This window comes from Dermacentor albipictus, chromosome 8 (genome assembly GCF_038994185.2).
Source record: "Dermacentor albipictus isolate Rhodes 1998 colony chromosome 8, USDA_Dalb.pri_finalv2, whole genome shotgun sequence".
Classification (NCBI taxonomy): Eukaryota; Metazoa; Arthropoda; class Arachnida; order Ixodida; family Ixodidae; genus Dermacentor; species Dermacentor albipictus.
The window spans coordinates 20072803-20204928 of NC_091828.1; the positions used below are offsets into that span (position 1 = coordinate 20072803).

The 132126-nt window shown below is 46.9% G+C and overlaps 2 protein-coding genes and 1 pseudogene across 6 annotated transcripts in view; 2 read left to right on the plus strand and 1 right to left on the minus strand.

Annotated features, from left to right (window-relative positions):
* The window catches only part of LOC135919583 (uncharacterized), a 173780-nt gene extending 147126 nt beyond the window's left edge, over positions 1 to 26654 (plus strand). For 2 of the 3 annotated variants that reach the window (XR_010570006.1, XM_065453503.1), the window contains one exon: positions 26542 to 26654. Coding sequence is in view for 1 of the 3 variants with exons in the window: in XM_065453503.1 (XP_065309575.1) it covers positions 26542 to 26565 (24 nt within the window). In the remaining 2 variants the exon portion in view is untranslated. Of the gene's footprint in view, positions 1 to 8561; positions 8604 to 26541 lie in introns of those variants that run through there. The other variant, XR_011507851.1, reaches the window with a different exon arrangement.
* Positions 26655 to 51825: 25171 nt separating this feature from the next.
* Positions 51826 to 110472, minus strand: LOC135919578 (uncharacterized). 3 transcript variants are annotated; one of them, XM_065453498.1, is made up of 5 exons: positions 110236 to 110472; positions 83021 to 83088; positions 79858 to 80070; positions 56950 to 57182; positions 51826 to 52265 (listed from the first exon to the last, which is right to left on the minus strand). In XM_065453498.1, exons 1-5 carry the CDS (start codon positions 110438 to 110440, stop codon positions 51875 to 51877), a joined length of 1110 nt encoding a protein of 369 aa, XP_065309570.1. In that variant the 5' UTR covers positions 110441 to 110472; the 3' UTR covers positions 51826 to 51874. The 3 variants fall into 3 exon arrangements, with proteins under 3 accessions (XP_065309570.1, XP_065309569.1, XP_065309568.1); XM_065453497.1 differs by having other exon boundaries at positions 51828 to 52265; positions 56950 to 57179; positions 82841 to 83088; XM_065453496.1 differs by having other exon boundaries at positions 51828 to 52265; positions 82841 to 83088.
* Positions 108389 to 108568, plus strand: LOC135919597 (U2 spliceosomal RNA; annotated as a pseudogene).
* Positions 110473 to 132126: the final 21654 nt, after the last annotated feature.

The following is a 132126-nucleotide window of genomic DNA, read 5'->3' on the forward strand; positions in this document are numbered from 1 at the left end:
GACTTGATCGAAGGGCCCTCGACGCGGCTCGATAGTATTCAGCAATCCCGCTGGTTTCACATTGGGTGACTTTCGGCGCTGGCATTCACGGCAGGCATGGGCGTATGTTTTAACACATTGGGCGAGTTTCGGTCAGTAGTACGATTGCCGTACCCTAGCAAGGGTTCGAGTGAAACCCAAGTGGCTGGACGAGGGCTCGTCGTGGCTTGCGAACAGGATGTCGTCATGAAGCTCTGCTGGCACGACCAAAAGATAGCTTTTGTTGCTGGCAGTGGAATTCTTCTTGTATAAGATTTGCTGTCGCAAACAAAATGACGACAATCCGCGAGCAATTTGTCAGGTAAGACATACGTTGCAGCATTCTAGGCGTTCAATGATAGGTCACAATTCACAATCTGCTCGTTGCTGTGTAGATACGTCTGCCTCGCTTATGACGCCAAGAAAAGCGCTGACATCTTCGGTATGTTGACCGGCACGTTCAACGGGCGCGCGCGACAATGTGTCGGCATTTCTGTGTGCGCGGCCTGACTTGTACACGGTGGTCATGTTGTATTACTGCAGGCGCAAGCTCTACCATGCCAATCGTCCAGATGGGTCTCTTAGGTATGCCAGCCAGCATAAGGAGTGATGATCCGTCACGACCCGGAATGGGCGGCCATAGAGATCAGGTCGGAACTTTGCAAGTGGCCATATGACGGCAAGACGCTCTTTCTCTGTGGTAGGTAGTGCTATTGGATACAGGTCGGGATAGGGTGCGACTGGCGTAAGCTGTGACCCTTTCGCCGTTTTCCTGGCGTTGTATGAGCACCGCACTCAGACTGACGTTACTGGCGTCTGTATGAATTTCCGTTTCGGCTTCCTCATCGAAATGTCCAAGACAGGGGGCGGTGCCAGGCGGTGTCGAAGCTCAGTGAAAGCCGCTTCCTGTTGGGAGCTCCAGATGAATGGCGTGTTGTCTCTAGTGAGAGGAGTAAACGGTTAGGCAATTTTAGAAAAATTGCGTATAAAGCGCTGGTAGTATGCACACATTCCCAGGAAACGTCGAACGCTTTTCTTCTCAGTAGGCGTCGGGAAAGCAGCTACAGCGGAAGTTTTCTCGGGATCAGGACAGACGCCTTCCGCGCTCACGACATGCCCAAGGAACTTCAGTTCTTCATAACCAAAGTGACATTTCTGAGGCATTAAGATGAGGTTAGCCGATCTGATTGCCTCGAGCACTCGCCGCAGTCGCTTAAGATGTCCGGAGAAGCTGTCTGAAAATACGACCACATCATCTAGGTAAACGAGACAGGTTTGCCACTTTAGGTCGGCTAGCAAAGTGTCCACCATCCATTGGAAAATTGCCGGAGCAAAGCGCAACCCGAACGGAAGTATTCGGAACTCGTAAAGTCCATCCGGGGTGAGAAAGGCTGTTTTCTCCTGGTCGCGCTCGTCTACCTCAATCTGCCAGTGCCCACTTTTCAAGTCAAGGGAGGAGAAATACTTGGCTCGCCATAGCCGGTCGAGAGAGTCATTTATGCGCGGCAATAGATAGACGTTTTTCCTTGTGACCTTGTTTAGTTTTCTGTAATCAACGCAGAAGCGGAAAGTGCCGTACTTTACCAGCACAACCGGTGACGATCACGGACTGTTCGAAGGTTAGATGACGCCATCGTTAATCATCTCGTTGACTTGTAGTTGAATGGCTTCGTATTCTTTCAGCGAAACGCGATATGGCTACTGATCATCGTAAGTAATTATCATGTGCTGCGTGATTGGCGTCTGACTGGTTTTAGACGATCGAGCGAAGCAGTCCTTGAATTAACACAACAGCCCTCGCAGGGCCTCCCTATTGCCCTCCAACAGCTCGTTGTTGATGTCGATATTTGCGACGCTTTCTTCATCGCTGCCGCTTTCCTCACAAGCGAAACACTCCATGACGTCTTCCAAGGCTTCAGCGTAAGCGACGGCAGTGCCACGGAAGAGGTGTCGCTGTTCGTTTGTGAAGTTGGTTATGAAGACGTCAGCTTGATTAAAACGTAAATAATTCGCTGAGCCACGCTAATTCCGAGGGTAAGTAGAAAGGAGACGTTGAACTCTTCGAGTACTTCGCCTTCGCATGTGCCCTCGGATGTTACCAGAATCATTACACTGGCACGACGTGGTATCGTGACGCTGTTGTCGGAAATTTGGAGTTGCTCTACGGCGGCAGGCGTCTCGTGCCGTCGCTTTCTTTGTAGAAAACGAAATGCAGCGTTGGCAAGGGTCGATAATGGCGCCATACTCTCGAAAAAGTCGATTCCAAGTATCAGTTAACGGGAGCATTCTTGCAGAACAAGGGAACTGATCGGAAACGTACAATTTTGAATTTGTACGTGAGAAGTGCACGCACCAAGTGGTTTGACAACATGTCCACCAGCTGTCCAGACGTACGCCTCTGTCCAAGGCGTAACAAGTTTCTTTATGCTGCTTGCCACTTTTCCGCTGATAATCGAGTAGTCAGCGCCAGTGTCTATTAAAGCAGTAACATTTAGACCGTCGATGAGCACAGGTACGTTCATTGAAAAGTTGTCTCCAGCCTGAGACACCAGTGTCGTCAAGTCCCCGTCGGTCTGAGCTAAGTCGCGTCGATTGGAGGTCTTGCGCACGTCGAGTGCCAGTGATCTCGCCTCGAAAGGTTGCTTACGTTAGTTTTCCAGGCGAGGGCTCGGAGATCGTCCTTGCGACATCCGACTCGTACCTCTCGGATAGGATGGTTGTGGTAACGGCGATCGCGACTGGCGCTTTGATGACCGTGGCGCGGGCTGTCGGCCGATAAAATCTTTAATCTGAGGTGGCCGTAGTCTGAAACGGGGTCGGGGTGAATTAACAGGAAGCCCCTGGAGTCCAAGGGGGCGGTGCTGGTGCACTCTCGGTAGACATGACCCGCCTCACCACAGTGGTAACCGAGCGGTCGTCGGTCCAGCATGCGCCAAATGTCCGATTTGCGAAAGGCCGATCGACCCTCTTCAAAATGAGGAACAGCCTCCGCTGACTGAAGTGACTGAAGCGGCAAGTAACGGCGCTGGTGGAGAGACAGGGTGCCCGAATGTGTCGGCATAAGTCGCACGCTGGTATTCGCTCACGGTTGGAGGTGTCGCCGGCGACGGGACGGTGCCTCTTGAAACGTCAGCGTATGTTGTGCGTCGTAGTTCAGTCGAAGTTGTGAACGCCTAAAGTGGTGGAGCGGTCTCAAGTGATGCTTCGTAACGTGGTACCCCGAGCGCATGCTGCACTTCGTCACGCACGACGCTAGCTATTAAGTTGGCTGAAGGCTGCCGCAGCTGACGCAGCTGTCGCAGTTCGTCGCAGACTATCCATCGAATTATCTGGCGAAGCGACTCGACGTCAGTTATGAAATCTCCTGGTCTACTGGTAGCAGAGGAGAGATTCACTTGCCGATGTTACTGGTGCGAGCGCTGGTGCAGGGACTTCACCATGGTGAAGGCTTCCGTGAGAAACTCGGCAACCGTTTTGGGCGGGCTACGAAAGAGTCCATCAAAAAGCTGCTCTTTCATGCCTTACATCAAGTGATGCAGCTTCTTGCCTTCAGACATGGTAGGGTCAGCTCGCCTGAAGAGACGCACCATGTCTTCCACGTACACAGCCACACTCTCATTGGGTTTCTCAATGCGAGATTGGAGGGCCCATTCTGCTCGTTCCCGGCGATCGGAGCTGGCGTAGGTGCCCAAGAGGCTGCGACAGAACTCAAGCCATGATGTCAGAGCACCTTCGCGGTTTTGGAACCACGTGCGAGCACCGTCCAAAAGGCTGAAGTAGACGTTTCGGAGTTCGATTCGCCGTCCCATCCAACTCCGCTACGAGCTCAAACTCTTGCCTCTTGGACACCTGGTGGGCATGGGAGCAGCGATACGATTTTGTTCACCAACGTCTTTCGTTTTTTCATCCTTCAGTGTCCGGTCTTCTTCACTGGCAGCGTCGCGTCAGATCCAGTTCTGTGCTACGACGGAATCCCACCGGCGCTTTTCGACGGGAGTGCGCCGGCGTGAAGTGACAAATGCTCCGGTGGCCCATCGAATGCTTTCATGATGCAGCTGGAGACCACTTCGCAAGTTTTCCACCCCGGATCGGCATCGACATCAACCATCGCATAAGATATAAATGGGATGCACCGTCGCCACCCCTTCAGTGGGCATAGGAGCAGCGACACGATGTTGTTCACCAACGTCTTTAGTTTTTTCATCCTTCAGGTTAGTCCAGTGTCATCCAAGCGTTCAAATGATATATTCCTCGTTATGCTCCCTTGCCCACAAGTGCTGCTACAAAATGTATGCCAGTGTTATTGTGTGCTCAAATTGCTTTTGTCCGGAGATGTTGAAATAAACCCTGGTCCTGGTCATAGCACTCGTACCGACCCTCAAAACCCGACGCCCGAATCTGACAGTGGCGCCATACGCGCCCTTCTAGAGGATCTAAGAACCCGCTCAACAAACATGGAACAAGGGCAGGTCGAAATATTGAACTCGGTTAAGTCTATTACATGCAGTCAAGAGGAACTAACGTGAAGGTTACTGATATTTCAAACCGGCTTACAAACGTTGAGGCCGAACTTGCGGGTTTTGAATCCGTCCGTCACGACCTTAATGCTCTCGAGTCAACTGCTGAACGACTAGCAAAAGAACACTATTCATTGAGGGCCCGAATGAACGACCTGGAAGATAGATTCCGTAGAGATATCCTCTTATTTTTCAGTATACCTGAAGGCACCGAAAGCACTGAAACATGGTTGCAGCCAGAGGAAAAAATTGTGAATATAATACAGCAAAATATGTCAATTACCCTTTCTAGTACCGATATCGCCCGGGCCCACCGAATCGGCATTGCAGAGTCTACGAAAACGCGGCCAATAATGGTGAAATTTTCCAACTACAAAACACAGAAAATGCTATTAAATGCTCAGTCTAAACTCAAAGATTCAGATGTTTCTATGTCTGAAGATTTTATTCCATCTACAAGACATGCTACAAAAAAACTGGTGGAATTTGCGAACGCAACGGCGCTTAACACGCGCTTCAAACTGAGGCACGTAAGGTTATTCTTAAACAAGAAATGCTATACCTATTGTGCTGAAAGTGATAGCGCTTGTGAACAAACTAGCATGTATGCTACTACTTCACGTGTTGATCGCAGTGCTGCAGGTAGTTCTGATGATTCGAGATAGCTGGCTGGGCGCCTCCGTCCGCGTGGGCAGTGGATCCCTGGAATTTCAGTGCTGTTCACAAGTATACGCTGTTGTTCGCAATCGCGATGACCTTTCTTGTGCCGCCGATACCACATCGGCCGACATTATTGTCCTAACGGAAACATGGCTGAATGATTCTGTTAGAAACACGGAAATCCTCGCTACCCAAAAGCGGTACTCCATATTTCGCTGTGATCGCGCAGTCGCACGTGGTGGCGGTGTTCTGGTCGCTGTTTCTGATCATCTCGATAGCCTTCACATTGATATTCCTACGACGCTAGAGTTTTTATGTGTGCAGATCGCAACTGAATATCAGAAGCTTCTATTATGTGCATGCTACCGTTCGCCCTCTACTGGGATTGGCTTTTACAGCGACCTTCATGACGCACTGAGCGCTGTGTGTGCCAAATTTCCGAATATTCCTGTTTTTTTTATTTGTGGATTTTAATTTCCCGAATATTAAATGGTCTAGCACTTCGTATTCCACTATTAGCTCTTCGACAGAATCGTCTAATTTTGTACATCTTTGTTCCGGCTTTTGTTTAATTCAAGTAATAACGCAGCCTACGAGGGTCACACCTTCAACATCCAATGTATTAGACTTGTTGCTAACAACGGCCCCGGATGCTGTTTCCAATATTACCTATTTATCAGGTATGAGCGGTCATTCTTTATTACATGTCATGTTGAACTTCCCTGCTCGAACGTCGCATAACAATATAAAAGTAATATATGATTATGCTAAAGGAAATTACACTGCACTCAATAAAACGCTTGAAAACTTCCTTGACAAATTTCTGGTTAACTTCAACGAAAGATCCGTAAATACCAATTGGCAACTTTTTAGAAACAAGCTTTGTGAATTGATCGACTTGTATATTCCTCGAAAAAAGCTTTTAAGTAACTGCCACTATCCGTGGTACAACCACTCATTAGAACGTCTTGCAAACAAAAAAGGAGGCTTTTCCGCAAAGCTAAGTCTTCTGGAATGCGCGAGCACTGGTCAGCACTAAAAGAAACTGTTACCAGCTACAAGAAGTCTTTGAAGGAATCGAAGCACTACTACTTCAATGTGACGTTGCCAACGTTTTTAACAAGCAATCCAAAAAAATTTTGGAGTAGTGTCAATAAACGAAAGCAGTCACTTATATCTCTCGTTGACCCTCAGTCAAACCCTATTTCAAGCACTGATGTCGCTGAGATCCTTAACGAGACCTTTAGTGCAGCTTTTTCAAGTACCGTAACTGACATTACTAATGTTAGAGACTCTACATGTAACACAAGCTTTCCAATGGACCCTGCAAGGTTTAGTTTTGACGGAATTATCAACGTAATTAACAATTTGAAAATCTCCTTTTCTTGCGGGTCTGTTAACATTAACACCAAAATCCTGAAAAATACTAAAGTGTACTCCGCAACTTTTTTACTTAAGATATGTGAGCAATCGCTTGAAACAGGAGATATACCGAACGAATAGAAAGTGGCTAAAGTGATTCCACTCCATAAATCTGGCAACAGGCATTCACCCTTCAATTATCGTCCCATATCATTAACTTCCATTTCATGTAAAATCATGGGGCATATAATCTTTTCTCATTTATCTGGTTTTCTTGAATCATTTTCGTTTTTCACGCCTACACAACATGGTTTCAGGAAGCAGTTTTCCTGTGAAACAGTTATTATCTTTCAGCAACGAGATTTATTTCATTCTTGACGAAGGTTCAGAGGTCGACGTCATCTTAGATTTTTGCAGGGCTTTCGACAAGGTATCCCATAGTCTGCTGTTGTATAGGCTTGCTCATCTTCATATCGACCTGAATGTTCTAGCATAGATTCGTTGTTTTTTATCTAATCACTCGTTAATCAACGTTAATGGTATTCAATCATCTTCAATGCCGGTTAGGTCTGGGGCAACACAAGGATCGGTGCTCGAACCCTTGTTATTCCTTGTGTACATTAATGATCTGCCTAACAATATCAAGTCTATCAAACTCTTTGCAGATGATTGCATACTATACCGTGAAATTAACAACAATAATGATGTCAACTTATTGCAAGCAGATCTTAACTGCGTTACTGACTGGTGTACTAAATGGAAAATGGTTTTAAACACATCAAAATGCAAATCCATGCGCTTTTCACGTCAAGGCGTCTCGTCACCAGCCTCTTACAGCATCAACAATGTTTCGTTAGCACCAGTTACCTCGTATAAATACCTCGGTGTACATCTGACATCAAATTTATCCTGGAATCAGCATATCACCTACATTACTGGAAACGCGAACCGCATGCTCGGTTACATAAAAAGAAACTTTTCTAATGCGCCCATTTCAGTCAAACTCCTTCTCTATAAAACCCTGGTTCGTTCAAAGCTTGAATACGCCGCGTCGATATGGGACCCTCAAGCTAAGTCACCAATATCTGTGATGGAAGCTGTTCAGAACCGTGCCGCTCGTTTTATCCTCCACAATTATGACCGCACATCAAGTGTCACACTAATGAAAAACACTTTGCCACTACCATTACTTTCATTGCGCAGGAAAATTTCACGACTCTGTCTTTTTTTTTAAGATCTACAATCTGAATCCTGTTTTGAAAAACGCTTTGCTCCTTTCCCCCGCCTATGTTTCATCGCGCATTGACCATACACGCAAAGTGGGCGTTCCACTTTGTCACACTACACCTCGCTTAACTTCTTTCATTCCAACTACGTCATCGGAGTGGAATCACTTACCAGCAGATGTGGCACTCGCCGACGATCTCGAGCATTTTAAGAATAAGTTAAGTGTCTGCATTTCTTCTTCATGACACGCGTGCCTTTGGTTTCGTGGTCTCTCACGAACTCTGTGTTGCTGATTTTTAGTTTGCGTTGTTAGTTCTTGTTTTCTTTTCTCGTTTTTTTTAGCTTTCCATGGATGTGCATACCCGCCGTGGTTGCTCAGTGGCTATGGTGTTGGGCTGCTGAGCACGAGGTCGCGGGATCGAATCCCAGCCACGGCGGCCGCATTTCGATAGGGGCGAAATGCGAAAACACCCGTGTGCTTAGATTTAGGTGCACGTTAAAGAACCCCAGGTGGTCAAAATTTCCGGAGTCCTCCACTACGGCGTGCCCCATAATCAGAAAGTGGTTTTGGCACGTAAAACCCCAAATATTATTATTATGGATGTGCATAATTGCTGAAATTTGTAAAACTCAGTGCAGTGAGCTATGTAATGCTATGTGTACAATGCTATGCTATAATGCAATGATATGTAATGCTGTGACCCATGAATGTATTTACATTTCTTGTTATCTGTGTTATTGTATGTCTTGTTCCACTCCCCTCAATAATGCCCGCAGGGCCATGACGGTATTTCAAATAAATAAATAAATAAACTCCGCCAGCCAGTCTTCCACGTCTTCAAGAAGGTCGCCATGGAAAGGACCTGGCAGGCGCCGTTTTTGCAGCGTGTAATGCGAAGGCACTGGAGCAGCCGTCGCAGGGTTGGTTGTGGTAGTATGGTATATAGCATCGGTACCTGCCGTCATTGTTAAAAAATTTAATTATGGGGTTTTGCGTGCTAAAACTACTTTCTGATTATGAGGCACGCCGTAGTGGAGGACTCCGGAAATTTCGACCACCTGGGGTTCTTTAAGGTGCACCTAAATCTAAGTACACGGGTGTTTTCGCATTTTGCCTCCATCGAAATGCGGCCACCATGGTCGGGATTCGGTCCCGTTACCTCTGGCTCAGCAGTCCAACACCATAGCCACTGAGCTACCACGCGGGTCCCGTCATTGTCGTTGTACTCGCAGGTAAAGGCTCAAACTCAGGGGCCAATCCCAGGATTCCCCGGCTGGCGCGGTGTACTGACGTGAGCTCCGGTATCGGTCTAGCATTCCAGCTGCTAGGAGGGGTATGTTGCATGAGTCTAGATTACCCCGCACATCTTCCAGAAAAGTGTCACGTTTAATTGATAGACGACTTCTAAAAGAGGTCATTAAAGTCCGTATCGTCGAAGGGGCAGCGGCGTTGTTGATGCAAAGGTCGCCCAGCCACTGTATCTTGGCAGCCTCTATGATTTCGCCTGTAAGCTGTTCTCGGTGTTTGGAAATTACGGCGCAGTTTTCAAATTCAAGGTCACAATGGCAGTCTCTGCACTGAATGCCAAGATGACCTTGCACGGCGGTATAAACATTGTAGCATGCCGTCTATTGCCCTCAGAAAAAACGAAATCAAGTATCTGGCTGTGATGCAATAGGAGTTCATGTGTGACATATTACAACAGTTGTTTTAAAGCGAAAGCTCTACTGGCCGTTCTCCGAAGAGGCACATGACGTCACACCGCGTTCCTTGGCGTTGCGTTCACCTCCGCTCGCTTCGCCAGCTGCGTCGCATGCTTCATAACATGTCGGAGGATGAAAAGGAGAGCTCGCGTGTGCCGCAACCACAGTTGAGGCGGCGCTATGGACGATGACGATTCTGATAAGCAGGAGGAGGCCTGGAATCGACACCGGAACGTGATGAAGAGGAAACGAATCGCCCAGGAAACAGACGAATAGCACGCCGAATGACTGGCTAAACATTGCAACATAGCTAGACAACCAGACTAACCTCGACTTGCAATGAAGATTAACCAAGGCTATCCATGATGTGCCTTAGCTTTCGCTATGTATATCCTGCCATAGCCGAGCTAAGCCACTGCCAATTTCTTTCATTACTTTTGCTCATGTGTATAGTTATGGGTATTTCGTAAATAAAGATCAGTTGAAGTCTGCGCCTATGATTTGTTCTTCTTTCTGTCCTCATCTTTTGCGCTGTGCAAACATGTCGATATTGAATCACCAACTCGCCTAAGCTTCCACCTAATTAATTCCACACAGCTGCCAGAGCACTCCACTGACCAGGCTTAAGCCGGGGAGAGGGGAAGTTTCAAGAAAAGAAAGTCGGGCCGAAAAAAAAATGCGTTTTGTAAACATAAGCAACTACGAGAGGGTGTTGGCACGGTCAAACGCAAACTTTCAACTAAACTTTCTTTTTGTCATAGGCGTTTATACAAGGAGCTTACTACAATGCGCCGTGGTCGCTCAGTAGCTATGGGGTTGGGCTGCTGAGCACGAGATCGCGGGATCGAATCCCGGCCGCGGCGGCAGCATTTCGATGGGGGCGAAATGCGAAAACACTGGTGTACTTAGATTTAGGTGCACGTTAAAAAACCCCCGGTGGTCGAAATTTCCGGAGTCCTCCACTACGGCGTGCCTCATTATCAGAAAGTGGTTTTGGCACGTTAAACCCCATAATTTAAGGAGCTTACTGCACATGCACAAACAAGGAAATCTATTGGAATAGGAGCATGATGATTACGTCGCCGAAACAGGCCATGCATGAACCCTTCTTTGCTGCTAAACAAACGAAAAATAGAAGTTTCACGTATACATATGTGCTCCATCTCGAGGCAATGAAAAACGGTTCCTCAGCTCTGTGGCACTGCAATTCTCCACTCTCCTCAGGATATTGATCCTCCAAAACCACACATGTATGTTGTATATACATGTGCATTGTATATTTTGCACATGCAAAATATACAATGTGAAGACAAGTGCGCAAAACCATTGTTTCTTATCGAAAGCTGAAGTTCCCTTGTACAATCAATAAAACAGCGGCTAGTTTGCCCGATATGTAACTGCCCCTGCTTGCTGCGTTGAACAGTGGCTTTTCTCTTTACGAGGGTGCATTTCGGTGAAGTCGAAGTGCAAGAACGCCCGTGTACGATGTCTGGGGATCGCGTGGAAAAACAGCTGTTTAGGATAAATCCTAAGCCTTCCTCCCTCTACAACTCGCCTAATAGCTACATTGTGGTTTAGGCACGTAAAGCCCCTGATTTTAAGTTTCTATTGATGTTTTTTAAATGTCAGTTAAGCTCAGCAAGTCGTAAAAATACATTAAAAAATCAGGACCAACAAATTGTTTTGTTCAAGCTCTGAGTTGTTCCAAGAAAGTCGGCTTAGTAACCCATGTTGGTAAATGTACAGGAATGTCCGTGCAACAATTCTCGCCTTTCTGAACGGCAGTGTAAATATTGTTTGTTGCATGTGCAGACAGGGCCAGCGTTGGATCTCTAACACAGTAATGCAGCCGATATTCGAATCACGCCCTTTATCTTAGGCCATCATTGGACAAGGAATCAGAATGACACAACCCATACTGGATCCACGCTGTTAGTCTTCGGCCATCATTGGGCCAGGAACTGCCAATGCGTATCGAACGTTGACCCGTGCTGACGTGCGGCTTAGGTGGATTGGCGCGGCGGCGGCAAGCCCTTTCACGGGCGACATCTCGCCACCACTCGTCGAAGGTTACCAGTCCTTCAGGGGAACGCACAACGCACGGCCGTCCCATCGTTTCCCGCGTATGACATGAACGGAAACGTAGACGCCAGGCACACGCGAAACCCTTTCTTGCCCTTTCTCTCGACGGCGGGAGCGAAACAGCTCTGATTGGTTGCACACGGGGCTTGAGCGCACCCCTATGAAGTTAGAATCCTTGCTAATGACTCGCGCTCTTTGTGCCGGTGTAGCTGTCAACTCATCAAACCACCCTTTCCCACAGCTGCTCTGCTCTGGGAGCCGCTGGGTTTTTTTGCAAGACCATATCGCCACCGAAACTTGTCAGCCAATACAAGTTTCGCTTGAAGAAGCTACACAAGTTCTGAGAATTCTCTACTAATGCGTAGCCATTTCAGGCTCGACTGGGATCGTGTTTTCACGCGATAGCATTAAGAACCTCGTGTGGCAGAAAATCTGGTGTTGGACGTCGCTTCGGCAAAAGAATTTCGAAACCATTTCTGAAACACGCATGCGCAACCAATATGCTACCATCAAAATTGCCCATACCTTGTCTTCCATTCGTTACAAAGTTATTCCCCGAATACTGAGAACGGCAGCGCACAAATGAATCTAATGAAAAAATTGGAGGACGCTTAAGCTTCGCCTTCAAGAGTGGAACGCGACAGCGTTCCCGTCGACCCGCCATGGGGTGTAAAACAATGGGCTACGGCACAGCGACTACGCGCCCCGCATCGGACGCGGTGAGCGTCGAGCAACGCAGCGTTCGGCGCGGCAACGAAAGATGTGCCTGAGCAAGCGACGCACGCCTGAGCCTGAGAAACAGCTCGTTTCTAAGGCAACACCGCATTCAGTAGAGGCGCTTTTGTACTGCTTTGAAGCATCGAACTCGTGGCTGAGTGGTGGTGTCTCCGTCTCACACTCCGGAGACCCTGGTTCGATTCCCACCCAGTCCATCCTGCAAGTTGTTTTTTATACATGAAATGCGTGCTGGGATTTATCGCTCACGGCCAACGCCGACGACACCGACGACACCGGCTTTTCTGCGACACGAGCTCCTTAACGCTATCGCGTTAAAAAGCACCGACAGCACATATCGTTTATGTTAGCTCTTTTTAGACTGAAATATGAAAAGTTCGAAACATTAGCAGGTGATCGACCCGCGCAACAGGCCGCGTTTTTACCGGAAAGCGTGCCTTCGTGCATAGTGTTCGCCGACAGCGTTTCCTGGTATACGTTACGGTTACATAAGCCGCAGTTAAGCATCAAAAGCAGTCAGAGGACTTTGAATGCTATCGTGTTCCACTCTTAAAGGCGAAGCTTGAGCGACAACCCGATTTTTTTCTTAGTTTTCCTCAGTAGATTTTCCTCGCTTAGACGCGAATACCCATGGCCTTTCTGGTGGCTTAGAAGGCGCAGGCTTTAGTATACAATTGTCAGATTTTCTCACCCCATCCGTCTCCTTCCACGCAATTATACCAATTCAGCCGCAACGCTGGGCACGAGCGCGCCTCGACGGAGCCGAGCGGTCGAAAGGGAACGCCAGTTGGCCGCAGTATCGTGTGAGGCGTTGCGTGAGGGGACAGTGCGTCGCTGCGAGCCATGTCACCAAGCCTGTCTTTAGCGTGCGTTCCTTGTCTACGCAAGCTCTCGCCTGCGTTCTCACTGCGCCACGGTAAGGCACAAGGAAAATGGGCCAAGCCTCTCAACGCCCTGGCTTGCCCACGAGGTGTTCATAACTCGAAGGATGCTCAGCAGCGTTTAATTGGACTCTGGGCCATTCCAATATCTCAAGTTGACCCACATCCAAGTTTCAAGTTCATCACCCGCCAAATTTAAGTGAATCCACCCACAAATTTAAATTTGTCCCAACCTCACACTGAAGTTGGCCCACCCCTAATTGTCAATTCGGCCCAGACCCAAATTTTGTTGTCCCACCCCAGACTTCAACTCGGCTCATCCCCAAATTTCAATTTCGCCCACACCGAACATTAAGTTAGCCCGTCCACAAATTTAACTTGGCCCACCCCAGATTTCGAGTTTCCCACCCCCATATTTAAATTTACCCACCCCAAAAATAACAAGTTAGACCACCCACAAACTTCAGTTGCCCCACGTCAAAATTAAAGTTGGCCGACCGCCTAAAAAGTTGGCCCACCCCGAAACTTGAGTTGACCTGCCCCAAAATTTCAGTTGGCCCACGTTCAAACTCCTCGTTAGCCTACCACCGAATTTAATTTGGCCCATCCGCAAATTTCAAGTTGGCCCACCCCAAATTTCAATATGGCCCGTCCACAAATTTAACTTCGCCCACCCCTGAATTCGAGTTGCCCACTCTCAAATTTAAACTTACACACCCCCAAATTTCAGTTGCCCCGCGTCCAAATTTCAAGTTGGCAGACCACCTAAATAAGTCGACCCACCCCCAAACTTCAGTTGGCCCACCCCAAAATTTTAGTTGACCCACGTTTAAACTTCAGGTTGGCCCTCCCGCAAATTTACTTTCGCCGATGTCTAAACTTCAAGTTAGTGCAGCGGTGGCGTAGAGGTAGAACACCCGCCTCGCGTGCAAGATGTCCGTGGTTCGAATCCCAGTGCCGGCAAACAGGATGGTAAGAACTCGAATTACCCTAGACCTGAAGAGGGAACGAAAGAAACTGGTAGATAAGAAGCCGATTAATGAGTTAGCGGTAAGAGGGAAAATAGAGGAATACCAGATCAAGCTAGAGAACAGGTATTCGGCTTTAACTCAGGAAGAGGACCTTACTGTTGAAGCAATGAACGACAATCTTGTGGGCATCATTAAGGAGTGCGCAATGGAAGTCGGTGGTAACTCCGTTAGACAGGATACCAGCAAACTATCGCAGGAGACGAAAGATCTGATCAAGAAACGCCAATGTATCACAGCATATAACCCTACAGCTAGAATAGAACTGGCAGAACTTTCGATGTTAATCAACAAGCGTAAGACAGCGGACATCAGGAACTATAATATGGATAGAATTGAACATGCTCTCAGAAACGGAGGCAGCCTAAAAACAGTGGAGAAGAAACTAGGAATTGGCAAGAATAAGATGTATGCGTTAAGAGACAAAGCCGGCAATATCATTACTAATATGGATGAGATAGTTCATGTGGCTGAGGAGTTCTATAGAGATTTATACAGTACCAGTGGCACCCACGACGATAATGGAAGAGAAAATAGTCTAGACGAATTCGAAATCCCGAAGGTAACGCCGGAAGAAGTAAAGAAAGCCTTGGGAGATATGCAAAGGGGGAAGGCAGCTGGGGAGGATCAGGTAACAGCAGATTTGCTGAAGGATGGTGGACAGATTGTTCTAGAGAAACTGGCCACCCTGTATACACAATGCCTTATGACCTCGAGCCTACCGGAATCTTGGAAAAACCCTAACATAATCCTAATCTATAAGAAAGGGGATGCCAAAGACTAGAAAAATCATAGACCGATCAGCTTACTGTCCGTTGCGTACAAAGTATTTACTAAGGTAATGGCAAATAGAATCAGGAGCACCTTAGACTTCTGTCATGCAAAGGACCAGGCAGAATTCCGTAAAGGCTACTCAACAATAGATCATATTCACACTATCCATCAGGTGATAGAGAAATGAGCGGAATATAACCAACCCTTATATATAGCTTTCATTGATTACGAGAAAGTGTTCGATGCTGTCGAAACCTCAGCAGTCATGGAGGCATTACGGAATCAGGGTGTAGTCGAGCCGTATGTAAAAATACTGAAATATATCTATAGCGGCTCCACAGCCACCGTAGTCCTCCATAAAGCAAGCAACAAAATCCCAATAAAGAAAGGCGTCAGGCAGGGAGATACGATATCTCCAATGCAATTTACAGCGTGTTTACAGGAGGTATTCAGAGACCTGGATTGGGAAGAATTGGGGCTAAAGGTTAACGGAGAATACCTTAGTAACTTGCGATTCGCTGATGATATTGCCTTGCTCAGTAACTCAGGGGACCAATTGCAATGCATGCTCACTGACCTGTAGAGGCAAAGCAGAAGAGTGGGTCTAAAAATTAATCTGCAGAAAACTAAAGTAATAGTTAACAGTCTCGGAAGAGAACAGCAATTTACAATAGGCAGCGAGGCACTGGAAGTCGTAAGGGAATACATCTACTTATGGCAGGTAGTGATGGCGGATCCGGATCATGAGACGGAAATAATCAGAAGAATAAGAATGGGCTGGGGTGCATTTGGCAGGCATTCTCAGATCATGAACAGCAGGTTGCGATTATCCCTCAAGAGAAAAGTATATAATAGCTGTGTCTTACCAGTACTCACCTACGGGGCAGAAACCTGGAGGCTTACGAAAAGCGTTCTACTAAAATTGAGGACGACGCAACGAGCTATTGAAAGAAGAATGATAGGTGTAACGTTAAGGGATAAGAAAAGAGCAGATTGGGTGAGGGAACAAACGCGAGTAAATGACATCTTAGTTGAAATCAAGAAAAAGAAATGGATATGGGCAGGACATGTAATGAGGAAGGAAGATAACCGATGGTCATTAAGGGTTACGGACTGGATCCCAAGGGAAGGGAAGCGTAGCAAGGGGCGGCAGAAAGTTAGGTGGGCGGATGAGATTAAGAAGTTTGCAGGCACGGCATGGTCACAATTAGTACATGACCGGGGTTGTTAGAGAGGTGTGGGAGAGGCCTTAATTTTGCCCTGCAGTGGGCGTAACCAGGCTGATGATGATGAAACTTCAAGTTCGCCCTCCCCCAAATTTTAGGTAGACCACTCCCTAATTTAAGTTGGCCCACTTGCAAATGTTAGATTGGCCCACACCCAAATTTCGATTGGCCCACCCCCAAATTTCAGTCGGCTCACCCCTGCTATAAGCGTCCCCGTGCATTTTCGGAGGAGCCCTGAGTATATCTATGGGTATTCTACTTTACAGCGAAGGTGTATATGGCTCAGATCCGGGGTTTCGTGGCGTCGGCCAGCACACATCATCATCAGCAATGGGTCGAGTGTCATCGTCTTCTTCGTTGGCGACCCTCAGTACAACCGCGCGAACGTGGTCGTGCCGCTGCTGGCGCATTCGTCTTCCACAGCTGGCTCCATTGCGCAAAAAACATCTTCACCAATGGCTCTTTCGAGTGCGGATGACGTCACAGCTGTATAGGTAAATGACGTAATTTATCGCAGTTTCGTTCCGCCGGTGCAATGGGTAGGTCCCGAGGCATCAGCACTGCAGAGCAGCAGTTATGAAGGGCGACAGAAGGGAGCGCCGACGCGAGTGGGACCGTCCACGGCGTGCGGCGACGAGCGGCAGCCGACGAAGCATACGTGAGTCAGAAACTGGCGCGGGGCACCTTCGGCGTCAAGGGGCCAACGTGGATCATTTCAAGGGTGCGAACTCGAGGTTCTTGAAAGAAAGCTTTAGCTCGGGCCCAACTCCGACGCGGCCTATTCAATCTAAAACGCAAAAACGTTTTTCTCAGATAACCCCTGGATTGATTTTAATGAAATTTGATGCATTTGAGAGAAAAAGGTATAAATTCTAGGGTCTGTTGGAAGAGATATATCTATTTTGGGCCTGAATTTTGTTTAAAATATTTTGAAAATTTCGAATTTCGGAAACATAAGCACGAGGTGTCCAAATTAATAACTCTCCATCCAGAACAGATATCGTGGTTCTGTAAACGGCATCCATTAGTATATTCAAAGCGGACAAATTCGATGTGTCTATTCATATCTTAGTGAATTTGTCGCGTTGTGTACAAGGTTTCTGCAAACGCTGTATTTCTATGTTACTGAATATTTTAGATCATTCGTAGCGTGTCAATTTTGTCCGCTTTAGATGTACTATCAGATGCATTTTACAGAATTTTGCTGTCATTTTTCCTTGCTGAGTGAGGGAGTTGTAAACTTGATAGTATCGTTTCCCGAATATTCTTGATTTTTGCCAGTTTATGGTAAAATAATGTCAATCAAAATAAAGAATTTGAAACAAACAGTGACTAGATTTTAAGTATTTTTTTTAAGTGCAACACACCTCCTCATATTTGGTGCAGTGGTTGCCGAGAAAAACGAATTCTCCTCTTACTTTTATTTAGATAGAAGTACCCGAGCTAACGGTACCTCGTAAGGATGCCTTGATTGTTTTTTCGGCTCTGCCTGCAACGTATGTGGCAGACTACGGTTCGGTAACGACCGTTGTATTCGAGAGGCCACCTTTATGGGGATATGAGCCGTTCTTTCTCTTACGTGATAGACACAACAACACAGGTTTGAGTTTTTGAGTTTGAGTTTGAGTTTATTCAACCACATGGCAGGTACATGAAAGTGCACATGAACTTGGTTAGGTGTGATGGGAAAAAAGCTGCATTTAACAGCTTGACTGGCCCCATCACCCGGAAAACAACATTTAATTACAAAATTACAGGCAGCGGAGAGCGACAATAAAAATGAAACACACATGTGGCCCGTCACAGCAAAAGCGAAATAAAACTCTGAAATATATAAAAGAACATTAAGCAACAACGCAAGAGATAATTGCATGCCATTAATTGAACATCACTAAAGTGACCTGATATTGCATGAATAGGATATTCAGGACATTCTATGTAGTATATCAGTGGACAAATTACGTACACTTTCAATTGTTAGTTTCCATTTGTTCAGTAAACTGGGAAGGCAGAAATGTAATGTTTGCAGTCCATAATTAGTACGAGGACATAGTACATACCAATTCTCTGTATGTCGGGTGAAGCGACTGGCCGGATTTGGTAGCAAATCGGCCAAAGTATGTAAGAGGGTACCTCCTCTTCGTATTTCTGATTTAAAAGTTGTCAAGAGCTTGTATTCGTAATAACTGTTCACTCTAAAAATTCTATACTTTATAAATAATGAAGTGGTGCGTGCGTTATACGATACACCTTCAATACACCTCAGGGCATTTTTTCGCAGCACGACCAGATTATTTATAGATGCTTTAGAGCCTGTGGACCAAACCAGATGACAATAGTGTAAATGCGAAGAAAAAGAGCGGTATATAATAATAGTTTTCGTTTTACAGGTAATATAGTGTGACACCGGCGCAACATGCCTAAAACTCTGCCAAGTTTATGGCTAATGTGTTCCGTATGGTGATTCCATGCCATATCTTCATGGAAGAGAACACCGAGAGTTTTAACAGTTTGGGAAAATTCAATTTCGTTATTATTAAGGGTTAGCTTAAGAGTCGTTTGGTATAATTTGGATTTCGCACGGAACAGTACAGCCTTGGTTTTAGAGCAGTTAATATGTAGTGAATTTGCTATTGTCCTACAGTGCAATGGTTATATGCGAATGTCTGCGCGTACCTATATTTTCACTATGTCGACAGATGAGGACAATAGATGTGTTCGTACCTTCCTTCAAAATCCGGTGTCACCTCTGTGTCATGTGGTGAACAGCTTCGCTGATCATCCACTTTAACACAGTGAAATGGCTCATGACTTTGTAGCCTTCTTTTAATTGTTCCTCATTGCTTGAACGCTACGAATGGTCTACATTCACACTATCATAACAATTATGTTGTCTGTCTTAACTTTGCAAAGTAGGCACTTTTGTGCAGATACAAGGCAATTTTCGCGTGAGAGGGCTGGGAAGCTCGTGAAGAATGCTTGTACGCATTAAGAAGGAAAAGGGGGAGAAAAAATCCCCCAACGATTACGATACTCGCTAATGTGACATTTTAGCGCGGCTCTTATTTCGGGATATATCGAGGCAAAGAATTGGAGAGAGACCTGTATCAGAGTCGGAAATGGCTGTAAATTTGATCTGCGGGTGAAGCACTTCGGCTTTTATACATAACTTGCGGCTGGCGCCGCATGGCTTCCAGCAAGTACTACACTTCGCGTCGCGTATACATTCAGATTACAAAAAATCGCAAACCATGACAATCAAAACAACCGCAAAGAAGACCAAACCAAACAAGCGAGAGCGAGAGACGAGCAAGCAGACGATAGTACGAAACTAGCTGTCCGGCTGAGACCAAAATTCGAGTACGTATTGAGCGGTTGGGCGGGTCCGCATGAAACCAATTTTCCGCGCGCACGTCACTGAAGGGACCGCTCTCATTGGTGCCCGCCGTTCGCAGCTCCAGCCTTTTTTTTTTTATCTGCCGCTCCGCGTTCGCTTCTTCATCCTTCGCTGTTGTGCTCTTTCGCTCGATTACACCGAGAGCGACGCCGACGCTCTATGTGCAGATCATAGACAGAGGGTGTCTGTAAGCACCTTCTCAGGTGTGCGGGTGCTGCTGAGAAATCGAGAGGGTGGGGGCAGTGTCACTGAACGCAGATGTTGCCCCATACCGCCGTGCCGCATACGCCCTTTATAGAAAGTGACATCACTTTCTTCTCTATGTTGCTTATGTAAACGCATTCATAAAGGATTGACAGCCCGCGGCGAAAAGGAAAATATGGACACCAGGGGAGACTTCAAAACGCCACGGCATGCCATTATGAACGTGACCTCCTAATGTAACCGCCTCACCATCCGTAAGCCTTGCGCGACAAATCTACGAAAGGAGCACGTAGACGTACGCATTGGGCGCGTTAAGTTAGCGCGCTCCGAACTCCAAAGGAGCACGCTCGAGTGCGCTCGAGTGCGACGCCTTCGGAGCTTAACTTAACGGCCATTTTCGCCGACCGTTTTCGACGATGAAGAGGTAGAAGAACTTGACGCGCGGCGACGGAGGCAGCAGCAGCGGCGATGCAAGCTCAAAGCGCGCCAACACGTTGCCGATCTCGCCTGCCAGCAGCTTCAGACGCCCGGCAGCGCGGCGGCGAGAGGAACGATTGGGCAAGGAGAACGGACTTGCATTGGTGGAAAGGGTAGGAAACACGTCATTTTTCCGGAAACCGTAGCAGGCGCGCGCTCTCGCGCACCGTTTCCAGGATGGTGCGCGTAGAGCGCGCTCCGCAATCACGCACCGGAAGTCGCTTTATAGCCGTTAAGCTTAAAAGAGCGCGCTCTGCTGTCTAGAGCGCGCTCGAGCGCCTTAACTTAACGCGCCCATTGTGTAAACGTTTAAGATGCACAAGAATAGAACAGAAGACAAAGGAATGACAGCACGAGACACTTGTCGGTCCGGATATTTATTTTCGTTGAGCTGTAAAGCTGACTAAGGTCAACACAGTCGGTCGCTGATCCATATTTCTAAACTAATGCGATTTTGCCTATGGCTGCGATGACTTCCAAGATTCGCTATTGTGACTTCAGCAGCTGAAATAAGCTATATCATGATAACTCTGCTAAGGCGCTAGGAATACGGCATTTTGAAGAACTAGAAGCGATAGCGCTCGCCAGGCACTCCGCCACCACAGGGCATGCGCACCAGGCCACAGTGTGAAGCAGTGTGATACAGTGTGAAGCAATACCGCGATGCTTGACACCTCCGTTTTCTTAACGTTTGCAAACATTGCGCTGCTCTTCCCAAATAACCATACCCCATACACATAAGCCAAGGAAGCCCAAAAGCTGTATGTATACTGAGAAAATAAATATGAATTTGAGGTCAGCAGCGGATTAAGTGGAAATAGAAAATTACCTATATTCTCAGAGTTTGAAGGGCACTGAAACAATTTTGTACAAATATACTCTCTATAGTTAGGGTTTGTCCTTCTTATAATTAAGTGACGCATTTAAACGCTTTCCGGTTCAAGCGTGTTATTATAAGATTTTAAAAGTGTACATCGCTACCGATCGCTCGCTGCACGTTACTCCCCTGAGTTTCGGCCACCCGTGACCCCAACGATTACGATACAAGGTAACGACGCAACGTGATCATATGGTGCCAGTAGGGCGGCTATAGGAATGGCTGCCCACGTGGCGTCAATTAAAATATTCCCAATTTTATGGTCAACAAATGTTGTTCGTAATAGTTGTAATGTTAGTTAATTTCTTTGGGAAAAGAAAGTTACAGAAAGAGAATGCACAAGAGCAATTTATCATTATACTCAAGCACTTTCGGCAAACAGCAAGTGTCGTCTGCTTGCGTTGGAACGTGTTCCGGGTTTACGCAAGCTGAGTGGTATGCGTCGGTGTTCATCTGTCTTTTCGCGAGCACCATGGTCAGCCCTTGTGTTGTGGGCTCGAATCATTGCGATTTGCGACATGTCAAGCTGCGACATCGTGTTGCTCTGCAAGGCAAACATGCGAGCGGAGTAGCTGCAGCGCTGATTGTCGATATCGGTTCGGCACCAGCATCTACGCGCCTGCGGCCGTCACTTCACGATGAAGGATTACACAATAGTGTTTCGCGTGTCCTGTATTGAGGCACTATGCTTGGGCGTTTTACGAGGTGAGCGGAAGTGCAGACGTGAAATGCTGGCATGATGCAGCCACCTGGTGGTAATAGCTTCACCAAACGCAGAACTAATAAAGCAGTGGCCAAGTGTATTCTACTTCCTGCTGGTGTAAATTTTTGGCAGGAGCGTAATCGCGAACACGTCGTTTTTCTAAATGTTTAAGGTGTTTTACACTTGGTTACAGCAATATTAGCTCTTTCGCTGGTTAAGCTCTGTGCCACCAGGTTGTTGGAGCATGCAGCATGATCAGGTCGCTAACGTAAACCTACGCTAAAGCTCCTTCATCACCGCATTAGTAGTATGGAGGGGCCGTAGTTTACGCATCCACCTATCCGTCAAAACGTCTAGCTCGCCTATGGTTACCGGAATACCAGACGCCCTCATTGCTGCTACAGAATGCTCGCAACGCAAGCTACCTCGGTAGTTCTCGCTTGGAGTCGACTGCGTGGTGACTGGCGGAGAGGTTCGAGAAGCAACCGAAAGTTGAAGACACGACGTCCCATCACGGCACAAAGCCCGCCAAGGCGGAGCTTAGCCCTGATCGTTCGACGAACGACTTGAGGAAAAGAATGGCTATAGAGTAGGGCAATTTATAACGGTCCGTAGCTCTCTTAATATGAGATGTTTCACACAAAACGTCCGAGTGAATGTCTTACTGTAGCAGTACCTTACGCGTCGACAGAATTTGCCCGAACCTTTCGATGCACCGTTGATGCCCAAAAGCACGATCGGATTATGAGGCACACTGTCGTGGGAGCCTGCAAAACAATTTAGATCAACCACCTGGGGCTCTCTAACGTGCACCTCATCTAGATACACGAGCTTTCTTTTTCATTTTTCCGCATCGAAATGCAACCGCCGGAACCATCATCGAACCCGCATCCTGCAGCTCAGCTCTCCAACACCATAGTCACTGGGCTCCCGTATTGAACTTGCACGGAGAAACTCCAGAAGCGTGTTTGAGTACCCCGCCTGCTCAGAAATTTACGACTCTTGCTACGTTAGCTCGGGAACTTCTTTACTGGGAATGGTGAAATGTTTTCTTTTTCGGCAATCGCTGCACCAATTTCGGTGACATTTGTGGCATTTAAAATAAAATGGTAAAATGGTAAATGCTTGAAGCAGATGTTCATTTTATGCCGTCACTGTGTTTAGAAAATGTCTCGAAAACTGCGAAGTATCAAGTTTGCAATTCCGCGACATAACACAATTTGTAAACTGCCTCGAATAACACATCTAATGTGGGCAAAATATATACAGTACACGCGGCTCTGAAAGCTACCGCTAATTAACGAAAGCGATTTTTGTAAAAGCCATGTAAACGTTGTGATACGCTCACATGAACTGCAAACTTACCTCTATAGTATATGTGTTATCATTAAGTGACCCAATCCAGGTGGACATTCGCAGAATGCCCCCTCGTACCCTCGCCAGGCATCGGCTGTATACGGCTGTACATAGCTGCTGACCAACCGAGGTCGGTCCTGGTAATTGCAATATCGGTTTTGATGCGCAGGGCGTCTATGAGCCGCTTTTCTTTTCTTTTCGTATTCTTTTCCTCTTCCTTATCACATCCCTTACCCCTCCCCCATTACAGGGTCGCCAACTCGAGATAATATCTGGCTAACCACCCTCTATTTCCTTTGCCTTTCTCTCTCTCCCTCTCTGTCTCCTTGGTGCAGAGTTAAGAATTTGCTAACTTCATGGTTCTATTTGGGGTGAAAAATGTTCGAAATAAACATACAAAGTTCGATGAAACCAAATTTCATGTACGTCGCAAATAAACTTTGGAGTACTAAATTTCTGGAAATGCTTACATGTGGTGCATTTCTAAAATTGCCCTGCTGTTTCTGCAAATAATTGGGCAAAACGAACGTGTCTAGACGAAATTTATGATACGCTTCTCTCCCACCAAAACGCACATGAGTATTTATAGCACCAATTTTAGCTGTACCTTTTCAACGTATATAAGCGCATTTAATTTTAAAGAGCGATAGAATGAACTATTCAGTCTCACAACTTTGAGCTACATGACGGTTAAAAGCGTAATAAATTAGAACTTAATCAGCCTGCGAGGCTACAGTTTGTAGTACTTGATTGAACACCTGACGGTGCAAATGTAATGCTGCTCAATGTTCAGGTTTAGGCAGAAGCGAAAAACTGGCAAATACCGCGCTCGCGTGGAGGTTGAACCAGCACCGTGGGAAAAACATCGATTGTGACAGCCTGCAAAAAAAGTGGCCAGGTAGAAACCCGGTTTACTGCAAGCGATCTTCTGCAACAAAAATATACCATTGGACTCGCCTATCCATATGTGTCTGAAACTAGCGCTCACACACTAAACTTGCGCTGTGGTTCAGCGTAGGCACACGTTTTCTCTTACTGGCCGCGGTAGCCTACTGGCTATGACACCGCGCTGCTGAGCTCGATGTCACGGGTACGATAAGAGCGAAATTCAACAACAGTCGTCCACTAAGATTAGAGAGCACGTTAACAATCCCAGGCAGTCGAAATAAATCCGGAGTCTGCACCTGCTGTCTGCTTCAAAATCAGATCGTAGTTTTGGCACGTAAAACCCTTGGCTTAATTTTAACGTTTTTTGTTTTCCTAGTTATCCTAGTTAAGGTCCTTAGGCATTGTATGTATGCTCACTTCAGTCTAGCACTATTTCTTATGTTTGCTTGATATTTTAGCACTTGAAATACGTATAGACGCTACGATTGGAAATACAGCGCAACGACGCATTTGTGGCTATCGGTAATGTAAACCTTTCAGGATGGTAAAATGACAAACCGAAGTAAGACAGTGTATGTAGGTGTTATTTAAGCGTGGTCTATGGGGCCATTTCGGGCGCTATATATGAACAATCGCAGGAAGCAGAGGAAAGCGCCGGAATGTATATTTTATACTTATATATAGATAAATATCAGCACAGATATCATCTACACGTTTTTACAAAATGTTTTCTAGCTGTCTCAGCTAGATGTAAACTGAAAACAGCTTAACAAGACGTCTTCTAGGCGTCTTCCGCAGGACACCCTCTACACGTACATAAGAAGACCTTTTGCAGCCGTCTTGAATAGTTGCAAACGTTTCAGTTCACTTTGGCTGGTCCAAGATGGTCACAAAACGTCTTGTACTCAGTGGAGCGTCTTCTACCACGAAAATCTGCAAACCACTCGGCACATCCTTGTGGAATGCGAAGGGATTCACCTTGTGAAACCTGTAGGTAATGTACGCCTTCTATAAGCACTTCGATTTAGAGTGGACGGACGCATCAATCGGTCAGATGTCAAAATAAGCAAGTGATATATAGAATGCTGGTGGAAACAAAGAAGGAAAGGAATTGATACGACCAGATTTGTTACAGGCATATGTAGCGGTTCAAAGCAGACAGATAAGATTTGAGGAAGAGAACAACGATTAAGGAGGTGTATATCAAATTACAGGACTAAAAGGCATCTATAGTGCCTGAATGACTCAAGCAAGCTAGGGACTCTTTGTCACCGTCCCGTTTGAAAAGGGATCAAACAAACTTATGAGGACCACCGCGCGCTCGTGTGTTTCTCTTAAGAATGGAAGGCCCTTTAGAAATTTGGAATGATTGGCCAAATGTGCACTTCCAAATAGCATATTAGTTAACACCCTGTAATCTCCAGTTGAAATGTCAAGCACATCTTTCACGTCACAAAACAAAAATAACCGGCGGCTCCCGGCGTTAAGCTCGAAAGATCTGTATGTGCTAGCTTGTGGGACTTCGGCCCATTGCTTACCTTCATGGCAATATCTTTAAGCCCCCCGCTGCTCCCGATATTGTCGCTTGAAATCCACCCGCATTCCGCAATCACACAAGCACCTGCTGACGTTGATCCACTCTTTGTCAACGTGGAGTCGGGCTCTAAAAAGAAACGCCGCGAGCTGGACATTCCAGATCTCGGCGTTGGCAGGCGATTCCGGCAGCCGTGCGGCGACCTGGTATGTCAAGATTTGGGAATTAAGTTTCATCGCTCCACTCGGCGATGATGGCATGACAAGAAAGACTCTCTCAATGGTGCGAGGACAGGCATAACCAAAACGGCTTAACTAGGACCACTTGATGAGAACAGGGGGGGGGGGGGGGGGGGGTCTGTTTGACAACGGCACGCCAACAAATCTTGATGCTCCTTATGCTCCTTTACTGCTAGCGTGTTTTCACTGCATCTGAGCTTTCGTTCTCTTGCGCTGCCGGATGAAGCGTTCAACATGCTCATAAATCTCAAGCCCGCTAACGTCTCTTAAATGCTAATGCAAAACATGTTAACGCGACGTCAGCTTTCGGAAGCACGTGTTTGGAACTGGGAAATGTCAATTCAGATTTCACGATGAAATGATACCACCATTCTTTACATGTGCATGCAGTTAAGCGCTGTGATGATAACGAAGTGTTATAGGACATGCAGTCGACAACTGAGATTTCTAGTCGGTAGAGGTTGTACCTTTAGTTAGAGTATAATCAAAGATATCAGATACAAGTGGTGCTAACTAAAAAAAACACTTTCTACGATGTCTTAATGCTTAATCTTCAATTCTCCTTTATTCTTAGGAAACTGTTTATGTTTATGTATCTAAAACTGGCGCTTAGAGTGTGCACTAATATCCATTGCATCGCTTTTCCTTCCAGGTATTGGGAGAATTCATCGCGTAACATGCTTTCTTCAGCCTGACCAAAGTGCATTACGTGGCGCATGGTTACTTTGGTTTATATTCTGCAGTTGAATAAATTATTGCGATAGACACGGCGTCCAACATCTGAGAACAAGAACGTATACATATTTTCTTGCTCAATAAAGCCTGTTTATTTCGCAAACAGCCAGGTCTGCAGACGGCTGCCTTGTGACGGCCTGTCTACAAAAGAAATCTTACTTCAAGAGGAGGGTTGGCGGCTGTGAAACCCTGCTGGCTCCTACGTGCTTTTCAGTCATTTGACAGGTTTGCACATTGCTCAAATCGCACTCAATATACACATCAGACAAGTGAAGACGTAAGCCATCATAGGCGGCGTCACTTACGGAATCAGAGTTTCATACTCGATTACAGATTGACCTAAACAAGGGATCATTGGGATGCAAGGGTGCTCTGCACGAGTGTGCGCACATTGCAGCCCATCACTCCTTTTGGACTCGTTTTATTTGCCATCAACCACGCGATAAATGATGGATAGAAAGACACAGAGGCTAACAAGCGGTAGCTCTGGGGTAAGGGCGGTAATTTCGGCCACAGAGGCAGCGGGAGGAACCAACGTCTTTCTCTTTCTTGTTTGATTTCCGGGATTTGGAGATTTGCTGGAACCATGCAATTGACTGCCTACTGCCACTTCTGCCAAACCACATTTGCCTTTCGCCCGTATCGGGTGTGTTTCAAGTGTCTCGTGGGCTGATACCGAAGGTAGTGCATAGCTGCACCAATGAAAGTACATTTGAAGGTTGCAGCTCAGTTATTGTTTTGGACTTTTAATATATAAATCTGAGAAGATTTCAGATGAAAGGTATGCGCTAGTCAGTGATTTGTTTGGTGTCATTTGTTCGTGGGTGACTGTTCTCGAAATTCTGAGGAATAATTTTGTCAAGAATGTATGACCTGGTATGAGGAACTTTAGTGATAGGATGGTGTGGCGATGTAACCCGGAGATACAGCATGCAATATAGCAGGGCGGAGCATATATCACACATATACTTGAATATATGTGGTACATCACAGCGACCGCGACGCCGAAGGCGAAAGCGGCATAAGTTCGCTTGGAGTGTCCATATAATTGCTATCGCAATAATAATTTTGTCCACTCGGGGTTCCTTAACGTGCACCTCAATCTATGTACACGGGCGATTGCGGCAGCTGTCTGTGGCCGGGTCATGCTATGTGTTGCTTCACGTTATATTACGACGGCGAAATGCACACGCGAACTGAAGCGCCGGTACCAGCTGCCCAAACTGCTTCGAAACTGGCTAATTTGGCGAGGCAGCTTTGAAACTGGCTCACAAAATAATAACCATATATAAATCGCCCGAAAATTTCGCAGTATAGTGCATTTCCAGCACATGACAATCTTTTGCACAGACATCCCATTTCTGCGCGTACTCACTTGAATGTAGCAGGTGTGTGTCTGCAGAAAAAGTTAAACGCATATGGGTTTTCTACTTTAAGTTGACGCGTGCCTAGGCTGTGGAACGTTGTGGTTGCATAAAGCATCGGCTCCGTCTTTTTTCGTGTGCTGTGTACAAATTTTTGCCTCGACTCTTGTGATTTTTGAATCACTGGTGCTGTAACTGACCCGCTGTCGAACGACACCTCTTCAGCGGAAATTGGACCTGTCATCCTCAGTTCATCGCCGATTATTCGCAACATCCGAACCCCCGCGCGCCCTGCCGCGCAACGCCGGCAGCGTGCGTCGGCGGTAGCAGCTGCAGCAGCCATGAGTCAGTACGGCGTCGTCGACAGCGTCGACATGACTCCGGAAGAGATCCTCGATTGGTGCGAGAAATTTATTTACTCCGACACCAAGAAGCCTACGCCAATCCAGCACCCTCAAAACTCCACCGCAAGTAAGCCACATTCTGCCTCGTCCTCCTCCACTTCCAGCCGCACAATACAAAATAATTCTTCGTGTACACGGTGGCGTCAACTGCGCCAACATACATCCAGTCTCTCTCCGCGACATCGTCATCAAGTCCACTGGTCTCTCCACGGCTGCAGCATCGCTAGATCGACTCCGGGCCAACGATATTAACAACACAATCATCATAAGCACTCCCTGCATGGAGAGGGCTGATCGCTATTTGAAGATTACCACCCTCACCATCATGGGCAAGAACTACGAAGTCTCCACGCACGTGGCAGACCCTAAAAATTCGTGTAGGGGTATCATCAAGCTGCCGGCCTCCCTGGTAGAAGGGAACATGTTGGCTAACCTTCGAGAGTCCAATCCAGCAATCCACATCCTAGCTGCTCGAAGAATGGGCTCCACAGACTCCATCCTGGTCACTTTCGAAGGCACAAAGGTCCCCTTCTACATTGACTACTTGCGCACAGACCTCCGCTGCCGACCATATCGACAAAAAGTGGAGGCGTGTACTACGTGCCGGCCGCTTGGCCATCGCCAAAACGTTTGCCGCAATGTGACCATATGTCTCTGTCCAAAATGCGGCACGCCAGATCTACCTCAGGACCGTAGCTGTACTCCCACTTGCATCATCTGCACCGGAACACACGAGACAGGTTCCTCAGAGTGCAAACTTCGTTACAAACCCCGGACACCACCCCCGGCACCTCCAGAGTCTAAATTGACACTTCCGGCCAGGAACACTGCACAAGCCCCCAATCAAAGCACTGGACAAGAGAAGCCGCAGAGCAGCTCTGGCCGCAAGAACACTGCAACAGCGGCGCAGCTCCCATCATCGAAGCAAGCTTGGCCTCCGCTCACTCCACGCAACGCGGAGAGACCGCCCATCAACCATACAAAGGTGAGCGGGGCAGGAGTAGTCTCCCACAACAGCAGCTCCTCACAAGATGCTGATAGCTCTCTCATCAAATACTTGCTAAATCAGAACGCAATGCTTAAAAACGAAATCAAGCAGCTCAAAGCAATGCTCCACCCCCCATCGATATCACTGACACTCCTGCTGCTACTTCCAAACCACTGCCACAAACGCCTGCGCCCACACTCACACGTCCTCCGACAGAACAAATGGACACTCTTGCATCCACTGCTACGACGGAAGCCGCAACTCCAATGCCGCCTTCATCACACACGCAGCCCCCATCCGCAAAAAGGAAGAATGCCGAAATAACAGAAACCGAGAACACCGTTGAAAACGCCATATTTGTCCTCACTGACCGCATGGACATCCTGGAAAACAAACTTGTTGCCCTTGAAAATCGGCTACAGAGCAAGCTTGATGCATTTATTTGTGAGGCATCTGCACAGTTTTGCCGGTTCCAAGAGCTAATCGACCGCTGGGGAAGATGCTCCGCGACGTCAAAAGTTCCCGTCCTTTAAAACGAGAATAATGATGAAGCCAGCCCCTAGTCTAGTCATCTGGCAGTGGAACTGCGGGGGGTACCGCAACAAGCGCGCATGTCTAACACTATTTCTACAGAGTCTTAATCAGCTCCCTGACATTATAGCCTTGCAGGAAACACACGGTAAAGTCACGCTACCTGGATACAACACGTTTCAAGACACTCACATAGACAAGCCCAACACTGCAATACTTGCAAGGCGACATCTTTCTGTTAAACGGGACACATTCAGCAGTATTGAAATCCCCCACGATTTCATCAAAATTCTGCCTCAAACCCACACACAACCCACCCTATGCGTGTTGCATCCAACTACTCCCTGATAAGTTTGACGACTTTCAAACACGTCTTCTTGCCCAAGAAAAGTTAACCAAGGAAGTTACGAAGCGAGTTGAACAGCTCGAGAAGGGGGAAGGGGCCAGCGAAATTGCCCAGCTCAATCTGGATATACATAATCTAGAGTGGCGCAGTCGTCGTCTGAACATTGAATTTCACGGCATCGCGGAGTCTGATGACGAAGATTTGATGAAGAAGGTTAACGACATAGGTACGACACTGGAGCTTAAGCCACTGTGCTCGGGCGACATAACAGCCATTCACAGGCTTCCTGCTAAGCCGGGTAAAACACGGGGCGTAATTGTTAGCTTCGCAAAATCAGAAATTCGCGACGCTTAGCTCGAAAAAAGGAAGGCGTTACGAGATGCCAATACCAACATGTTTATCTGTGAAAATCTGACTCGTTTCTCTCGTACTCTTATGGCAAGTGCAAAATGCTGGGCGAAGGAATCTGGCTACGCGTTCGTTTGGCACGCGAATGGAAAAGTACTTGTAAGAAAAAAGACCGGCGCACGTGCAGTTGTCCGTGATAAGGACGATCTTGCAAACCTGAAATGATAGCATAGTCCTCTGCTATACTTGCATGAAAGCGCCACTCAATTCATGTCAAATATACCTTATCATACTGTGCAGCTGAAGGATGAGCAAAATCTTTCATTATTTCATTTGAACTGCCAAAGCTTGCGAAATAAATTTGATGAGGTTACCTTATTTTTATCGAGCCTAAACCATGAATTCGATTTCATTTGCTTTAGTGAGACATGGTTCACACCGGATGACTGTTTTTTACTACCTGGATATGACTGTGTGTCAGCCTGTCGTTCATTGAAGCGTGGAGGTGGCGTTGCCCTGTATGTCCGTTCGGATCTGCCGTACAAAATTCCACCAAATTATAATATTGTGAACGAAAATTTAGAGTGTGTTTTTATTCACTGCTATAACATAATTCTTGCTGTCGTGTACCTCCCGCCATCTGGGTGTATAAGTCAATTTATGCAGTTTGCAGAAGAAGTATTTGTGCGCAGTATTGAAATCAACCGTGAATGTATTTTTGTCGGGGACTTTAATATAGATGCTTCTGAAAATAATGCTACCTTCTTGCATTTCAGAGAACTTTTCGAATCATATGGCTCTACAAATGTAATTAACGAGCCTACCCGTGTCACCTCAAGTACTGAAACAATATTAGACCTGTGCATTACAAGCTTTTCCCCTGATGTAGTGAAGTCAGGTGTAATCACTTGTGACCTTACCGATCATTTTGGTGATCACAGACCCACAGACCAATATCAGTGCTTCCTATCTTTGCAAAGATAGCGGAGCGCATAATACATAAAAGACTTTCTGGCTTTCTGACGGCAAACAATATAATAGTAAGCGAACAATTCGGGTTTAGAAAAAACAAGTCGTCTTAAAGTGCCCTTCTTGAAATAAAGGAGCACATACTAGACAACATCGAAAGGAAAATAGTTACCCTGGGAATATTTCTGGATTTTAGAAAAGCTTTTGACTGTGTCCAACACGATGTGCTCTTAAAGAAATTGCCATCGTATGGAATACGGGGCAAAGCTTGGTCTTTGATAAAAAGCTACTTAACTTCGAGAGCTCAATTCACATGCATAAATGGCGTAAATTCGGACTAAAAATTTGCAAAATTTGGCGTACCACAGGGATCATTACTAGGACCAACGTTATTTTTATTATACATTAACGATATTGTCAACATTAACAAAAATACAGTTAATTTTATACGCAGATGATACGAATGGATTCTTCAAAGGTGCTCATGAAAGAGAGGTATTTCATCGAGCTAACGAATGGCTAACAGGTCTGGATTTGTGGCTTCAATCTAACAGACTTCAATTAAACATCAGCAAAACGAAATACTTACTCTTCCGGCCGCGAGGACACCACCCGACTATAAACTTGGATTTAGAATTTCAAGACGTTACCATCGAACAATCTGTATCAGTTAGATTTTTGGGGGTGACATTTCAAGAAAACCTCTCATGGACGCCTCACGTTGACAAGCTCCGAAGTGAGCTAGGGCGAGCTGTTGGAATCCTAAATAAAGTGAGATATTATATCCCGTCTGCGGTGAAAGGCAGATATACTACGCGCTGTTTCATTCCCGGTTATGTTACTGTTTCTTAGTATGGTCAACAACGACTAAGACCAACCTAGACAGTCTTTTTTGTTTGCAAAAGCGAGCGGTGCGTGCAATCGGAAATTTAGAACTTTCTGAAGACACTACACCCTTTTTTAAATCTAATAAAATACTGCCTATTCATAAATTGTATAAATACAAATTGGCCCTGGAAATTTTGCATCAGCACCAAACAACACCTATCCAAACCAAATATCAAGTGAAACCTGGTCCGTACTGCCTACGAAAGAATTTAATACCCAGGCCACGTTCTCGTACAAAATATGGCGATCAAAAACTAAGCTTTATGATACCAGACCTTCTCAACGAATATCCGGAAATTGCTGAAGCGCTCGTTACAGCTACCTCAGTGCACATTTTCAGAAAAACGCTCAAAAATTTTTTCCTTAACACAGACTAAAAATCGTGCTGGACTGATCCCAGTTGGTTTCCGCTTACTCTGTGTCTTGGCTTTTCATTGTGAAAGTCCGATATATTTTCTGTACTCGGACGATAGTTTCGACATACCTGTACAATGTATCTGATTGTATGTGTATTTATGTTATTGATGTAAAAAAAGAACACTCATTGATGTTTAAGTTCTACCGTGTTCCAAATTGAGCCTATTGTAGTGAATACTTTTGTTATTATTGTTCTTGTGTGACTGCTGCTGCAAGGGTGGCGAGGCCCAGTCAGGCACGTTCAGTGCCTTTTGTCGCGTCCCCCAAGGCATTTCTGTAAGGAATGTCTTGAATAAATGAATAAAGAAAGAAAGAAAGAAAGAAAGAAAGAAGAATGTTTATAGCCCTCCTAATGCTCGACAACACCGCTTTGAGAACATGCTTGCTGAAGCCAAAGCGAACGCCAATAAACAGCCGCTAGTCGTAACGGGCAACTTCAATGCTCCCCATCAAATGTGGGGCCACTCCGCATCCACTCCTAAGGGAAGAGCTCTATGGCAGCACATACAGAATCAAGGTTTCACCATCTACAATGACTTCACTCTTCCTACCCGGCTAGGAAATAGCGTCAGTAGGGATACATCCCCCGACCTCACCCTAACTCACCGCATCACTCAGACGACGTGGCAAAACCTCCAAAACAACTTAGGAAGCGACCATTACATCCTCGAACTCCGTGTAGATTTTAAGCACAGACCTCTGGCCACGAAACCACTAAGGCTTACCTATTGGACGGAATTCAGAAACTCTCGCTGCAACACTAACGAAGAAACCATTACCGACATTGAGGAATGGGCGAACGCCTTGCAGGCAGACGTAGATGCCCATACCACCACTCTCTCGCTAGACACACCCTTGGCCACAATTGATCCCAAGCTACTACACATGTGGGAAGCGAAGCAAGCTTTACATAGGAAACGGCTAACAGCACCTTACAATCACAAACTCTGAATCCGAATCGCCAAATTGGACTCTCAGGCCCAACAACATGCTATCAAATTGGTGGCACAGCAATGGACTCAGGTTTGCGAAGGAGCGCATGGTTATCTCAGCACTAAAAAGACCTGGCAATTGCTCCGGCACCTGCTCGACCCCACCACGTCTAGGACACACAATAACCACCAGATGAATAAACTGCTGCATTAACATGCAGCCGACCTGCCGACCATGTTCAGCAACCTAGCCTCCAAACATATGCCCCCTCATACGCAAATACCCATGCTCGACTATGCTGGTGAACCCAATGAGGAGCTTTGCAGTCTCATCACAGAAGCGGAGGTTCGACTTGCCCTCAACCAAGTGCGAACCACAACGGCACCAGGCCCAAACTCTGTGACTAATAAAACGCTTCGCAACCTCGATGAGTAATCCATAAGCAAACTCACCGAGTATTACAACCACTGTCTCGAAGAGGGGGAGATACCCCAACAATGGAAAGCAGCCAAAGTAATCTTCATTCCGAAGCCGAATAAGCCAATTCACATTGACAACTTCCGTCCAATTTCTCTCACTTCATGCATAGGGAAGATCTTGGAGCATGTAATCCACCTACGCCTCTACAAATACATCGAACATAATCACTTGTTCCCTTCGGAAATGACTGGCTTTCGCAAATCTCTTTCTTGTCAGGATGTCATGCTAAGGCTCAAAGAAGACATTATCGAACCGATCGATGGACGTGAGACACAAGCGTTGCTCGGCCTCGACCTCAAGGGCGCCTTCAACAACGTGTCCTACTTGGCCATACTACGTGAACTTAGCAGTATAAACTGCGGGAAGTGGATCTACCGCTATATACGCAGCTTGCTCACGAAGCGCACTGCGACGCTACAATTAAGCAGCGAACAATCTGGCCAAATAAGTTTAGGAAGCACTGGCACGCCCCAAGGGGCAGTACTTTCCCCTCTCCTCTTCAATTTTCCTATGTGACCTTTAGCTTTCACTCTCAAGAAGATTCCCGACCTCTGATTCACACTGTACGCGGACGATATTACGCTGTGGATGACCGGAGGTTCTGACGGACACATCCAAGACACCCTCCAAGCCGCAATTGATCAGGTCGAACAAGTAGGTCACGAGTCACCCACCCCACCCCACCCCACTGTGATTTGGTGGTCACCCCACCAAATCACAGCTTCTCCTTCTGCGCCCAACAAGACGCTTCAGGACTTCACCACCGAATATCCAACTCATGATTGAAGGGCAATCTATACTCCAAGTGGACAGGATAAGGGTCCTAGGATTACACCTCCAATGCAACCGAGCAAATCAGCATACCTTGCAAGCACTACAAACAACGGTAGATAGGGAGGATCTCCAACAAACACGGAGGGCTTCGAGAGAAGGAGCTAATTCAGCTAATCAAGGCTTTTGTCTTAAGCAAAATCACCTTCGCACTACCATATTTCTCTCTCTAGGCAGGAAGAGGATACTGTGAATTGCTTGATCAGCAAAATACACAAAGTTGCTCTTGGTGTTCCAATTAGAGCATCCACACAAAGGGTGATGGCCACGGTCACACTAAATACCCTTGAAGAATCAACCGAAGCCCATCTATCATCGCAATACCACAGACTCATCACCACTGAAGCTGGGCGTGAGATGCTGAGACAACTTCGTCACGCTCCACCATTCAACGAGAGCAAGCAACATCAACTTCCTCCTAACATACACAGCCAATACCACATCCAGCCCCTACCCAGAAACATGCACCCCGAATTTCACGTCAAACACCGCGAACTTCGAGCCAAGGCGCTACAACGAAGCTATGGACAGGCTGAAGGAGTGTACTATGCGGACGCTGCAGCCTACACCCCTATACGTCGTTATGCTATAGTGGTCTTAGACAACCAGGGCAACACTGTTTGTTCAGCATCAGTCAAGACCACCTCGGCGGGCGATGCGGAAGAGGCCGCCATTGCACTTGCATCGGGGCTACCCGATTGCGACGTCATCATAAGTGACTCTAAGACTGCTATCCGGAACTTCAGTAACGGCTACATTAACAACATCGCGCACTCTCTACTTGTAGCTCACCCACCAGAAAAAGACATTTAAGCTAGCCCCACTGTTCATAATTACCCTCAATTAATTGCCGTTAGGTTAAGTTTATTGTAATTAATCTTATTTGTTTTTAGTAGTCTTAATCGCTCTTATACCTCATCAGCACTCATCAAATATGGGCATAATCATAAATCCCAGTAGCCATTTATGTAATCACGACATTCTCATATATACAGCCATATAGGTCCTCGTGTATAAATATCCCGGCAGTGCATCGTGTCACGCTTTGCAGAGAGACAGCCGGACGGGCGCATGGACAGAGTTGCGTGACAAGTAGCCCTAGAATGCTTACACAATAATATGCGCCGGGAGCACCCAATAACTACCGGGCCTATGTTGGCACTTCCACGTTTCCGGCACGCTTGCCTACCCAGCGCGGTTTACTATACTCGCGGACAACTTTTAGAGGCGAAGATGGGAAACTTACGGGAGCGTGGCTGCTGCAGATATGTTACCGCGCCAAGTAGCCCGACGGCGTTTGACAGTGCTTTTGGTTGCTCGGAACAGCCGCTGAATCGACGCCGCTTCCACGTGCGACGGTTTCGCGTTTCCCCAGACGCGGAAGGGGAAGACCGCAAAAGCAGTAAACGTTTACATTCAGTGGTGCGTTCTGCGTTACTTTCATGTTGTTAATAGGTTGTCACCGGAACTCTGTGTAGTGCGGCTAGCTTAACAGGACTCTTCGAGGAACTATCAGGCACTGTGTGGAATGTCACTGGCCTAAGTGAGATTAGAAGAACTGGTCAGGCTTACTCAGTGTTGACTAACTGCCACGTCCTGTCTTATAAAAGGTATCCTAGATAAGAAGTAATAAGGGGTACGGTGCCTAATTCATAACGTCATAACGGGTAACATTGACGAATTATACAGCATGAGTGATAGGGTAGCAGTAGCCGTAATCCAACTTAATAATAGGTATATATTAAAGGTAGTACAAGCTTCCTGCTCTCCAACATCCATTCATGATGATCATGCAGTAGATCGGTTTTATGAAGATGACGAATTAGCGATGAGAAAATTGCAAAGTCGGTATGCTGTAGTAATGGGCGACTTCAACGCAAAAGTGGATAAAAAGCACGCTGGTGAACAAGTAATTGGCAACTACGGCAAGAATTCTAGACACACTTGAGTACTGATGTTGGTAGAATTCGCGGAAAGGAATAAGCTCCGAATAATGAATACCTTCTTCAGGAAGCGTAGCAACAGAAAGTGGACATGGAAAAACCCTAATGTTGAAACAAGAAATAGATACTATTCTTTGCGTCAATCTCAGCAGATTGAAGGAGCAGATTGAAGGATGTTGTGTTAGGTAGAGTGCAGTGATCATAGGTTAGCGAGGTGTGGAGTACTCCTCCATTGGAAGAGAGGAAGAGTAGAATTTGTCAGCAAGAAACAGGTCAGCCTAGACGCAGTAAGGGTGAAAGCAGATCAAATGAGGCTGCTACTTGAGCAAAAATATGCAGCCTTAGAACGAAGAGCTGAAGATGACATAGAGTTAACGAAATCGTAAATAGGCTGATTTCAGAGCAGCAGTTGAAGTAGGAGGCATTGCACCAGCACAGCCAGTAGGCAAGCTCTCCTGAGTAATAAAGTACCTAATATACGTGAAGGACACGGCCAAGGGACGGGACTTATTACAGGATACCCTGCGCCACAACTGTGTCCTAATCATGGACCCCGCGCATCCTACCCGCATCGGCAACTCCGTAGCACGAGACACCACACCAGACCACACATTCATCAAAAATGACCACACGGGCAAAGTAACATGGCACAACACGGGCGTCGACCTGGGCAGTGATCACTACATCCTCGAAATTACGATACCTAACCAATTACGGAGGAATATCATTATACACAAGTGGACGGACTGGGACGAATTCCGTAAGGGGCGCCTCACCACAGCACAAGACATCACAGAGATCGAAACCGGAACGGCGGAGCTCCGCGATGCCGTGCGCTCAGCCACAAAGACCATAGAGACAGACGAGGACGTCATCATCATGGACAGCCGCCTGGCCCATCTGATCGAGGCCAAACGTTCTATACAGGCGCGTTGGAAGCAGCACCGGTTGAATCGCAAATCATCAACCGTGGAACGAAATCTGCAAGCGAGCTGACACGGAACTGCATCGCAGTTGTACATGGAATTTATTTCGGCACCTCCTAGAGGAAACAAAGGCCAAGTCATACCAGCGCGACCGCCTGGCCCACCTCATGCACACCATCACACAACAACAAGGAAAAGACGCTGTTATCAGGAGCCTGGAAGCCAAGTATCTGCCAGACACGCCAACGGAAACCCACCCGCCGTACGGGGGACTGCCCAACGCGTGGCTCGACCGAGACATTACCATATCAGAGGTACGGGTAGCGCTGCACAAGCTCAACACCCGCTCAGCAGCCGGCCCCGATCTCGTTACCAACAAGATGCTACGCAACCTGGACGATGGTTCGATAGAGGCCCTAACCCATTACTTCAATGAATGCTGGCATTCAGGCAAGCTCCCCTGACAGTGGAAAACGGTAAGAACGATCCTGATTCCGAAACCAGGCAAACCACTGGACATCGGCAACCTGCGTCCCATCTCGCTGACGTCCTGCGTGGGCAAGGTGCTGGAGCACGGGGTCGCCGACCGGTTGCAGGAATACCTAGAGAAGGAAGGTCTCTATCCTGACACGATGATCGGCTTCCGGCGCAGAGTCAGAACACAAGATGCTATGTTACAACTCAAACAAGAAATCATCGACAACAATACACAAGACAGCAAAATAATTCTGGGTCTCGATTTACAAAGTGCATTCGACAAAGTCAAACACTCAGCCATATTAGCACAAGTGTCCAGACTCAACATGGGGGTAACGAGCTACAGTTATATTCAAGACTTCTTCACCAACCACACGGTGGAACTGCACGCCGGAAACCTCAAGCTCCCCGAACACAGGCTCGGTAGTACGGATACTCCACAGGGTTCGGTCATCTCGCCGTTGGTCTTTAACCTCGTCATGATAGGGGTAGCGAGGGCAGTAGCGGGCACCAGCGTCCGGCATACGATCTACGCCGACGACATTACCCTGTGGGCAGCCGGCGGCACCGACGCCAGCATAGAGCAACAGCTGCAAGCGGCGGTTACCGCCATCGAGCAGCACCTTGGCGGCACAGGCCTAATGTGCTCGCCCACCAAATCCGAGCTGTTCGTCCTCACACCACTTTGACCGGGACGGAAGCGCGGCCCCCTTCGGGAGTGTCACCACATCAAAATTGTGACTGCATCGGGGCAACGCATTCCCGAAGTTCCCAAGATCAGGGTCCTGGGCCAGCTGCTCAACAAGAGCAGCCGCAACGACGAGACCATCAACAAGCTTACCACCAAGGCAATGGACGCCATCCGGCTCATACACCGAGTCTCTACACGACGGGCGGGCATGCATGAAGATAGTCTCGTGCACCTTGTCCAGCCATTCGTGGTCAGTCACATCACCTACGTTGCGGCCTACCTCAACTAGCACGTCACTGACAGGACCAAAATCAACACGCTGATCAGACGGGCTTACAAGACGGCGCTGGGTTTAAGGGAGACCACGAGTACGGCTGGGCTCCTACAGCTCGGCGTCCATAACACCCTAGAAGAAATAACCGAGGCGCAGCTCACCGCGTAATTCGAGCGCCTCTCTACCACCAAGACGGGCTGCAGTATACTGACGTCCCTGGGTTACAACACCGGCAACCATGCGAGATCACAGATGAGGCGTGGGCCCACATTTACGTGGACCCCATCCCGAGGAACATGCACCCAGATTACAACCAAGAACGGCGGCAGGCGCGGGCCAAGGCCCTCCCCGAACAACACGTCCAAGGCCCGCACGCCCGCTACGTGGACGCAGCGTACACCTTTTTCACATCCACCTTGTTCACGTTTTGCATATACAGGCAAAGTAAGATATTCGTGGAGTAAAAGCCCCCGGATTATCTCTCTCGCACCCGCTTGCACTCGTGCCTGCACGAGTAGGTGCGCGTGCGAGAGAAAAAAATGGCTGTGGCTTAGGTAAGGTTAAGCCCAGGATGCGAAGCATACTAGCCTTTATTTTAGTTGTTGAACCACTGTTTAGCCTGGTGAACTGCTGTTGCTTGGCTATATTTGGTTCGGCTAGACGAAGAAACAACTCATGCGTTACTCTGCGTCGCCTTCAAGAGTGGAACGCGACAGCGTTCCCGTCGACCCGCCATTACAATGGGCTACGGCGCAGCGACTACGCGCCCCGCATTGGACGCGGTGAGCGTCGAGCAGCGCAGCGTTCGGCGCGGCAACGAAATGTGCGCCTGAGCAAGCGACGCACGCCTGAGCGTTAGAAACAGCTTGTTTCTAAGGCAACACCGCATTCACTAGAGGCGCTTTTGTACCGCTTTGAAGCATCGTACTCGTGGCTCAGTGGTAGCGTCTCCGTCTCACACTCCGGAGACCCTGGTTCGATTCCCACCCAGCCCATCTTGCAAGAGTTGAGCCAAAGCCACTTCTCCTCTGTCGTGACGTTACGGTGTCACGTGGTATTGAAGGCGACACCGCCGCGCCTGAGGAGCTGGGTTGAGCTCTCGTAATATGCTTCGCATAAAAGCGAGAAAGAGCTATAGCGCAGCGTCTGCTGCTATACCCACGGACAACTTTCTGTGGTTATGAAGCGAAAATTACGGAGGCAAAGCGCGCACATGTGACAGGTCCCCTGAAAAGAGTCCCGCGTTTCATTATCATCATCAGTCTATTTTATGTCGACTGCAGGACAAAGACATCTCCCTGCGATTTGTAATTACCCCAGTCCTGCAGCCAACCGATTCCAACTAGTGCCCGCGAATTTCCTAATTTCATCACCCTACCTAGCCTTCTGCCATCCTTGACTATGCTTCCCTTCTCTTGGCACCCATTCTGTAAAGCAAATGGTCTACCGGTTATCTACCTTACGCATTACATGACCTTACCTGCTCATTTTTTCCGTAATGTCGATTAGAATATCGCCTATACCAGTTTGCTCTCTGAGCCAAACCACTCTCTTTCTGTCTCTTAAAGTTATGCCTTGCATTCTTCGTTCCTTCGCACTTTGCACGGTCCTTAATTTCTTCTCAAGCTTCTTTGTCAGCCTTCAAATTTCTGCCCCATACGTCAGCATCGGCTACATGCACTGATTGTACACCTTTCTTTTGCATGATAACCGTAAGCTTCCAGTCAAGAGCTCACAATGTCTGCCGTATGTGCTCCGACCCATTTTTATTTTTCTGTAAGTTTTTATCTCATGTTCCCTGTGAGTAATTGACTTAGGTAAACATACTCCCTCACCGATTCTAGAGGCTGCCTGCGGATCCTGATCTCTTGTTCTTTTGCCCGGCTATTCCTCATTATATTTGTCTTCTGGATATTAATCTTGCACCCTACCTACATTCTCTCTGTTAATGTCGTCCATCATCTGTTGTGACTCGTCTACAGTGTTCCTGAACAGGACAATGTCATCTACAAACGAAAGGTTGCTGAGATATTCGCTGTTGATCCTAACTCCTAAGCATCATCATCACCATCATCAGCCTGCCTACGCCCACTGCAGTGCAAAGGCCTCTCCCATACTTCAACTACCCCGGTCATGGGCTAATTGTGGCCATGTTGTCCCTGCAAACCTCTTAATCTCATCCGCCCACCTAACTTTCTGCCGCCCCCTGCTACGCTTCCCTTCTCTTGGAATCCATTCCGTAACCCTTAATGGCCACCGGTTATCTTTTCTCCTCATTACATGTCCTGCCCATGTCCATTTCTTTTTCCTGATTTCAACTGAGCTGTCGTTTGTTCCCTCACCCAATCTGCTCTTTTCTTGTCCCTTAACGTTGCATCCATCATTCTTCTTTCTATAGCTGGTTGCATCGTCCACAATTTAAGTAGAACCCTTCTCGTACGCCTCCAGGTTCCTGCCCCGTAGGTGAGTACTGGTAAGACACAGCTGTTTCGCACGTTCCTTTTGAGGGATAATGGCAACCTGCCGGTCGTGATCTGAGAATGACTGCCAAGCGCACCCCAGCCCATTATTATTCTTCCGATTATTTCAGTCTAATGATCCGGATCCGCCGTCACTACCTGCCCTAAGTAGATGTATTCCCTTACCCCTTCCAGTGCCTCGCTACCTATCGTAAACTGCTATTTTCTTCCTAGGCTGTTAAACACTAGTTTAGTTTTTTGCAGATAAATTTTTTGACTCAACCTTCTGCTTTGCCTCTCCAGGTCAGTCAGAATACATTGCAATCGGTCTCCTGAGTTACTAAGCAAGGTAATATCATCAGCGAATCCCAAGTTACTAAGGTATTCTTCATTAACTCTTACCCCAATTCTTCCCAATCCAGGTCTCTGAATACCTCCTACAAACACGCTATGAAGAGCATTGGAGAGATCGTATCTCCCTGCCTGACGCCTTTCTTTATTGGGATTTTGTTGCTTTCTTTATGGAGCAATACGGTGGCTGTGGAGCCGCTATAGATACCTTTCAGTATTTTTACATAGGGCTTGTCTACACTCTGATTCTGTAATTCCTGCATGACTGCTGACGTTTCGACTAAGTCAAACGCTTTCTCGTAATCAAGGAAATCTATATATATAAGGGTTGGTTATATTCCGCACATTTCTCTATCACCTGATTGATACTGTGAATATGGCCCATTGTTGTGTAGCGTTTACGAAATCCTGCCTGGTCCCTTGATTGAAAGAAGTCTAAGGTGTTCCTGATTCTATTAGCGATTACCTTTGTAAATGCGTTGTAGGCAACGGACAGTAAGCTGATCGGTCTATAATTTTTTAGTCTTTGGCGCCTCCTTCCTTGTGGATTAGGATTATCTTCGCGTTCTTCCAAGATTGCGTATACAGGGTGGCCAGTTTTTTTTAGAACAATCTGACTCACAATCCTTCACCAAATCTGCTGTTACCTGATGCTCCCCAGCTGCATGCCTTCCCCTTTCCATACCTCCCAAACCTTTCTTTTCTTCTTCCGGCGTTACTTGTGGGATTTCAAATTCCTCTAGAATATTCTCTCTTGGATTATCATCTTGGGTGCCATTTGTACTGTATAAATTTCGAAAACCTCCTCAGCCACTTGAACTATCTCATCCTTATTAGTAATGACATTGCCGGCTTTGTCTCTTAAAGCATACACCTGATTCTTGCCTATACCTAGTTTCTTCTTCACTGTTTTAGGCTTCCTCCGTTGCTGAGAGTATGTTCAAATCCATTCATATTATACTTCCTTATGTCAGCTGTCTTACGCTTGTTGATTAACTTGGAAAGTTCTGCCAGTCTATTCTAGCTGTAGGGTTAGAGGCTTTCATACCTTGGCGTTTCTTGATCAGATTTCTCGTCTCCAGAGATAGCTTACTGGTATCCTGTCTAGCGAAGCTGCCACCGACTTCTATTGCCGACTCCTTAATGATGGCCACAAGATTGTCGTTCATTGCTTCAACACTACGGTCCTCTTCCTGAGTTAAAGCCGAATACCTGTTCTGTAGCTTGATCCGGAATTCCTCTATTTTCCCTCTTACCGCTAACTCATCGTTCGGGTTCTTATCTACCAGTTTTTTACGTTCCCTTCTCACGTCTAGGCTAACTCTAGTTCTTACCATGCTACGGTCACTGCAGCGCACCTTGCCGAGACGCCCCCATCTTGTATAATGCCAGGGGTAGCTCAGAATATGAAGTCTATTTCATTTCTAGTCTCGCCATTCGGGCTCCTCCTCGTCCACTTTCGGCTGTGCCGCTTACGGAAGAAGGTATTCATTATCCGCATATTATTACGTTCTGCAAACTCAACTAATAACTCTCCCCGGCTATTCCTAGACCATATGCCATATTCTCTTACTGACTTGTCTCCAGCCTGTTTCTTGTCTACCCTGGGATTGAGGTCGCCCATCAGTGTAGTGTGTTTTGTTTTGACTTTACCCATCGCCGATTCCACGTCTTCATAGAAGCTTTCGGCTTCCTGGTCATCATGACTGGATGTAGGGCCTGTACCTGTACGACCTTCAATTTGTATTTGAAGTATTACCTTAGCGCGAATAAAACCACATACACAAGGAAGACAGAAAAGGACAAGCGCTGGACGACCAACTAGCCCAACAGTCAACTCTTCAATTTGTACCTCTGATTAAGTTTCACAACAAGACCTGCAAACCTATAGTTAATGCTATATTATTCCTGTATGTTACCAGCTATATCCTTAATAATCAGGAATCCGACTCCTAGTTCTTGTCTCTGCGCTAAGGCCCGGTGGCACAGGAAGTGCCCGCTTTTCAGCACTGTATATGCTTCTTTTGTCCTCCTAACCTCACTGAGCCGCTTGATATCCCATTTCCTGCCCGCTCATTCCTCCAATAGCACCGCTAGACTCGCCTCACTAGATAACGTTCTAGAGTTAAGCGTTGCCAGCTTCAGATTCCAATGGCGGCCTGTCCGGAACCAGAGACTCTTAGCACCGTCTGCTGCGTCACAGGTCTGACCGCCGCCGTAGTCAGTTGCTTCGCAGCTGCTGGGGACTGAGGGCCGTGGTTTGACTGATATATTCATACCTACCGGTAACGCACTCCCTCACAAGAGCAGGAGTGGCCCCACTGGTGCAGTACTTGGCCACAACCTCATATATGAATATGAATATGAATATGAATAAACTCTATAGCGTTCCTAGTTTAATAGCTTCAATATTTCTTCCAAGCACACAGTGAGTAGCATCAGAGAGATTGCGTATCTTTGTCTGACCCCTTTCTTTATAGGCATCTTCCTACTTTTCATGCGGAGAATTAACGTAACTGCGGAATCTCTGCAGATATTTTCCAAGAGGCTTACGTAACCGGTTTGCACTCCTTGATGACATAATGCCTCTATGACTGCTGGTATTTCTGCTGAATAAAATGTGTTTTCCTTACCTATAAAAGCCATATCGAGAGGCGTATTGTACTCTGCCGATTTCTCGATTACCTGAATAATGGCATGGATGTGATCCATTGTAGAGTACCCCTTCCGGAAGCCAGCCTGTTCCCTTGGTTCAATAAGGTACAGTGTTGCCCTTATTCCATTGGAAGTTGTCATGGTGAATATTTTATATAAGGCTGGATGCAAGTTAATGGGCTTATAATTTTTCAATTCTTTAACGTCTCCCTTTTTGTAGATGAGTACAATGTGTCATTCTTGCAGTTTTCTGGGACAAAGATCATTACGGATGATCTTTGTGGATTAACACCCAAAAGGGCCTAGGCAGCGATCACAGCATCCTCGAAATCACTGTTAAAGCAGGGCCACGCAGATCTAAGGGTAAATAATTCAAAATTGTAGAATGGAACAAACTCAAACTAATTCGCAATAAAAAGTATAATATTATGACAGACATCGTGGAACGGAACACGCAGCTTAAGCAGGATGTTAACTCAACCACACAGGCAATCCCACAGGACGCGAAAATGGAACGGGTAGACAGTAAACTCTTACATATTTTGGAAGCTGAAGAATGTATCTTGAGGAGATGGAAAACTCAAAGAGACAACAGAACGACACGACGCAGGCTGGCCCGGCTTAACAGAGAAGTAGAAGCATACGCACAACAGCTCTGTAACCAACAATTGGAAACAATATGTACTTATATGGATAATCAGTCAGGATTATCCAGAACGTGGAACTTCGTGAGGCAGCTTTTCACTCCTGAGGAAAGAAAAGCCACGTGCAGACAAAACAAACAGAATCTTACATATATACAACAAAACTGAAGAAGCTTTTATCTATGAGATAACCGTAGGGTGTTTATCACGGGGCCAGCAATTCAGCCAAAGTACACAGGCACCAAAAACAGACTATTAGACGAAGACATTAGCGAAGCGAAATTGAGAGCAGCTTTGCAAAAGCTGAACACTACATCCACGCCGGGACTAGACAGAATAACAAACAAGACGATGCGAAATCTCGATAATGCCTCTCTAGAACAATTTGCCAAGTACATTCACGAACGCTGGCAATCCGCTATAATACCACAACAATGGAAAACGGCTGAGATTATTCTGATACCTAAACCGTGCTCACGTTGTAGTTCGGCCTCTTCCCAGAATTCGCCTAGGGATCCAATATATGAACAATACCTGCATTGCCATCGCCAAAGATGCTGCAAACGAATTCTTGGACGCTATGCACTGTCACGACAAGTAAAATGTGTATTTTTTCATAAAAGAATACATTCTTATGTCCCAAAAATTATGCCAGAAATAACGGATATGAATGCTTCCACGTTTTTTGTCTGTTTAATAAGAAAGAAAATAGCACACGAACTTTAGAACTATGTCAGTGCGAAATCAGCAAAGCAGTGCATACCGTGGATGTGATAAATGTAAAGGCCGTGAAATGAACAAGTTGAGGACAAATATCTTAATAAAACTTTGTCATTCAAGAACCTTGTTTACATTTTTGTACATATGCAACTGCCAGGGAAAAATCTCAGTGACGCTGTCCTTCGTTTCAATGTACTGCGCAAGAGCAGCTGTCACCGGCTTTGTATTGTAATTGCACCTAAATTGTTGTCGCAACAGTGATCACATATAAAAAGCAACAGTTATGCAAAATATACATTAGAAATGCGAAGTACAATGGAATACACAAATGCGAAGATAAAGCTAGATAAAAAGCAAAAACGTGTCTCTGCAAACAAAGCTCACTGCATGTACCCACAATACCTCGCAACAAGATATTTAAATATACGTATAAGTATCCAATATATCTAAGTAATTAAGCAAAAGTCACTGTATACAGGCCGCTTCAGTTAACTTTAGCCAGAGGTAAAAAATATGCCGATCCACGCTAAGACGACGCGACTAAGTGCATGTTGCTCACTTTTGTATGCAGTGTGTCACGCCATTTCTTGTATTTTGCTTAATTAGATTTTCAGTCAAGATTAATACACCAGCTTCTGAAGTGACGAAGCTAGGAAAATAATTTAATTATAATATTGCAGAGCGGTTTGCAAAACGCCCGAATAAGCAGTTTATGTCTTTCTATATATCTCTTAAGTATTAGTGTATTTCAGCTCACTGATGATGCCCACGAAATACAAAACACCAAGCGACATGCCCGCATGCGCGTCGTGATTGCACTCCTCCCAAACATTCCGCGAACAAACAGCCATAGGCGCGCAGACGCTTAAAAGGCGACAGGGCAGCGACGTAGGCATTGGCTGTGCCATTTACGCTAGCGATGTGCTCCCCTCGCCACAGTTCGTTTAGCGATAAGCAGACACAGCTGTTATCGCTTCTGCTGACGGAATTAACAGGTCCGTCATTTCGCGATAGCTCTAAGCAAATTGAACATCTCTAAATAAAAAAAACTCAGTTTTCAGAAGGCTGAAAATGTTCGAATAAGAGTATCCTAATTGACCAGACGCAGTCTTTCAATGAATTTGCGTTTATTTTCCATGCGCTTTCACAGCAAGCGCTCGAAGAGGTCACCTTCTTCAGCGATACAACACTGGGATCTTCTGAGAAAGCTTGCTATCGCTGCCTTGAGCAACGTCGGTGAAATGCTGTGGCAGACTTCAGTTATATTCTCCTGTAAGGCTTCTGGGGTCGTCGTTTCCGCCGTGTATATATACGTGATCCTTAATATAGCCCCACAAGAAAAAGACAAGAGGGTTGAGGTCGGGTGACCTTGACGGCCACATGACAGGCCCGTTTCTCCCTATCCATTGACCTGAGAAGGTAACATCAATCTAGGCTCGTACTTGACTGCAGCTGTGGGCTGGCGCACCATCGTGCTGAACCACATTGCGTCAAGCCGGGATAGTGGCATGTTGTAGCAGAAGTCTTCAACCGGGCCTTTGGGGAACTTACTTACATACCTTTTGCCAGCCAGAGTGTTAAGAAACTGTGGGCTAATGACTGTGCTGACATATATTCCACACCAAACGTTAAAAGACCACTGATATTGGTGTCGGGATATTCCTAGCCAGTGGGAATTTCGCTCACTGCAATAGTGTGCGTTGTGAATATTTACTTGGCGATTTCGGGAAAAGTTCGCCTCGTCAGTCCGGAAACCTTGGTGAGAAAGTCAGAATCCTCCTCCACCTGAATCAAAATCCAATGCGCATATTCGAGTCTCTTTTGGAGATCCCTTGACTCCAGGCATTGATGCAACTGCAGGTGATAAGGCTGCAGTCCAGCTGTTTTCAAATTTATCCAGGGAGTTGAGGTGAACACACGGAGCTGTGCGCTCACGGTGCGCGTGCTAGCGTGCAGATTAGCCGTCATGAAAGACAAAACGTTGGAACGAACCTCATTACTTATGAGTGAAGCTCTCTACCTCTTCCTTGTGAACCTGCCGGCTTGCTTCAGCGACTCATAGGTGTTGAATATTATCATTGGGCTCGGTCGCATTCCCGGGTGCCAGCTTCGAAATGTTTTTGCAGCCTGCCGTCTCTGTCCGCCTGCAGCTCCTAGGGTAAGGATCAAGTCTGCTTTTTCCTAGTTGGAAAAAGGCATCATGGAATTGATCGCGCTTTAACAGCCGATGCACGATAGTCTGTTTATCGCTGCCTGGAACTACCACCTATCACTGCCACCACGTCCGTCAGTCGTTTTACCCAGCGCAGGAGATAACGGTTGCTAGCTTAAATCAAACAGCCAACGCTTGCGTCGCTGCCATGTCACTTTTTAAGCGGCAGCGCACCTATGGCTGTTTGTTCGCGAAACGCTTGGGAGCAGTGAAATCACGATGCGCAAGCGGGCATCTCGCGTTGTGTTTCTGCAGTGAGCTGAAAAACACTAATACTTATTAGAGAGAAAGACAGAAACTATTTATTCGGAAGTTTTCATCGAAATGAAGAAACGCAAAGGAAAGCATGTTGGCCACAATCGAATGCCTACTTTGGGCACCTAATGTAGCTACCCAAGGAATATTGATGAAAACGTGAGACGCTTGGTCCACAGAGAAACAATGCATGCTGCTCGTTATCCTACACTGGCGAGATAAAAGTATTTCCGTAGATGTTGCGATAACATTGAAATGATGGTGATGCCCTCAAGCGAACGCGTTGCAGTATGTCGAGTCCACACAATGGTGGCGGCGAGCGACGATTGCTTCTTTTTGTCGCCTGCTAGCCAGAAAGCGTCCAAAACTCTATGAGGCCAACCGCGCGGCGCACCAAAGTGTGCCGCGCGGTTGTAATGGCAAGACGTGAAAAACGCATGACCTCTGGCTGGCTCTGGCAGAGCGCGGGTAGCGAAAACAAGAAAATTAAAGAGACTCAATGTGTCTTTGCGAATAAAAGCCAAAGTAGAAAAATAAATGAGAGCGCAGTTACCCTTGCTGGCTTTACCGTCTTGACATGGATGCTTTGGCGCAGGTGAAAGAAATGTTGATATTCTTTTCTGTGGCATGATGGCACAAATGAACCATGACAACGCTTCGTCTCAAAGAACCTCGCTGCCTGCATTGTCAACTTGTCTGATTGTGTGTTTATTTGGCATGTCTCATTGTATGGTCCGATGTACGACTTTAGAAAGTCCATGCACCTTTGGCGTCAAATGTTTATAAGCATTAAACTCAGAAAGATCCGGAATTGAACATAAAAGCACGACTTTAAATTCAGACTTGTAAAGCACGACTTTGGAAATGTCAATGCAGCTTTAACATCAAAAGATTATGTGATCTTTACACCCATAAAATTTAGCAATTCAAACCATGCGGTCCGTAGATACTGCGGCCTCTGCGAGATGCCACGACGAGCCCGCTCGCCATCAACGTGTCTTTGAAACTTTGTGCTGGGATGGGGATGCATGAGGGGGGGGGGGGGGGGGTGAGGGCGTTATGTGACTCCAGGTGCATGGGCGTTGCCACGAGATCCAGCCCGAGTTCACAATCTTCGCGCCGAAATGTCTTTTCGAGCATGCAAAACACATTCTAGACAAAATTCAGAATGATTTCCGGCGTCGGGGGTTGTTTGGTCGGCGGCCCATCACATCACAAAAAAAATTTCGGGGAGGAGGGGGGGGGGCTCAAACCCCATAAGCCTCCACCCTGGCTACGCCCCTGGACTCGAGGGCTTACGCACCAAGACTCGGTAAGCCCCATAAGCACCCCCCCCCCCCCCTGGCTACGCCCCTGGTCTCGAAGGCTTATGGACCAAGCCTCGGTTAGCCCCGCCTCACCGTCTATTGACGAGTGTGAGTGGGAAGATTGCATCACCAGATTTCATGAAATTATACACTCTAAAAAAAGGACTAAAAGAGGTAGGGAGTTTAGTCCTTTTGGGGACTAACTGACCTGGGAGTTACTCCCCATGCGCTTACTCCTTCGAGGACTAACAGGTGCCCTTTTCCGATGCTCCCCAAAGGAGTAACGGTAATTCATTGCGATGCTCGGCAAAGGTGGAATTAACGAAATTAGGCATTTATACCCTAATAAAAAATTACTGAGCTAAAGAAAATAGAAAAACGTGCCCGAAAGTAGGATTCGAATTCAAGCAGTCTTCAAGCAAGAAGTCAGGTGCTCTAACCACTTCACCACGGTGGTCGGATGAGAGGACCGGTTATTGAGACAAGGTTAAGCATCGGAACGCAAGTGCGGTAATATAAAAGCGACTTGGCATTTTGTGCATGCTATGCAGTGAGAGTCTAACGTTGAGTGCACTTGCAACCATCAGCGACTGCGAAAAGAAATCAGCGTGAGTATTATTAGGGTGATTTAAACTGAGGCACTACGCGATACATACGTGTAGCGAGCTCAAACGGGGCACCCAAGACGATTGAGAAGGCCAATTTCTCTGTCGCTTAGCGTGTACCGTTTGGGCTACACATCGCGTCAGTGTAGTTCGTAACCTCCTTGGAACGGAATGAGCTTAGGCAATATTGACCCAGATAATCTATCTGTCTATCCATGACTTGTGTGTTTAATGTGTACCGCTCACTAATATTGTGCGCACGAAGGGCATGGCTCTTCACATTCAAGCTTTTAAATTTCACGCCATTTTCTCACGAAGAGGCAAGGTGCTGCTTTGCACCTAGTTCAATAGGCAGTGCACGAACTTAGAGCTATTCAGGATTTATAGACAATACCGTTTTCGCCGCATCGCTCCATCACACGGACGCAAACAGCGAAGTGGATGGGGAGTAACTGTTGTCGTTCGTCCTGCCCTTGCTCTCTTTCTGACCAGGGCCTAAACACTTACTCTCGAAAATTACCACACGGCACGCACATTCATGCAGTTGAGGGACGAAAGCGCCCTTCTTAGGAATTATGGCCCAGTTACTCCCGTTTTCCCCGGGATTTTTCTTAGAGTAGACAACGCCGTAGTCTGCAGAGGCGCACATTCCCGCCGCCGCACCCAAAATTAAGCAACAATCAATCTGTCGAATGGCGGCAGTTACAGAGCAGATCCTATCCGAGTCCAGCTATCATGAACCTAGTACACCCAGATCTGTACGCGACTGACAAGCGCAGACTAGCGAGTCTAAAGACAATTTGGAGCATATCCTAGGGAATGTACGGCTATAATAATCAATAACGGTAATGCAGCCTCAAACAGCGACAGGCTCTGCGCGCGCTGGGAGTCTTCGTTGCTCAACTCGGACCTGCAGCACTAGCTCTGGCCGTACAGCAAGCCGAGGAAGCCACCAAGGGCCAACAGCCCTTGGCTGAAACCTAGGCGCGGTCCAGGTCCACCCCACCAAATCACAGGGCATTCGATAAAGTTCTTTGAATGAATGAATGAACCCATGCCTGGATAGAAGGGAAACATTAACACGGTAGAAAACCATGATTGTAGAATGTATATGATGTCAAGCCTGATGGCTCCCTTCAAGCCGTCTTTGACAGAAGTCGTTTTTTTTTTCGTTAGTAAATATGTGAAGGGGCAAGATTCATATCGTGTGCGCAAGATCTTTATAGTGGGTCTCAATACCAGCCTAACTCGAGAACGCCGTCGTCGGAGCCCTGCACGCACGCCCTGTGGCAGGCAGCCTTGGTGGCGAAACGGTTGGTGCCCGCGAGGCATCGGTGCCTCGCCAATCCCGCCACCGAGGCCGCCAGGCAGCGCACGCGGTCCCCGACGCTGTCGGCGAAGTACGGGTAGCTGAGCTCCTGCAGACTACACGTCCTCGCGTTGCCGGTGTCCAGGGGCTCGCAGGGCCGCTTTCCCTCTTTCGCCCCGGTGACGCAGCGCTGGAGGCAGTCGGCGAACGTGGCGAACGTGCGCGTCTCGTTACCGGGGCAACGGCCACGCAAGAAGGGCCAACTGGCGCAGGTGCTGCCCGTGAAGTACCACTGCTTCACCTTCACGTCATGCCTACGAGCGAGAGGAGGAGGACGGCGAGGAGGTGACGGTACATTTGCTTCCATCGTTCCACTTGTGAAATGAAGCGATTTTCATGCACCCGATTGCCGCACCAAGCTACGAAGCAAACCTGTACGAGTTTTTAAGAAAACATCGAAACATCGTAGTTGAACAAAAATTCTTCCAGCAGTGCTATGCCGGATGCGCTGAGGTTATCGCTTACCTGAATTTGCTTCACGGTAATCAGTGACCAATATTGGCGCGGTACGCGCAAATCCAGCCCACAAGAAATCTCGAGAAAGCCGTAAATCCGCGTATGTCAACACGAGCGAACCTTGTGTACGCCGTCACTCGTTTCAACCGCAAAAGACGGCAATGCTACGCGCCAGCGTCGCTTATTATTGGCATAGCAATTACACGGACACTGCAGTCTTATTTCTGCCATCGGCGTCGTCGTGATTTTCCGTATAAAGTCCAATGCGATAACATCATGGCCGCGGGCGTAGGCTGTGGGTGCGAGTGAAAGCGTGAGAGGTTGAGCCGACGATGGTGGTTCAATCTCGCGTGCCAAATGGAAGTAGGCGGGGAGGAATCGCCCCGCATTCCATCGCCCGAAAGCACCGGGAGCGGGCCGTTCGTATATTGTGCAGCCGAGCGCGGACGTGGGGGCACTATCTTGAAAGCGATCTGTGATGGGGACACACTGCGCCTAGTGCTGATAGCTTCACAAGCACTGCGTCCTCGCCGCTTTGTTCTCATTGAAGCGAGAGGCAGCACGAAGGTCAATTCGCTCGCTGCAGCTGCCGCGCTTCCTCGCGCCAATGTTTTGAGAGCGAGTGTCCGCGGTCGTCGACTGAGATTTGTTCGTGTTTGCTTGTGCGCGCGTGACACCACACTTGTTAATTTAGTTAGTAAGCGAATATTTACACTTCTCGACTTATTTCGTATAGCTATATCATAATTTGCTATACCAATGAACGCTTTGCCTTTAGGACGAAACTCAGACTTTTTTGTTATCAATTAAATATCGTAATACCGTGACTCTCCCGCTCGGCGTGACACACTCGGCGTAAGCCGCTTGCCACGCCTTTCTTGGGCGCTTTATGGGCGTGTCTCCTCTTTCAGACATTAGGGAGGAGGGGCTTACAATAAGGGCATGTAGACCATCTCACAAGTTGGCTGCAGCACTGCGAAGCTGGCCAGATTTCCACCAATCAGGAAGGCAAGCTCCGCCGCGCTGTGTCAATCCGCGCTCGCTTTCAGCCATGGCATAATCGGTTGAAAGGCCCTACCGCGAGATCATGCGAGTCTCAGCGAACCATCCGAATCCAAATAGGTAGAGCCCAAATTTTTCATTATGTTGATCTTTTGTCGCTGCCCTAACGCCAAATACACCGCACCACACTCTTTGAACAGTATTTTTGTTCGTTTGCGTTGTTTAGCGTGCTTACCGGGTGTCCGCGACCTACGATTGCTCCTCACGGAAGTCGATAAAAAAGTCTATAGGTAGCACCTTTTTTTTTCTAAGTTTGGTTGTGTTTTTATGGTTATTGTGTGATATTGCAGGGAAGCTGTAAGTGGATCCCACCTCGGGATTTTTATTGGCGTGATCCGTCCGCAGAACACGCTATGGGGCAAAGCCACCTTTCTCGCGAATGCCTTGTAGCTCTAAATCTATGTTCTAAACGATCATTGTGCAAGGGCCCACTAAGACGTCTCTAACATTACGCCAAGTTCTATTTACTTGCCATAACTATTTAGCTTACCGTGGAGTTGCAAACGTTTCGGAATTCTCGTCTGCCATCGATACATTGGCTAGTCTTTTACGGGAGGAGCAAAGTCACATAATACGGCTATAACTCGTGCTTCACCGAAATTATCCCAAACAAATTTTATGTCGTTCGACTGCACGGACGACTACATGACCATGGGAATGTTTATATCAGCCAGTATCACGGTTAATAATCAGTCGCAGTTTTGAGACAAACAACATGATGCAGCCGCTACGCCATTCCAGCAGCATCACGAAGCCACTGTGAATCGGACAGCCCCATCTTTTCGGTATGCCTCTTTATTGCACAAGCAGGTCTATTCAGCAATCCTCACCAGGTTACAGCGCAAAAGTAGAGACAAAAAACAAAACACGACAGTTGTCTAACACATGCAGAAATGTAGAACGCCTGGCAGGACAGGTTTTCATTTGTGCGCTCTAGAAGGATACACATAAAACACCCAGGCTCTTTCGAGTAAGCTGTCTGTATTACGTATATGTAGTCTGCAGGGTGGCCTACTCATTGAACAAAAAGCTGTTTGAGAACCGTAAACTTCGGTCATTGAGGGTTAGTATTAAAAAATTTGCGTTCTTTCGGTAATCAGCATGAACCAACGCAAAATATGTAAAACAAGAAAAGCACCCCCAAAAGTATAAATGCAAGTTCAAGGCATTTTTGCTACTTCACATTACGGTCTTGAAGATAACAAGTTTTCATGCAAACGTTTGACAAAACTCATAAGATGGGCTGACACCTAATCTCCTGCTCATACAATCGCCTGTCATCGCCCCTGGTTGAATTAACCAGCAATTTTCTTCGACAACTACCGAGCCACAGTACAGTCGCAGTTTCGCCCGAAAAGCGAAGCATCGATTGCGATGGTAAATTAGTAGATAGCTATGTAAAGGAAGGATAGTAGTTTTATCGGCAGTGTAAACTAGTAAACATTCGCTTATTACCTAAATTAACAAGCACGGTGTCACGCGCGCACAGGTAAACATGAACACATCTCGCTCGATGACAGCGCAAACTCGCTTTCAGAATGCTGGAGCGAGGATTTGCTGCAGCAGCAATGAGCGAATTCACCTTCGTGCATCTCTCGCTTCAACGTGAACGCGACGTCGAAAGCACAGCGCATACGAAGCTACCAGCACCTAACTGCACGCAAAAAAAATGTTCTCAGTACTTTCTGAGCAGTAGGCTCAAATCAGTGCTGAGCCTATGTATTGATCTCCGGTACATTTGCGAGATAATATCCGAATGTGCAAGGTACTATTTCTTCAATGGTCTTGGTGGAAAGTAAAAAAACAAAACAAATTGCAGTACTAAAGCCAAGGAGCTTAAAATAATAAAGATGGAGGCCTTGTCGTGGGTCTTAAATTGCATCGATATGCACAGCAATACCTATTGTAGTGATTAGACCACGAAACACAACGTGGAATGGCGCCAATTTGGTGTGAGGCCGGGACACCACCGCCGCGCTCTTCGTACTTTCCACCCTACTGCAACCAGCTTGTGAGGTGGAGCCTAGGGTAGAAAATCAAGCGACCGCTTTGCTTTGGCGGTCAGCCCCGCCGGAAAGATGCTTTAGAATAGGGTTTCCGGCTTGCGTTAGCGCCACGCGATCGTAGCGCTCTTCCTGCACGCGGAAGGAAAATGAAAACATAATGCCAGACAAAAAGGAAATCATGAACTAATGAAATCAATAATACTTTACAGGATGAAAAGAACACCTCCGAGTCTATTATTTTCAATGAGGAGGCATTGACGCGTTTGTGACATGGTCGCGGCGACGTTGGGATGTCGCAAAGCTGGTTTGGGCAGTTTGGGGCACCCATGCAGTTATGTTTTTTTTTTTAATTTAGCCTTAAGGGAGAGCGAAAACCCGAACCCAGTAATACCGTTTGGGTTCGGTGCATGTGCTGCGGCGACACGCTAATTGTTAGGAGCACCTAACTCTGGGGGCCTCTATCTTTGGGGGCCCTTATTCTAAAAGAGGCTGTAATCTATCTATCCACCGCCGAATGCGAACAGTGCAGATGTGGCGCGTACTCACGGCAACCCTATCCTTTCTTCGAATAGATTAACATTCAAACATTGCTATAATTCACTTGTACCGGTAATGTGCTGGGTGGAATGATGAACGAACGAAAGAAGGCACCGACGGTTTGACTTCGAGACTCCCGTTCTTTTTTCGGCCGCTCATTTGATAATGCCCAAGAGTGAATACAGATAAGCCAATGAAACTGGAGGCGTGCCGAGGGTCGAATTTTACGTGTCGACGCCACTAGCTCCTTCTTCTGAATGCGTCGCCAGAGCTCGCGGAGATCCCCAACTTTGCGAAACTCGGGCGTTCTTACATAGCACCCCAGGTCACCTAACACTCGTCAGTTACTTGTTCCTTAATTGTGGTTCATTGGTCAAATAGCACTCCTGTCTATTTCGCTCGTTCGTTTTCTTGGGCGCAGCTCTACTCTTTTATTTGTATTATTGCTCAAGCATCGACAACACAATTTTTTAAGCAAGTGACCTTTTACTGGTTGGGGGAATTAATTAGTTGCTATCAAAACCCCTATTTCGCTATTACGCAGTTTTTTTTTTACTTTAGAGTTTGCATACAACGGTGCTCACAAACTGATTGGTTTGTAAAAATTTCACTAATCCTTTCAGAGGGCCTAGTTCGTTCCTAGTTCTGCGAATCAAGTTAGCAGCGTAGCCGCGCCGACATAAGATAATCACAGGGTCCAGTAAAGGTCAGCTGCATTACTTCGTTGGTATAGCGTCGACTGTTTTGACCCTTTCAACTGTGCTCGCAACATGTTTCCTAGTTCTATAAATGACATCTACAAATCATATTTCAGGAAGCGTATTTTTCTTTCTTCTTTTGCAATGGCATCGGCATTAGCAAGCCGCCGTGAGCGCACCTGGTGCACTTTGCGAAGACGGGCGTGTCGAAGCACCTGTCGGCCTGTGCAAAGCCGTGCACGCAGCTCCTGGCGCAGTCCGCCTTGGTGGCGAACCGGTTGGGGCTGTGGTTGCACAGCTCCACCTCGTCCTCACCGGACTCGATGCAGGTCTGGGAGCGCGCATCGTACAGGAACTGTGGCGGGGCCCTGGCGCAGTACGTGTAGAACACGCCGTCGCACGGGCTCCGCTGCTGGGCGAAGAGGCGCGTCAGTTGTGTGTGTGTGCGTGTGTGTGCGTGTGTGTGTGTGCGTGTATGTGTGTGCGTGTGCGTGTGCGTGCGTGTGTGTGTGTTACGGGTGGCGTTTTATCTCTCGCCGCGAGGCGCGCACGCTGTGTTATTCGGAATCGGAACCAGTTCATCTTCGACAACCCATATAATAATAATATTTGGGGTTTTACGTGCCAAAACCACTTTCTGATTATGAGGCACGCCGTAGTGGAGGACTCCGGAAATTTATACCACCTGGGGTTCTTTAACGTGCACCTAAATCTAAGCACACGGGTGTTTTCGCATTTCGCCCCCATCGAAATGCGGCCGCCGTGGGCGGGATTCGATCCCGCGACCTCGTGCTCAGCAGCCCAACACCATAGCCACTGAGCAACCACGGCGGGTCTTCGACAACCCAGTGCTGCACGACAGGACGACGACAGAGAACTTTGACATGCCCGGACTTCTCTGTTCTCGCCCTGCTGTTGTGAATCTATGATGTGTCTGCCTGCTCTAGTCTTAGAGAGGCGCTCATATTGTGCCGTACATTGCGCTTCAATGACCTTGTCTATCATGTTGTGTAGGCCTAATTGTAGCAACTTGTCCGTGCTGGTGCTGATTGGTAGCCGTATGTCTGGTTTGTATTATTTCCGAATGAGGCATTCCAGTTTGATCTTTTCCGCGACCTGCCGTTTCGAGTACGGCGCTACGTGTACTATTCTACTTATTACGAAGACATTTTTTAAACCTGATCGTGTATTCCTCTCTCATCCCACTTTCTTTGCTTGCTATCCTTCTGATTAGGCTCATGATTTGCACTACAGTTCACTCCAATCTTCTCAGGGTTTCTCCGTTGTTGCCCTTGGCTTCGATGAGGAGTCCCAATACCCTGATTCTATCGACCATGGGTATGGGTTTCCCATCGGCCGTCTCTAACTGTACCTCCTCTCTATGGCTGAGATCTTCCCTGTATAGTTGCCTGGTTTGCGACCTCTGTGAGTAGATCTGTACAGCAACAGCTCCAATTTCTCTGTCGAGCCGGTTAGCACTGTCCCCCCTCGATGTCGTTCGATTGTTTCGACCGCTGTTTGAAGCGTTTGTTCTATTTGCCCGTCACTTCCGTTTCTCACCCATCTATATGGTGATATCGCCTGCGTATAAGGTATGATTGAGTCGCTCGATTTCTTGTAGCTTGGCTGGCAGCCCGATCGGCGCCAGATTCAATAGCATCGGGGATAATACCTAGCCATGTGGCGTGCCTGCGCTGCCTATCTCTATCTCCTCCGAAACTAGGTCCGCTATCGCGATCTTTACCTTTCTACCCGTTAGGAAATTGCGTACGTAATCGTACGTCCATTTTCCCATTCCTATATATCCTACTTTACTAGTATCGTTGCATGTGTTACTTTATCGAAGGTCTTTTTTTAGGTCCAACCCGAGAATTGCCTTTGTCGATCTGCCCGAATCTTCTATGATCTGGTGTTTTAGTTGTAACAGAGCGTCCTGCGCTGAGATATTTCTCCTGAGTTCTATCATCGTGGGTGGGTGCGCTTCCCAGTCCTCGAGGTAGGTGGTTATCCTCGCTAGTACCATGTGCTGCATGAGTTTCCCCACGCAAGAAGTGGGAGAAATGGGTCTCAAGTTCTCAATCTGCGGTAGCTTGCCCGGTTTAGGTATTACCACGATTTGTGCCACCTTCCATAGCTGCGGAATCTGCCCTGCCTCCCAGCATTCATTATTATATTCTGTTAACTTAGTTAGAGACTCATCGTCCATGATCCTTAGCGTTTTATTCGTTAACCCATCTATTCTGGGTGCCGAAATGGTATTCAGTTTGAGTTTCTGTAAGGCTGCCCTGACCTCTGACTCGCCGATTTTGTTGTCTAATTCATTATTTGCCTGCCCTGTATTGTTAGGGTGTATGATGGGCATCGCTTACGAGAGGTATCGTTTCTCAAGTTCCTTGAGGAAGTCCTCCTCTGTAGCTCGGTACGCTTGTATTAGCCGATTCATATTTTGCCTATGTACCGGCTTGGTACCGTCCGGGTCTATCAAATATCGAAGGATGTTCCAGGTTTTTGCCATTCCTACCTGACTGTCCATGTCGTTGCATTTTTTCTCCCACTGTTATCTGCATAGCTGCTGGGCGTACTGTTCTATGTCCCTGTTCAATTTGGCTATCCTTCTACGACGCGTCCGGTTGTGTTTTTGTTTTTTCCATCTCCGTTGCAACCCTGCCTTAGTTTGCCACAGGTGTAGAAGCTTATTGTCTACACTCTGTAACTGCGCCTCCCGTGGGCCGTTTTCGTATAGCTACCGCACATGTCTCTTTAGTTTTTCGGTCCATTCGTCAATACCTTGAGTCGTGTCGTCGGCCACCTCCCTTATTTTCTTGAATTTGTCCCAGTGGAGAATTTCAAGATTTTTACCCTTTGTCCTGCGCGGTCCTGCCCTTACGGTTACTTCTAGTATATTGTGATCGCTCCTGAAGTCGTCTTGCGTATTTGTCCACACTGTGTCCTTTATGCTCTTGGTGTATGTTAAATCTGGCGTAGTATGCGCGCAAGCGCTGGTACCTATTCTCGTGGGAACCGATTGGTCAGTCCCGGGGATCAGGCCTTCATCATCATCATCATCAGCCTGGTTACGCCCACTGCAGGGCAAAGGCCTCTCCCATACTTCTCCAACAGCCCCGGTCATGTACTAATTGTGGCCATGCCGTCCCTGCAAACTTCTTAATCTCATCCGCCCACCTAACTTTCTGCCGCCCCCTGCTACGCTTCCCTTCCCTTGGGATCCAGTCCGTAACCCTCAATGACCATCGGTTATCTTCCCTCCTCATTACATGTCCTGCCCATGCCCATTTATTTTTCTTGATTTCAACTAAGATGTCATTAACTCGCGTTTGTTCCCTCACCCAATCTGCTCATTTCTTATCCCTTAACGTTACACCTATCATTCTTCTTTCCATAGCTCGTTGCGTCGTCCTCAATTTGAGTAGAACTCTTTTCGTAAGCCTCCAGGTTTCTGCCCCGTAGTTGAGTACTGGTAAGACACAGCTATTATATACTTTTCTCTTGAGGGATAATGGCAACCTGCTGTTCATGATCTGAGAATGCCTGCCAAACGCACCCCAGCCCATTATTATTATTCTGATTATTTACGTCTCACGATCCGGATCCGCCGTCACTACTTGCCCTAAGTAGTTGTATTCTCTTACGACTTCCAGTGCCTCGCTTCCGATTGTAAATTGCTGTTCTCTTCCGAGACTGTTAAACATTACTTTAGCTTTCTGCGGATTAATTTTTAGACCCACTCTTCTGCTTTGCCCCTCCAGGTCAGTGAGCCTTCATGTTGCGCGTCTAACCAGAGGTTCCTGCTTTTTTGAGCTTCAATTTTGTAGCCCCATGCCGCGTGTTGACCGTTAAAATCACCTCCAATCACTCCCGCTCGGTTGCCCGCTATGGCTGGGGTCTTTTTAAAGAGCGTTCGAAATTTATGGCGTCTGCACTTTGAACTGCTATAAACACTTAATACAAGGAAACTGTCCTTCGTTTTCCGCATGGGTATGAGTTCTAGAATAATGCGATCGATTGACGACCGAGTGATTTTGCTTTATCAAAGCCGTTAGCGCTTTCGTCTCCCCTTTGAACCTACGAAAGGACTGCATATCCTGCTGTTCGAGTTCGGGCAGACATAGACTCTGTCACCGAGGCGTCCGCACTGGCAGCACACGTCTATTTGCTTCTGCTATAGTGAGCACTTGACCAGTGCCCTTCCGTATCTCACGTAGTTTGGGACGTGATGCCCATCGAAAAGAACGATGACGTTCGTGGTGTTTCCTATCCTTTTGGCTACGAGCGCCATCGGATTCCTTGGTGTTACTAGCATCTCCACTATTGCTCTATGAGACATCTCGTGCGTTACTCCTCTCATCACTCCCTTAGATTTATCCTCCGGAGCCGACTCGTAAGCATTGGCTCCGAACTCCGTGTCTCCAGTCCTCAGTCGAGCGATAGCCCTGTATATTTCGGCGCTTTCCTCCGGCGGCGTGCTGATCGTTAGAATGTTCTGTTTGTAGTTGGCACACACCATGTCATTTCCGATAGCTTCCTGGGGATTCCCACGGCGTTGGCGATGCAGCATTCTAGGCCATTGATCCCATAGTCGGTGACCTTGAAGCCGTCACGTGGGGGCACTATTATCTTGTACTCTTACCTTCGGCAAACTGGGCATCCTGCTTGCCGCCATGATTTGTCTTGCTCTCTGTCCCTTGCTCCACCTATTATTGGTTGCGTTCTCGCTTGAAAAGCGCGCTGCCTGATCCTTCCTTCCATGAGATTTTGTCTACTCGTTGGCACATCCTCCTCTCTTCACAACACGCCAACCTGCTCCGTCCTCATACTCTTCTGTGTTACATCCTCTCTTTCCACGCTCACCGCTGCCATCTTGCAGCGCCAACCCAAAAAGAGGCGACCTCGCGGGGCTGAAGCCACCACTTTAGTTGGGTCAGGCTAAGCGGCCGTGTCGGCGTGGCGTTATTATGCGAAGCATATTACTAGAGCTCAACCCAGCTCCTCAGGCGCGGCGGTATCGCCATCAATACCACGTGACACCGTGACGTCATGACAGAGGAGAAACGGGGCTCCAACTCGCACCGTCGCTCGCGGCAACGCCTTCAAGGCTGACCACGTGACATCGTGACGTCACGACAGAGGAGAAACGGAACTCCAACTCGCGCCGTCGCTCGCGGCGTCACGGCGGTATATAAGCAGCTGCGCTTGCCTCTGCTAGACACTCACGAGGTGAGATGCCTCCTGGAGACAGAGCTGCTCGTTGGAATGAGAAGCGAAGGTTGCGGCGTGCTGCAGAGACTGTTTCTAGGTGGCTTTGCTACGGCGCAGCGACTACGCACGCCGCATCGGACGCGATGAGCGTCGAGCAACGCAGCGTTCGGCGCGACAACGAAATGTGCGCCTGAGCAAGCACCGCACGCCTGAGCCGACGCCGACGACACCGGCTTTTCTGCGACGCGAGCTCCTTAACGCTGTCGCGTTAAAATAAAGGCTAGTATGCTTCGCATCCTGGGCTTAACCTCAGCTAAGCCACAGCCAGTTTTATAAAAGTGGTCGATGTGAAGAAAATAAATGGCCCACCTCATCATCATCATCAGCCTGGTTACGCCCACTGCAGGGCAAAGGCCTCTCCCATATTTTTCCAACAACCCCGGTCATGTACTAATGGTGGCCACGCCATCCCTGCAAACTTCTTAATCTCATCCGCCCACCTAACTTTCTGCCGCCCCCTGCTACGCTTCCCTTCCCTTGGGATCCAGTCGGTAACCCTTAATGACCATCGGTTATCTTCCCTCCTCATTACATGTCCTGCCTATGCCCATTTCTTTTTCTTGATTTCAACTAAGATGTCATTAACTCGCGTTTGTTCCCTGACCCAATCTGCTCTTTTCTTATCCCTTAACGTTACACCTATCATTCTTCTTTCCATAGCTCGTTGAGTCGTCCTCAATTTGAGTAGAACTCTTTTCGTAAGCCTCCAGGTTTCTGCACCGTAGGTGAGTACTGTTAAGACACAGCTATTATATACTTTTCTCTTGAGGGATAATGGCAACCTGCTGTTCATGATCTGAGAATGCCTGCCAAACGCACCCCAGCCCATTCTTATTCTCCTTATTATTTCCGTCTGATGATCCGGATCCGCCGTCACTACCTGCCCCAAGTAGGTGTATTTCCTTACGACTTCCAGTGCCTCGCTGCCTATTGTAAATTGCTGTTCTCTTCCGAGACTGTTAAACATTACTTTAGTTTTCTGCAGATTAATTTTTAGAGCATGCATTGCAATTGGTCCCCTGAGTTACTAAGCAAGGCAATATCATCAGCGAATCGCAAGTTACTAAGGTACTCTCCATTAACTTTTATCCCCAATTCTTCCCAATCCAGGTCTCTGAATACCTTCTGTAAGCATGCTGTGAATAGCATTGAAGAGATCGTATCTACCTGCCTGACGCCTTTCTTTATTGGGATTTTGTTGCTTTCTTTATGGAGGACTATGGTGGCTGTGGAGTCGCTATAGATATTTTTCAGTATTTTTACATATGGCTCGTCTACACCCTGATTCCGTAATGCCTCCATGACTGCTGAGGTTTCGACAGAATCACACGCTTTCTCGTAATCAATGAAAGCTATATATAAGGGTTGGTATATATTCCGCACATTTTTCTATCATCTGATTGATAGTGTGAATATGATCTATTGTTGAGTAGCCTTTACGGAATCCTGCCTGGTCCTTTGCTTGACAGAAGTCTAAGGTGTTCCTGATTCTATTTGCGATTACCTTAGTAAATAGTTTGTAGGCAACGGACAGTAAGCTGATCGGTCTATAATTTTTCAAGTCTTTGGCATCCCCTTTCTTATGGATTAGGATTATGTTAGCGTTCTTTCAAGATTCCGGTACGCTAGAGGTCATGAGGCATTGCGTATACAGGGTGGCCAGTTTCTCTAGAACAATCTGTCCACCATCCTTCAACAAATCTGCTGTTACCTGATCCTCCCCAGCTGCCTTCCCCCTTTGCATATCTCCCAAGGCTTTCTTTACTTCTTCCGGCGTTACCTTTGGGATTTCGAATTCCTCTAGACTATTTTCCCTTCCATTATCGTCGTGGGTGCCATTAGTACTGTATAAATCTCTATAGAACTCCTCAGCCACTTGAACTATCTCATGCATATTAGTAATGACATTGCCGGCTTTGTCTCTTAATGCATACATCTGATTCTTGCCGATTCCTAGTTTCTTCTTCACTGTTTTTAGGCTTCCTCCGTTCCTGAGAGCATGTTCAATTCTATCCATATTATACTTCCTTATGTCAGCTGTCTTACGCTTGTTGATTAACTTCGAAAGTTCTGCCAGTTCTATTCTAGCTGTAGGGTTAGAGGCTTTCATACATTGGCGTTTCTTGATCAGATCTTTCGTCTCCTGCGATAGTTTGCTGGTATCCTGCCTAATGGAGTTACTACCGACTTCCATTGCACACTCCTTAATGATGCCCACAAGATTGTCGTTCATTGTTTCAACACTAAGGTCCTCTTCCCGAGTTAAAGCTGAATACCTGTTCTGTAGCTTGATCTGGAATTCTTCTATTTTCCCTCTTACCGCTAACTCATTAAGCGGCTTTTTATGTACTAGTTTCTTCCGTTCCCTCCTCAGGTCTAGGCTAATTCGAGTTCTTACCATCCTGTGGTCACTGCAACGCACTTTGCCGAGCACGTCCACATCTTGTGTGATGCCAGGGTTAGCACAGAGCATGAAGTCTATTTTATTTCTAGTCTCGCCGTTCGGGCTCCTCCACGTCCACTTTCGGCTATCCCGCTTGCGGAAGAAGGTATTCATTATCCTCATATTATTCTGTTCCGCAAACTCTACTAATAACTCTCCCCTGCTATTCCTAGCGCCTATGCCATATTCCCCCACTGCCTTGTCTCCAGCCTGCTTGGCCACTGCTTGAGAATGGCCCACCTACTTGAGAATGATATGAGGGTGGTCCGTGGAACTTCCACTTCCTTCTAGATAATAAGGCGTCGGTGAATTCTTCGAATGTACGCCGAGAATCATTCAAAATCTGCGGAGCCGACGCGACACGCATCCACACTTTGCGTCTTTTTCTTCTAAGGTTAAGAAAAACAATAATGACGGATGCGCACAAGCATGCGCGCAAGTTATTTCGGTGAGAGGGCATGTGTTGGCTTACTTAGCTAAAATGACAATAAACAACAATGGCGGGCAAAAAAAATTTAAATGACCATGGGCTTATTGCCATCTCCTGTGATCTAAAAAGGGTACCTCTTTCTCATGCAAGGATAATGATGGTTCGTTTGCTTAATTTTTTCCCGCCAATAGCGTTTGTCGTGACTTCCCCTCTAACGCAACAGGTGACCTACCACTAGAATAACTTGCGCGCAAAACAAGTCTGCATGCTTTGTTGTTCTTTTAACCTTCCTTTCAAAATAAATGTTCGCTTGATAACGAAAGCGCGTGTCATGCGGCCTCCCTTTAATCTTTGGGCAATTTTCGCGCAAGTTAATGACGACCAGCTAACAACTCGCTTAGTTCACCCTATTTGAGCCTCTTGTTACTGCAGGATGACATTTAGGTTTGCTGTTCGATTTCCTATTTATTTATTTTTTCATTTGAGCATGCGAAAATAAAACAATAATGGGAAACTTGGGCTTCAAAGGAGGAGCTGAGATTAGAATAAAGCGGGCGGCGCATGAGCACTCAAGGCACAGCGGGGTGGATCAGAGCTGGAACCAAGCTGCATTCTTAGGTTGGGGGTGTGCCGGGGAGGTGTTCGCACGCAACGTGAGCTGTCCGCGATGGAGCATAACCTCCGGCACGTGGAGGCCTCGGCGACATCCCAACCCACATACCGTTCCAGAACTCTTGTGTCCCCGTCGGGCCCTTCGGTGTCGTGGGGGTGCCTCCAAAGTGCGCAAAATAATGACACGTTGCTTACAATTAGTGTTACTGCAGTTTCTCACTTATTTCGCGGTCGGGGACAGGAGACATAGTAATCGCAGGTGCACACGTGAGTCTCCGTACGCCGGTAATATATTTTTTTTATTCTTGCACGCTAATTTATCTCAGCTGACCAAAACACAGTCAGTACAGGCAAAGTTCGTCCCGCAGAACGAAGCAAAGAGATGCAACCTTCCGCATCGTACTGTAAATAAGCGTTGACCTTCCACAGCGCGAATGAGCCCCCTGGACGTCGCCATGACCACTCCACTGTTCTGAGCCGCGGCGTCATGCCGTCACGGCATCGAGAGGGTGCGCGTGGGGTGTCTCTCGAAACGCGAAATACGTGCAGTGCCGCTGGCCTGCGAAGACGCACCGCTCCATCGCCTCTATAGTGCGGAGCCGAGGCAGCGTCGCGCCTTCCGCTGCTCGCACGAGCGTTGCACACACGTGACGCGGTGATGCGGGCACTAGTCCCAGCCGAACGGACAACAGACTTCAAGCTACCGGCGGCCTTCCTTCGGTCTCAACTCGTGTACCATCTTGGGCCCCAAATGCTGAGCGGCACTCTCCGCAACATACTAGCGCAGCGTGCTCCTATCGACCACGGTGTGCCATCGACCTTTTGGGTGTTTACAAACATCGGCCCTCGACAGCTCCCGGCTTTGCTCAGTGACGTAGCCCGCTAAATGAAGAGAAAGAATAAAGGCATTGGGGGCCTGCGATATCGAGTAGGCAGGAATGCGTTAAAATCTAAGTCCACAGATTTTACAACACTTTTCCTCGAGTGAACATTGCCGTAACTTATACGAAAATTTTATGTATATGTCTTGAGGCGTAATGCGCATATCTTTTATCTCAAAACCTAAAAAATAGATTTCCCACGCAGTAAAACGACTAAAGAACGCGCTTTGTGTTCCGGCGCAGTTCTAATAATACAGTGGCTGTACTGATAAGGCCCGTCACCAGATGTCTGTTGGGGCCGCACTCTCGCTGCTGCTATCGAGCGAGTGAAACCGTCTGCAAGCATGCGCTTGCATTCAAAGGCTCCCGGCACAAGCGCTTATATTAGGGCTCCCTACGCCAGCCTTGTGAGACGCCCGGTAAGGCGCAGTTTCCATCGAGCTGTATTACGTAGCTACGCCGCGCCAACATGTCGCCCTCAAGTATTAAATATCAATGAAGGGGCTGACAGATGAAATATCACACTATGGTATAAACTTTGCAAACAGGGATAAGGTGCCTCAGAAAGGCTGGCCAACGTTTAAATAGGAGGACCTATCTTCGTCAAAGGTGGCCTCGTCATCCTCGGCATGTTAGTTTTAAAGGGTTAGAGCAGTGCCGTCACGTGCGGTTCTTGTCGGTGGTGGTTGGTTATGAAGGGAGAGACTTCAGAGGTAATGAGCGTTGTCACCTGACGTCTGTGAGCGTCGTTCCCAAGACCAGGGGACAAAAGCGAGAGAGTGGGAAGGAGGGGAAAAAAGAAAAGAAAGGTAAGGAGAAAATAAACCGGGGGTGACACCAAGACGGAGAAAGAGAGAAAGAGCAAGAATAAAAAGAAGAAAGAAGGGGGCATGGGAGGGCGTTGGGGAAGCGAGAGATTAGGGAGCATTCAGGGGTGTCGTTGGCGGCATGTTGTTGTGGCATTAGAAGAGCCGGTCAGGTGGTCAGTGCGCGAGTAACACAAAAGACAACAAAAACATGAGTTGAAAGAGTGACTTGAGTAGCATAGCAGCAATGCGTTGAGTAATTTTGAAGTAGTTAAGATGGTGACAAGGAGTCTGCGGTGCAATGTATGGGGTGACTGGAAGGTAGCGGCATGGTCTTTCAAGGGGCATTAGCCCCAGTCGCTCAACGTAGGTGTCGTTACGGCGGTATCCAGAAATGGCGACACTCTGGGTTTAGGAGCCCAAAAAGGCATATTGACGTCTGGGACTTGGGAATGTGTTGGTGAGGATGTTTCAAAAAATATATAAAAAAGGAAAACAGAGGGGGGGGTGACAAATAGGAGGGTGACGTGCGCAGAAGCTGGCGTGGGCAAGTGTACATGGAAAAAGGCGGTCGTACAGTTGATATAAACGTAAATACCTGAAAGAGTATATGAAATTGAGTAGCAGGCAGGAAAAAAATTTTTTGCCGAAATAGAGGAGTAGGTGAGGTTAAGAATTAAGGTTAGCTGGTGGCATAATGTGTTTTTGTATTGGTTGATAATATGAGAATTTCAGATTTAGGTCACCGCTCTTAAAGATTCTGCGTTGCCACATGCCAAATTGATTCCCGTCGGGTGTAGGCAATTAAACTTATGTATGAGGTATGATTCCGTATATTTCCTTTCGCGAGGTGAACGGAAATTTGTTTGTGGTATATAGAGCCTTGCTTTGTGCAATATATGACAATGTTCATTAAAGTAGCTGGCTACTGCTTTAGGTAAATTGTGTTTTGTGTCCGCGCGGTGACCGTTGAGTCTTGTATGAATTTGTTGTCCAGTCTCACCTATGTATTGTTTGCTACAAGCGGCACATTCTACGTTGCAGACTACGTTGCTTGATGTGCAGGTGAAGGCTGAAGTTACCTTGTGTGCGTAATTCACGCTGTACTTTTTACTGCAGTAGTAGAATGGATATGTTTGCGTATAGAGCACCTGGGGCGGCCACAGGGACCAGTTCCCAACTTCCGCTTTGTGCTTAGTTTGGCATGCACAAGAATATCTTTAAAATTAGTGTTGCGTCTGTAGGCTACTCTGGGCGGGTCGGGAAAAAGCTTAAGTTTCTGGTTGCTGGTGAGAATTTGGTAGAATTTACTAAGGATGTTATTCACGTTTGGGAGTGCGTTTGAGAATTCAGTAGTAAGAAGAGGCGTTGTTGTTCTTGTGATCCTCGGGCGGGGCTTGAGGACCACGGCTCGATCAAGTTTTGTTGCAGCGGTACGCTATTTGAAAGTCACTGTTTGGGTGGTTCCTGTTTTATAGGGTTTCTTTAAGGCGATCGAGTCTATCCATGCAGTCTTGGTATTCAACGCAAATTCAACGTAGTCGTGTGGCTTGGCCTTTAAAGATGCCTTGTTTGCAATGTCTGGGACGGTGGCTCGCATATTCTAGGTGCTGTTGTTTGTCGAAAGCTTTCTTATACAGCGTTGTCTTTAGCACCCCATTGTCAATGTATACTGTTGTGTCCATGAAGTTTTTACGCTCAGTTGAGGATTCTCATGTGAATTGTATTGTTGGGTGAAAAGAGTTTAGAAATGCTACATATTTATCTAGACTATCTTGACCATGCCCCCGTAATATGAATATGTCGTCTGTGTATCGTAGGTATGTCTGGGGCTTGTCAGTGCAGCGCCCGATAGGAAATATATTTCTGGAATCCCCATAACTATGTTCGCGTAGGTTGGTGCAAAAGGCGTACCCATTCTTGCGCCATGTATCTGTAGGTATTAACTCTCCTCACATTCGAAGTAGTTATGTGCTAGAACTAATTCAAGGAGAGACAAGTAGACTTCAGTAGAGTGTTGTGCATTGTATTTAGACAGCGTTTGTTTTATCGAAGATAAACCATCAGGGATTGGAATGTTTGTGTACAGGGCCATGACGTCGTGTTGCGAGAATCAAAAGACAATGCCTTGAAAGACCATGAAAGACCCCCTCGAGAATTGAAAGACCCCCGAAAGACCATGCCACTGCCTTCCAGTCACCCCATACATTGCACTACAGACTCCTTGTCTCCATCTTAACTACTTCATAATTACTCGACGCATTGCTGCTATGCAACTCAAGTCACTCTTCCAACTCATGTGTTTTTTTTTGTCTTTTGCGTTACTCGCACACTGACCACTTGACCGGCTCTTCTAATGCCACAACAACATGCCCCCAACGACACCCCTGAATGCTCCCTAATCTCTCGCTTCCCCATCGCCCCCCGTGCCCCCTTCTTTCTTCTTTTTATTCTTGCTCTTCCTCTCTTTTTTCCCTCTTGGTGTCACCCCTGGTTTATTTTCTCCTTACCTTTCTTTTCTTTTCTCCGCGCCTTCCCGCTCTCCCGCTCTTGTCCCTTCGTCTTGGAAACGAAGCTCACAGATGCCAGGCGACAACGCTCATTACCTCTGAGGTCTCTCCCTTCATAACCAACCGCCACCGACAACAACCGCAGGTGACGTCACTGCACTAAGCACTCAAAACTAACATGCCCAGGATAACGAGGCCGCCTTTGACGAAGATAGCTCCTCCTATCGAAACGTTGGACAGCCTTTCTGAGGCACCTTATCCCTGTTTACAAACTTTATACCACACTGCCCTCAAGTATAGTTAGATAAGCGTCTGCGTATCCCGAAGGCAGCGGTAATCGTTTCACTGTCTTCAATACGCCCTTCTTGCAAAGGGATGCATCAGTGGAAAGAGTTTTAACCAAAAGAGTTAACAGCACCAAAGGTATCACCAGACGAAAGGCCTTCGAAAACGTCCAAGAAATGCTGTGGCCGTGCGAGTTGCGGAGACCTCTACCATCCGTCAACGTCGTGTTCTATACACTTACGAATGTGTGCTGCCACTTTCATTCTTCCTGCAGTGCTCGTCAGCCTCAGCTCCCTCGGTCACCAAGTTTGGTCGAGAAACCAGAAAGCCGTATATTATTACTATTTTAAGGGTAGACGCTGTAATTTCGCGAGTGCTGCAACGTATATTCCTTCGTCTTTTGAAATAATTAGGAACGCACGGTGTTACGATCGGCCTGCAGGGGTACTGCTCTACAAACCTTACAACTGGATGTCAGCGGTGAGACCGTCCCACAACTCTAATAACTGGATGGCAGTGGTGAGACGGACTTTGCGACGTGGTGCTGTATCTGCGGTGAGTGCTTGGTTCTTGCTATGACCCGCTAGGTTTCATTTTGTGGTTGTTTTGTTTAAAACAGTAGGGAAGCTGGATTGTTGATTGTTAGCTAGGTCGTGTTTTCCTAGGTAGGTTTAGCAAGGCAGTAAAGCAGCAATCATGGAGTTAAGGAGACTGCTGAGGCACAAATTATTGATTGTTGTGAGATGGTTTAAGGCATTTCAAGGGCGCAGTTGTTGCGGAGAGCAAAGCCGTATTCTTGCTCGCCAGCCATTCTCTTCCTGCTCAGTGGTTGTCATCACGGGCCAGTCGAGATTTTTTGGGCCATGGAGGAGCTGCTACGATCGGCCTGCAGGGGTACTGCTCTACAAACCTTACAACTGGATGCCAGCGGTGAGATCGTCCTATAACTCTAATAACGGCTAACTCATGCCAACGGGTGTTGAGCTCCACGCATAGAATTTCGGCAGCGAAGGTTTCATACAAGTAGTATTTTTGGACAATGTAATGCTGACAATAACAACTGCAAAACAAGTCACGTTGACCCCACGAACAAACGACTTTAGTCCCTGATTGCCCTCATCAATTGAGTAAATAACAGAAGCAGCGTACAACTGATCTGCCTTCGAGCTTTATCACAGCCGATGTTCACAGTGAGCATACACCTATTCTGTTCTTATCTACAGGCATGGCGTTTAGGGCCACAACAGAACGAAATAAAACCAAAACGGAAGACACGAACAATCAAGCGCCTGATTTTTCTTGCCTTCTGTCTCGCACCGTCTTTTTTATTGCGGCGCTAAAATGCACGGTCCGAATTCACTAAGCTGCAATGTTCGTGCGTAATCTTTTAGCCAAAATGTTCTTACGCTAAGGTAAATGTGTAACCAAAGTGGCAGCACATCTAACTTGCGGCGTTGTATGAGAGCGCGGAAAAAAAACAAATCTCGGATTAAACGCCAAGAAATTGAAGGAGTGCGGTCCACTGATAGCATGATCGCACATCATGCACACGTGCGTAGTAGAGGCTATATTCTTACGGCTCCCAAATCACTGCGCACCCCTATTCAACAGCTCCCTTTTACGGGCGTCTGTTACAACGGCGACTGTTGCAACCCCGCTCGACCGTTCACCGAACCGCCATCAAAACAAGTGCAGTGCAAGTGCTACACATTATCCTCGCAGTTCTGCGAGAGACAGGACTGATGGACACATGGCGACATACTTGGCGCAGAATGAAACACTCAGTCGGAGCAATTGCCGGCCAGGTCTGCCAGGCTAACCACGCCCGAATACATCACCGGCACCACCACCACCGTAACAAAAAGCGTCTAAGCGTCATTATTTCGATACTAATTAAGGAAATTGAAAAAAAGAGCATCGTGTATAGTCCGTATGGCCTCAAGGCAAAGGGCCCAGCACTCGTACGTTCACCGGTACGGTATGTGATTGCGCTGCACACGGTTGCAGGTGCGGTGCTAACGCCACGCGTAGGCTCAATTTTAGCTCCCTCGGCAGCCGGTACCGTCTATAAGGTGCCGGTCGACGATGTCATCGAGTGCCAGCCGAGGACAGAACGCACGCTCCCTTCGCATAAGCTCCCCCTTGACGGCACAAAGAAGCCATGAAAACATCCCTAAAAAATAAATGCAAGAGAAGCCGTGGCTACCGATCCTCGCAAATTATGACAGAAAACTTCCCTACTTAACATCCACGACAACGATCTTTTGTGGCCTATCACATTTTTACATCGTATCAGCTTCCATCGCTTCTTCTTCGCTACTCCTCAGCTGATAAAACACTATAATGACTAGCACCAGGCCATGATTTTGTTTAGCATGTTCAGGCGGCCGCTTCGCGACAGAGGCGAAATGCACAATGGCGCGTACATATCAATTTTGGAGACCGGTAATAAAGTATAGGCTGGTGATGTCATGGCCCAGGGCCCTTAACTACGCTGTCTGTCACAGCCAAAGTGGCACCTCACAGAAGTGAAGGCTAATCTGTCAACATCACCACAATTATCGGCGCCAACATTTCCACTAATTTACCAACCTCATAAGAACGCTCGTTCAAGTGTACGTCACAACACTGCACAGCACCGTACACGAAGCACATAACGCTGCAGCCTTCTAGCTGGTTTCGAATCAAATCGATTCAAGTCGTCGATCTTGCGACACTGACGTACTTGCTTTGGAGCAGTCACTGCACATCTAATACGAAGTCAAGGTTCTGGTTGTGGTATCCAAGTGGCATCTGAAGCCATAGGCGCGAACTCTGGGAGGACTCTGGGGCCCTAGCCTCCTCCCCTCGGACTTCTATTAGGGCCAGTTGATTCATAACTGAAAAGTTTGACGAGCCGCGCAAGAAACAGGGACAAAGAAGACACAAGTAGACAGGGCGGGCTCAAACTTCCAATTTTATTTCCGAAGCCGTTACAGACGCTTATGAATGCACATCCACACTTGCCCCGCAAGTTTCCGCAGAGCATCATTTTTGTCGTTAACAAGAAAAGTTTGGTAACCTTGGAAGTATCAATTGTCGAAGCACTAAGACGAGACAAGTCGCACTTTCTTATTTAAAAACGTTTGTGCGCACTATCTCGAAAATAACCTAAGCAAAGCAAGTGTGTGAAAAAATGCCGATCAGCAGAGCCCTAACTAAATATGACAGATTGCAAGGAATCCTTTACAACGAAATGCTCGAATGTACCCCACACATACACCACAATTAATGGTGCTCGTTTCTACCCAGAAAACAAAGTTCTTTTTTCATCAAGGACATTGATGGCATGCTAATGCACCTTTTTGGGCACCTGGCAATGCAATAAGCCTCATACACTTCCCTTTCCAGCCTCTCTGCCACATTAAAAAAAAATCGTGTTTTGCGTAATCACTCGCTTACACCCGTAGTTCCTGCAATGAATACCTAAACGCCCCCCATTTTGCTTTGCACCGACAAATCATCTTCTCTTGCTCTGTGGTTGAAACAACGACCAGTTTGTCGTATGTAAACCCCTCCGCATGACAAAAGGATTTAACAAACCACCTCTTTAACACACTTCGTTAAAGAATTGACATGCCGTGTTTCCCAGGCGTCTCGTCTTTTCTGCTTATGGCTAACTCTTTTTGCTTAGTACAAACACTTACTAGTTTGCAGGGGTTTGGAAAGAGGGTCGTAATATGGTGTACCTATTCGCTACCTTCTTGACATTATGGTAAACCCGGTGCAAGCCCTGAACTTCCTCACAACCAACACTCCATTCACGGTCAGAAGTTCTAGGGAGGTTGTCAGCCTTCTCAATGAAGGTTTTCCTCCAACAGCGAGTGCGTTCCCAGTTGACGTGGAAGAACTCTTCTATTCCACATGACGAACCTTATAGCGCAGTTAGGCAGTGTATTTATGCAGTGGTGAAGCAAGGTTTTACAGTCCGGCAGGCATCAGCACTGAACACTTCCTTGAAGTTTTGAACTTCTGCTTGAATTCGACCGCAATAAGTTAGGATGGAAAGTACCATGCACAAAAGAAGGGAATTTCTATGGGGCTGTCACTGGCACCTATACTCAATGACATATGTTTTTTGAGTCAGTGGACCGCCGTTTCAGCAGTAGACGTTTCGACACCACGATACAACGTGTGCTAAGGTGTGTAAATGACTAATTGGTTTTCGTATGACCTTCTAGTTCCCAATATTTTGAAAAGACTGTTGAAGGTTTAGTAGCGAAGTTTTTCGGTGTCGCGGATGGCCTTAAGCTCACGTGCGAGGTGCCCGACAATGACTGCCTCCAGTTCCTTGATCTACAAACAATTTTAAAGAATGACCACGTTTGGTGGCTACATAGTCCTAGAAATACGAAAGCTTTACTCCAATGTAACAGCGCCCATTCTAAGATAACCAAAAGGGCAATCGTCACGATGTGTTGCCGCTCTGCCCTACAGAAGTCATCTTATCGCAATTTCGAAGTGAGTTTTGCGCTTCAGATCAAGTGCTTAGAAAAAGCTGGTTACCCCTCCTATTTAATTTCAAGCGTAAGTGAACATACCCTCCAGGATCGTAAAGGATTGAGCAACGCAAACAAACCTTCGAAAGTGTTAGGCATCTTCATGCGATGGCTTACATGCACTGGGTTTTCCATAATGTCAAGACGGTAACGAATTGATACGGCATCACTTCAGTCTTTTCCGCTCCTTGCAAAGAAGCAAGTGTTTGTACATTGATAGGCAAAGAAAGACGACCGTGAAACACGGCTTGTCAAATTTTTCACCACGTGTGTTAAAGAGGTGATTTATGAAAGCTATTTGTCATGCGGAGCGGTTTACATACCACAGACTGGTCATTGTTTCAACGGGAGAGCAGGAGAACTTGATTTGGCGGTGCGCAGCAATAGGAGGGGGTGGGGGGAGGCGTTTAGATATTCATTGAAGGAGCTGCGGGTGTATATCAGTGTTCGAAAGCATGATTCTCTTTATAATATTGTAATATAGGCTGGAAAAGGAAGTATATGAGGCGTATTGCATTGCCAGATGCACAAAAAGATGCGTTAGTATGCCATCAGTGTCCTTCACGAAGAAAGAACTTTGTTGCTTGGATGGAAACGAGAAACATTGATTGTGATGTATGTGCGTGGTACATCCGAGCATTTCGTTGTAAAAGTTTCCTCGTAATTTATCAACTTTAGTTAGGGGTCTGTTGAGCGGCATTTCTTCGCACCCTTACTTTGCTTAGGTTATTTTCGAGATACTGCGCACGAACGTCTTTAGATAGAAAAGTTCGATTTAGCTGGTCTTAGTGTTTTCACAGTTGGTAGTTCCAAGGTTATCAAACTTTTCTTGTTAACGGCAAATACGATACCCTGTAGAAACTTGTGGGGCACGTGCTGATGTTTTGCATTCATAAGCGTCTGTAACCGCTTCTGGAAAACAGTAGGAAGTTTGTGCCCGTCCTGTCTACTTGTCTTCTTTGTGCGTGTTTCTTGAGCTGCTCGTCAAGGTTTTCGTACTGCGATTGATGAAGTGTGTATCGAGGAGGACGAGCTCACGAACGCCTGGGAAAAGGTATGTCACGAGCAGAAAGAAATGAAGAGCAGGGGCGCGACATGAAAGAAAGCGCGGAGGGAAAGTATTGCCAGAGAAAGAGGGAACAAAGGCAGGCAAAAATTTAGCTTGAGAGAAAAAAACGAAAGCAAATGAGACTGTCGCGCAGTGCGAACGCGGCGCCGTCACAAACGGAAACCCGGAAAATTACGAGTTTGCTTCAGCCGTACAAAATAGGCGAATACATCGGGCTCTACGTGGTTAGGTTTGAAGGCATTGATGAGAAGCAATTCTTTCACCTGGACACATGGCTTACGTTGCTGCTGGGAAAAGCCTCGCAGGTCGTAACCCGACTGAGCGCAGCCGACATTGGCGTGTACAGTTCAGTGAAGGCAAGTTTGCACGAAAAATTCAGGCCCTCCGCAGAGGAATTTCGGAGGAGATTTCGAGAGGAAAGAAAGAAGCCTAATGAAAGCTTTGTCCAGCTTGCGTGTCGCTTGAAGGATAATTTTACAGTGTGGTTGAAAGAAGCGGGAGCGGATAACGTCTGTAAATTAGCATATTTAATCTGTTTAGAGCAGTTTGACGAGACCCTGACGGATAATGTGCGCCTTTAGCTTAGGTACAGGCCTGAAGAGTGCAGCACAGCTGGCCGATGAGTATGTGGCAAGCCGTGGCTTCAGGCCACAGAGCAGTAGCGCCCAGTATTATCAAAAGCCTGCCCCGCGGCCACAATCTTGCCCTCAGGGGCAGCAAACTCCAAAAAAGGAGGATTAAACAGCTATAGCTCCAGTGACGTACGTAGTTAAGCCGGAGAAGGAAATCTTTCCGGTTTCCCCGGGCGAAATTCAGGAAGAGGGTCAGGCGCTGAGTTACGACGCTGAACCAAGCGCAATAGATGAGGATGAAACGGCTGGATCCTCAGACGTAGTTAAACCGGAGGAGGAATTTCCCCGATCGAAATTCAGGAAGAGGGTCAGGCTGAGGAACCGCCAACGGGAAGAAAGAAAAAGCACTCGAAAAGTAGCACCAGTTAGTGTGCTAAGACAAAGAGGCGTCGCAGAGTCAGGATTGCGGCAGAGATGGCAACGCGGCCGAATAAAGGGAAAACCACTAAAACCTGTGGGGAGCATAGTGAAAAAAGTTGAATGGCACGTTTGTCGTTTGGAATGTTTCCAGTCAGAGCTCGCCCGAGCCGCCAGTGTAGGAAGGAAAGAAAAAGACGTTTGGCGCGGAGGAGGACAAAAGCCCGGGGGCGAGCACGTTCACTGTCGAGTTCTTTGACACAGGAGAGCGCGGCAGTAAAGCGACGCGGAATGGTCGTACCAAGCAGTGAATTCGTAGTGCAGTGCCTCGAAGACATGTTACGTCAGTATGCGTAAAGTGTCGGGGATCTGCAGCAAGGGGAGTGTCCTCGTGCCCTTTGCGTTCCATGGTTGACAAGGTAGACAAGCCGAGCTTTCAGACCGCGTCCCCCTCGAGTACGGCTTAAAGAGGTCACGCCACCATCGGCTATACGAAATGAATAACGGCGAAACAGGTTTTGTGGAAACAAAAGATTGTTTGTTTCTTAATTTTTAGTCTTAGGTTTGACGTTTTGGGACCTCCAAGACTAGAGATCGTTTCGCTAGGCAGGTTTTGAGCTTTGTTAAGATTGTTTATTTTAGAAGCGTCTCGATATTCTGAAAGAGTTGTTTTGCGCACGCATAAATTTTGGAAGCTTTGTTTTCTCAATGTGTCGTTCTTTCATTTTAAGCTGATAGATTTTCTTGTGTGCGTGTGTGTGTGTACGTGTGTGTGTGAGAGAGAGAGAGAGACAGACAGACAGACAGACAGACAGACAGACAGACAGACAGACAGACAGACAGACAGACAGATAGACAGACAGACAGACAGACAGATGCGCTTGCACCTCCAAGGCTAGGTTAGAAGACTATAGTGGCGCGCTTGAGTATCAATTCACTTTTCGGAAGTGTTCGCGAGATTTTTTCTTTGTCAGGAAGACGCGCTATTTTGGAGCCGTTGTTAACCGCTCATTTTCGAAAGAGTCCAGCTTCGGGCTGTCCAAAGGGCCTGCGACAGGGCTGAAGATCACGGTCTTCCAACCCCGGCGCGGGTGCGGCCCGCGACTACGACAACGTAGTCCCTTAGGACTAATTAAAGTTTTTTGTCTGTCTGTCTGTCTGTTCGTGCCATTCATTTAAGGCCTGTCTTGCTCGGACACAAAGAAGCAAAGTGTTGGCGCGTGTCTCGCACGTGTATTCATAAGACGATAGAGTTTTGAATGTTTAGAACGTGTGCGTAATTATTAGAAAAGAGCTCGAATCTTCGTGTAGTTTCAAGCGCGGCGTTTAAGCAATATTTTTGTATTTCTTTAGTGCACGTATTTTGCGGACAAACAAGAAAATGTCAGTGCGTGAGTCATACGAAAGTGGGAGATTTGTGAAGCCTTATTCGGAATATGTGGATTGCTTTCAGAAGGAAGCTTTGTGATCGCGACCTGCGCTTGTCTCGCCAGACTTTTGGAGAAAATTCATCCTTTGGTGTGACGCCAGCAACCGTGGTCTAGGCGTTGTCCTTGCCCAATTTAACGAAGGCGATGAAGGGCATCCCGAGCTGTACCTACAGTCGAGAATTGACACCGCGAGAAGAGGCGTTCAGCACCTCAGAGAAGGAGTGTTTGTGCATAATATGGGTCATTCAATAGCTACGATGCTATATTCAAAACACGAAATTCACGGTCGAGAGCGACGATTGCCCTCTTGCATGGCTGAAGCAAATGTCGCGGGAAAAAACGGAAGATTGCTGAGATGGAGTCTCATTTCGCAGGAATACAACTTCGAGCTCAAGTATAACAAAAGGAGTCCGAATAAGAATGCAGATGGTATTAGCCGGGGATTTTAAGCAACAAACTCAGTGTGTTTTTTAACGTGTTCTTCACGTATTGCTATATATGCTATTCACATAGGCAACTAATTTCTGTCTTGCCGAGGGCTGACCAGGACAAGAAAAAAAGGAGACAGACAGAGGGTTAGAACTTTGTAAAGCGAGGCGGAGATCATAGCGTGGATCATAGCGAAGACTATAGGCGTGTCGCTCGGGCACGCTGACCAGATTGTGTGTGTGCTTGCGTTTTCCTAGGAAGAACGCCGCAGTGACGCGAGTGCTGGGAACCTCAGCTTCAGTGGCTTCTCAGCCATCACTTTGGAATGGACCCTCGACGCTTCGGGCAACCTGACAGCTGGTCGCCCTCGGGTCGAATCTCCTGGCAGCGTGGGAGTCTGTTACGTCTCAATGAGGCGATGAGCATTCCTTAGACGCTTACCACGAGGCAAGACCCCCCCCCTCCCCCATTCATCAACGCATATCCAAAAGTCAACGAAGCGGCAACACCGACTGTTGACACGTCAACAACACCGCCTCTACCTGAACCTGACAACCTGAACATATTGATGAAAAGGGCCAACGAATGCTACCATGGCAACAGGTTCGACCTCAGATTCCCACATCGCAACACGCTTGCGCTCTACGTAGGGGCGAAGGTGCAACATAGGAGGCGCAGTTCAGAGGAACGGTGTGATATCATGGGCGGCGTTTCGCGACCGATTCGGCTATTGTGATTGGCCGCGCCACAGTCATCAGACTGCCTAGTCTAGTCTCCTAGGGAAACGATGGTATTAAAAGCGGATAGCTTTGGTGCAGCGCAGGGTGCGCTGACGTGTCCTGATGTGAATTCAGATGTTTAATAAGCTCCTACATGGAATGGGCTTCCGTATCAGGATCCAGTGTAAATAGTGTAAAATAAGTCCTTTTTTCTTCATTCCTACTACCGGAAGTATTCACCAATCGGCTTGGTGAATTCCTGGTCGGAACTCCACTTAGAGCCACAACAATAGGCATAATTACGCTGGTAAGACACCTACTCTTCTATCGTAGAAATGTGTGTTTACGTCGGCAGCTGAGGCGGCTGTTTAGGTTTTGTGAATAGACTTACGCCTACTATTGGCGCAAGTACTGCAGTTCGCACCTGTTCTACCTTTGCATGCACACCCTTTTTCGACTTCTGCGCTCGTCTTTGTAGCGGCCAGCATCGCAAACCTGCTGATCTTATGAACAGGTTTAGCTTTGTAAATACGCTTTCTCGTACTATTTTTCTTACGGCAAAAATTGTTCATAAGTTCGCTTAGTGAATTCTGTTCTTTCCTTCTACTGCGAAATCACGAGCCCAAGAAGAAGTCTTGCTCTTCTCGTTTCTACCGAACATCCATTCACCTCGTTATCGGCACCCAGTGGGTCCGCGGTTGACTTGCGCTTGGCGACAGCGAAGACGTCTTCGACGGTAGGCGTGAAGGCGACCGGAGCGCCGAACGTGGTCGCCCCATCGGACTCGCTCTCGAAGGCATCCCCCTTGGGCAGGATTGCAGATGGCGCCACCGTGTGTGAGCCCGTGCGCTGCTTCTCCGACTGTATTACTTGCGGCGCGTCCTGTAAGGCGTGTCATGTGTGCAGCAATAGGCTGAATAAGGTGAGGGTAAATGTAAAGATGGTGGCATTAGCCATCAAGAGTTCTCCAACAAAGGATGTCTCAAGCTGGAGCCAACATCTTTATAAGGGCACCAAATAGCTCCAGCATGCGGCATTCCTTGTTGAACCTGACAAGTCTCCTTGTCGAAACATTTGCTCTAGCCCGAGACCTACATTCTCTCTTCGACCACCCTCGACCAACAATACGCCAATACATTCGGCAACCCATGGCAAGGCAACAAATTCACATTCAAAGAAAGGGAATGTAGTGTGCACCCTGCAAGGTAGCATGAACAGTATTGTGTTTACTTGAATGAAATGCAGATTTGCTTTCTAGGTACTTTATCTTGATCCCCATGCTATAAATGGAAAGCATGGTTCCTCAGAGACAATAATAATTTGGAGCTCACACCGTTTTGCTCCTTATGTCCGTTAAAACTGCCCTGGTTGCTACACTACCAGTCCTGTCAGCAATTACATATTAGTGTTTTGAGTGTGCATCCAGATTCAACAGAATAGTTAGGTTTTTTCCTCAGAATGTGTTTGATACGCATATGGGCATTATTCCGAAAATAATCTACTTGGGAGATGTTACTAGAAAATGCCTCATAATCCCGAAAATTATTCAGACCAGCGACGTTCCTTCTGGTCAGCTCAGTCAAATATCTTCAAGATAATTCATGACATAACGAACGATCACATAACCCTGCAGGCTTACTGCTATGATTCTCTTTTCCTAACACACTCGCTGCGCACTTGCAATCTATTTCATATGGTATTCGTGTGAGCAACTATTGGCAAGCGTCACGCTGTGATGGCGCATGTTCAAACTTCTGAAGCAAAACATTATATTTGGTTGTTGTCTGTTTCAATTTTTTCTGCTGCTAGAAAACGTATTCCAGCGCTGTCCGTTCTTAATCATTCGAGAGAACTTGCTTTCACTACGAAATTTTCATACAGCTTCAGACTATTACAGGTCTAAGGGGCGGACAGAGCTGCGTCCCTACTGAGGATCATGACCGAGTCATACTGACATGCTACTCGAAGTGAGGGTGATATGCCTCACCTCGTTCTCGATCCGTTCCTATTCCCGTCCGACATACTTTTAACGAGAAATACTGGCACCAAGCTTTTCATCTTCCTTTTCTTACCGTATTGGCTAGATACGAACGAAGCGCGGCCTGCGCTATGTCCAAACTGTCGAACCATAATCGTATTTATTGTTAATTGTTGCTATATAGTGTTTAACATTTCTGGGTGCATAGAACGTACAATTGTCTTCACCGCAGCATCCTTTCTGGCCTGCAATCTGCGGGAAATATCAGTTTTGCCAAGTTATACCGGTTCTTTCATAAACTGAGCAAGCCAGAAACTGCAACACCTTTTATTTGTGAATCGTTGGCTTGATTACAGTCGCAATACAAAGTCCACTCAAGCTATACAGACATCAGCGCAAATTGACGGCACGCTCGTTCGTTTTAACTATTGAAATAAAATAATAAACGTTGGCGTCAGGGGCGTCATTTTATTCCAGGTATCCTAGCTGGTACACAGAAGTTCCAGGAGGGGGGACACCGAACATGTGGTCCCTTGTTCTAAGAATTTCTGTGTTCAAGGCGAACTTATATACAACAGCATTCGCCAACACCCACACCTCCCCTGTGGTCAGGGGCCAGCCCATCCCCCGAAATAAATTCCAAGCTACGCTGCTTGTTCACATTGCACCGAGTCACCAAACAGGTGAGACACATGTCGGTACTAAAAGTGACGACAAGCGTAAAGTTAGAAACACATACTATCAGCATAAATTCTAACGTAAACAATTCTGAAGCTACACCATTGGATTTTTCATTTTCCAGGTTCACCTCCGTTTCAAACAGTTGCGCAATTAGGACTCTGAAGCATACACTTGAAACTACTCTATCCTTACGAACCAGCAACGAGCGATTACACGTTGCACTTCCATGTAATTACGTGTAACAAACATTCTGATCACTATTTTATTTCCTGTTCGCCTTTGAATTAAAGGGACACTGAAGTGAAAAATGATTTCTTCTACATCAGTAAATTACCGTTCTACAACAGCTAAAACACCACTCTTGCAACGACAAGACGTTTGGTAAGCCAGAAAAAGCGCAAGAACAAAATACGGGTGGCGACGCCTACTTAAGTTCCCGCACCTGGAGGCTGTGACGTCATGGATTTTGATGGCATCTTCTAAGGCCTACTCATTATATATAGCGGTGCAGATTGACTACATTGTGTTCTAAAGGAACCAAATATGAAACATGGCAAGTTTCGGGAACCTTTATTAAGCCAACGCGGCCCCAATGCGATAACATACTTTGGAATCCCTGACGTCACGCTGACGTACCAGCACTGAGGTTCCGGCGCAAAATTCATATACTGATAATTAGACCTTCATTTTCTCCCCTATTAATCAAACAATTTTTCTGAAATGGCTCCTGCAGGGTTCTCAAACAATGATTCATTAGTCTAAACTGATTTATTGTTTCGCTTTAGTGTCCCTTTAATGTTGACGGTACGTTAAACACTGCGTGTGTTCTGGGCACGACTATCCAACAGCCCCCAATACGTTCGCGAGAAGTTTCAAAAGTCTGGGCAGACACCGTTCCTGCGCCCGGTCGTCCTACACAGTGTGGCTTTCTACGCGCACCTGCGTTTACCGCCTAATCTGGCTGATGACGGCGAAGCCACGGTGGGTACGTACCACGTGGTCCTGCCCCCTGTCCGCTATCGACAAATCGCCCGTGGCTACTATGTGCGTGGCGCCCAGTGCGACAGCGACCACGGCTAGGGTGGCCGTCAGCGCCATAAGCGCCAGGCACAGCGTGGAACCCCAGGCCACCTCCGCTGGGGCCGGGCCCTCCGAGCTTCCCTCGCTGCTCACCGACGTCGTCAGCAGGGAGTCCGATCCGCTGTTGCTCACCGTGGACGGCACAGGCGATGCCGGTCGGGCTGCGGGGCACGAGTAACTGGCAGTTTTATCTTGTCAGTAAATGTACTACCTTTTACGGAATTTCAGGTTACTGGATACGTATACCCGCGAGCAGCTTAAGTTGCCTGACTGTCCTCCTAACTCAACGCTCTGTGCAGGGGGGGCGACAACCGCGTCGTTTGCTACGGTGCGCGCCATGTCCGAGCCCTATCTGCAGTACCGTGCACCTAGCGCGATGATGCGAGACGTCAAGACAAGGTCTTCTAAGCCGACATCAAACGGATTTGGCGCATCTGCAACGTCGGTCTCTTGTAACCACTCCTGTAACCAATCGTCTAGGTGACTTTTACCTGTGGTATGCACATGACAATAGTATTAAATGATACCACGTCATGCCGGAATATGTCGCAAGAGTGAGCACCTAAGGTTATAATAAGAAACGAGTGTAAGCAGCCATAAACAGGGTCGGATGTGAGTATCTGTGTCGCTGTAGCCTTTGCCATCTCAGTGCCATCTCACTTAACAGCCACGTCCTCCACAAGATGACGCGGAGTGCCCGAGTTGGTGGCGGAATGTAGCAATAATGAAACATAGGGCACTTTGAGGTAGCAAAAAACATGAGTGGGTGCGTGGAATCTGGAAAGGTGTCATGGTGCCAGCGCTGACGTTCGCAAACGCCATTCCGTCCATAAAATAGGATGCATTGTCAGGGTTAGAGTTAAGCGAATATCGGCGGACCGGTTGGCTTTGGGAGCCTACGGCAAAACCACAATGAAGGCAGTACAAGGGGACATGGGTTGGGCCTTGTTTGAAGTCAGAGAAGTGCAGAGTAAAATTATTCTTGAATAAACGCTCGCAAACATGTATTAAAATTAATGGGTGGCTAAAGTGTACAAGTATCTGTACTTAAATAGCCTGGACACAGAATGGAGGAAGAGGCCAGGAAATTAGGCAACCAAGTAAATGGTAATTGAAAGTATACCGGAGCAAATATTCGGTTGAAAACATACCGGAGCAAATACTCACATTTGTATGAGGCATGAGTATGCTGCAGCGAAAATCCGGAAACCACTCAGCACATACTAATGGCATGCTAGGGGATTCACGCAGCGAGACCAGTACGTAATATACAACTTCTAGAAGAACTTGTATTTATTTTAGACGGAAGTATCAAACGGTCAGCACTCGAGATAAGCAAGCGACTTTTAGAGTATTGGTAGGAAAACATCAGGGAAGAGACCGGATTTATTACAGGCATAGGTAACGGTACGAGGTAGATAGATAAGATTAAAGAGATTTCTGCAAAAATGCTAGCAGGAAAAGCATTGATAGCATTACCATACCTGAGTAACTCAAGCAGGCTAGGTGACGATTTGCCCCCGCCCCGTTTCGAAGGGAATGCCCATGAATCATTATCATCGGTGAACTTAACATTGCAATTTGGTGCTACAAAATCAGGTCTCACGGTATTCTCTGAAAACAGTGACCAGATGGTGCCAATAGTGGGCCACAAAATAACTCAGGTAGAAGAATCCAAATACCTTGGTGGATGGCAAACGTAAGCAATAGAAGTGTGGAAACACGGATGACTAATCCGAGGGAACCTAACCACTTCTTATGGATTGTGAATACGAAAGCATCAACGTCCAACTGAACGCCGCCCAGCGGTCCTTCGAGTTTTGCACTGTGAGTAATGTTTGCAAGATTTGCTTCGGGGTATGCTATATTTTTTTTACACTTTCTACGTTCGCACTGTATTAGGTGGTCGAGTACTTTAAGCTCATAGAATTTCAGCATAGGTGCAGTGCGCATGCACACGTTCTGCTACGGCAGAATGCGGCGCCTGACGAACTCTGCCAGCGCAAGCAAACCTCGACAGAGCAAAGCAGGCGAAACGGAACACCTGCAGTCGCAATAGCGCGCCAGGTATTGCGTGAGGGGAGAGAGCATCGCTGTAACGTGCCTCCGCATCTTCGCTCATTTTGCTGAGTTCTTCCGCTCCCTTGCTTCGTCTACGGTACACTGGCGTGGACGGCCATATTTGCTACTGCCGAAGTTGCTGCCGCCGACAATCCGCCTCTTTCATGGCGCGACGGCGCATGCGCCCTGCCCTAACGGCTTAGTCGCGAAACGTTTTGGAAGGGTCGCGCGTGTGGCCGCGCGCCGGGAAGTCCCCCGAAAAAAAAAGCGCTCAGACGCGCGCTGCCTGAAGCACTCTTGCCGTGTACCACATTGAATTTACTGGTAGCTCGACGTCGGTGCAGTGCCGAAAACGTGCGTAGCGTAAGACCGCAACTCCACAAGAGAAAGCGGCCAGGGCATCGTCCGAGTTGTCCGGACTGCACCGTGAGCCAGGTAGTTGCCGCCTTTCATGAATGGTTCGCTAATTTAAGAAAACACCCCTGCGTTACACTAGGGCGACACTTAAAGGGCCCCTGAAACGGCTCGGACAAATTTTGTAGACGCGTAGGGTACACCTTAAGTAGAACATTCGCACCACAATTTAAGTGAAGCGTTACGTATTAATGGAGCTACAAGCGATTAGAAGTTACCCTCCTCCCTAGCCATGCTTTTCCTCCTCAACTCGTTCGCTGAGCGAGCAGGGCTAAGCTCCGCCTTCACTGGTTCAGCGTCATGATGCGACGTCACATCGTCCACTACCGGTTGTTTTGGAGCCCGCCCCCACCGGCGCGAGACCTCTCCGCTAGCCGCTTGGCCGTCGACCCCAAGCGAGAGCTATCGAAGCAGTGTGCGTTGCGAGCATTCTGTCGTAGCGCCGGACGTCTTTTGTATTCCGGTAACCACAGGCAAGCTGGTCATTTCGGCAAATGACTGGAGGCTTAAACTCAAGCTGATGAAGGAACTTTAGCGTAGACGTACGTGAGCGGCCTGACCAGTCTGCATGGTCCATACACTTGTTGGCGCAGCGCTTAACCAGCCAAACAAAGCGCTAATATTGCTCTAACCAAGTGTAAAACATTTTAAACATTTATAAAAACAACGTGTTGATGATTACACTCCAGCGAAAAATACACACCAGCAGCAAAGAAGAACAGTTCGTTGCTGCTACTGTGTATGGTTGAGCTTTGTGCCACCAGGTGGCTGCACCATGCAGACCATTCATATTTTCCCTTTTGCTCATCTCACGGCTCATCCTGTTACGGCACAGTTAAACGGCCAGACTCTGTCAACTTGCGCTTGCGTTTGCCCTAATACCGGACTCGCGAAACGCTATTGCGTTAGTAATCTTCCGGTGTAAAGTGACGGCCACAAACGCGCAAATCCTGGCGCAGATCGGATAGCGGTAGTCCGATGCGCAGCAGCCAGTTCGCTCGTACGTTGCCTTGCAGAGGGACACGATGTCGCAGTTTGACATATTGCCAATCACTACGTTTGCAATCCGCAAGGCAACCAAGTCGAATCATAGTGGTCGCGAAAAGAGTGAGACGGCTCTGACCGCGGAGCTCTCGTCAAAATGGAGTACGTTGTAACACAAGCAGACGGCACTTGCTGTGTGCCGGAAGTGCTTAAGTGTACTGAAAAATTATTCTTGTGCATTATCTTTATGTTACTTTCTTTACATAAAAACAAATTAACTAATATTCCAACTATTGCGAAGATCATTTGTTTACCATAAAGTTGCAAAAAATATCGATCACGCGCCCTTGTCAGCCAATCGGATAGCTCGCCCCACTGACGTCGTATGGGTGATTTCGGTCATATGGGTAGGGGCGGCTTAAAATTCCGCCGAGCAGTGCGCTGCGATCGGCAGCGATGTGCATTTTTAAAACCTTATAATAAATTATACGCTTTACGCGCGGCAATTAGATGTGTCAATTAATGATCAGAAGGACCTACTCTAACGACTCAGTACGTTTGTAGAAAATCGTCAAAAGCGTTTCAGGGTCCCTTTAAGTACATCACGTTGCTGACGAAGTCGTTTTGCAGCGTCGGTCCTCACTTGCTGGTGGTGGCAGCGCGTTCCTGACTGCACGTACTCGTAAGGTGCGGCAACACTGGGTCGATACGAGACCAACAAGACGCTCACTCCAATGATTGACCGACTATTGTGCGTCACTGGAACCTTTTTATCATACCAGGTCGACAACGACGCAATCGACGAGCGCGAGTTGTACTGCGACAGGCTTTCCTGGCGAAGGCACAGGCAAAATCAGCATGCCGACCATCGTTCGACCGAACCCCGCGCGATCGGCAGTCGAACCGACAACACAATAACGACAACGTCTTCGATTGTATATGTAATTAGCCGTGCTCTAAATGAGCCAAGCACGCCTACCGAGTTGAAATGCACAAGCTTTAACCTTCTCAAGCCGTGCCCACGAAGTTTGAGCCAATGTCGATCCTGTTCAGCGAAATATTAACCTAGCGCCGTCCAGTTCGTGCACTCGCTACCGGCGGACCTGAACTGAAATGTAAGCAGTTAGGTCGAACTAAACTACTTTTATAGTTAAATTCTGGCCTTAGCGATTGGAAATCAGCTACACTTCACTTCGCACGGTGCGTGCATACTAAGCGATAAGCGACGAGACAGCGCTGTGCAAACTTGTGTACGTCACCTTACCTCTAGGCTGTCGGCCGCATTCGCTGCGTATATGGGTGGGCCTGTACGCAGTGGCGTAGCTAGGTCGTCTGGCACCCGGGGCCCATAGGTCTTCTGTCACCCCCCCCCGGGTGTAGCCGGCGGAAAGGGTGTCTTCAGGCGTATATGACACCCTCCCCCCCCCCCCCACTGGCCCCTTGCACCCCGGGCCCACGGCCCCCCGGCCCCCCCTGTTGCTACGCCACTGCCTGTACGTGTTTCTTTTCAGACACATTTCTCAATTTCAGAGATACACTGTTTGCCACTGCGTCAAGCGGCAAACAAGAGACGCTGTATTCGGTATACAGCAGCATAAACAACCGCCTCGTTCCTTTATACCAACGCCGTATGAGCGACGGCATCCGCGCGTTTGCGTGAGAGAACAGCATGTCCTACAAATGAGCACTTATGCGAGCACATTTTTCTCTAATAATGCTCTATATCACGCTAAAACTGTAAGTATGATGGAGTTAAAGAAAAGCGACAATGAGTTAACAGCCCCTAATATATGTATCTGGATCACATTTGCCGTTGTTTAAGTGGTTAGGCCGCTCATATTGACTCGTCTCAGGGTGTAACGACATGGCACATATGCGCAGGTATGCATGTTTTGCTACATTTTGACACTATTTCACATCAGCGATGGACCTTTCCCACAATACTTGACGATAACAACGACCTGCGGCTGTAGATGTCGATGTAAACAAGTGCACCGCTTTAATAAATCTCACGCAGAAGGCTGCGCTAAAGACTTTTTGAATATGCTAAACATCTAAATCATGTGTAAAAAGAACACGAAAAGTGATGTCCAAGTGCAGAAATCTGACAAATTCCAAGGCAGCCGTGCCGCCAAACGGAACTCAGCGTGCCTGCATCGGCAGCACTGTTTGCAGAACAGCGCACTCAGGCCTGCTCACCCAGTAGTCACTGAGTGCGACATGGCTTCAGGAACGACATGCTTTCCCGAAGAAGCCATTAATAATCATTGGCGATCCACGAAACGCACAACCGACGCGTCTTCAACGTGGGCGCAGGCACACAAAGCAACCGCCGAAAGCCCCGGGACCCTTCCAAAACGTTTTCAGTGGCGTGCGACAGAGAGCAGCACAGAAAAATGAAAGAGGCGGATTAAGATGCTTCAGACTCCACAGCGGGCCAGTAAGCAGCAGCAGTCTGCGGTGCTAACGCCGCTTGCCACTAACGTCCTGCGCGACGAGACAGGAAGCAGCGGTGGCCACCGAGACTGGCAGGCGCGCACAGCAGTGGAGGAGAGAGAGAGGCAAATAGTGGCGATGCCCTCTCCCCTCACGCAACAGCTGGCGCGCTACCGTGGCAGCAGATGTTCCGTCGCGCCCACTCTGTTGCGTTGAGGCACGATCGTGGCGTGGCGTCGCAGCCAATGGGAATTTAGGTGCCGTTTCGCAGCCGGAGACGCCGGCTTTCTTGCCCAATGTGCCATTTGGTGCTTTCGCATCAAAACAGTAATAGTGAAGGGGAATAAAATGCGGTCATAATAAAACATAAAGCAATATGGGGATATAATAGGTACAAGCTGCTTTGGGGTATGTGGAAAGGTGTAAGTGTTCCAGAAATTGCATATGGAAATGCGGTTGTTTGCTTCAAGTCAGGAGTACAATCAGGACTCGCTGGCAACCAAAGGAAAATGTAACGCCTCGCACTGGGCACTCACGGGAAGACTACAAATGAAGCTGTGCAGGGTGATATGGGCTGGACAAGTCTTGAAGTGAGGCAAGCTCAGAGTAAAATTGATTTCGAAGAACCACTCAGGGAATATGAAAGGAGGTGAATGAGAATGTTCAAGTATTTGTACCGGAAATACATTGACTCACAGTGCAGAAACTGAACTAGGAAGTTTACCAGCAAGTATGCGACAGTGAGCAAAATGGCAACAAAGAACGTTAAATCCAAAGTGAGAGGGGCTGAGACGATCTCCTGAGTTGCGACAAAATAACTCGGGTGTGAGTAACTACCAAAAAAGTAAAAATGAAATCAGGAACGAAATAATTTATCATACCTCAAAGGGAAGTTCTTTACTTTGCAAAGCCAGTTCAGAATGCCTTACAACGCGTAGTTATATAGCGAGGTATACCAAGGAAGAAGCCTGTGCTTGCTACCGTAAAGCAAGGGAAGCGATGGAACATATTTTATTAGAATGTAAAGACATCTAAGCAGTACTTTTTGTTGGGCTAGTTGTTGCACGTTACCGAAATACTAAAGCGCCAAACAGACGTCACAAGAAGAGAGACGGACGAGCGCTTACTAACAACTTCAGTAACAGTACTACAGTACTTCAGTAACATGCATTAACTAGCCCAACAAAAAGTTCTGCTTGAATACCTTGCTTATACAGTGGGCCCTTCAATATGTGTTTCCTCCCCTACGTCAAGTATGGCAGCCCTCGTCACCAACATCACATGGTCTTCATGCCGTGCTAGACACATTTCGTTTTGTCTCAAGTAGGGTCTGATCTCTGGAGAAATTACCGCCCTGTTTGGTGCCATTCAACCTTCTAATGGGCACGTGAAACGGGTGCGTAGGATTGTACGTTTGGAATTGTGAAGACAAATGGGGCTCTTTTTTGACTATTTGCGCGTTACATGTCACATCAATAATTCTGAGTGGGCTGCCGAGAAAAAATTCGGGGAGTACAGGAAGCTTGCGGCTTAAACGGTGAACTTCTGGTGGTGACACCTGGTAAACAACACACCCAAGCCCCAAGACAAAAAGTCCAGTGGAGCTGTAAAAATCCTGGGACAAGCACAAGTCACGGAGGAAGTGAAAAACGTTCTGGCGAAGGGACCGAAGTTCAGCCTCGAACCTAAAACCGCAGCGCATGAACTACTCTCTTGAATAGTGGTGTTGCCGGGAAGGCGTCACCTGAAGACCAGGAAAGGTGCCTACTGGAAGGAGTAGACACTCTGTCAAGAGCAGTTTCGAAGAAAACCTTGAGCAACCGGACTGGGATGAACAAAGTAGTCACCTTCTTCAGGGACAAATGCCTGCTGCTTCTACAGGCTGACAAGGAAGGAGGCTTCGTTGTGGTCGCGCAAGGAAATTACAAATAAAAGGCCTGTCGAGCTGTGGAAAAGAATTTCGCTACGCCAAGCCCCAAGCTGACTAGAGTGAAATCTCTGTCTGTGTCCCTCTGCAAGAAACTGGAAATAGGAAAGATAACAAATGTCATAAGTAAGTGCAACGATAAGACTTTGGGCATGTTTTTACCGCCAAAACCCACAAAGAAGTTCCGTTTGGGTGTATTGTGAGCGAACGTGAATCTTGGCTAGGTCATGTTAGCCAGTTTCTCTTCAAGCATTTGAGTTGACTTAACATAGAAGATCCTTTCAAAACAAAAAACTCCAATGATGAGGAAGAATGTTTGCAGTCTTGCAGTACCGTAAGTAATTTTCCTCGGATGATATGTTAAGGATATTTTCTATTCTATCCCACACAAGGAGTTGTTTTTAGCTGTTCAGGCATGTATTGAAAAGAAAGGCACTTTTCCGTTTCACCATTCTGTGGGCACGTCAGTTGAGAATTTCATTAGGCTTTTGGAGTCTTAGTTGCATGCTAGTTCAGTTTGAAGATAGGGTTTATGTTCAGAAGAAGGGCATCTGTATTGGGACCTGTGTAGCACCTATCTTAAGCAATATTTTTCTCTCGGCCATTGATAGCATATTGAATAGCGTGCGTGACAAAAAGAAGGTATTGAAAGTATTTAGATACGTAGATGATTTCCTAATTGTGTTAGACAGGATCCTTCAGGCCGTCAAGAAACTGTCAAAGAGATTCTGGAGCTTTTTGGAAAATATAGCCATGGTTTGGAATACACCTGTGAATTACTAAAAAACAATGAGTTACAGTTTTTAGACCTCGAGCTCAACCTAGCAGCAGAAGTGCACTGGAAGTACCACCACCGAGCGCAAAAAGAGCTCTCATCTTATGAGTCAGCCCACTCTAAGACCGTAAAAAGAGCGATAGCTACAGCGGCATTGGAATCCGCTGCCAGGAAATCATGTAAGCATGGTATACGAAGAAGCTTCCAACTGCAGAATGAAAGGCCAGAAGAGGCGGTGCTCCCACAGACAGCTTTAACTTCATTAGTGGAGTCCGTGCTCCGGAAGATAAAAGGTAAAGGAAGAAAAAATGCGCAAGAACGAGTCGAGCGGTTCCTCAGAGGACCAGGTGCTACAAAGAAACCTGCCTCAAAGGCAACATGACGAGGTAAAGCTGGCTCCGAGGAATGCGACTTATTATTCAACGCGAGTTTTTAACAGATCCCAAGAGAATACACCAGAATGGGTAAACTGTGCTTGAACTGCTTTAGAAGTGGACATTTTGTCGCACAATGTCGTCTACCGCCAACTGCAGAATTTTTGAAGTGACAGGAAGAATTTGAGTCCATCAGTCCAAAACAGCAGGGAAACGATCAACTGGTGACGCCAATGCCTGCGAGCAGTCATCAGTGATTGAGCAGGTGTCTCGTGTTGCTGAAGGGGGGTATTTTTTCCTTTCCTGTCATCATCAACGGCCAAACGTTTAAAGGCATCTTGGAGTCTGGGTCTGTTGTTAAGAGTTTGATAACTACAAGACTGATTGAGAGACTCAAACTATTGGGCCTTTGTCTCTGCGTTTGGTAGAAGCAAGCGGCCTTCACTGGGGAAAACTTGGGTCAACTCAAAACTGTTGTAGCAGTTGACGGCCAGACATTTCAGCATGTATTTGTCGTGGCTACGAGGTTACCTCGTGACGGAGTGCTTCTAGGCGACGACTTCCTACGGGCCTCAAGTGCCGTCATCGACTGGTGTTCGCCAAGCTTTGCCGTGTCTGTTCCTCAGATGTTACAAAAGGTCCACCTCATTACGGAGCAAGCGCTACGCGCGTTATCACGGTAATTGCAGTGGACTGGCATCGTGTGTGCAGCGACAAATATTGTGTGATGGTCATCACAGGGACAAAGCTCTTGTAAGACCGCTATTCAGTCATTGTGGAGCCCATGGTTGCAAATGCATAAGGACAAGTAGTCATGGTTTTGCTGACGAACGGTTCATCTCAAGCCACCCTGCTTCCATCTCATATGACAATTGGAGTCGTAGAAGAAGCAAGTTGAATACAGGACATTGAACTCTCTCTGGAAGAGTCTGAACAGATCCTCCGAATTTCACGCCTGCCTTGTTCTGAGGACCTTGATAAACCACCACTTTGTGCAGTTGTTGATCCGCATGATCACTCAATCCAAATTGGCGACGTCAACTTCAACATTGGGACAACGTTACCCTCAAGTGAGCTGCAGGTTGTCAAGGAGATGTTAGCGCAACATGCTGTGTGCTTTGCACAATCAAGTACGGATGTAGGCTCCTGCAAAGTTGAGCAACATTGCATTCCAATTGAGGATGCAAAACCGATCTCCCAACAACCTCGCAGATTGTCTCCTGCGCAGCGTGACCTCGTCAAGAGTATGATCAAGGACCTCATCGACGCCAACATAGTTCGGCCTTCTCGGAGTCCATGCACTTCCCCACCTGTGCTATGTGGCGAAGAAAGACAGGACAACGCGCATGTGCGTCGATTATCGACGGCTCAACGCAGCAACTGTAGATATTGTTTACCCCTTTGCAAGGATTGAAGATGCCCTGCAGGCGCTCACCGGGAGCAAGTACTTTTCTGTCACAGTCTTGGTGTCTGGTTTTTATTGGATAGCCATGCATCTAGAAGACATACAGAAGACGGGTTTTGTGACACCTGTGTCTGGTTTTTATTGGATAGCCATGCATCTAGAAGACATACAGAAGACGGGTTTTGTGACACTTCTACAACAACCCCGGTCATGTACTAATTGTGGCCATGCCGTGCCTGCAAACTTCTTAATCTCATCCGCCAACCTAACGTTCTGCCGCCCCCTGCTACGCTTCCCTTCCCTTGGAATCCAGTCCGTAACCCTTAATGACCATCGGTTATCTTCCCTCCGCATTACATGTCCTGCCCATGCCCATTTCTTTTTCTTGATTTCAACTAAGATGTCATTAACACGCGTTTGTTCCCTCAACCAATCTGCTCTTTTCTTATCCCTTAACGTTACACCTATCATTCTTCTTTCCATAGCTCGTTGCGTCGTCCTCAATTTGAGTAGAACCCTTTTCGTAAGCCTCCAGGTTTCTGCCCCGTAAGTGAGTACTGGTAAGACACAGCTATTATGTACTTCTCTCTTGAAGGGATAATGGCAACCTGCTGTTCATGATCTGAGAATGACTGCCAAATGCACCCCAGCCCATTCTTATTCTTCGGATTACTTCCGTCTCATGATCCGGATCCGCCGTCACTACCTGCCCTAAGTAGATGTATTCCCTTACGACTTCCAGTGCCTCGCTGCCTATTGTAAATTGCTGTTCTCTTCCGAGACTGTTAAGCATTACTTTAGTTTTCTGCAGATTGATTTTTAGACCCACTCTTCTGCTTTGCCTCTCCAGGTCAATGAGCATGCATTGCAATTGGTCCCCTGAGTTACTAAGCAAGGCAATATCATCAGCGAATCGCAAGTTACTAAGATATTCTCCATTAACTTTTATCCCCAATTCTTCCCAATCCAGGTCTCTGAATACCTCCTGTAAACACGCTGTGAATAGCATTGGAGATATCGTATCTCCCTGCCTGACGCCTTTCTTTATAGGGATTTTGTTGCTTGCTTTATGGAGGACTACGGTGGCTGTGGAGCCGCTATAGATATCTTTCAGTATTTTTACATACGGTTCGTCTACACCCTGATTCAGTAATGCCTTCATGACTGCTGAGGTTTCGACAGAATCAAACGCTTTTTCGTAATCAATGAAAGTTATATATAAGGGTTGGTTATATTCCGCACATTTCTCTATCACCTGATTGATAGTGTGAATATGATCTATTGTTGAGCAGCCTTTACGGAATCCTGCCTGGTCCTTTGCTTGACAGAAGTCTAAGGTGCTCCTGATTCTATTTGCGATTACCTTAGCAAATAGTTTGTACGCAGCGGACAGTAAGCTGATCGGCCTATAATTTTTCAAGTCTTTGGCGTCCCCTTTCTTATGGATTAGGATTATGTTAGCGTTCTTCCAAGATTCCGGTACACTCGAGGTCATGAGGCATTGCGTATATAGGGTGGCCAGTTTCTCTAGAACAATCTGTCCACCATCCTTCAACAAATCTGCTGTTACCTGATCCTCCCCAGCTGCCTTCCCCCTTTGCATATCTCCCAAGGCTTTCTTTACTTCTTCCGGCGCTACCTTTGGGATTTCGAATTCGTCTAGACTATTTTCTCTTCCATTATCGTCGTAGTTGCCACTGGTACTGTATAAATCTCTATAGAACTCCTCAGCCACTTGAACTATCTCGTCCATATTAGTAATGATATTGCCGGCTTTGTCTCTTAACGCATACATCTGATTCTTGCCAATTCCTAGTTTCTTCTTCACTGTTTTTAGGCTTCCTCCGTTCCTGAGAGCATGTTCAATTCTATCCATATTATACTTCCCTATGTCAGCTGTCTTACGCTTGTTGATTAACTTCGAAAGTTCTGCCAGTTCTATTCTAGCTGTAGGGTTAGATGCTTTCATACATTGGCGTTTCTTGATCAGATCTTTCGTCTCCTGTGATAGTTTGCTGGTATCCTGCCTAACGAAGTTACCACCGACTTCCATTGCACACTCCTTAATGATGCCCACCAGATTGTCGTTCAATGCTTCAACACTAAGGTCCTCTTCCTGAGTTAAAGCCGAATACCTGTTCTGTAGCTTGATCTGGAATTCCTCTATTTTCCCTCTTACCGCTAACTCATTAATCGGCTTCTTATGTACCAGTTTCTTCCGTTCCCTCCTCAGGTCTAGGCTAATTCGAGTTCTTACCATCCTGTGGTCACTGCTTAGATTTAGGTGCACGTTAAAGAACCCAAGTGGTCAAAATTTCCGGAGTCCTCCACTACGGCATGCCTCATAATCAGAAAGTGGTTTTGGCACGTAAAACCCCAAATATTATTATTATTAACCTGCAGCGAATGGCTTGTGCGAAAGGGCCAGCAAGACAAGCAAGCAGATGATTGCATGACTACCACCGAAGGAAAAAGGTGGGCAGATGTACTCCAATATGTTGTATTTTGCTACAACACCGGGTACCAGGACACGGTTCGCCAAACTCCATTCTCCTTGGTTTATGGTAGAGATCTAGTGCTTCCACTAGACGTTGTCTACAGCCGACGAGAACTTGAAGAACCGAAAGAAGAGTCCAGTTATGGCGCCGTAGTGCACGAAAGAGTGCAAAGAGCTAGAGAGCTCGCAGCCGCGTAGATCAGACTTGCGCAACAAAAACTGAAGGACTACTTCTACCACCACCGCAAGGACGTTGTGTTCAAAACAGGACAACCAATGCTTCTTAAAGCTCCACCGTCTTGTGTTAAATCGATCACGTGGTATAACCACCATCACAAGACAGTGAACAAGACTGTCTCCCATGAATTGCGAGATCAAACTCACCGATAACATGAGAACAGACATTGCGCATGTGGAAAAATTGAAGCCCTACCTGAGCCCAATTTCCGAGATGGACCAACCTCGTGCTTCGGACTGAGCAGTACATGTAACAGACGCAGGGTGGGTGCAGTGCAGTGAGTGACGTAGTATAGTGCCAGTGATTGTATTTACTTTTCGTGTGTGAAAATGGGACGACAATGCTTGCCCGTGTAAATAGCTAAGTGTTAAGGAAATAATTTCTGTTTTACCATCGCGAATGTTATGTGTTGTGTATTTACGTTGTATGCAGTCGGAACGACTTATCTCAAAACCTGGGCATGTCACGAGTCTACAGAAACTGACGGTCACAGCAGCATGCCACAGCGTCTTTTGTAGTCTGAAAGTGTTTTGAAGTTGAAATTTGTTTTTAAGTGCCCAACGGCGCTTTCTGCAGTTCAATGCGATGAGACACGGCGTGCGTAAACAACAGCTGTTCCCGGCTGGTTGCTCAGCGCCGTGTGTTGTCGCATGTCTCTTCTATGTTCGTGTCGTTCTGCCTGCGCTACAACTTACAAAATGATATATCAACAAGTGCCTCGCCGTATATGCAGCATTTGGAATGTGGCTGCAGCGAAGTCGTCGTGTCAGCCCAACGAGCTCCTCGCGCTACCCATGCTCGGCGTGAGCTTCTGGAGAAATCATGTGTGTGTATTGCCAGTGATTGCTCCCAAGGGGTGCCTGCTAGTTACCATATTCTTACACCATACGCAGCAACAAACACCAACCCGAAAGCCCATGTCGGCCCCTGAAGGAAGCTGCAGATTATCTGTGTGTGATTACTGAACGTGGAATAGAAATTGTGAGATTCAGCCTTAGCGCTAGCCTGGTTTGATCATCGCGACGCGTGTGCTGTTTATATATATATATATATATATATATATATATATATATATATATATATATATATATATATATATATATATATATATATATATATATATATATATATATTCGCGCTTGTGCTGCGTATATACATGCATATAGGCGTCCTCTGATATCTATAACAGCGCAAAAGCCGCCATATCAAATTTTTGAGCAGCTACTGTCATACTAAAAAGATTTTGCGCCAAAGCAACACACACACAAGAAAGACCACACCACGGGTGCTACTTCAACTGTTTAATGAGGGTGAAAGCGCTCGACATATATAGCCCTCCAAAAAACCGCGCACACGTACAAGGCAATATGGAGTAAAAAGTCTTATCAGAGTAGGCGCGATAGAAACTTCAGCTCAGCCTCATAAAACGAAACCGATGTGTCACTAACACAGTTCTTTCTCCTCCGCATCTTTCATCCTCCCCATCCCGCTTCCGTGCGTGTAGGGTAGCAAACCGATCGAGATGAACTGGTTAACCTCCCTGCCTTTTCTTTGCCACCTTCCCTTCCTTCCTTCCTTCCTTCCTTCCTTCCTTCCTTCCTTCCTTCCTTCCTTCCTTCCTTCCTTCCTTCCTTCTTTACTTACTTACTTACTTACTTACTTACTTACTTACTTACTTACTTACTTACTTACTTACTTACTTACTTACTTACTTACTGTAAGTAAATTACCATGAAAAGCAAGGGTTAATACAGGAGCAGTAATGATACAAAGTCCGCAACCTATTTAAGGTTTATTGGTTTCTGTGCAGAGAAAGAAAAGATAATGAAAACAAATTGACACTGTTTATTCAAACCACGCAGTTAATATCATTACGATAGCCTGCACATTTGGTTGGACAAATTTAATGATCGAGGTAAGATAGCCATTCAAGATGCATCGGGAAAGTCACGCTTGAATACCGGCAAGAAAAGAATACAACTAAACAGACCCGCGTTTAGCACAACGTTGAAACTTCGGGTACTTTGCTATCTTGCCATTTGTCCTTTCCGAGCTTACAATTATTTAATCTGATCCGTACGCGGCGGTTTTTACAGCGAAGCTATATACCTTTACTGCCCAAGGAAATTTTCGTGTCGTTGGCGTGGTAAGCAATAAACTCCCCATACATGGGCCAATGCCGAATATAGTGCAATGCCGGGCCGACCCGCGGTGGAGGTGAAGCAGGCGTTAAGCACTCCCCATCACATGTTGGCAGTGTGGGAGAATGGTCACTCACACTCACTCACCTAAATTTTTCCATGCCCCGCACTCACTCACGTTCGCGCTCACATCCACTCACACTAATAACCGCTTACTCACGCTCGCGCTCACCACCACTGACACTCACTGGCACTCACTCGCACTCGCCTCCACTCACACTCACTGGCACTCGCACTCGAACTCATCTGCACTTATACTCACTGGCCTGCACTCGCACTCACTTCCGCTCACACTCTCGTCCACTCACACTCACTCGCACACCCGCCTTTTAGACGAGTGCGAGCGAATGTGAATAAGTGCACTAGAGCGAGTGTGCTGCCCTCTGCCACTCGCAATTCATGTATACTCAGACCGAAGCTTCCGGTTCAGCACCTATTACGTCTGGACTGCGAGAAGGGAGTGTTTTGGGCCCAGTTTTACTTTAATTATACTTAAACAATTTGTCTTTTCGATTACATGGTAACATCCGTCTATTCTCTGACAATTGTTTTTCGTACTGCGAAATTAATTGCAATGGTGATCTCCATGTACAAACTTCTACCTTTGATTGGTGTCACTAGTGGCAGATGAGTCTACATATCCAAAAACTAGTGCTGACAGTAAGTAGAAAGATATATGTATCTGATTTTTACTTACATAATTAATGACACACCTCTCACTTGTGTATTTCAGGGTAAATATTTCGGTGTCACCTTAAAATGCGCTCTCCAACGGGAAACCCAGAATGAATGAATAGAATTTATTGATAGGAAAGACAGAGAAGTCGACCTGAGCTAGTGCGCTCTAGTCTGCTACTCTGCACTGGGGAAGAGGGAAGGGGAATGAAAGTATTGGGACGGATGATGATGATAAGAGAAGTGGTGAGTGCTTTTGTACATGAGACAGTTGTCTCGCTAGAGTCGCTCGTCGAGCTTGGTGTCCTGCAGGAACTTCAACAATACTTTTGTTGCACGCATTGAAATTGCAGTGTCAGGCCATGGGCCGAGGACAGCTTCACAATATAACCTCAAGCGGAAATCCATGTATATGCTGAGTACCAAAGCGACTCATCTTTCTGAAAGGACGCCGCCAACTTGCGCCAGCGGACACAAATCTGTGGTCTACAAAATGCTGGTTAAACCAGTGCTGGAGCACGCCTGTATTGTTTGATTTACGTGCACAAAAGAAGTCATAAGAGCGGCTGCAGCGGAAGGCAGTAAGGTTCATTCATAATAAATACAAGTTAACGAATTCATCGACTGAATTATCAGAAAGAGCCGGTTTATTAACCCTGAAAAGTAGAGCAAAACTAGCACGACTAAAGCTTTTGTTTCAATTTATTCATGGTGAGAAAACCATTGACAGATCCGTACGAAGTTCTTTTAATGGTCCTAGGTCAACAGGCCACGAGCACTCTAGAACACCTAATGAATACGGCTTTAACTCACTTTGCTTTAAATATTCATGTTTCATTTAAACAATTAGGTAACGGAATGAACTTAGGCCTTGCATGACCAACGCTTTATATTTAAGTAACTTGATGACTTCAAGCAGCCGCCACGTTCAACAGCGTTCGCTCGGAGCCTGCCCTTCGTTGATCATCGATGAGGAGCGGCACGTAGACGAGACGACGTAAAACAAACTAGTTTAATACATCGCTTCGGGCCAGCGAACATCGAGCAACAGAGCACCGTATTGTATGCCAGCAACAACAAAAGTTAGGAATGGAGTTCTTATCTAAAGAGCAGTGCGCTCTTTCTTTATATCCCTTACGGTGTTCTGTCTTCATAGCACTGGAGTCTGGAACACATAATTCCAATGCGTCTTTGTGCTAGTGCATAGAAACGTGCTAAACGAAGTCGCACGCACAGCTCCCACATTACCGTTTCCGAAATCTAGCACCAGAACTAGGCCGCACTGATGCCGTCCGACGAATGATTTTTCCATTATCTTGCTGCTCCAGCACTAAGACAACGCTTAAAGATGAATAAGTTCCACGTCGTACCGCACAATTGAAGTTAAATAGCCTCAAGTGACTTGCGTAGAAACAGAACGCTAGAAAACTACAGCGCGTAGCAGACGCCCCTGGCTTTCCACTTCCCGAGCGCAGAAAGCCCACTAGATGAATGCATGGATGTTATGAGCGTCCCTTTTGGAACGGGGCGGTGGGTTGCGCCACCAAGCTCCTGCTCTTACACTGCCTAATGTCCTACCTAGATTAAGAAATAGAAAAAGAAGGAAAGACGATGAGCTCCCACAACCAAATTTCCTGACCCACTATTGTGAACTTTGATATTGTACGTCTACGTTTTTTGTCGTTTCCCTACTTCCACCAATCTACCAACAGCCTCTTACTAATCTCTATTGCGGACATGTTTACTTTTCCACTGCTCTTGCTGAAACGAAGGGCGGCAAGGATTCCAGTGGTGCCTAAATCGACCGCTAGGCAGACGTCTTCACAAAAAAAAACATGCTCCATAGCTTCCATAGCTTTACCGCTGCAAGCACATGCTTCTTCTTCCTTCTTATATCTCGCTTGATAGGTGCGTGTTGTAAGGCCTCCCGATCTTGCTTAGAAAAGTAATGAGCTTCCCTTTGAGTTATCATTAATTGTTTCTTTCCTGATTTCGTTTTTTCCTCTTAATTAGTTACTCATGGCAGGTTTCGTTTCCATTGCCGCCACCCATGAGATTATTTCAGCCTCTCTGACTTTCCGCTTGACGCTCTTTGCTGCTGTGTTGCCCACCCTACAGGCCGCATACTTGTTAGTAAGCTTCCTAGTTCTTTTCCTCAACTCTGAATCAATGTCTTTCCTGTACAGATGCCTCAACACTCTCCCAGCCAATTTACTTTCTTCCATATTCCTCAGTCGTTCTTCATAATCAATTTTACTGCGAGCTTCGCTCACTTCGAAACTAGTCCAGCCCATATCATCCTGCACAACTTCATTTGTAGTCTTCCCGTGAGCGCCCAATGCGAGGCGTCCCACTGACCTTTGATTGCCATCAAGTCCTGATTATACCCCCGATTTAAAGCAAACAACCGCATTTCCAAAAGAAAGTCCTGACCATTACACCTTTCCATACACCGGAGCACATCGTACCTACTGTATCCCCATAGCGTTCTGTGCTTCATCATGGCTGAATTTCTCTTCCCTGTCACTGTTATTGTTTTTCCTGTGTTTCCGTATATCTATTGCCTTCGTTTATCCATATACCAAGGTATTTATATTCTCTTACCCGAGGCATTTCCTGGCCCTGCATTGCCCCTGTCTATTCACTGTTTCCATTAAATAGCATAACACCTCATTTTTAACACTAAATTTTAAACCTAAATTATTGCCTTTTTGTCCAAAGATATTAGCCAAACGTTGAAAATAACTCTGCTTATTAGCTACCAACACAATATCGTCCGCATAAAATAAACCATGAAGCTGCGGCTCTACTACTCTGCCTGCCTGTTTGTATGAGAGATTAAACCCCATATTAAGGGGGGGGGGGGGGGGGAGGGCTTCCTACTAGCACCCTCTCCATCTTCACCATGTACATCAGAAACAGCACTGGGGATAAAAGGCACCCCTGCCTCAGTCCCTTGCTGATATCAACGTTCTCGCCGCTCCTCATCCCTTCCCATTCAACGCAAACGGTATTTTCTAAGTAAATCTCTCTGAAAAGCTGTAGACAACCGTCGCCTAAGCCTTCCCCTTCCAGAATATTGTGCAAGATGTTGCGGTCTACGTTGTCATAGGCTCCTGTAATGTCTAAAAAGGCCACATATAACGGTCTGCTTTCTACTCTTGATATTTCGATACAGTGAGTAACAACAATTAAGTTATCATCTAAACGCCTACCTATTCTGAAGCCATTCTGAAGTTCACCCAAAATGCCATTATTCTCTGCCCATGCTTGCAGCTTTAATTTGATTGACTGCATTGCTAGCCATTATATTACCTATGTAAAGGTCAATGGTCTATACGAGTGAATTCTTTCTCCCCCTTACCTTTAGAAATTAAATTCATTCTACTTTGTCGCCAACTGTCTGGTATTCGTCTGTCTTTTGAAGTATTTTCCACTGCCTTCACCAGACCTTGCTTACTTTTTGGTCCTAGTTCATTTATCAGCCTAACGGGAACCTCGTCCAGCCCGGTGGCTGTGCGCTTGGGAAATTTCTCTTCCGCTTTCTTCCAGTTGAATATAGTCAGCACCAGCTCCTTTTCCACCAGGGTCTCTTTCATGCTCTTTTTTTCTTGAAATGCAACCTCGTCATTGCCTTGGAAATATTCGGCAGTTATTTTTCGGATGTAATTTATTGCCGCTTCCCTTTACAGTTTGTTTCCATCTTCGTCTAGGATATGTTGTTCTATTGTTGTTGACTTCCTGCCTATTAATTTCATGTTGTTCGAAAATATTCTTGATGCGGCCTTCATTTTCTCACGTATTTCTGACAGCCAACGTTCACTTTCACCTTTTATCTTTGCTTGCACCAGTATTTAAACCACACACTTTTCTTCACGGTATATTTCCCATTTACTGGCTACTTCACCTTGTGGCAACTGCGCCTTCTTTGTCTGCCTGTGCTCTAGGGATGCTTTCTGTCGTTCGGCGATCGCTTCTCGTATCTCCTTGTTCCACAAGCTTTTTGGTTTCATTTTTCCTTTCCAACGAGCATGTTGTTTCTCTCCGTATTTCTGTCGTTATTACACTTAGCTCACTATACTCCCACTCACTATTTGGCCATTTGCCTACTTCTTCCTCGACGTACTCTAGTGACTACATTTGTTATTTGTTCAGCGTTCAAATTTGGAATGGCCATTTTGCACTCCTTGCTCTCTTTCCCAACTGCATATCCGATTTTCAAGATGATGCGTTTATGGTCACTCCCTATGCTGCTATACCCTTCCTCATCAATGACCATTTCTCTCAACTTATCATGAATACCTTCTGTCATCAGACAATACTCAATGGTCGATTGCCGGTTTCCCACTTCCCACGTGATCTGCCCTTCACACTTAGGCTTTGTGTTCACGATAACGAGGTTATGTTGCTTGACTTCCCGTTGTTGTCGGTATAGCCATCTAAATCCTGTATGTGGGCATTCATGTCACCTAATAGGACAACTTCAGCACCACTCCCGGAACCCTTAATATCAGCGTTTATGCATTCCACTGACTCTTTATTCTTCTCTGTGCAATTATTTCCGCTCCACATATACGTAACGCCCAGCCAAGTTTTTTTCCCCACTCATTGTACCTGATAACGAAAGATGCTCTTGACATTTTCAATTTACTCTTTTCCATTTGGCTCCCTGATGGATGAACATTCCGACTCCCCCTCCCTTTCTTTCCGACTTAGTTCTGTTGCACCCTTCCCAAACATAATTCCCAGTCACTGGCGGCTCGTCTGAGTCCCTAAAGTGCGTTTCGGTAACCGCATACATCCCTATTCGTTCTCTAACTCCTTCTCTATATCTACCCACTTTTCCTTTCTTCTGCCGCCCTGCATGTTTATGTAGCCTATTGCATGGCGAGCTCTCTTTCTTTCTTTCCTCCTTATTCTGTTATTGACGGCTATGATATACTGATATTCCCTTAGGGGGCCTTCCTCATTACTACCTACTCTGGCCTCCTGTGCGCCCGTGGGCCCCCTTAAAAAGCAACAGCGCGACCAGCCAGTCGCCAGCCCACTTCTCCTGCAAGCCTGTAATTAAGTGGTTCTCGTCTCGTTGAAAACCACCACACCTTCTCACTTCCCTGTTTACTTCGACAACCTCGAAGCCTTTCTATCGGCTCATTTTCCGTGTCGCCTCATTAGCAGCCTCTATACGGCTCTTTGTTACTGACTGTCACGTACAGGCCCCTCCGGCACCGTGCACACCACGATCTGCACCTGAGGGGACCGCTCGCGCAAGTCGTCCACCCCCTTCGCCAAGCGCTGGACCAGTCCTGTCCCTTCCCTGTTTAGGACGTAATCTAGCCCACCTGCTACTATGACAAGGTTTTGCTCTTCCCGGCCCTTTGGCGCCTTCTGCAAAGTTTTTCCCATGCCTGATTTTGAATGTGTCTGCGCTTTGCGCTCGCGCTAACAGTTGCAACTCAGGCGAAGCGTAACATTAGCTATCGTGGAAATTAGTGTACGTACATGCTGAACAGTTTCTGTGAACAATTTTTTTAAACCTGTTTCCGGGTTTGGTTGAATAATGTGATCGCATCATCGCGCATCCTGTCATTGTATTTTTCGCGATTTCTATCTTTTACTGATACCAAGGGTACTGCTGCTAATAATTTGATGTACTAATTCTGCTAGTGTTTTAGTGTCTTCCATTTTATAAATTACTTCCTTTGTACTTCCTTTGTATGTATATGTATGCCTGCCCTGCAACCATCTCCTGCGAGATCGGCAGTATTCCTAAAAGAATAAATAAACGCTACGCGACTTCCGTTCGCCTGCTTGAGCGCATTAAATCCGCGCTTTTTTCGTTGCAGGAAAGGAAATATTTTTCCACCCATGGCCAGCTTAACAACGAGGATTCAACGGAAGGCTATTCGCACAATAAATGCCGCGGACACGGCAAAACTGAATAAACTGTAGCAATGTGGTACGTGCAAGTTTCGCAGGGCTGGAGAAAGTGACCTGGCTTCCAAACACTTCCCACTAGCAACAGACAGCCAACACAACGCGACAAAAAAAAAGGCGAAGAAACGCAGATATTCTCCTCAAATGCGCTAAAGTCACTTGCTTCGGGCAGATTAACAGCGCTCTCTCATTGTTTCTCAAGTATTACACAATATAAAACAGGATAAGAACACATGCGCGAACCGTAGAACTTATTATTTAATGTCTCAACTCGCGAAACTCTATGGAAGCAGCCCTGCGCCTCCAGTGCAAGCGAGTATCAAGTGACGAAAGGAAGTCCGCAAGGCGTTTGAGATGAGGATATATGTCTCTACGCTTAGTTTTTTTTTTTTCAGTCCTGAAGAAACTAGTTATTTGGAACATCTTGCAAATTTCATTTCTCTTTGCTACTAAAGCAATTTTGGGCAGAAATATCACAAACATGATGAACAGCCCAGAATATCCGTAATCCTATAATTTACACCAGTAGTGCAAGAAAGGATAAGGCGTACAGGCACGAACACAAGAGAAGTGGACAACACGAACGCCGACTATCAACTCAAGGAAGCACTGAGGCGAAAAAAGAAAGAAGACACAAAACCCACCTACGCATGCTCTGGAATGGTAGCACAACGTGTCAGTCGAGTACACGTGCCGGTCTACGTGACAGATAACTGTTAAGGTAATTGATCTCTTCCTTACGTAAGGTAACCGAAGGCTGACTCACGCACGCACTTCCTCCATTATTGATATGCCATGCCTCGGCCATGAGACCCGTAACTTCACTCCTGTGCCTGTACGATATCGCGCATTCATCTAACTCAGGCGTGCAATTACAGTCTTGGCAGTCTTGGCAATGTAAGGAAAGGTTAGAAGGCAATCCACCGGTTAACGTCCTCTTATGTTCGATTAGCCCCCGATTGATACAGCGCCCCGTTTACCCTACGTAGAAATGGCCACGACTAAAGGGAACTGTAAATACCACACCCATACGACAATCAGTAAAATTGTCCTTGATGTGCTTCACTAGACAAATATCTGTTCTTTCTTTCCTTTCACCTGCTCCTTCTACCTCTGCATAGCAGCGCATATTTTACCTAGCTTATCGGAAGCAGTGAAAACAACATTAACACCACATCTGCTTGCAACTTTTTGAGCCTGTGCGATAGAGAATGAACGTACGGAATACCCACTACTCTTTTCTTACGGGTTGCAGAATAAATCACCTTTCCCTTCTTTAGATCACTATCATCGTCATCACGGACCAAGTACGACACCATCGCAACGCAGCGAGAAAAAAGCCGGAGTTCATGATCGAGAACGGCGAATCAGAAGTAACGCGCTAGAAGTACCCGTCGGATGATGAATACGACATCCCTCCAGAGTATGAGGTGGAGTTCGTCTACGAACGCGATGCGGAAATGTATTGTCAACACCGTGGTGCTGCTCGGAAAAGTACTGTCATTTCTCGGAAATGAGGTGCCATCGCGCTGAAAAGTGATGTCATCGCGAACTCCGCAAATAAAACTCGGCTGGGAGATCGCAATAGAGCCGGTTTTTCGTCTTGCTTTGTTCAACCTCACAAGCAGCAACATTACACTCGGAAACATAACGCAGCAGCACTGAACTAAACAACATGTTGCCGCACCACTAAACTCAGCGACATCACTCAGCGACATCACTCAGCGACATGTAATGATCTCGCATTTACACATCATAATAATTACTCAGGTGTCACCATAGTTCTTTTTTCGTTTACTTTCAATATCAGGTGTTAAGTACACTGAACACTGTATCCCAAATAAACATGTAAAAGTCTGTTGTTTTATTCGCGGGAAGGGGACATGTATAATGAATCCAATTACTAGATTTCTTTTCTTCTCTCTGTCCCACAGTCATCGTGAATTAAAATCCCTTATTGTAATTGCACAAATACGCCACCTGTCGTGGCGTCTACGTAACGAGCGACATATCACTGCCATTCGTATAGAAGCAAAGCGCCTGTGACGCAGTAAACGTTATCAAAACGTGCTAAGCTTTGGAATGAAATAATACGCAACACAGACAAGAAAGTGCTGCAGGTGTTAGGCCTTTGCGTAGACAGAAGGCAACGAAGGGAGCAACGACACTACTGGCTCACCAAAAACGTCGACCTCTAATGAGGAAAAAGAAACGCTGAAGAAAGGCCCCGACGTAGAGTAAGCGTATAGGTCAATAAAACTTCTTGCTTAGCAAGTTGCTTCATGATGCATTATGAACAAAGCATTATGAACCAACTAACCCAGCAGTAAGTTTTTATGGTAACCTGTGTCTTTGGCTCCGTCACAACAAAATGCGATTCAGTTTTGCTGGTAATGAATCAACCATAAGCCCGAGCGGACACTCAATTTCCGTAACGTCACGACGGCGTCCTGGTGCGGGAACTTCAAGGTGGCGTGGCCACCCGTCCTTCTTTATTGCATTTTCACTGCCCTCACCAGAGAGGGGAGGGGGGGATGCTCCTTCCACGGTAAGACTAGCTTTTTTGTGCATTCTAAGTTAAAAGTATGTTACTTATATAGCCGAACTTGGTTTTCCCTTTAAGAGATACCATTACCTAGGCAGCTATGCTATCCAAATACATGGCAACAGAGCAATATTTTTTCTTGGCAACCACTCCACAAATGTTCATGAGGTTTGGTGCATTCAAAAGAAAAAGTTGGCTTAGTTATTATAGGAAGAGTACTTTTTTTATTTAGGCTATAGTGTTTTTTTTTTTACTTCTAGAAGGTCTAAAAACTAAAAAAAAAACTCGGGGAAATATTTTTTTTTAATTTTAGCAAACGAAGTGCAACAACGTGTGATGGGCTGAAACGATGCGCTGGAAGAGCCAGGCCAGTTCGTTTTAAAGTACGTGCAAAATCAAAGTTGCAAGGAACGTAACGCAAAAGATTCCATTACTTTATTGTTTAGCGCAGTTGCTTTCGAGGGGCAGTAATTGGTAACAGGAAACAATTACATTCTTGGCTGAAACAATTGTGATTGTAACCGGTTGCAGTTTTTCTGTGTACAAGTCTGAGCTGTACACACTAGAATATTTTTAATACAGCAGTAACAGCACACTTTCGGACCAGCACACTGCAAGGAAATGATAACCAAGATATTGGTAGCGTAAGGGGTCAAAGTGTAGTTTCTGAACGCATGGTTGATTCAAAATGCAAAAAAAGAAATGATGAGTCATTTCAATCTGTGAAGAAGGATGAGCAGAGAAGCTGTTTAGCAATACGATACAGAGGGGACGCATTATTTTGAACAAGGGAACGAACTCATTCACTGTGATCTTTACACACATTCGTGTGGACGACGGGGCTTGCCGCCCCGAGGAGGCGGAGGAAACTAGACAGGCGTGATGTTTGTGACGTTTCGACGGCAGCGCCACCATGGGAGAGTGGAAGGAAGTGAAAGTAGATACACAAGCGCTTGGAACGCTAACAAAGAGAGGGCGGTGCGAACGTAGACATGGCCGACGCGGGTCAAAGTGGGGTGTCTGTTCTTATCAGCTCAATATCTGATACGGGTTCTATTTGCACCCAAGATACTAAACTTACTTCTGCAAGTGGGAGGAGTGCTTGAAGCCTGTTTCAGCTCCACCACGGGTACACCCGGTATTGTACTATCTCTGGGATCGGCCCACGGTTTTCGCACATGCAGAACAAAAGTGCACGGAACCCTAGCCATAAACAGCTTCGCTGTAAAAGCTTCCGTTATTTCGTATGCCAAGTATACCAAATTCCCACAAGATGCGGGCGCCTATGCATTGGCCAGACGGTGCAATGTTTGAATATACGACTTAGGGATCATAAGAATTATTTAGGCACAAATTATGATTCACCTTTGGCCGCACATTCCGAGTCGTGCAATCGTTTGCCTTTGTTTCATCAAATGATTGTTTTGTTTCGGCATAAGAATAATTTAGCACGCGAAATAGTATTATCTATTTTTCATTTTGGATGCCGGCGATACGTGCATTAGTGTGGTTTGTGTACCTGTATCGCGGATAGAGAAATTTTCTGGAGACGGGATGAGGCTTGCATTTGTGATTTGGTCATCACTTTCAACTTTCTGACGGCTGTGCCATACGTCCTGTTTCATTTTCATTGAGCTGCATTATTTTTGAATATCCGCATGCAAAGAGCGGTCTTTGTTAATGTTGGCGATTGCGCAGTTCTGTTGCCTTTACGTACGTGTTTTTCCTTCAATGAAATGTTAGTTGCGAGTAAGCGCTAGTGTACTCCCTTTTTTTTATGCGAAAGCATCAAATGGCTATTGAGCGAAAGAGCCGGCGTCCGGCGTCTGTAGCAGCGAAACGGCACCTAAATTCCCATTGGCTGCGACGCCACGGTGAGAGCGCGCCTTGGCGGAGTCTCGGTCATCATCATCATCATCATCATCATCATCCTGGTTATGCCAACTGCAGGGCAAAGGCCTCTCCCATACTTCTCCAACAACCCCGGTCATGTACTAATTGTGGCCATGCCGTCCCTGCAAACTTCTTAATCTCATCCGCCCACCTAAGTTTCTGCCGCCCCCTGCTACGCTTCCCTTCCCTTGGGATCCAGTCCGTAACCCTTAATGACCATCGGTTATCCTCCCTCCTCATTACATGCCCTGCCCATGCCCATTTCTTTTTCTTGATTTCAACTAAGATGTCATTAACTCGCGTTTGTTCCCTCACCCAATCTGCTCTTTTCTTATCCCTTAACGTTACACCTATCATTCTTCTTTCCATAGCTCGTTGCGTCGTCCTCAATGTGAGTAGAACCCTTTTCGTAAGCCTCCAGGTTTCTGCCCCGTAGGTGAGAACTGGTAAGACGCAGCTGTTATGCACTTTCCTCTTGAGGGATAATGGCAACCTGCTGTTCATGATCTGAGAATGCCTGCCAAACGGTAGTCTTGGTAATCCTAATCAAAACGCGCCAAGCGTTTCAACGCGCTCGCTTGGCGGCGAGGAGTTCATCATAAGGACCGCTCAGCGGCGTTCAATTGGGCAATAATGCTTTCGCATTCACAACTCGTAAGAAGTGCTTAGGTGTCCTCAGATTTTATTCGGCTTCGTATGCGTTGATTGCGCTCTCCTACTGCACTATGGAAGGGTTTGGGTACCGGCTAGTTGGCATTCCATTGTAAACGTCACTTAGAGTGCGTACATAGACAGGGACCAAAATAACGACGAAGACAAGCGCTGTCTTCGTCGTTCTTTTGGTCCCTGTTTGTGTACGCGGCCTGTAAGTGATGTTCGCAATGCACTGTGGAACCTTACCGACTCGGCCAACCTTGCATACGGATTTCTCAGTTCTCTTCCTTACCGTGCCGGCCGTCAGCGGACGAGCGGTGCCGGTGGCCGTGCGTGGAAGCGACCTCACTGTCCCAGGCGCCGCTGCTGCTGGGCGGCGACGAGGAGCGACGGCCCGAAAAGTGTCGCAGCCACGAGGACATGATGTCGTCGGTGGCCTCGGACAGCGAGGTGCGAGAAAAAGTCGCCGCTGCGAATCGCCTCGCCATGGCTGCCATCGCTTCTTTTTCTTCCGCACGGCACGAAGCCCCCTCGTGGGATTTCCTGCGACAATCTGAGAGTGCCCTGGCAACCACACCGATGTCTAACTCGGAGAGAATTTTCGTAAGTGTACCAGCCGACACGGCACCCTCAGTATCTTGTGGCGTCCCTGCAGAGATTAACTACTTTCTATATTGCAGTCTCTCGGGAGCTGTGCTTTGGGGCGTCGGGGCACAAACAGCAGGGGCACTGCGGTTCTGTGGACGTAATTCGCGCTGGATTCTTAGGTTGTCACGTGTTTCTGCTTCAGCACCATGTACACTCGGGCCACCCACGAAGCTACACTCGGACGGCGACGACAGGAACTAGGAGTCATTTAATAAGCGAGTGCTTCTTATTCGCTCTGTCCTTATAACCGGATGACGATGCAAGTTGATCGATCACAACAAGGACGCCCATGAGTTACGTAATTGTTTCCGTCTCACTACTGACCGACCCGGGCGGTGTTCTTCTTTTTTTTTTGTCGTACTGATTTTGCTCGCACTAAAGGAGAATCTTGCCGAGGTGTTTATCCTATTACGAGGGACCTCCTTTGAACACGGTAAATACGGATAAATCAAAAATGGCGCGCCGTTCTCTCTACTGCACTCGCAGCCTCCGATGAAACCAGTAGGTCTAGGGCCTAGCTCGTTGATCATTCATGGCCGTTGCCGGTTACGAAGAGGCAACCATTCGCAATTAAACGCTTATTTTACAAAGAAGCTGTTTAAGCGACTGGAAGTGTTCAAAGACGTTGTAGGCCACTTTTCACAGTTTTATGAGACAACTATATTACTCATAAAGTTTGTATTTCACGCAAATGTCAATAATAGGTGAAATACGCATGGAAATTTCAAGTGTGTGCTTCATTTAGGGGATAAATGAAAATTGCTAAACCGTTGAGCTCGGCGCATTTAGAAGGGTTAGATGAAACTCTTCAAACGTACTCCGCTTTCCTGGTAGGACCAAAAACGCCAGATAGCTCGTAATATGAGAAAATAGAGGCCGCTCTATATATGGATGACATTTACTGAAAGTATGCGGTCTGTATGGTAATTGCATGCTTGGTAAAACAATAACCGAGTATTCGTCTTCACCAAATTTTTATGCAGAGTTCCAGGCAGGCAGATGCTTTTCCCAGGTCTCCTAGGTGAACTACGCGAGACGCGGTATTTATATCTGGTTGAAGTATGAAGCCTGTTGTGAGTAATGTGCGATAAATTTTAGTCTATGTTAGTTACCGCCTTTGTAGAAAGTTACTTATTGAAGCGTGCCAGGGTGTCGCGCTGCCCTTTGCCCCAGCGTTTCAGGGTCGTAAAACAACTGTGCAAGACACCAATTTCAAGCTCAGCAAACATAACGGAGATATTACATTTACTTAGTGGCAACACTTTCACGTTTTTAAGCCAAACGCAAACGTAGCAACATTCTCGTTTCTTCCCTAATTTCATGCGCCATCAGACGTTCGTAGTTGGCTTCACCGCTGCCGTCAGTGAACTGAACAAGCAGCTTACTCCTATTTGGTAAAAATAAGCTGCACGCTATGAGTACCTTGTAGAAGAAGTTTAACGTGCGTGGATTTATTACGGTCTTCCCAATAAAGTACATATTCTAGATCTCAGGAGCGTTATGTGTGTGTTTTACAAGGTGCGCAATATTTAGCCTGCTGCCATGGCCTAACTACGAAAACCACCAAGAGCAAATTTAATGAACACGCGGAGAACGCTATGGCGAATTCGTGCGCCATGTTAAATTCAAGAGGATGGACAACAACCTTCGGGAAAAATTCTATTAACAAGTACATGGAAGCGTTAAATGGCCCCTTTACGATAAGTTTCGCAGTATCCTGAAAGAACACTAGTTCACAAGAACTTCATATTTCTCAGAAATAAGGGGCAAGCTATGGGATATGCGTTGGCGAAATTCCATGTGTTTCTGCTAACTACATATGCGATATAATACGTATTCATGCACTCCTAAGGGCATAGGTTGAGAGGCGCAAAACTATCATTCAGCCTTGGCACAGCTGCGAAGGCCACCAAGATTTCTACTTAAGAAAATGGAGCTTATTAGTACGGCAAAAATGCGCGGACAATTAAATGCGTGTACATCAAATACAGCTTGCAAAATATTTCTTCAGCAAGTGTTAGAAAATATCACACAACCTCCATCAACTATACGTTTCCCAATCTCCCGAGAGAACCTTGCTTTATGCCGAATTGATATTTAAGAAATATGACATACATATGTGTTGCAACGCGTCACGAAATTGGAACATATCAACCTTAAGATCATTGAATAAAATTACTGAAGTGTCACTTATTCTCTATTTTCATACGTAATACGAGGTTCATAGTTGGCTTCTCCGGTGTCCTCTATAAACGAAACAAGGCACATTGTTTATATTTGGCAAAAATAAGGGGCATATTATGGGTATTAAATAGGCAAAGCCCTCAACGTTTGAGGGATTATTTTGAATTTTGCAATAAATAACGTGTTAAAGTGCTACAAAGCGTTACGAGAGTGCTTTACGAGTGGAGTGAAATTTCGCCCGCTGCCCTGGCGTGACTGCGGATGCTACAAATTCAAATTTAGAAAACACGCAGGTAACGCTGTGTCAGATTTATGTGCGAAGCGAAATGCATATGGATCATTTAAAAATTTTGGAGGAAGCTTAAGCTTCGCCTTTCAGAGTGGAACGCGATGGCATTCGAAGATCCCCAACTGCTTCTCACGCTTCCCGGCAACTGCAGCTTATGCAACCGTAATGTTTACCGGGAAACGCTGGCGGTGAACGCTATGCACGAAAGCGGGTATTCTGGTAGAAGCGCGACCTCTTGCGTGGGCCGATCCCGGAGGTAGCGCACAGCCACGCCAAAGAGATTGCATCATTTTCAGGTTTCCGTCAATGTTTCGCACTTTTAATCTTTCCGTCTGAGAAGATTCAACATAGAAGGCATGCGCTGCCGGTGTTTTGTGTCGTGACATTTGTTCGTGGGCTGTCATCCTCAAAATTCCGAAGAATAGCTTTGTCAAGAATTTAATACGAGGCACGGGAAACTTTAGTCATATAATGTTGGGGCAACATAACCCGTATATAACGCCTGTCATACAGCAAGGCGTGGCATATACATATACCTAAATATAAACGGGAATTATGGCTCAAGGTGACGCCGGCGCCATATCTTCTGCTAAACAGGGTCCTTGACGCTGTCGCGTTAATACAGCCTTTGTAGACAATTTCTACACCAAGTGCTCGAAAGCGTCATACGGCCATTTTACCACATGTTCCATAGTGTCCTGAGAAAACTCTACGTTACACAGTGTTTATAATACTTAGCTAAATTAAGGGGCACGTCACAGATTATGTGTTGGCAATAAACTACGTATTCAAGAGCTAGAGCGTAAATTGAATTTTACGAGTAGCGCAAGGTTTAGAACGAATCCTGGCATAAGTAAACGTGCCACCAAGACCGAATTTAGCTAAAATGACCAGCTCACAATGGCAAATATGTATGCGAAGATAAATGTGTATGTTTAAAGAACAGCTTCTGCAAAACAAACCATTTTGAGGAAGTGTTGAAAAGCATCATGCTGGTGTTACGAGCTATATTTCTCAATGTCCCGAAAAACCCCTACGTCACACAATGTTTATATTTCACATAAATACGGGGCATGTGAAACGCCATGCGTCGTAGAGTTGTAACGATGCTGGCCTGACTAGGCGCGTTCAATAATTATTGGGCTATTTGTTTGTGTTTCCATGCGTTATACGACGTTTGCCCGGTGAAATAAACGAAGCAATTTGTTTATGATTTGGGAAAGCAAGGACCAGGTAATGAGGAGAACGTAGGCATTATTCGAAGTGGGTGAGTAAATAGTGGCAATTGTAATAAGTTACATATGCAAGCTCTGGATCTTTTTCAATGTTTTACAAGCATGCATATTTTAGCCCGCTCCCCTGGCACAACTACAACTGCCATCGCGATAACAATTTGCGAAAACGGGAGAGAAGTTACGGCAAATCTCTGTGTGAAGAGGAGTTCGTGTGCATTTAATACTGCCTTTGAAAAAAGTTATTACGCAGTCGTTATAAGATTCCATGCAGTTGTCATCAACTAAGCTTAACAACGTCTCGAAATGTGTGTGCATTTATTACTTCTTTTAAAAAAATTCATACTGCCGATATCAACTACGCTTGTTTGTTGCGTTGACCAAGTTTACTTTTGGTGGAAATGGGGGTCATGTGAATTAAATACGTGACAAACGTTTCACGTTACAGGCTTGATAACAAATGTTGTAAATAATTGCTGAACGCTCATCTTTCTCCCTTTTTATTCGTTATACGAGGTTCGTAGTGCGTTTCCCCGGTGTCCTCGGTGAACTAAAGGAAGGCATCGCATTTATATTTGTTTCAAATCAGGAGCAGGTTATGAGTAACTATAACCATAAACTGACTCTTGATTTGAAACACTTCAGACAACGTTCAATCTGTGCAGACCAATTACAGCCTTAGCAATAAACTATACGTATGCAAACTACGGAGCCTTATAGCGACGTTTTAAAACGACGCCTGATTTATCCCTTTCTCCCTGGAGAACTAACAATAAGCGCCACCAGCATCACATATAGAGTGAAAATTAGGGGAGAATTGTGACCAATGTTCTCGCAATGTAAAACTTGTGTTGTTGAATTATTGCTTTTTTCAAAATTCCTCAGCAAGTGTCCGAAAGCGTTATATACGAGCAAGGTTTCAAGCGTACCATTAATTTGTGTACAGGTCACTTCAATTCTTATTGCAACTATTCGAAATAAAGTCTGCCTAAATTTGGTTGTAATTCTACAAGGTCGCTCAAGTCTGGTCTCATAGGCGTATTCACCGGCGAGGGTAAGAGAGAGAGAGAGAGAAAACATTTATTTGCAATGAGATTCAGTGACTTCCTCGTAGGGTGAAGCCCTTCGTTCGGGGCAGAACATACAACCACTCAAAATATGTGCGTGGTGGGGTGGAGGCATAGTAGGCCATTTGCCCTCCCCCCGTTTTTGAAAGCCGGGAATACGGCGCCTGAAGTCCATAAAGCCGTTAGAAGGCCTGATAATGGCATTCTGCCCCCCCTTCCACTTACCCCCATATTCGAAGTGAAAGGGCAAAGTAAAACTGGTACAGCGTGTAGAGCCGTGGTAAACAAGACGGACACCCGTCTTTTCATTATCAAGGTCTAGTTTATTTCTGTTCAAAAGTGAGACTGAATGAATGAATAAAACTTTATTTGAAACGGCTCTTCGTCCGTGCCGTCCACCACTTCGGTGCCGTGTGATTATGTAGTAGCACCTGGAGCGGTGGGTGTGGTGGCACCCTGGACGTGCCTTATGTGGTGCACAAGGAGCGACCTAAAAGCGGCTCGGTGGATTTCAGGCGGAGTGGTCCAGCTCTCCCAAAAGCAATGAATAGATGGCCTCAGGGAATAGGTGGGAGATAGCAAGGCGAAGGCTGTGTACGGTGGCAGGTCCAGCACGTGTGGCGAACGTCGGGATAGCCGCCGCACACAGGGCATGCCGGGTAGCCGCGACGTTGTTCAATAATGTATTGCATGGCGTCATTCGCCAGTGTTCGAGATTGAGCCTGACGAATTAGGGAGGCATCATGGCAGGTGAAGGAGGGATCGCGGGCCGGAAGGGTACATGCAGACGAGCGCAGTTCGCGGAGCCTAGCGCGGCTTCAGCGCGGTGCATTCTGGCGCCGTAGGTGTCAGGCCATGGAATAGGAGCGCTCGGTATTTTAGGCTCGCGAGCGAGTGAGTGAGTGAGCACGCTCATTTCCCTGTATCCCCTGATGGCCCGGCACCCACTCCAAGAGGACGTGAAGTGAGGGATGCTGTTGCATGTGTAGCGCGAAGGATGCCCGAATAGGACAGGGAAGTAGGTTGTTTGCGAAAGAACGAAGGGCTTCCTGGCTGTCTGAGGGAACGGTAATGATTGGTGTGGAGTGAGAGGGAACAGTAATGGCTTCCGATATGGCTAGGATCTCGGCGTCAATTAGAGACGGTACTCCGCCATGCCAACGAATGATGTCACCCTGAGGGCCGATGACTGCCGTCTTGGATGCGGTCGGCGAGAAGGCGGCGTCAACGTAGTAGGCGTCATGCGCTAGGTCAGTTATGGTACGTCCACACTAGCGACAAAAACGCGCGCGACACAACGCGCGCGGCGAGCGATGCTGTCGCGCGCGGCAAGATTCACGAAAAGCGGCAGCAACGCGCGGCAAACGCGCAAATGGGTGCGAGACCCATTTTTCGCGGCAGACGCGAAACGTCCACCAATCAGAAGCGAGCCGCTTTACGGGCCGCGCTGTTGTGGCGCCACCTGTCGCATAAGCAAAGAATCATAACCTATGGGCTCTGAGACTGAACAGTGACACGCGCGCCGTAAAATCTCAGAGGCCATTTCCAGTCAAGGGGGCTGTTTTTGTTAAGCCTTACCACACCGCCACTGAGGCGTCGACGAAGAATTCGCCTCGCAATGGAGGCGTTTTCGGAAACCGTTCGCGGATATGCGTACCTCTATGATAAATCGAGCGTCGGACAAGGAGCTGCGCGCCAACCGCTGGCACATTATGGACAGCAGTTTGGCATGACAGGTGAGTAATTGGTGAAGGTGGGGAAGCAGAGTGTGCGCCTGGCCCTCAGTGTCCCTGTACCGCACTCAAAACTTTCTCGTCCGCTGTCTGGCACGTCGGCGTCGCACAAGTAAAGAACAAACAAGTATTATAGTGTTCACAGTCACCAGTAGCTTCTCGTCCGTATCCGACATGCCTGAGCGTGGCCGGCAGTGGCGCAAAAAAACACACACACTTCCGATGGAAGACGAAATGGGCAGAACGGAGAGCGCGTTGTCGCGAGAAGTATCGAATGGAACGAGACAACGCGGGACTCCACGGGCCGCTGCCGCGTGCCGCAAAACGCGACTGTGGACTTGCCCGCACGCGTCTGCCGCGCGGGCGCTTGCCGCGTGCGGCGAGTCGCGCGCGTTTTTGTCGCTAGTGTGGGCGTACCATTAGATGGATTGCTCGCGCCTGTCGCCTGCCTGCATTGCATTCGGGGTGCATATTCCGGGGTATTGGTCGGACTTCGATTCGAGGGATGGTTATCCATGGTGGACGGTCGATCGAAAGAGGTGGCAGTGGTGAAGTGTCGTGTTTCAACATTCGCAGGATGGCGCGTCCCTGGGACGAGGTGCTCAGACGGAGATGCTGAGACTCTCGGTGGACTTGCAATGGACATTGATCGTGATCGTAGACATTTGTGTTACTTTGCAGGGCCACGTCTTGGGCGTATACGTGCCTGCGGAAGCCGATGAGTGTGTCTGGGAGATGCCCGTGGCTCTCAAGGTGCCATTCTAGTCTCGCCAGGGCAGGCACGTACTCAGGATTTTTTTTTTTGAGGGGGGGGGCGCACCCAAGGTAACTTTTCTATGCAAATAGCATGAGGGGGGAGGTACCTTAACTAGTACAAATGTTAATAACGCGCGCCATTCGCTATAAAGACGCGTAAACCCGCAAAAGAGAAATTAAATAAGGTGTATCTGACAGGTACGCCAGTGAGATACACCTCTCCTTTACTAGGAAAACAAGGGGAACCACATAAAATGGACTCGCGCAGGGAAGAAGCGCAGGAAGAACGCTGCCAATAACAAGTAAAAACGCGAAAGTGTAAAATAAAGATTTCTATGGTAGCACACAACTTAAGAAAAACAGCAGTTGACAACCAAGGCACACGGCCCAAGCGGGGTTGTGTTAGTCCGCCAGCCAATCACAGAAGCAAACAAAATCGTCGTCATGCGGTCTTTTCAAAATGGCGTCGTACTTCATACCTTCGGAACGTCTGCTGTTCTTGAAGAGTCTTTTGATCGAGGGAAGCAATGAGGTGTGCAACAGACATAGACAAAGTGTATGGAGTCTGAGCATTCCACTCTTCAAAAGTCTACCTATCATGGTTGCTTAGTGGCTATGATGTTGGGCTGCGAAACACGAAGTCGCGAGATCGAATCCCGATCCGCGGCCACGGCGGCCGCATTTTCGATTAGGGCGAAATGCGAAAACACCTATGTACTTAGATTTAGTTGCACGTTAAAGAACCCCAGGTGGTTTGGAGTCCCCCACCACGGCATGCCTCAAGGTTTCGGCACGTAAAACTCCATGATTAACTAATTAAATCTTCAAAGGTCTGCGGTACAGTTCATTTCACTGCTGAGACCGTTTTACTGATGAAACTTCACTGCCAAATGAAGTGTGACTTTACAATATACTGCATAGTTGCACCGAAACAAGCATTTTATTTCAGTTCAATGACGAATTATCCATTTTCCACTATAATAGGCGACGGAAAACGTACAAATTTACGCGCTAATAAATTTATTTTTGTGGTTACCGCCTGATCTGGGTAATAGGAAAAGTTTGAAGTACGAATTATTTGCAGCCTCGCGGCGGAACAGTGGCTGGCGCTTATGAGGGCGTGTGCGGGGCTTCACTGTGGACGAGTTGTATCCGACTATAGCAGTGTTTTTTTTTTTTAATTAGCTCTGGAAGAATTATAGAGGAATATACATTTGCGGAACAATCCCAGTTCTTTTGGATCCCTCGTTTACTGCTCTACCAAGTTAAGCTCCACAACCGACTCGTATTGTTATTTGGGAAGTTGCGTAACGATGCGTGGCCGCCAGTCCCGTATAACCGTGTAGAGCGCAGGACGCTGCGGTTACAGACGTACTGCGCCCACCGCGGAAGGTTAGAAAAACACCTATACATAAGCACCGCAGAGAAGTGTCTGCGTTAGGCGGCTCGACTGATAACTGTAGAAGCGTTATTAAAAACACACAGAATCGTTCAACACTTCTGGCAACGTTTTCTCAACTTCCCTTTTAAATAAAAAGGTGTTGATCCATAAATATTTTTATAAAGAACGCTTAAATGTGTTATATTCGCTTTTTCTTCCTGTTTGGCTGCTGCCTTGGCTCTCTCCCTTAGTAGATCACTTAATTTCTCAACTCCTTGCGACTCTTGTTTCCAGTTGCCAATTTTGCACGAAAAGTGCTGTACAATCAGGGGAAAACCAGACGAGGTAAGGGGTGACAGTCATATTGCTTATGGGTTTAAGAGGAAGCTTTAGCCCGGATGCTCCTATCTAAACATATGTAAAAGGAGAATTCGTTTTGCTCGGCAACCATGGCATTAAATTTGACGAGGTTCGTTGCATTTAAAAGAGGAACTTAAAATATAGTGACTGTTGGGTTACAATTTATGATTTAGATCGTCAATATTTTATTTAATAATTGGAAAAGATCAAAAATTTTCAGAAAACGAAGCTATCAAGTTTACAACTATCGTACTCAGAAAGGAAAAATAATAACACAATTCTATGAATTGCCACTGATTTTACATCTAAAGGGGACAACATTTATATGTTACACATGAATCTAAAAAATTCAGTCATATGGAAATACAGCTTTTGCTGAACCCTTGTATAAACGCAACACATTCTCGTTAGATATAAATTGACGTATAGAATTTCTCCGCTTTGAATGATCTAATGGATGCCGCTTGCAGAACTGCAGTATCTGCTTTTTGTGCAGAGCTATTAATTTATAAACTTCGTGCGTCTATGCTTCTTCAAACTTTAAAATTTTCGAAAATCGTTTTCACAGTATTCAGGCCATAAATCGAAATGCCGCTTCCAACAGTCACTAGAGTTTAACTTTCTCTCTCAAATGCAACAAATTTCATTAAAATCGGTCCCGAAGTTATCTCAAAAAAGCATTTTTGCGTTTTACATGTATTTGAATAGGCCGCATCGGAGTAGGGCCCGAACTAAAGCTTCATCGTAAAGGTTATTGCAGGGTTTGATGATGGACGTTGTTTAGCATTATTTTATTTTCCGCCTTATCTAACCCATATCGCGGTTATATGTTTCCGAGGATCTGCCACCGTCACGGCGAGCCGTCACTCGAGGAAATAATGAAGCAGAGGGGCAAGTTAAACACAACTGGCGTTTTGTCCGGCCGCAACTCGTCTCTCGTGCATACAGACCAGCTGACTACAAACCGAATCCCTTTCCTGGTCCCTGGGACAGTCTAGACAAAGAATGTTGAACTAACGAAGCAATAGCAATGCGCATGACCTTTGAATAGGTCGTGATAACTGAACGCATCTCGAGTTAATCGCGCGGGCACCAAATCTGAGAAAACTGGCCTTCACACCCCAGGAAATGCCCATAACTACCGCCATCCAAAAGGAGTGAGAAAGGCAGCAAGACGGTCACCGCCAAATAGCTGTGAAGTCACAACATGGATTTGGTGGCGCTTTAGGAATGTGTATGAGGAGTGGTGGCGTGGGCGGGAAGAGGGGGGGTGGTATGCCGCTTAATTTCCCCCCTCCCTGGGTACGTGCCTGCATCTTGGCCATCTCTTCCATCAGTTTTCCCACGCGCGATGTGGAGGTTATCGGTCGAAGGTTTATAAATGTGTTGGCAGGTTTGCCAAGTTTGGGGAGGAAAATAACTGAAGCTTCTTTCCATGACTGTGGAATGTTCCCCGTCTCCCATGCATGGTTAATGAGATGTAGAAGGTGCTCCTAGTGGTTTTCGGGCAAGTTGCGGAGCATGGTATATGTTATGTGATCAGGACCCGGAGTTGTATTGCGTCGGAGCTGCGTGAGTGCTGACCGCAGCTCCTGGAGTGTAAATGCGGAGTCAATCCCTTCTGGCTTGGCTGGTGACTGCCGACTGCTGCTGGGTTGAACTCCGGATAAAATGTATCTCGCAGTTCTTGGATAATTTCTTCAGTGGAGCGCCCGGTCTGTATTTGATATCGTTGGAGCACGTAGCGAGGTTTGGCTTGGCACATGAGAGTGAGAAAGATTTGGCATACTCTAGGTGTGTGAAGCTGGCCGTTGAGGTCGTCACATGTTTGCCACCACAGCTGAGATGCCAGCTGTTCAGCGTATTCCTGGCTCTCCTGAGTTATGGTGTGTACACGTCGGTGGCGCGTCTTTTTATTCTTTGCACGGCACCACCAGCTCACCAGTCTGCGACGTCGTTCCCAGAGGGCTAAGAGGTGAGTGCCAATATGGGGTTGATCTTCCGTGGCGGCAATGCGGGAAGGATGTTGGGACACAACCTGCAACACATTGTTTGTCCATTTTGTGGGGTTAGTGTTCTCATCAATCTCATCCAGTTCGAATCGTTGACGCGCCTTGTTCCAGTCAACGGGACAGATGGTTTTGTGGCGGGGTGTACGACTTGGCCTTTGTGTACGCAAGGGAAGCCGGACCTCAATAATAGAGTGATCGCTCCCCAGTGTCTTGAGTATTCTCCCATTGAATGTGATAGCGGCTGGTTAACCAAGTGAGATCAGGGTGTGTGTCCTTCTCACGTGAGTTCCCCAATCTGGTGGGAGTGGTAACGTCATTTAGGGGAGAGGTTTTGTAGTAGTAGGTAGTTGTTGCCACGACGGACGGCGCGGATCGTGTTGATCCCATTGCGATTCATCTGTCTGACTCTGTCTGAAGTCTACTTTCTGCTTATGGGTGGGCTTCGGTTTCTGTTTTGGCCGATTTTGACTGGGTTTGCGGGTGTGATTTCGGCTCGGGTTGAGACTGCGGCTACGGCTGCAGCTGCAGTCGGCGTCGATGCATAGAGAAAGCTATTTAACAAGAGGGGACACTTGGCAAAAACTGGCAACAGGAAACACGTCACGCCTAGTTTCAACTCCATCCGTTAGCTGACGCGAGCATCAGAAAAAAAGAATGTGAAATGAACTTCCAAACAAGGTTTTATACTTTTATTCTTTTCCACTAAAACCAAAAAAGTTTTGCGTGTAAATGAACTTATACTTTGCGACTTATTTTTCTTGCGTTGTCTAGCGACAAGCTAGCGGCACGCCAGACGCGCCATATGCTTGCATCATTCGCCACACATGCCACCGAAGTGAGCGAAGCCGGCTGCGCATGTGAACCTCGCCTGCTCGGTGACCCGTCTCTTTTGGATGTAGCCCGTTTGTCGAAATCCCGTCGTTTTCTTGCGTTCCGTCTGCATTTCGACACGGCACCACTGCACTACTGGACTACAGCAAGGTGAGGAATTTTGTTTGACAGTCTGCGACGCACATCAAGCACATTTAGCCTTATCACAACAAAACTGAACCTATATAGTGCCTCAGTTATATAAAAACAGCTTCGCCGTCCAAGCGTGGTTAATTTGAGTTAATCAGTCATACTGGTAGATGTTTGCGACGCTTTCTATGAGCCCAAGCATTATTATAACTTATTTCGGTAGTTTTGGGGCACGCTCGCCGCACCTGGCTTTGTGACGAAAAGCGCCTCGCTCGTGTGACGCAGTTTCGCGTGTACTGAATCTTACCGGGACAAGCTTTGGCGCTTTCTCTGACCCAAGACATTGCTGTAACTAATTTCGCTAGTTTTTGGGTACTTTTCAAGCAGAGTGGATGCGCTCGGCGTAGTGGCGCAGTTAGCGAAAAGCAGCTCGGCTGTGTGCCGCAGTTTCGCGTTTACTGAATCTTAGTGCGTGAAGTTCGTGACGCATTCTCTGACCAAAATAATCACTGTAATTCATTTCGTAACTTTTTCGGATACTTTTGAGGCATGCTCGCCGCGCCTGGGGTTGTGAAGCTGTTAGCAAAAAGGCAAGCCGGCCGTGGTCAGTTAGTTTTGCGTGTACTGAATTTTAGTGGGACTAGTTTGTGACGCTTTTTATCGCCCTGCAACAACATATACCTTATTTCGGTACTCACGCTTGTCCAAAACACGACGAGCGATTGCCGAGAGTGATAACACGGGAGTGTGTTGCTTGCGCCGGCAGGACGCGTAAAATATAACACTGAGGAGCTCAAGAACTTGACATTTATATATTCTGAGCGACTGAAAACAGGCTTTGCACCCAGGAATCCATCTTGAGTGCGACTAGAAGGCATTCTGCGATCGTGTAACATGGTCTGGCCTAGAGCCTGTGTAGCAGCCACCTCTGTGTACTTGGCATACCATCGCGTCGACTGAGGCCAAGTTGTTTTGGAAAAGCGCAGTCACCCGTGTATTTGTGCTCTTAAAGTGCAGGAAATAATTCCCGTGAAGGGAGGGATGCTTGAAAATTGGATGTTTTCTTCAGATTTTACGGCATTGTTTGGCAGGAGTCTATTTACTACGAATTGTATGTAAAAGTTAATTTATAATTCCGCTCATTCACCACTTACGTACATTTCGCCTCTATGCGCAATGTTCCTGTTAGGTCAATATACGAAAACTATACATGCTTGTAATTTACGTTTTCTCAGCTGATGGCACCCGGTCGAGCCTCGTACGGCAACGACTGCTGCTTACCTGGTGCTACAACTTTGGATGAATGCACAAGAAGCGCGGAACGAGCATTTATATAGAGCGAAATAAAAATTTCAGCATTTCAGAAGTCGTCATGCGTTTTCTTTATGAAATTGCACATCACACAGATTCGGTGGAGGCGTGTAAAGATCGTTGGCAATCATTTTTACTAAATAAAAAAACGATTCCGCGCCAAGGCCCTACGTGGGTCAGAAGTGAAAGCGAAAAAATAAAATAAATGCCGCGCCGATCAGCGGAGCCGGCGTGGCATGTACCAACTGGCGTTCGAAATGCGCGCCCAAAACCGAAACCGGAAGATGTGATCCCATCCGCTTGGTGCGCTACAGTCAATTCGGCCGTAAAACCCCTCAATTTTTCAAAAGTAGCGCCATTCTTATAGCGTCCTCGATCACCTTGCCCCGGGGTTGCCCCGAAACCAGAATGGTGCGCCTTGCACCACCGTGGTGGCGCACTGCGGAGGGTCAACATCGAGGACAAAACTGCACCCATTGCAGGGTGCTTGCATGCAGCGCTACTTTGCCCCTGGCGCGCAAGACGTGCGCGAACACGCGCGCGCGCACATTTTGTTGTTTGCAGGTGCTGAGCATCTGCGGCAAGCGCTCGAACCTTGTCAAACTGCGTGCTCCGACATACCTGGTTGCAAGCAAACACCGATGGATCTTATAATTAATCCTGACGACCCGTTCCTGACGACCCTTTCAACGAACCTGTCCACTTTCGGCCGCTCTTCACCACATTGTTTTTGGACGAGGGCGATAAGCATGCCGTCTTCGCTGTCAGACGAACTTGAAAAAAGCCCATCGATTACGGCAATTAGCAGCGCTTCCTTTCTCATTGCCGACATCTCCAATGGCTAACTCCGTCAACTCCGTTGAAACCGCAGCTATCGGGCCAGAGCATTGTTTGATCCGCACCGATGGCACCGGCTGTTGGAATCTCAGCGCTGCCACCAGCTGTTGGAACCTCAGTGCTGACACCCGTTGTTGCAACCGGACCGTTGGCGCCCGTTGTTGCAAATGGGTCGCAAGCCCCAAGGGTAGCGTTGGCCTGGCGGCCTGGGGCACACTGGAAGCATCCGAAGGTCCCAGCAAAGCATGAGGCGACTGCTAACAGAACAACTTGTTTATTCTAGCATCGCAAAGAGCGGGCGGTCAGGTCGACCGAAGTAGAGAGACGGGAGAGCACGCTACTCAACAGAAGAAATCGGAGCCTCTCTCCTGGCGTCCGGGGGCAGCTGCTCTTATACTCTTGGCGTCGCGGGCAAGAAGGAAGGTCACGAGATGACACCACGTGACAGCGAGGCACGGACGGACTGAAAGACATGTAGAGACAAGGAGGTGACGCATCAGCCGGGCCGGCGCCGTTCAGACCTCCTCGCTTCACACTGGGGGAGCTCCTCTCCCCAGCTGCCGCGCTTTGACAAGCGTGGGCACACACACACACACGCACACACGAAGACACGTGGCACTGAAACATGCCGGGACGCGCTCGGCGGGGATGCGTCGCGGCCGCTCCGAACGGGCCAAAATGTCCGCCGCTTGGAACGAAGCCCCGGCGTCCGCTGCATCCGCGCAGGCTACAGCGCGCGTCATAGGCGAAACGTAACAGCATCCACGGTTCTGCAGTCTGCAGTGCGCGCTCGCGTCCCGCAGTGCTTGCTGGGATTACACCCCGGCGCACCGCCGATTTTCTCGGTGCGAGACGGGGCAATAGAAAACTGCTCCAACCGGGTGCGCTTCCGGTGATCGAGGATGGTCGGTGCGCACCGGTGCGGTTGATCGAGGATGAAAGTGCGCACCAAGGCGCACCAGTGCGGGTGATCGAGGACGCTATTAGATCTTTCCGCCACCCCGCTCACCCTGGCGCGTCCTCCTCCACGCCTCCTGTCGCCCCAGCCTCCTCCGCTTCCCCATTGGCCAATCTGTGTCACGTGGAAGCAGGCGCCGCGCTTTTGCATATTTTTTTCTTTCCAGCGCGGAGCAGGCGCCGCGCTTTTGTATATTTTTTCTTTCCAGCGCGCGCCGACCTCCATTGTTGGGCCTGCGCGACGAAAGTACGGCAGGCGGACTGACGAAGTGCGTTAGCGTAATAGAATGTGCAGGGCCGAGAAGGTAATTGCGATGCCATGCTGCTGCGCCTTCGGTTGCCGCAACAGACTCAGCGAGGGCAAAAAGCTTTTTGCTTTGCCGTCCGGCGGGCGCAACTCGAAAAGAAGTGTGGATTCTCAGGATTGGGCGGGCTGACTTCGAGGAAGGAACGCGCGCCTTGGTGAAGTAAGGGCCACGCCTACTCACAACCTCATATTTTGAGCCTAGTTCACACCTTCCGCTTCGAAAAAGTGTGTGTTCATGCTCTGCGTGGTTTTTAGCGCGTTGTTTGACTTTTTTTTTTCGAATGTGCTCTCTTTGTTTCATGTAGTTTCGTCTTGCGGTGAAATGCACGCATGTGCAGCTGGCCTGTGGCATAAAAGCGACTTTATTCGGGGTGTCTTTTGAGCCCTCCCAGAAGTTAGCAAACTATCGACGCTTTTGCAAGGCTCACTATGACTTACGATGCAGTCTTTTAGCTTAGAATGTACGCCCGCATGTATTGGTTTGGTTTGTGGTGATTAACGTTTTTAACATTCCGAAGCGACTAAAGCTAGGATGGAGGTCGTAGTGGATGGCTCCGGATAACTTTATCTAGCTCGCCTGGGGATGTTTAACGAGCACTTTGATCGTAGAGTCGTACGTGGGCCGGTAAATTCCTCGTTGGCGTTTCACAATACTCGCGTGGTAGCGCTGCTTTAGAAGTTGGCGCCTCGGCGCGATTGTATTTCTTCAATAAATTTTATTTACTAGTTGTACCAACTTGTCGTTATTTCGTATTATTGACGGCGCCTCCAGGGCACCAAAGCGGCAACGGGAACACCAAAGCTAGAACCAGGGCTGGATGGGGCTCGCCGAAGCCTGTGCATGCCAATGGGGGTATAAGATCGCGGACAGCCAATTTTGAATGCGAACACTCCCTGCGACGCCTCCATTAGTGTAATGTTACATGCTCTTCAGAGGCCTCCGTTAGCCATTACATGTGCCCTCCTGGAGCAGTACTTGTGAATATATATATATATATATATATATATATATATATATATATATATATATATATATATATATATATATATATATATATATATATATATATATATATTGTCACGATTACCAAAGCAACCCGCAATGAAAGAAACAGCCCTGTTGCCAGGCATGCTGACCGCACACAGCCGGAATCTCTCACGCGCCGACCGAACAAAAGTGTCCTGCAGGTACGTGAAACACCTGAAACACCTGAAACTTTGGTAATTACGGTAATTGGTAATAGGTAATTGGTACGTCAACACCTGAAACTTTGGTAATTACGCGCGTGTTTGAGTACACCGCGTGCTTGCGTCGTGTTTCAGCAGCGCCTTGAATAATGGTCATTTTTTCTATTTATTCCGCAATTCCAACACGAAATTCTAAAGGCCAATTACCGACTGACGATGCCTTGCTTCGCAGAGCAAGGCATCGAAGGAGCAGCGGAAGCCCCGCGAACGGGATGTTTGATTGCTCCTGCTGAATGCATTGAAATACTTTTTGCGGCACATTCGGTTCAAGACCCCTTTAATAGAGAGATTTAGAATAGGAGCCCCAATATTTTGGGGCCCCAAAGAGCTTTGCGGGTGTTAGCGTTGGGGCGCGCAGGAGTGAAGAGTTTTATAATAGGGCTTTGCGTTTGCGGATAGCGTCTTGCGCTGACAGCGACACTACGGCGTCTAAGAAAAACGATTAAATATAATTAAGCAAAATATACCATTTTATGATATGAATAGTAATTTTCACATGCGTGTATTCGCGTTTAATTACAATTTAGAAGTTATTCTTCAAGCAGCAAACAATTAGTTGTGCTTAGTTTTGAGCAACAAAGCCAACTTTACGTGCCTTCACCAGCCAAGCTTAGCCGTGTTAGGCCTACGAGCCATAAAATCCACACTCGAATTCGGAATCAGCGGCGTGTAATGAATCAATCTTCATAACACACGCTAGTTGAGAGAAGAGAGAGAGAGAGAGAAGGGAAGACGGAAAGGCAGGGAGGTTAACTAGACTGAGTCCAGTTTGCTACCCTACGCGTGGGGAGGGGAATGGGGAGTGAAAGAGAAAGAGAGAGAACTTAAGTGTAGGTTGTCTATAGTCGGGCACTCAAGTCCGTTGCCTTCAGGTAGCGAAAAAGCGCTCTAACTGCTTTTTGGGCCAATGAGCTGTGAGGCCAGGCTCCCAAGATCTTCGCTTCCGTGAATGGCCTGTCATCCAGTCTATTTAATGTACAAGTTGAGAGAAAGCGATAACTGCAGTCATTTCTCCTAGCTGGCGAACTTCACGCGTTACCGCGAATCGAACCCAGTTTGGTGCTAGGTTAGAGCCGTCGCTTCGATGGGTGCCGCCATGTTTTTGACGCAAAGCTTTTGGGAACGCCATTTGAGCTCCCGCTAAATCGGTGAAATAGCGTTCCCAACGCAAAACCCAAACGCAGTTTGCGTCTCGCGCATGCGCAGTGACTTCGACGCTATTTCTTTGGGGCCCCAAAACGTTTCGGGCCCCTATTCTAAAACTCTCTAATAGTACACGTTGACTCGATATTCGCCTTTAGAGTATCTCCAAGAAATCGTAGTTTCCCCCGAAAGGCTAATTATTCATAGGGATTGCAAAGTATTAGAGACTATACGAAGTAAGGTTCCTAGTCTTATCGGGCGTTTAAATAGACGTAAACGTTCGCCTATAAATAAATGAACTATCCGGGTGTGACGCGCAATAGACAAATATGATCAGATAACACTCGTTGACCGCGAACACCCACTGCCACAACGCTCGCGTGATGATGAGCGGCAGCAGCGGCGAGGAAACGTTTCCTGCTGCCTCTCCCTCAACACGCCTCCGAAACTTGAGATTACGCGACCTCCAGCACTAGGCAAGGCGCGAGAGAACACAGCGCGCAGGAAGCTACTGGCCACGTGCACGGCTCACACAAACTTCACACCCGCGGAGTCAGGTACCACCAAGATACAGGTACCCCCACCCTATCTTGGAGGCAGGCACATCCAATATAGGGTGCGCGGGCCCGCGCTTAACAGCGGCATGCACAGCCACGGTCGGGCTATAGTACTAGGACACGCGCGCTCTTATCTCCCTCCCCCCGGACAGCACGCTTGATGACTTACCGCGCCCCCTTCCTCTTTTTTTTTTTTTGAGCGCGAGTCATGTCACCGTTTTTTTTTTTTGGCTCACCCTTGTACCTACAGCTTACGGCGCGCGGCCGCGAGCTTATCCACTTGGACTTTATACGCTACCTCACAGCGATGCCGATGACAAGAATTGGCCTAGAGTGTCCACATAATTGCTATCGAAAGGAAATAAAAGGGAAAACGCACTCGCACAACATACACATACAATCTTGTGTTCATTGAAAACACACTTCACACTGGTCTATTAACGGGATGCAAAATGTGGTGGAAATGAGCTAATAAAATTTATTTGCCAGAATGAAAACAAAAAACATATTTGATGCCTAATAGCCAAAACTGACCCTTTTTCCTCATTCCTATGTACGTCACATATATGCGTCCCATCTACACTTTCCCCACACTGCTGACCAATGTTCAGGGGTAAGTTGCAGGCTAGATAGCTACAGCAGGACCAGCAAGCTTTCCTGTTATCTGCCAATCAATCTCTTTCACTAAGCGCTGCTATACACCCCATTAAATTGCTTGATAAATATTACCCCGCAGATGTTATCTGTGGCATACGTTCACTCAGGAACTGGTGTCTCTGTGCAGCCACTGCAACTTCTCTGCAACAGACTCATACGAAACACGCACCATTTACATTGTTTCTGTAGACTCCAGTAAGCATTTCGATATCACTGACATACAAAAAAGAAACTAATATTCCAAATAGTGAACTATTGAGCAAACATTATTGAATTCGTATTCGAAATTTTTAATTATTAGAGCAGCATTTACTTTCAAGACGTATGACAAAAGTGAACGAGTCTGGGATGAATGGTATGGAGGACTGGCAGATAAGTGTAGAAAATACACTGAATGAAAGCACTGCCCTTTGGAGCGAAAATATACTTTAACATTCGATGGCTTTCTTACAAACCATAGAACTTAAAGGGGCCTTGACACCAGATATTCAAGCTTGAATTAAGCATTGCATGTTAAACCAATATGCATCCCCCAAAAGAAAGATAGCAAAAGATAGCAATCGGTGTGCTAGCAAACATGAATTTTTCTTGCCTGTTGCTGTTAAATCCTACATGAGCCTAGGAACACGAACAGGTGACGAAATTTACTGTGTTCTGCACTGTATGCGTGTGGTTTTGTTTTTGCCTCTGCATCTTGGCCTGATGTGGTTTCCACAGCCGTCCTCCAATTTGTGCAGCGTTTGCCATGCAGCAAAATAATTGTGAGCACAAAGCAACAGCAATGCCCTTGCTGTGCCTTTGGGTGCCAGAGTGTGTGTGTTAAGGAGTATCTGCTGCAGCACTCAAACCCATTGACAAACCGAAACAATTTTTTGTTCCGTGTTATGGGTTTTACATTCTGCTTCAGAGAAAATAGTTGTTTCAGTTCAATTCCTGAGTAAAACAAAGTAACGGTTCAAATTGGCTTCAATTGGTTCATGTTTGTTTGAATAAATTAAGAATAAATACAGGGAAACAGCATAAATCTTCTCCAAAAACTCGAAGGTACTCCTGATCTGCACAGGTCTATATAAAAGACAGCTGACTCATGTAAGCTCATGTAATAATGCAGCTCGGCCACCTCCTAAGAGGAAACATTAGGTCGGATGCTCCTATCTAAATGCATATAGAAGGAAAAAAATTTTCTCGGCAACCACTTCACCAAATTTGATGAGGTTTGTTGTATTTAAAAGCAAAAATTAAATTCTAGTGATTGTTTGTTTCGAATTTTCGATTTAGGTCGTCAATATTTTAATTAAAAGTGGCAAACATCGAAAATTTTCAGAAAACGAAACAATGAAGTTTACAAGTCTGCAAATCAGTAATGAAAATTGATATCACAATTCGATAAATTGCACATAATATTATATCTACAGCGGACAATATTGATGTTACACATGCGTCTCAAAAAATTAAGTATTATGGAAATAAGGCTTTTGCAGAAACCTTGTACATAACATAACAATTCAAATAGACATATTGAATTTGTCCGCTTTGAATGGTGTAATGGATGCCGTTTACAGAACCATGATATCTGCTCTTGATGAAGAGCTATTCATTTGGAAACTTCGTGCTTCTATTTTTTTTTCGGAGTTTCGGATGTTGCAAAATAGTTTAAACGAAGTTCGGGCCCTAAATCAAAATCCCGCTTCCAACAGACACTAGAATTTACCTTACTCTCTCAAATGCAACAAATTTCATTAAAACGATTCGAGGGTTATCTCAGAAAAGCGTTTCTGCGTTTTACATGTATCTGAATAGGCCGCGTCGGAGTTGGGCCCGAGCTAAAGGTTCCTCTTAAACAATTTGCCTAGGGATCAAATACAGTAAAAGCTCGTGAATTCGAGCCGCAAGGGGAAGCCGCTTCAGTTCGAATTAACGAAAGTTCGAAATAACGAAAGTGAAGGAGGGCAACAGCACACTGCGATTTGGAAGCAGTAGGGCATGTCAGAAATTTGGCGTTTCAGAAAGTGATGGCGTGTGCCGCGGGCACACGCCATCTTCAAGTGGAAACTCTGGGTCCGACTGTGCCACACCACCGATGTCCACCGAAACGAACGTTAGCCGAGGCTTAACACCATCACAATGAATCGCGACGGCCGATACCTCCTAAGCTGAAAACAGAGGTGCACAACCGATGAAGACTGCCGAGACCAAGACGCTGAACATGTGAAGGTGGCGAAGGCCCTGATTCGTTGGTTCTTGATTGCAAGCGCAGCTGCGACGTACTTGATTCGCTGTGTTTTGGAGCTTGCCGTTCCATCTCCGCACAACATTAGCAGCTGTACAAGATTTGCAAAGCCTCCGAGATTCGCAACGGGCAAGAAGTCTCGGAGGTTACGTAGAACGGAGAGGCGGCAGCCGCCGCTGCCTTCTGGCTGACCCCGCGTCGGTTAGATTTTTTTCCGATTTTGCCTTCTCTCGCCGTTCTCTCCGTTTCGGAGGCAATACAGCCTTGTGTGTAGGCAATAGGCGCGTTTCTCTGGCCATGTGCCAGGCGAGCGT

What these genes read in the sequence shown, in the direction of transcription:
- LOC135919578 (XM_065453496.1), bottom strand. Translation starts at nt 110,440, where the DNA reads ATGGCAGCCATGGCGAGGCGATTCGCAGCGGCGACTTTTTCTCGCACC. An exon ending in ACAGGGGGCAGGACCACGTG is followed by an intron (nt 80,071 to 82,840) that starts GTACGTACCCAC and finishes CACGCCTTACAG; the next exon opens with GACGCGCCGCAAGTAATACA. An exon ending in CACTGGGTGCCGATAACGAG is followed by an intron (nt 57,183 to 79,857) that starts GTGAATGGATGT and finishes CTCTTCGCCCAG; the next exon opens with CAGCGGAGCCCGTGCGACGG.